The 132,922-nt window shown below is 51.4% G+C and overlaps 1 protein-coding gene across 1 annotated transcript; it reads right to left on the minus strand.

Moving 5' to 3' along the window:
* Positions 1-27,835: 27,835 nt before the first annotated feature.
* Positions 27,836-84,687, minus strand: GABRA3 (gamma-aminobutyric acid type A receptor subunit alpha3). The gene is made up of 9 exons (XM_066202540.1): positions 84,605-84,687; positions 80,651-80,772; positions 55,590-55,657; positions 52,119-52,339; positions 43,792-43,874; positions 40,085-40,228; positions 38,462-38,614; positions 35,560-35,771; positions 27,836-28,789 (listed from the first exon to the last, which is right to left on the minus strand). The coding sequence occupies exons 1-9, from the start codon at positions 84,685-84,687 to the stop codon at positions 28,460-28,462; spliced, it is 1,416 nt and encodes a 471-aa protein (XP_066058637.1). The 3' UTR covers positions 27,836-28,459.
* Between the last annotated feature and the right edge of the window lie 48,235 nt (positions 84,688-132,922).

Genomic DNA, 132,922 nt, shown 5'->3' on the forward strand with positions numbered 1-132,922 from the left:
GTCCTGCTCTTATGTTTTGGGAGGGAGCAGGCCCTATTTTCCACTTTGAAGAGACATTTGTTTTGAGGTCTACTGTCATGAGATTCGAAACTTAAACAGGAGATGCAATGTTTTATTCAAGATGTTTTTTATCCCTTCTGGTATTGCAGTTTAACCGGCAAACTAATAAAACCTATTATTTACAGAGTCCTCATGAGCCCGGAGCCTGGGGGGCCAAGCTGCCACAGCAAATGAGGGTTTGGTTGTGCAGTCCTCACTGCAAGATTTAGCTCTGGGAGACAAGGAGATAATTCCAGTCCCGGCCCAAGGATCCCAAACCTTGCAAGGATGGCAGTGCTCTGGGAGGGATGAGCCTGGGCACATCTGCAGCCCTTTCCAAACCCCTCTGGGCTGTCTCAGAGCTCCTTTTCGGGGTGTGTGCTGCCTGCTCCTGCTCTGGGGGTGGGCTTGGGGCTCAGGCTGGAGCAGCAGGGGAAGGCAGGAGGAAAAGCTCTGCCTCCTCTTGCCCGTGCAAAGGGCTGGTCACTGCTCACCTCAGGAGACTGCTCTGCTTCTGGGCTACATCAGAGTGGGGAAAAATAATATCCCAAGGTGTTCAGGAGCTCATTTCTGAGAGAGCTCAGGCTCCTGGCACTTGCACGAGCTCCCTCACACAGGTATGTCTCTCTCCAGGCTGGAGGAGCACCTGCAGCAGGGCTGGAGGACCCCAGGCACTGACAGACCCCACGGAGCTCTGCAGGGACAGGTCAGGTCTGAGAGCACTGCTGGCAGAGCTGGGCACTCCAGGACAAGGAACTGCCAGCACATTCACAGGCAGCAGTGCCAGGGCCATGCAGCAGACTGCTCTGAAGGGCTGCATGGAGGTGAACTCGCCTTCCCCTCCTCCCTCACTCCGCACGTCATATGGCTGAGGACAGAGCACGGGTAGAGCCGCTGTCCTTGGTGCTCTCTGTCCTCCTGGCACTGAACTGGTCCTTGAGCTGTCAGCGAGCCACAGCCTCCCCTGGGAGCAGCGCAGGGTCAGGCCGAGCCCTCTCCCCACGGCCAGGGCCCTGTGCTCTGGCAGAGGGCAGGGGCTGGTCCCTCTCCTGACACACCTGGAGGAAAGAGGGGAAGGACAGCTGAGGAGAAGCTGGTTACGGGGTCCCTCTGCAAAACCTGGAGGATGAAAAGCCCTGCATAAGGCTTGATCCTGTTGTCTGACTTGGGCCATGTCCTGTGCAGTAGAAACAGTTGTTTACTCTACCAGGGCTTTTGTTCAACATAACCTGTGTTTTGTCTTTTTCAAGCTCGCCAGGCACAGCAGCAGATGCTGTATCTGGGCTCACATGACATCAGTAACAGCTTCAGCTGGGCTCTGCCTCCCCACCTTTACGGACAGCAATGATAGATGAAGCAGACAGGGCACAGTTTGGTTTTTAGGTGCTGGAGTGAACTTGCATTGCTGACAGATTTAAAAAAAAAGAAAGTGTTTGGAGGCTGAACAAATGTGACGTGAATATTTTCCAAGGAGAGTGAAGGGTGTGGGAGGACAGCCCAGGCCGTAGCAGGAGCTGGTGCAAGCTGTCCCGGGGGTGACGAGAGCGTTGACGGGAGCGAGAACTTTACCTTCATCCTCTGCTGCTGTGCCAGGCCTGAAGGAGTCTCTGCTTCCCTCCCATTGCAGGCAGCCCCTTTCAAAGTTAGTTTCTCAGCATAAAGAGATCACCAAATGCTAGGTGATCTGATCCTGTGTGTCAGAAGAGCTCTTGCTGTCACCCTGGGGATGGGAAAGGTGCCATTTCCTGTGCTTTTATGGCTCTGCTTTTCTGAAACCCTCCCCAACCCAGGGCTTAACATGTTACAGTTCTCCTAGGGATTGAGATGCAAAAAGAGAAAATGTACACGGGAAAGGTTGGGAAGGGGAAGAGAACTGGCAGCGTTTGACAGAAAAAAGGGGAAAATCTCAGCAAACTGAGCACCAGGTGTTTCAGTACATTTTTCAAGTGCAATTTGCAGCTATGCCATCCCTTACATCTGATGTGACACGTCCAGCACAGGACCATGAGCTGGTAGTTCAGACCCCAGAATAACTCCCATCCTTATTTTAAATACTGTGCAACTGCTGACACAAACTTTGGGGACGTGCAGCTGCAGGAACAGGAACAGGAACAGCTGCTCCTCTTCTCTGTAGAAACGTGGCTGCTTCTGGATGGAGGTGCACTACTTGTCACCCCATGCCACAGTGGTTCAGGGAAGGGGAAAAGCAGCCAGAAAGGTCATGGATCCAACAAAAAACTGTCATTGGGATGCAAACTGTGTTGGGCACAGCGATTCCTGCCATGGCTGCTCAACAGCTGGGGAAAACTTGGGGTTCTCCGGAGGACAGGCTGGGATTCAGGGCAGAGTCAACACGTGGAAGGTGGTGCTGACCATCAAAACCCCCTGGCCAGCAGTGACTCTGCCTGGCCCTTTCCCTGCTGCAGCCCTGAGGGCACAGCTGAGGCCACATCAGCACCTGCAGACCCCGCAGAATTTAAGGAAAGGAGAGAGGGAGGCACAGCTGCCTTTTAATTGTTAATACCTGGAGGCATTTCTGCCCAGGGGCGTGGGGATTTCAATGCCTCCTCTCTACACTGGCTCAGGAATGTTTATACACCAGTAAATAATGGGAACTGCTCATCTGTGTCCGAGTGTGGATGTTCAATTACAGCCCTCCCCTCTCCTGCTGATCCCAGCCCTGCTCTCCGCTCTCCTCTCGCCCCGGCTCTGTGCTCTGCTGGCAGTTTGACATTTTGTCAGCCTGAGGATAATGCAGGACTCTTGACAAGCGGAGAAAACCGGGAAAGGAGCTTTCCTCCCCGAGCTGAGGCAGAGCACAGCCCCTCCTGCAGCAGGTGCTGCCTGATCCGGGGTCCCGGGGGCTGTTCTGTGCTGCTGTGATGGGGCTGACTCTGAAGCTCTGTGACGGTTGCCTGCAGCAAGCCCGTTTCTTCACGCCTCTTTCCTTCTTGGGAGTTCTTAGACATTTTCCAGGCCTCTTTAATTTCCTCCAGCATCTCCTGTGCAAAAGAGGGAAACACCTTTCTCTTTCAAAATGCCTGAATTCGAGGGACACATTTTAGAGGGGCTGGTTTTTATTGTTTTTAGGGGAGGCAGTTCTTAGGACCGTGGCCCTGAGTGCCACCCCAACAGCAGGAGCTCAGCAGGGAGGTGACCAGCTGAGAACAGGCTTGGCAGACCCGGAGGCACTTTGCCCAGCCAGCACACCTGGCTGAGGGCAGGGGCTGCTCCTGCTCCTTCCCTGCAGCAGTTTGGCAGGTCCTCCTGCCCCCCTGCCCCAAAGCATCATCCATGCAGGGAGAAAGGAGCTGCACTGCTGTTACCCACTCCCAGATGGGGGAATTAACAGGACTTCCTCTCCTCAATGCCCTCTTGGCCCAGGTGGGACACAGCAGCACAGCTGAACCCCCCAGCAGCCCTGAGAGCCCCCCAAGATTCTGGATTTTGGATCAAAATGAAAGGATTTTCTTTCCATTTTCCCTGTGTGTACCGATGTAAAATTGCACTTAAGGATATTCCTACCGACAGATGAATATTTTGTATTTCTCAAAAGACGGGTATTTGGTCAGATCTGTTTGCTAAAACTGCAGGCTCTGCAATCCTGCCATCAGGGTGTCGTCCCTGGGCAGAGCTGCTCCCCAGCCCAGAGCCCACCCAGCTGCTGTCTGTCCATTGCTGGCGCTGCCATTTGCACCCTTTCCCCCATCCTGGTGCTCCTCAGTCCATGCTCGCGGGAGTTCATGGAGAGATGCCAGCACTGCTGTGCTCCTCAGCTCTAAGATCCCCCGTGGAACACTGACCTAGATCAACCCTGTGCTGCACAGGGCTGTGCTGCTGTGGCTGCTGGGCACGGCCAGCCTCACCCAGGTACCCCCGCCCCGGGATTGTCCTTCCCAACCCAAAGTGTGCAAACCCGGAGCAAACCACCAACAGTCAGTGCTGCTGTGTCCAGCACCCACCTGCCCTCTCCCCTCTGGTCTCCCCCTCCATCCCAGCCCCTGTGCCAGCAGCGATCAGGGGCAGCTGAAGTGCAGAGGAGCAGACACTGCCCTGCAGCTCCTGTGCTCCCAGAGCCATCGGAGCAGAAATGCCTGCACACACAGAGCCTCTCCAAGAGAAGGATGCTGGCACCGGGATCTGGCAATTGCCAGCACGTCAGGGAAGGGGAGATCGCCTCCTAATACTCTCTAAGCTCCAATCTTAATCTTGTTCATTGCTGTTAAGTCTCGGAGAAATCGGGCCGATGCGTTGAAAGGAGGCAAAATAAAAAGATTCAAGAGGAGGCTGAAGCCTCTTCAGAAAACTGAAGAGAAATAATCTTCAAAGGTTCCCACGAGCCTGTGCTCCCCAGCCTGGAAAAGCAAAACAGATAAACACTGAGCTTTGCTGGAGCTGCTTTTCAGTCTGGTGTTTTCTAGGAGGAGATAGAAATGTTAAGGCTGGGATATCAGAGAGCAGTTATGGGATCTCAGCACACAGGGTTTGGCCCCTTCCCTGGGGTCTCTTCTGCCTGGCAGGCTCAGGTCCCCAAGGCTGGTTCCCATTTCCCCACGGGGGTGAGGGCCAGACAGAGCAGAAGCACAGGAGGGGCTGGATGCTTTTCCCTGGGTGACTCCCCCCAGGTGGGGCTGCAGCCTCTTCCCACTGCCCCAGCTGTGAGGGTGACCCAGTCAGGTGGGAACAGCTGCAAAGAAACTGCCTGTACTGGGGGGATGAGAGGAGTTACCTCGGGCTGATGCCTCTGCCTGGGTCCCATCACCAGGGCAAGGAGCCAGGGCAGGACAGCACCTCGTTCCTGCCACCCCTGTGCACCCACTGCCCTGCAGCACCCTCTCATCCCCAGACAAGGGACATCCCTGGAGGGCTCTCCCCTCCCCTAATATCCTCCCCTAAGGCCTGGGAGGTTCCTGCCGTGGGAGCTGCATTCAGACTCTGCTCTTGTCACTGCCGGCTGAGCTGCTGCTGCTGCTGAATCCCTTCCTCCAAACTCACTTTGAGCCTCCCTGACAGCCCAAGGCAACACGTGCTGCCATTTAAAATGGCCCTGCTGTGAAAGGTGCTGCCTTTTCACCTTGCAAAGGATGCTTGTGTTTGGAGGAGACCAAGGAGCACCCATGGCATGATCCAAACGCACCTCAGTGCAGAAAATGGGGCACACACCCAGGGAAATGCAGGGGAAATGCCCAGCCCTGGGGGTTTGCCCTGCAGAGATGAGCGAGCTGAGCCCAGATCCTGTTGGTGCAGGCAGGGTGGGCTCTACAGAAGGTGCTGCAGGCTGGGGGACAGTCTGTCAGTCTGTCTGCAGGCTGCTGGCCAGAGCCTGTGTCAGGGAAGGCAGAGTGCTGACTCCCCAGGCAGCTCTGCCAGCTCCAGCCTTTGCAGCAAATTTTGCCTTTGTCATTGCCCATGTGCCTGGTGGACAGGGGACTCCTGTCTTCCACGAGGGTGTTAGAAAATGCCTTTCAACTGCAGTAAAAACTCACCCTCCTCTCTCCCCTCCACCCCCCAACAAAAAAGAGTGAGCCATAATTACACCCACGCAGCTCTCCACGCTGCCTCACCCCCCTCTCAGAAAGGCACCCGCATCTACAGAGTGGATATGTTGATTAAAAGTCCCCCAAAATGAATAGATCAAGAGAAGTCTTCCATACCCCTGCAGCAAGGGTGAAGTGCTTTTTAATTAAGGACAAAGACATGCAAATGTCCTGAATCATCACAAGCAAATAGCAAAATAGCACCTGTCAGAATATTAAAAAACAAGCACTCAGCGTTCCCTTGTGATCAGCTTGAAGGAGGCCTTGAGTTTAAAAAAAAAAAAAAAAAAAGAAAAAAAAATTCCACCGAGAGTTGAAAAACGTAATAGACTGGGAGTGAGCAAAGAATGTGGCTCAAAAAAATCCTGGTGGGGATGACTTGATGGTGCTTCTGGCTGGTGAATGTGTTGGGGTGACCCACAGGAGGGTCTGGTCCATCCCCAGCCCCAGCAGAGCCTGGGAGGCTGGGATGGGTGACACAGGGCACTGCTGACCTGCCCCTCTCCTCCCAGGTGCCAGCTCCTTGCCACCACCCGGCAAAATCTGTAATTATGAGCACTCAGATAACCCCAGTCAGCTGGGCAAACACAACGTGATGCACTCTGAAGTGTTTGCTGGAGGAGCAGCCTCAGGCCCTGCTGCACCCGCCCCTGCCAGACCTGCCCGTGCTGAAGGAGGGCGATTTCAGCCTTGGTGGGTAATGAAGGTGACAGGCTGCTGCATCCCAGAGCCCTGTGACAGCGCCCCGTGTTCTCCTCGTGTGCATTTGTTTGCGTGGCAGCCCAGGAGCGTGCAGGAGGAGCTCTGGATGTGCCCAGAACCTTCATTATTAGGATTGATTACAGGGGAAAGTGGCTGGGACGGGTGCCTGAGTGCCAGGACTGCTGGGGAGAGCAGGCAGGTACTCTTGGGCTGAGCAGGAAATTGTTTTCCTGGAATAGGGTTAAGCAGGGAGGTCTGAGCAATTCTTTGGCAGTTTGGGGTGTTTTTATTGCTGTCATGGCTGGCTTTTACCTAACCCCGTGTGTGCTCAGGTTAAAAACCCCGGCTGAGGGAGGACTTCACACCAGCAGCCTCCCTCTGCCTGGCTGCACCCCAGAGCAGTGGCCTTGGGCGCCCCTTGGCTTGGGGACACAGCTGAGGCCACCGCTGTCCCCGGGGCTGTCCCAGAGCCAGCAGGGAGGAGGAGGAGGAGGAGGAGGAGTGGGGAAGGCAATGAAAGGAAGGAGTGTTGGGAAGGACAGCGAGAGCCAGCACAGCCCAGCAGCAGCGACAAAGGGCTGTGAAGGGAAGGCAGGGAGAAAGGGAAATGCCTGGAATAATAAGTGACGGACGGATGCCTTTGAAGGGGACTCGGATATCTCGGGTCTCCCGCCTGACCTACTTAAAACCGCCGTAATCTGATGAAGGAGCAACCCCCAGCTCTAAATATAAACTTGATTTAAATTCCTTTCCTCTGCCACCCGGGGCTGGGGCTGGGGCTGTGGTTGGCAGCTGGAGGCACGGTGGGAATTCCGTGGGTCCTGGGCACCTTTCCTGGTGAGGAAAAACCAGAGGGGTGGTGCCGGCTGTGCGGGTTTTCCCGAGTTGTGAACGGCAGCAGACACAACCAAAAAAACCCCTGCACGTCGGGAGACAGAAGTCAGGGGACCTTCATTAGCTCCTTGTGCACACATGATTTGTGAGCACAGATTCTTCATTTCAAATGAACCGCAAGTCTGGTGCACAACGGAGTCCCGGGGCATCAAATTAATTGGCAAATATAGGCGGAATTTGGCAATTAGTTTAAACGAGAAGAAAGACAAACAAAACCACAGTCCAAGCAAAACCAGCTGCAGTCAAAGCACTTCCCCCCCCTACCTGTTTTGAAATAAAATGTTCTGCTTAAGAATGCCAAAATGTTTCATCGATCCATGTTCTAAATTAAATGTTTCAAGTTTTTCCACTCCAGCACACCATTGTTCATATAAAACCTGACTTTCTTTAAATAAAAGAATAGAAAAAGAACCACTGTTTTGGTTTGAACAACATACTGAAATGACAAGATGAATTTTTTTCATTTTTCCCCTTTCACTGGAAAGCCATATTAAAATATATATATATATTCAATATGAACCAAATTTAATCCATTCCTCACTTTGCTCCAAAGCGATTTTCCTATCTGCAATGTGTATTGCAGGACATCGGAGGCTTCTGGAGCTCCAGGTCTCCCTATTGCCATGTGGGGAGCAAGGTGAGCTTGGCGGGAACTCCCAGCAGATCACAAGAAGATTCGATCTCGTTTTATCAAGGGCTTTTGTCAAGCCCTCAAGGCTCCCTGAGGACATAAAATTTCCAGCTCACAGACTCTGGGGCTGAATTAGCTGTTTAGGAACCATCATATGCTTTATTCAACTTCTTTGCTAAATGGCAAAAAATGTATGTGGGATTAGGAAGGAAAAAAACCACAATTAAATTAAAAACAAAGTCATTACCGAAAGCCAGCGAGTCTCTCAGTACCCCCATCCGAAGGAAATGAGTTTTCTCCCTTTGTGGAGATAGGCCCCGTTAATTTTCTTGGCAGGATCTCCCATGTTAAAGCAACAAGGCAAATGTTTACTTAGACTTCTCAACGGCGTCTGTGAACCCTGGGGGTCTAAAAAAATGAAAATAAAAAGAGAGAGAGGGGGAAAGAGAAAGAGAGAGAAAGAGATACTCTCTTAATCTGAAATGCTCTACACGTTAATTTTTGCAAAGCTCAGATTTAGGGTCAAATTCAAACTGACAGAGTCTCCTTGAAGTAGGAGGAGGGGCAGGAGATAATATTGGGCGAAGAGAAGAGAAAGATGAAACAGGCAAAGTGGATTTTTTTTTTTTATTTTTTAATTTAGCTTGCAGGGAGATACTAAGCCCAAATAATCAGACAAGAAAGGCAACGAGCAGCTATCAAAGCAGCAGCCGTTTTAAGAGCTGTGCTCATCTGAAAGCGACTCTCAGCTCCTGCGAAAACTGCCGCCTTAACAGCTGTCCCAATTAGAGCCGGCCGGAAATTTCCCGAGAAACCCGCGGCTTTGTCAGGGGATAATTCGCTGAGTCTGGAATGCTCCGAGCTGGCTGAACTTTTGTTGAATGGGGGGAAAAGCGGGGCTCCAACCGGGCCCGGTGCTCAGCTGCCAGGTTTGTGCTCCCAGCGGCAGCGCTGACGGAAAAGTCAATTTCGCTGAGCAGCTGCAGGCACCAGGAAGCGCCCGGTTGCCGTAATTTATGGTTGGGGTTTGGTTGGAGTTGGAAGAGGGGGGAGGTAAAAAAGAAAAAAAAAGATAAAATGGCAACTGAGTTCCTTGTAAATTTGAGCTGGAGCCAGCCGAGTTTGCTCATGCCATGATCCCATATGCCTGACCTGCTTTAGGATCTTGGCTGCTGGATCTGCGAGGGAAAAAATAAACCAGCCCCAGAGTGCTGTGGAGAGGCCAGCGCTGGAAGTGGCAGCACTCGTGACATCCCTCTGCCAGGGGACACGGCTCATGGCTGTGCCCATGGCTGAGGGACAACCAGGGCACTGGGGCTCCTGGGGTCTCTCCTTCCCTAGCAGACACATCCTGATGCCACCACCTTCCTTCCCTTGGCTTCATCTTGGGTTTATTTTTCAATTATGGTGAAAGCACTAGCTACAGTTACTTGGGGTTTTTTTTCAGCTACGTCTTTGAAAAGTGATGTGTTGCCACTGGATGCATCATCAGATTTTTTTTTTCTTCCTTCAGCTATTTCACTGCATCAGAAACTTATTAAAAGAAGGAAAAAGTCAACAAGATTTAGTCTAGGAGAGTCTGTGCAACACTTCTCATGGAGAGAATTTAGCTACCCATACTTAAATTGTGTTAAAAAATAAAAAGCTACCAGGCAGGACAACAACCCAGGCTCCCCCTGACCACTTTCCAAGGGGCTGTGAGGCTCCAAGGCAGCTGCCAAGGCCAAAGGAGTCCCTGAAACTGGAGCTGGGTTTGCAGGGGAGAAAAAAAAGCTGTTAATGCTCTGTGTGACTCCTGACCAGCAGGGAAAAGCCTTTCTGTGAGTGGTGATGAATAATTACTAATGATAATTAACCTACAACAACAGTGGCACTCAGAGACTGGAGCAAAGGCACACATCTCATCATGTGCAGCTCTGAATGAAAACAGAGCCTCTGCCCCGGAGGGATTTCTTTTTAAAAATGCCTAGAAATGATGAGTGACATAACTGGAGCTTTTCCTCTCTGGAGTTGTCCCCAGGGCGGGCGCTGAGCCCTGTGCAGGTACCACTCTCCCTTCCCATGCTGCTTCCTGTGGCTCCTGGAGGGGCTCTGCTGCTTCACCAGGCACCTCCCAGGGCATTCCTGGGGTTTCCTGTGCTCCAAGCCTGCCCAAATCCAGGTGCTCCATCCCCAGGCCCATCTGGAGTCCATCCCATCACCCAGCAGAATCCACACCATCACTGCCCAGAGTGCTGGCACTTAGCTGGGCAGAGGAGCAGGGGCGTGGAGCTGGAAATCAGCCCCCTCTGGGCCCCTAAAGTGATGGCAAAGGCTGTCTGAAGCTAAGGGAGGAAAAAAAAAAAAAGCATCTGCCACATTCTTCATCTCATCCTGAAGCTGTGAGATCCCACCCCTCTCACTGCCTATCCCTGCTGACAGCCCTGCTTCCTACAGAGCAAATGGGCTTGAAACTCCGTGATCAAAGTCATTTGCATTGACTCCCATGGCCTGGTTTCCCTGCCTGCATTCCTGTCCCTGTAGCTGCTCTGCCCCCCTGGAGCAGGAGCACTGGTTTGCTGCCTCTTTTTGGGGTTTTGCTGCATCCCTGTTCCCTCGCCAGGGAAAGGAGACCCAGCTGTTGGTGCTGGGTGTCAGTGCTCACCTGCAGCTTCAGCAGCACCTGCACCCTGAGCTTTGATCTGTCCCACCCTCCTGGCAGAGGTGGATGTTTCCCCACGCAGTTTCCCAGCCAGTTTCTGCTCTCTGCTCCCTCCCAGGTGACACTGGCAGCTCAGCTGTCCCTGGGCCGTGTCCCACCAGACAGGACTCACTCACTGCAGCCCTTGGAACATCTCTCTGGGCTGTGCCACGGGACCCTGGGACCTGCAGCTGGTGTCCCCAGCACGGTGACTCCCCACAGGGCTGCTTCTGCTCTCTGTCCTGCTCACTGAAGGACTGGAGCAGCCTCTTGCACTCTGGGAGGAAAGGAGGTCTCCATGGCAGCTAGCACGACAGGAAGACTGTGCAAGAAACTTGATTTTTTTTTCCCCTTTACAGAAAGTGCTTCTATTTTTGACAAAAGGCCTTTTTGAGGTATGAAACCTCTTATGAAACTTCTCCCACATCAGTGCTTTACATAAACTATTTTGCTGTAGTTGTGTTATTCATTGCACACGTTTTACACCAGCATGAACCAGTTTTTCTCCAGAGAGCAGAAAGGAGAGCCTGGCTGTGGGGCAGGGCACCCTGGAAGCCACATCCTCTGCAGGTCACCTCATCCAAGCCAAGCCCATCACAAACTGCATTTCTGCCTGCTATGGCTCCTCCAAACCAGGCAGACAGAGGAGGAGAGGGACTCACACCATGGGCAACAACTTCAGCCATGTGTCAATGAGTGGAACAGAGTGGAACGGAGCATTAGTGGGCCAGGAGATCCCACAGGTGCACCCCAAGCCACAGCCTCTGCCAAGGTGAGTGGCACTGATGTGGTCCCAAAGAGCCCGTGACCTCATAAGGATTTACAGGGGGAAGAGTCCATTCACTGCTCTGGGCTCACAGACAGTTATTTTATTTTATTTTATTTTCCTCTGAGCCTGAGATGTCAGGGCTGATAGCAGACAGTTTGTTTCTCAACGGGTGTACAGTGATAGGTCAGGGGGACAAGCGAAAATGCCACCTTTGAGGGGAATTAGATCATTAAAATGTCACAGTAGTGTCTTGGGAAGCCAACTGGAGATTCCAGCTACAGCTTCTTCTTCCCTCTGCTAGGAAAAATAAATAACACCTGCCAAGCGAGAGCAGGCCTTGGTTTTAGAGAGATTACTGTTTTTTGAGTCACCATTGTTTCACACCACTCTGCCAGCAAGAAAGTAATGATCTCATTTTACATTGACACCAAGGCTGATTTGGGGGAAATAAAAGCTTTTCTCCAAACCTGGGCTAAAGAATAAACAGAGTGCTCTGGGAACAGTAGCACAGAAGGGAAACCTATGGACCACTCAGCCTCCCAGCACATCTAACAAACATTAAATTAATGACAGCGACTTGACTCTGTGGGTTTTTCTGTTCTCCCCCTCCACGCTGCTGTTTCTTGCCATCCAGGTGCCCTAGAGATTTTTCAGCCTCTCGTGCCATCCTGAGCAGCAGCATTTCCCATTGAGAAATGTCGTGGTCTGGGGCTGTTTGCAGCTCTGAACTGTCTTGATTGGAGCCTGCGGGGGATTTCTCAGTGCTCGGCTCCCCAGCCGTGTAATGGAAGGAATAATCCTTATCTCCAGCATGTGCCCTTAGCACCAAGGAACTCTGCACTGCTCTCAGCAGCCATTGTCCTCCTCAGAAAATTTCCTTCCCAAGAAAACAAGGCGGGAGCTCTGCGCGGTAACAGCCCGTTTTAGAAGAGGCCGCGGCAGGTAAAGCCGGGTTCCTGCTGTGCCTCTTTTCCCATCTTCCCAGAGGAGATGCTGAGGGAAGGGGCAGGTGCACGGACACTTCCTCCCTTTCCAGAACTCTCCAGGTTTCAGTCAGCTCTCAGGAGTTGCTCTTGTCCTCTCTGTTTGCTTTCCAGGCTCTCACTGCCCCCCTCCTTTGCCAGGGCTGGGATTTGCTTCCCACGGCAGCTCAGGGTGGAGAAGTGGAGCCAACAAAGCCTTTGCTGTCCCTTATCTGGACAGCCAGCCTCAGGACAGCTGATGGCAGCAGCCACCACCACTCCTGGCTGTCTGCAGAACTCTCCTTCCTCTCCTGAGGGGCTGCTGCCTCACCAGCCAAACCTCCCCAAAACCTCAGAGCCCTCCAGCCCTTGAGTGACCCCTCAGCTCTCCCCCTGCACTGTTCTAATTCTTCTAATAGTTTTTCAACGCCTTAATTTCTCTTCTGCCACAATTCAGGTCTTTGTTCCAGGGGAATGAAGCAGAGCAAGGACGGTGAGAGCAGCAGGCACCGAGGGGCAGGGGACAGCTTCCCCCTGCCCGTGCACACGTGGAAAAATCAAAGCTTACGTGGGGTTTTTGTTTGTCAACACCAGTCTGGTCCGGGCGAGATAATAACCACAAATGCACAGGGCTGGGGTGCTCAGGATGAGGAGGGAGCAGCTATTGTGGCTGCCTGAATGGCTGCTGGCAGAGCAAGGCCTTTTGTCCACTGATTTTTTTCTTCCTCGCGCATTTACTTCACTGGTCACCTTTTGTGTTTTCCCTCTCTTTCTCTCTCTCCAACATCAGATTACTGTGGTTGGAGGATATTTCCAGAACTTCAGGCAAGGCCAGGAGAGTGAAATTCCAAGCAAGGGCTTTGCTGCTCTGAGCTCCCACATCTAAAGGGGACATGAACCCTGCACTGGGGTCTGCCTGTGTTTGTTGAATTCTCCCAGGCAGATTTTTAGCGCTTTGCCTGATACCTTTGATGAGCCATTTTCAGCCTGTCGGGCACGAATTAACCACAGGGTTCATCTGCCTCCAAAGCGATCCCTGTGCCACAGAGTGAGCCGGCCAAGCCCCAGCCAGACCTTTGCTGTCTTGGATCAGATGATGGGATGATTTTTTAATCAGCAGAATCGCAGATGGCGAATAAATGAAAAGCTTCAAAAAAAAATCCACCCCAAATTAATATTTATTTATGCTAAAATTCACTGTCCCTTTTGTTTACAGCACATTCATGCATCGGGAGGGTTGTGGTTGTTTTGATTTTCCCTGACCAGCTCTAGTCTTGAGCACAGGAAATCAGCTAGGAAGATTTGGAGTCAGGCCACACGAGCAGGTTCAAGGCACGGAGACACCTGAGAACCAGAATAAATTCAGAACTGGGGCTTTGATTCTCTAATCCTCCCAGTGTTCACATGCAGGGGAGAGAGGGATTGTTTAACTTTGAAACTCCAAAATGGCCTTGGTGCCCATAAAGGTTTTAGAGAGAGCTTGCAACACAGCAGGAGCCAGGGATTAAGCTCTAAATCCATGTTTTGTCCCTGAAAAGCTGTGCTGATCGCTAATAAAGTGATCTCTGCTCTCAAGAAATATTTATCTACATCTTTAGAACCCCCTGCACGGGAGTTGGGCATGACTGGCAGGCAGCAGTCAGGAGCAGGACAATGGAAATCCTTCAGCTCGAGCTTGGAGAGCCCCAGCTGAGCAGAGCAAGGGCAAAGAGAGGTGGGAAAAGCCTCATCAGAGCTGTGAGAGCCCCAGCAGCAGCCCCAGCAGAGCAGGGGAGCTGGGGCCGCAGAGGACAGCTCCTCCAGGCACTGCTACTGCCCCAGGTAGCTCTCATCTCCAGACTGACTTTCACTTGGAAAGGAAATCAGCTCTGTACAGCTTTTGCTGATTTTACACAGCCTCTCCAAACTGGAAACCTTTCTTCAGGAGCCCAGGGCTTCCTAGCTGGAAATATCCCCCTACAGCCCCAGTTCAGAGTAACGTGTATCCAGAGGGGATCATCATCCCTGTTTGATTTCCAGAGAAGCCACAAGCACTCAGAATCACAGCTCCAAACGAGCATGTTGATACCCAGCTCTGAATGAATATCTCGGCTTCCAGAGTGTTTTGACTAATATAGTACACATTGACCCAAATTTTGGGAGCAGAGAGGCTCATTGATTCAGACGAGGTGGAACACAGCACACTTGTGGGGGATGCATTTGAAACTAATTAGAAATTGCTCCCATCAGAGCTGCTTCTGTCCCTCTTCATTACCTCCCTCAGAACAAAAGTTGCCTTACTGGACCAGCCCTGAGAGCCACTGGACTTTGTGTCCTCACAGGGAAAGGATCACTTCTCTCCAGGGCTGCGTTTTGGGGAACAAAGCAGCATTAGCATGTTCTGCTCCTGTTTAACTCCCATTATTTTGTAGAGCGCTTCATGAAACCTTAATTTTATTTTATTTTTTTCTGAAAGTATTTTCTGCAACTGAATCCCCCTCCATTTTCTTCAGGCAATAAATGAATTTTGTTTACAAAGTACTTCAACAAGGCTTGAAATTTCATTTATGGAAAATGGGCCTCAGACGTCCGAGGCATTTGAAACCATGCTGAAATGTGGCAATTTCAGGCACTTACCTGTCTCCTTCCTGCAAAGCCTCCAAATCAAAAGTTACCATGACGACAAAGCCCACTCTCAGTCCAGCAGGATGAATTGATTTTACACGACGTCATTATTAGCCAGGACCCGAAAAAAATTACGCAAATGAGGCCCCCAGACAGCAGGGCTGCAAAAAAAAAAAAAAAAAAAAAAACCCAGCCCAAACAAGCAGCACAACAATTACTCTCTAAACTTAGCAAGAGAAGGAAAATGTCACCTGACTCCCCAGTGATAATTCTGTGAAAAACACTGAACGTGCTGACATCCTGTCCGTGTCCCCTGGAGGAGACCTGCCCTGGGACAACCAGGCTTGATTCCCACCCTGAATTCCCCACCCAGCTGCCTGCCCATCCCAGCAGCCAGGCACTGGTGTTCCCAGTCGGATGCTGGCCCCTAGCAGGCTCCCAGGAAGTTGGTTTGCACTGCACTGTCTGCATGGCAACCCAAAAAGGGAGAGGAGTGGCTGCTGGGGGTGAAATGCAACTTCTGGCCACCCTGAGCTCCCCATGGACAGCACACGATGTGCCCTGGAGCATCCTAACCTGAACTCTGCACATCTCTGCTCCTCACCTGGGACACCTGTGATGGCAGACTCCCACCTCGGGGCTTTTTCATCTCTAAATCAACCTCCACATCTCTGGGACAGGGAAAGTTGCTTAGAGCTGCTTCCCTTCGTATCAACGCCACCCCTGGAAGTGTCCAAGGCTGGGTTGGATGGAGCTCTGAGCAACCTGCTCCAGGTGTTCCTGCCCATGGTGGGGGTTGGAATGAGGTGATCCCTAAGGTCCCTTCCAACCCAACCCTTCCAATCCATTCTGTGATCCTGTGATAACCACAGTCAGGTGAACCTGGTGCCTTGGAAGGCTGGCCTGAAACAGGGACTGGGCAGAGCTAGAGAATAAAGTAGGTATTTGTTAAAATGCCTTTAAGGATCCATCTTGGGCAGGACAAGAGCCTGACCAGGGCTTCACCCAGGGTCCACTACAGGTAGTCACAAAAATGGCTGGTTGGTCATGAGATCTTACATTTTTATAAGTTTTGGTTCATTTGCATATTGGGGCTTAATTGTCCCATTCAGGTTTCAGCTCTCATCCTTCTTGTTCCTCCCTTCAGTCACCCTTGTTTGTGCTTTTGCGCCTGAAAGCTGTCCTTGTTCTTCAGCAGGAAAAGGATTTGTTTTGTCTCCCTGTTCTGTGAAGAGCTTACTAAGACTTAATATGAGGCTCAGAACTGTATCCCTGGGCAGCACAGAATCTGCAAATATGAAAGCTAAAGCTCAAGGCATCAAACCCAACCCTCTCCCCACAACGAGGATGTGAGTGAGGTTCCCCATTCCCAGCTGATTGACTGTTCACACTTGAACACCACTGTGCCCTGGCAGCAGCTGCTCTCCAGGGCAGGGAGGGGGAGTCACTCAGCAATGAGTGGTTATAGATGGTTATTCAAGCATAATAAATCCTCCTTATCAATCCTGTCTCACCGCCCCTCCTGATTTATGCCGGGTGTAATAAGGCAGTAAGGAGGCAAAGGCTAGTTTTACAGGCAAACTGGGGATTGCAGTCAGCCATAGATATTGAAAAATCCACTATAGCAAAGAGAAGTCATAAGAGGGGCCTAAGCAGCTTCCTATGGACGCTGGGAGATGGGCTGGTGAGTTATGGTCGTTTCCAGCCCAGGTCTGGCTGAGCTGGGGTCACCCACAGACTTACTGCTCTCAGGCTTCTGGGGCAAGTGTGCAGCCTGCATATGCTGAGAAACTGTGTGTCGGCTTCAGAGGAGTTTTCTGTACTATACTGATTTCTGTGTCTTCTTTAAAATCCAGATCACTGCCTGTTTTGTTGTTTTCTGGGTTTTTTGGGTTTGTTTGTGTTTGTTTGGGGTTTTTTTTGTGTGTTTTTTTCTTTGTATTTTTTGAGGGGGGGGGGTTTGGTGGGGTTTGGTTTGGTTTGGTTTGTTTGTTTGTTTGTTTTGTTTTTGTTTTAGCTCAGGAATACTATTTTGTCTCCTATTCTTCACAAAATCCCAAGAAGCACCTTTCTCTTTTCAAGCAAGTTGCCACTTTGCTGGGAGCTGGCAGCCTTTGCCTTCTGATTGCCTCATGAACAGACTTACCCTAGAACAGCTCTCAGCTCTGAGCCTGAAGTTTACAGCACCACATCCCAAGGAGAGTTTATAGACTGGAAAGCCTGGCTTCTTTTCCCCAGCCGTGCTATCTGTGTAATAAACAAAATGCTGCTTTTTCCTACCAGCCTGTCCTCCCTGGTGTCCTTGGACTGTCCCTGCTGCAGTCCTGCTTCTCTCAAACCACTGCTGCCACTACCTCCACTGCTATTTTGGGGCATCCCAAAGTACTTTCATCAAGCACCTGATGCTCAGCCAGCTCCTGCACCTCTCCCCTTTGGAAGAAAATCCCCCAGGGGCTGTTTTTCACAGAGATTTTCTCTCTGCCTGCCAGATGTGGTGGTGATGGGGGTGGCACAGCCCTGTTGGCTCAGGGTCCCTGCTGTTCCCAGGCTGGCTGAGTCCCTTGTGCCACCTGAGTGTCCTGCCAGCCAAATCCCCACTGCAGGACACCCTCTGTGGCCCTGGGGGCAGGTGTAGGGGAGGCCTGAATCCCACCTGGGCTCTCCCCCTGCAGCAGGGACCTCAGCAGCACATGGGGTAGGCACCAGCTTTGCTGGTAATGCTGCAGAGCTGCCCGAGGAGGAGATCTGAGGAACTTCCCACTCCTTTTCCCCGGGGTCAGAGCTTGCTGGAGCAGCTCCTGCTTCCCCTGAAGAGCTGCCCAAGGGGACATTCCCCGTGGCTGTGGGGTGAAGGGCTTTTGCTGTGGTTGACACCCACCCCCAGCACTGCAGGCTCACCACCTGATCCCCTGCACAGCCCAGAGCTTGCTGGGGCTCAGGGGAAGAGGATGAGGGGACATCTCCATCCCTGTGAGGGACATGGAGGAACCACGGAGGGAACAGAGCACATCTGTGCACATCTGTGCCCCCTTGCTGCTCGGGCTGCTGCTCACAGAATCCCCGAATCCCAGAATCACAGAGTCACCAGGTTGGAAGAGACCTTCAAGATCATCGAGTCCAGCCCAGCCCCAACACCTCAACTAAACCGTGGCACTGAGTGCCACATCCAGTCTTTCCTTAAACACACCCAGGGATGGTGACTCCATCACCTCCCTGGGCAAACCATTCCAGTACTTTATCACCCTTTCTGTAAAAAACTTTTTCCTAATGTCCAACCTATATTTCTCTCGGCAGAGCCTGAGACTGTGTCCTCTCGTTCTGTCAGCTGCTGCCTGGAGAAAGCATCCATAGTTCTGGGAAGAGCCCTGCAGATGGGAGTTGTGCTGTGTTGGACCCACCTGTCTTAGAGGGGAAGGAAGCAGAGAAGAGAGCTCCTTCTGCAGGAGGAACCCTGCCTTGGTGCTGGGATTCTTGATCATACCACCCTGAATGATGCTTTTATGGGTCTACCTAAAAACAGAGGCCAGGCAGAATTAAGGGAATAAAAAGCAGGTATATTATTGAAGGGCCTTCAGGTACATTCAGGGCAGACAAAATCCCCCAGGGTCTGCACCCAAAAATGGACGACAGGTCACAGGTTTTCACACTTTTATAAGTTTGGTCCATTTGCATACTGGGGGTTAATCTTCCAATTACAGCTTCAGGTAATGAAGACATTTACCCCAAGTTTGCTGCCCCCAGCTCACTTTTGTTTCCATCTCTCAGGGCCTGAGGCAGTGAGGGGCCCTTGATTCCCTGGAGAGGAATTGTTGTGTCTGCCCAAAAGAGGAAGCAGCAGCTCACACTGTGTGTGGAGTTTAGAGTTCTGCACTAAGGAACTGCAGGGTTACAAATAGATGAGAAATATAAAAGCTGAAATCCTACGGCATCACGAATGTGTGAGTGCTGGCTTTGGGGAACTCGCCCCACCTCACGAGGAGTTGGTTTGCAGAAGAGGTTTCTGAAACAACAACGATTTGAAGGCAGAAGAAAATCACTGTGACTCAGAGGGGATCCTTTCCTTCACGGGGCTGTGGGGCTGAGCCATCCCCACTGGCCACAGTAGAGCCTGGAACAGGGGAGGAATTACCTGCTCCCCGTGTCCTGGCACCTCAGGAGCCACACGTCAGCAGCTCTGCCCTGCCCTCACCCCGAGCACTTCTGTCTTACGAGCACCTAATAATAAAACCCAGCTATTGCATTCCTGAGACACCTGTCAGGCTGAGCACTAAGTGCTGGGGTAATAAATCCTTGTTCAGCTCTGCCTCTTCTCTGCCAATTCTCCCGGCTCTGTCTGTTTTCATTACTATTGCTTTTCTGTGGACACTGCAATTACACTCTGTTCCTCTTCAGGGTCCTTGTTCTAGGTTCAAATAGAGAAGTGATAATGCAAGGAAGCATTTCACATCGTTGTTTATTTTTGTCCTGTGAGTCAGGAAGATCTTTTCAGGCTGAGACCAACCCACCACAATCTTGATTAGGGAAGGGCTCAGGCAGGGGGGGCTGGCGGAGTGGTGGGGAAAGGGGTGAAAACTTCGGGTTGGAGTTTTTATGGTTTCAGACAGTGGTGGGCTGCTCTTGCCGAGGCCACAAGGCCTGCTCCTCCCTCAGGAAGACATAAGTATGCAGCCTGCACTGCTCAGACCCACGATAACTCTCCATCTGCCACAGCAGCTGCGAGCCCCAGCACTCCCAAGCCTCCTCTGTCATCCGAATCTCGGAGGAAGAGGGAGGATTCAGCTGAATGCAGCAAATTCAAATGCCTAACTTTTTTTTTTCTTTTTTTTTTTTCTTTAGTCCAAGGTTGCAGTATGTTTGGAGATATTGTCCCTCCAGCAAGTCCCTGGTGCTGCATACAGATGGTGCTCAGGGAACCCGGGGAAGGCGGAGGGCGTTTCGTTCCCTCTCCAGGCGTGGAAAGCAACTGATGCTGTCACTGGAGTTATTTTCTTCTCCTGCTACTTCCCAGTGGTAGCTGGGGGGAGGGGGAAGTCCTCATTGGATATGTTGGATTTGGGTAAATCATCGACATTTTGGCTAAAGGTGCAGGAAAGGGTCCAGGGAAACACTGGAAGTTTCAAGCTTGATGCAATAGGATGAACCTCAGCATTTCCTGCAGGTGATTTGTCCTCTGCTTTTGCATTCAGAGAGATTTGCTCCATTTCAGATCTTTCTACACGGGGAGGAAAATCCTTCTTTCCATTGGTTGCTAAATATAACATCTCATGGCAGGAGATGCAGTGGAGTGTCCAATGAAGCCCCCACACCCTGAGCTTCCCTCTCAGCAGACCACACTCTGAGCATTGTCACACTGCCTGGGGGACAGGGCATGGCCAGCCATGTGCTGTCAGATACAGCATGTGGAAATCTAATATCCACAGGGGAGCCACGATCAAAACTGCCTGCAGGAAATGTGTCTGAACCATGGTCACTTTGGGTTGGAAGGGACCTTAGAGCCCATCCAGTGCCACCCCCTGCCATGGCAGGGACACCTTCCACTGTCCCAGAGTGCTCCAAGCCCTGTCCAACCTGGCCTTGGACATTTCCAGGGTTCCGGGGGCAGCCACAGCTTCTCTGGGAAACTTCTGCCAGGGCCTCCCCACCCTCACAGGGAAGAATTCCTTCCCAACATCCCATCTGAGCCTGCCCTCTGGCAGTTAGGTCCTGGCCAAGTCTCTTCCTCTTGTCCCTGGAGAAGCAGGAAGTTTGATTCGTGTTGCACACCGAGAAATGCCCCAAAGCTCCCTGGAACAGCAGGGTCTGAGCTTGGGGCACCCACTGTGAGGGCAGAGCACACCTCAGACTCCTCTCCCACCGCCCACATCACCAGCACCCCGTCCTTGAGCTGCTCTCCAAAATCCCTGAACAAACCTTGCTCCCTCCCCTGTCACTGGAAGGGAAAGTGCTCTAAACGAGACACAATGGCCACCAGAAAATATTCTCAAGCTCTTCTACTTTCCCCCAGAACATTCTTTTTGAACAGGTAGCTTGTTTGCTTCTCAGTGGGACAAACTCCCCAAACTGGCAGGTGGCCCAAAGCCCAGAGGATTTGGTTTAGGGAAAATAACCTATGACAAAAAAAAAAAAAAAAAACCAACAGATTTCTTTTTTTTTTAAAATATGAAGTTTTATTTGTTTTGATTGGAGTTCGAGAGAGTGGGTAGAGTGGAAAAGCAGAGTGATTTCATTCAGTGAAGAGGTCTAGTCCCACCTTGTGTGCTACATCAGGAGGTTGGTAGGTGTCACAAGAGTCCTCCTCCTCCTCCACTCGGCTTGCTGATCTTACTCATGTACTTCTTGTTTCTGATGTTTTCTAATCTCTCCTCAGAACTTCACTGTAATTTTTTGAGGCATTTTTCTGTTGCTTTAACTTACTGAAAAAGCTAAAAGCTGAAAAAAATGGCAGGACTAAAAATCCTGCCAATTAGAATGGGCCTTTTTTCTTTTTTTTTTTTTCTTTTTTCCAGCAAAGGTTGAAAAATACAATTCGAAAATACAAACAGGCATTGAACATCGCACCAAAAAGCATTTGAAACACAGAAAAAAATCTCAGAAAGAAAGAGAGAGAGAGAAATACAGAGAATAAAGGTCACAGTTTCCATGAGAAATCCCTTAAGAAAGTGGCTACCAGCTAGTCAATAGTGAAAATAAAATCAACAAAAAATTTTAAAAATGCATTTTTTTCCCTAGTTGTTACTTATTTACAGCTGTAATAACAGGATTGTCATGCATTAAACTGCTGCCAGCTAGATCCTTTCTCATAGTGGTGTAAAGAGAGTCTCACAAGATGGAAAACAAAGCCAGGGATGTACTGGGGCACAGACGGGACCTGGGGCAGTGACAGTGTGATGTTCTCTGATTTGCTGGGCGTGCTCTTGTTCAGGATGGGCTGCCCTGGCATGGTGCTGGTGCCACTCTCTGTACCTAAAGGAGCAGCTGGTGCCCTCACCTTCGGGTAGGACATTTGCCTGCAGCTGTCCCCAAGTCAGTTGACAGTGACAATCCCGTTGGTGAAGGGATGCTCGAGGCCACCTGGCTGGAGTGGGGAGCCTGAGAAACTCCCTGGTGACTGCAGAGAGGAACCCTTCCCTCTAAGTGCAGCCTGGCAAAGGCAGTGTGGCAGTGACTCAGGATTCCCAGCTCTGCCCCTGCTTTCTGTGGCTGCAAAAATCCAATCATTTGACGTCTGGCTGCTGTTACATTTGCCGGGTGCCTTGCCGAAAGGCAGGAGGCACCGACAGACTTTTCAGGGGAGACAGAGTGCAGCTCACAGTGCAGCACGAGCCAATGGTCTCACCAAGCTGACAGGGCCTTCAAGCTGCACCGAGGAGAAGAGCCAAGAGCCTTCAAAGGCTGTGGGAGCAAACATGAAACCTGCCTCGAGCAGCAAACGTGAAACCAGGCTTCCCTCTCTCGGCAGATGGGACTGTGAGAGTTTTGTACAGGAGAGATCTGCACCGGTGGGGAATGGGACAGGGAGGAGCAGGGCAGGGAGGAAACAGACTGGGAGGAATGGGACAGGGAGGAACAGGACTGAGGAACAGGATAGGGAGGAACAGGACTGGATAGCCAGAACATGTTTTGTCCTAGAGCATCACCCCACTCGTGGTGAGGGACGACAGGCCCAGTGCTGGGGCCAACCCAAAGCCAAGACTGTGTGAAGCAGCAGAGATTCCTGTGCTGGGAAGCAGGCACAGACCCAGGACAAGGTCTGGTGACATGATTCATTCTCCTGGCTGGGACACCACCAGACCCTCACTGCTGACTGCCACAGCCCGTCTCCAGCAGCAGAGGAGGGAGCAGAGGAGCTACAAGAGCAATTGCAGGTTTACTGCCTGGATGCTTCTTCTGAGTCAGGGGAGAGGCAGGGGTGGTGCTGAGGGAGCTGGGTGCCTCTGCCAGGGGCTGCTCACCACGGCCCCACTGCTCACAGGCCACCCAACATCTGTGTGTGCTGAGATTGGGACAGCAGCACAGCTCCTGCTGACACCTCCCACAGGGATCACACTGTTGTCACACTGTCAGGAATCCCTGCATCCCACCTGGACCAGCAGCCAGCAGAGGCCAAGTGCCAGCACTCCCCTGAGCCAGGCAGGAGAGGCTGAGGTGTTCTCCAGCCAGGGACAGCTGGGGTGGATCCCGGCAGGTTTTGTGCCCCCTCCTGCAGCAGAGTGAGGGTGGAGACCCCACACTGCACATTCCCTGGGTGTGCAATGGGGTGAGGACTCATTCAGGAGTCTCAGGAACATCCCTGTGTCCAGGGCAGGACAAGGGCTGTGTTGGAGCAGCTGTGACACTGGGGACTAAGTTTTCCTCCAAGATACTGGGCAGCAGTGCCAGCAGTGACTTGCTCCACGCAACAAGGCTGCACTGAGCCCCCAGAGTGGGGAGAAGCTCTTCTCCCTCGCTCTTTTTATTCCCTGAGCCTCCCAAAGCCCAGTGGAGAGGGTTCACCTCACTCTAGAAGATTCAAAGAGTATGAGAGGGAAGTGAAATAATTAAGTGGCCATTCTGTCTTTCAAAGACAAAGAGGTTTGATGTTCAGACGTACAGAGTTTGTGACCATAAATATACACACACACACACATGTACCTGTATAAAAACCATGTAAAAACCCTTGGCTGATGGAAGAATAACAAGGTCAAGCAGTAAATATTTATACCTGGAAGCCATCAATCTCCCCTGCGCTGTGGCCTCTTGCCAAAACTCCCTTCAGAAGTAGTTTAGCTTGATATGGAGAGGATTGGTGAGTTGCTTGGATGTTTTTTCCTCCTACTTCAATGTTAATAGAGCGTTTATGTTTCCATCAATGTGTCCTTTGCCCTGATTGATCCCTCCCCAACCTCAACAGGAGCCATGGAAATGTTTCTCTGCAATCTGCAAAATCCACACAGGTGTCCGATCGGGTGGGTTGAAGTGTGGCTCCAGGGAGGGATAAAATTTGGGGAGGAGGGCCTGGAGTGGGGGCTGGCCTGACACTGTGTGCTGTGACAGCCCCAGCCCAGCTCTCCACCACTCCCAGGATCAAGAACGTGGGAGGGAGGCACTTCCCTGACAAACCCTTCCCAAGGAAAGGCTGCTGGGACAGCACCCTTGTGCTGCAGAACTCTCCTGGATCCCCTGGGAGGCACAGCAGCCCTGGAGGTCTCAGAAGGTCTCAGAGAGGTTCTCAGCAGCACAGAGGAGAGGTGACCTGCAACAGGAGAAATCCTTTCCTGGGATGGGATGGAATCCTCCCCAAGGGACGGCTGAAAGGAATCCAAGACACAGATAGAAGGAATCAAGGATGAGGAATGGATGCACCTGGTGTCCCTGGGATGGGCTAGCAGGGACAGGCTGGGACAATCTTGTTCCTGGGAGCAGCAAGCCTGGGCTCTGCTGGCACAGGGATGTCCTGCAGCAAACAAACTAGAGCCCTGCCAGTGCCACTGAGCTGGCAGAGGTCAGGACTGTGCTGGCTGTGGTGCAGCCAGCTTTGCTTAGGCCGAGCTGGGTGCACAAAGCAGAGCAGGGAAGCTCTGTCTTGAGTGTCACAGCCCTGCTGGGTGATGTTTGAGAAGCTTTCAAGATGTTCTGTGGGGGTGACCTCATCAGCCCTTAGAGAACAGGTGGCACTGGGGGTCCACCTCTGCCCCCGCCCTCTCCTGTCACCCCACAGGGACGGTCTCTGTGCTGACACTCAAGTGGAGCTCTCAGTGACCACCTGCTGCTGTCCCTGCCTGCTGAGGGACCCCCAGGAGCTGTCCCTGCCTCCCCAGGCTGCGCTCTCTGCTGCCCATGAGCAGTTTCAGAAAAGGGAAGGGGTGAGCTACCAGTGCCAAGATGACACTCCCAGCAGGAATGCAGCTGCAGGCTGGGGCTGCACTGTGTGTTCCCCAGGTGTGGTGCGAGCTGCAAGACAAGACTGCAGACCAACAGATCATTCTGGTCACCCTCAAAGGCTTCCGGTTCCTGCCTGGGAGATTCTCACCAAGTCAGGGAAGTTTGGGCCTTGCCAGAAGGAAAGAAATGCTGGAGTCTTGAGGTTCCCACTCTCTGCACACCAGTGGATTAGATTATCAGTGGTCATATATAGATCCATTTCTGTACACATCAGCTATAAAAATGGAACCCTTACATGCTACCACAGCAAGCCTAAAACTCCAGTAATTGGTGCTAGATTAGCTCTGGCCTGGCAAGCACTTAGAAGAAGCCCCCATCAACAGCCTCGTGTTAACTGGGAAGGAAAAGTCCTAATTTGAGTCACTGACAGTTTTATAAAAAAAGAACATTATCTTCTCTGTGATGTCTGCTGGCAGGAGATGTTAAACCACTTATTTATAACTATCTTCCCGAAATGCTTTCCTGCTTGGAAGCCAAACTAGAAATCCTGTTTGGTTTGTTGTCTTTAACCAAAGGATGCCCGTATTTCTGCTTCCAGCTGGCAAAAAGACTCAGAGCCCCTGCCAGGCTTTGGTTTGGAATAGACTTGGCTTTCGAGGCGTGCTCACGCAGGCACAGGAAGGCAGCCTTTGTCAGGCAACGTTTTTGGAAGAGCCAGCAGATGGGTGTCAGGGGCAAGCCAGAGCAGTGGGCAGAGTCCTGGGGAGGGGCAAGAGGGGAGGGATGGGCAGGAATTCACCCTGGTCAGCCAGAGTGATCAGATCGCTGCAGGAAGGGAGGGAGGAGGCTCAGGAGCTGCCTCAATGCTGTGTCCAGCATTTCAGGGAGGCCCAGCCCCTCTCCTGAGCATCACCCCGCAGCTCTGAGCCCACCTGGCCTGGGCAGGCAGCCCCAGGGTCCTCGGGCTGCTGAGAAGCTGATGGTAAGGCCTGACGATTTATGGAGAGCTCTACAAAGCAGGCACTGACAGACAGCGATGTGGCTCCTGGGGTAAAAGGGATTTTGGGGAATTCCCAGGCTAGCAGAGGAATCCAGCAGGGCCAGCTAAGTCACTGGGTGCAGCATTTAAACTTGCTGTAATTCCATCAGTAAACACAACATACTCTTTGTGACCATTTTATTGTGTTGGTTTTGCTTGTTGTGGGGTTTCTATTCCATTCACTCAGGCCTGAGTATTATAGTGACATGAATGTTTTATGAGACACTCTTCATCTAGCTCATGTAAGAAAACGTTCCCAAAACAGACAGAGCTGCAGCCCTTCCCACTGGAGAGCCCAGGGAGCAGAAGGGTGGCAGGAAGGGAGCTCACTGCTGGGGGGAATGTGGGGGTGCCTCAGGGGGTGAGGGGCTTGGGGACACGTCAAGGCAGTGATGGGGCAGCTGGGATGTCATAGTGGGGTGGCTGCAGCAGCAGCAGGAGGCCCAACAGGCAGAACCAGGTGCCAAAGAAGCCAGGATGTCCTCCCTGCCCAGCAGAAGGGTTGGGGATGGTTCCCAGATGGAGATGGGCTCCCCTCTGCTCCTCCACCCCGATGCTGCAGCAGAGAGGGAGAGCTCCTGGGTCTCCCCACCCACCAGGGAGCCCTTGGGGATGAAAGGCACTGTAGGAATGACATGGTTTGGGGTGCAGACGCTGTGAGAGAGGGTGAGGACAGAGCTGGTTTCCTCAGCGGCAGCTTGGGGGGAGTCTGGTTCCTCCTTCCTGACGCTGCCAGCCATGTGGATGTGCTTGTGGACTCAACACCCTGGGACTGGGCTGAACATCTCCAAACTCCTCTCCAAAAATTCCAGCTCTGGGCAGGGGTGGTGACTGCACCTCTGCTGAGCCAGTGGTCGGTGAGGGACAGGCAGGACATGCAGCAGTGCCACCCACACTGCAGGACAAAGTGCCCTGGGCTTCCTCACTCCATCCTGACTCCCCCGTGGATATTCCAGGTGGGGCAAACCCTGTGCTTTGTGCTCAGCCCCGCTCCTGCACTGGGGAAGCTGAGCCTGGCACAGCTCAAAGCAATGCTGAAGGCATCACCCTGGGGGTGCTGGGCCTTGGCTTGGCTGCATGAGCCCAAAATGTGCTGGGGGCAGCTCTGGGGGGCAGCCAGGGGGTCAGAGGGAAGCCTAAGAAAGAGGGGGTGCACCCCTCTGTGGCAGCAGGACTGTGCTACCCCAAGGAATCATCAGGCACAGGATAGCCCTCCTTGTAGAGGACAGTGTGCCCATGGATCCAGGCATGGAAGGCTTGGATGTCACCACTTTGTGCTGCTGCTGGGAAAGGGACAAACACTGGTTTGGGTCCCCTGTGGTGGTCAGGGAGGAAAAGCCCATCTCCAAGGCACTGGAGGGCTTTCCTTGGAAGAGGGTGCAGTGTTAGACTGGGTCTTGCCTCAGCTGCTTTGGGGGATGGCACCTGGCTCACATGGCTCTATGGGCCAGCAGTGTCACCCTGCTCTTCTCAAGGGCCCCTTCTGCTGTTTTCCCGTGGTGCTGAAGATGCACCAGCTCACCAGGGGCAGGGAGAGGCTTGGGGACCTCCTCATCTCTGTGGCAGGTCCCACAGGGAACATCCTGCATGGAGCAGGGATGAACCACAAGCTGGACTTTCCCAGCTGTGCTCCTACCCATCAGCATGGCTTTCCCCAGAGGAGGGAGCGTCCCTAAACCCATGTATGAGCACTGAGATACCATTGAGGGCTGCTGAGCAGCCTGAGGAGGATGAAGGGGAAGCTGGAAGAAGGGACTAGGACAGAGGGGATCTGCTAAGAAGGATAAGTGGATGGGGCCATAAGAGAAAGTTCTAGACCATCCATCTGAACAGGAACGCTGTGGTGTCCAGTCCAGGCTGAGTGTGTGCAGCCTCACAGCTGCCATCTCCTCCAAGGCTCTGTAAAACTTCTGTCTGGACTTCCTGACTGAGAAAAACGATTCCTCTGGTAGGAACCGCACTTCCTGCTAACATGAACTGCCCCAAGAGTGCAGGATGCCAGCCAGACAGGACCTTTCCTGTCCAGAGAGACAAAACCAGCTGGGTTTGGTGAAGACAGAGAGGAAGAAGACCTGCAATACCTGCAAGATGCTGCCACCCCTGCAATGGCTCTGGGGACCACAGCAGTGCTGGGTTTGCCCCAGCAGGCACTGGGCCACAAGCTGGCCCACGCCAGGCTGCTCCCTTGTCCCCTCAGGTGACCAGCTCAGGTGCAGGACCCAGCACAAAGTGCCAGGCACTGAAGAGGAGCCTGGCTGAGTGACTGCCACAGCCTGCAGCCCAGGTGTCCAGGAGCATCCCCTATGCTGGGGCAGCCCATCACAGAGGAGAGCAGCAGCCCCTGGGGACAGCATGAAATGACAGAGGCATGAAGACCATGGGGACCACAGGAGGTGGCAGAGGAGAGATGGCAGCACAGAGTGACAGATGGGTGACAGCAGACTTAAGATGTTAGAGGCACAACTTGTTATGATCCCTTAATTATTTTTTTTTTTTAGCTTTCATCATCAAAGTAAAAGGAAACCAAAATATGTATGGGATGAAATTAAAATCACAGTTTTGTTTACATTATAAAAGAGTAACATAATAATAATAATAATAATAATAATAATAATAATAATAATAATAATAATAATATCAAAGGAACAATAATAATAATTAAACCAAAGAAGAAAAGAAGAAAGCCCTGGAGAACTCCTGCTGGGATGATGCTCACTGATGGAAGGTTTGTGTGACCGGTTCTATTGTTTGGGGATCATTCCCTTGATAGCTGACTCCCGGTTCACATAGGTGGCCCAGTAGACCAGGTTGAAAATGGCAAAGAGCACTGGGAAGACGATGCGGGACATCTTGTCTACCTTGCTGACGCTGTTGTAGGTCTTCTTGCTCTCGGGGAGCTTCTCCTCCAGGCGGGGCATCTTGGGGGGCACGCTGGTGGCAGTGGCAGTGACAGCAGCACTCTTGGAGATGGTGGGCAGCCCGGGCTCCTTGGCCATGTTCAGGGCGTAGGTGGTGCCGACGATGTTGTAGGTGTTGTTGGTTTTCTTGGCCAGCGCCACCGGCTCCTTTTTCTGAGGGGAGGTGGAAGGGAAACAAACAGACAGACAAACAGACAGAGGTGAAGCGGCAGAGAGTGGCACGGGGGAAGGTTCTGCCCTCTGAGTTTACCTGCTGGTCCGGGTGAGGAGGTGGAGAAAGGTGTGAGGAGCGGGAGGCCAAGGAGGGAGGGATGTACCTTGTGAAAGAAGAATGGCAAAAAAGGAATGATAGCCCGTGCAGTCATCCTTGGGGGAGAACTGGATTTTCTGCTTGGCTGGCTGCTTCCTGGGTCAGGTGAGAGGAGGACACAGCACACAGGATTACAGCTTGGTTTTACATTTTGGTGGCAAAAAGCCATATTAAGAATATACGGGCAACGGCACTGCAGTGTTTTCACACCATATTTCAGTGCCCTGAGTTCCTCACAGGAACACCTTACAATTTAACACAATGATGTTCAAATTGCTTCTGGAACCCTTTAGAGCACCTCACAACCCACCCAGGCAAGATACAGAACAGATGGAAGCCATTTGCACCAACCAGGATTTCTGGAATGCTCAACACAGCTCTACAGGGCAGAGGGAAGCCTTTCCTCCTGCCTTCATATGCCAGGGATGCTGAAAATCATGGGAGGTGAGGGAATCCTTCCCACAGGGCTCTGGGGGACAGCATGTGTGCTGCAGTGAGGACAAAATGCAGAGAGAATGGCAAGAGAGGCCCTTGTGATGCACTGAAGGATGAGGGTGAATGGTAGAGACAGACATTTCAGGTGGTACGAGGATGGGTGGGCAGGAAGATGCACTCAGGGGGTCATTACAGGTGTTGCCACCACTCTGAGGACCTTCCTGCTGCTGCCAGGGACCTGAGACCAGCTGCACTGTGTTGTATAAAGCAACCCAAGCCTACAAGGAGAAGTCCACTGAATGAAATCTGCACTCAGGTACTCCAGGGCTGCCCCCTGCTACACCAAGAGCCAGCACCAGGCACAGTGGTGCCTCGTGGTGGGAGTCTGGTCTCTAAACTCAGAACAAGGTGCGCCTTTGGATGAATTTTTTCTGTTCAATAGCAACTGAAGCACAAGGTGAGGCTCATCCAGGCATCTCCCAGGGCTGCTGGGCATGGTCATGAAGGAAGCACTTCAGGAGGAGAGAGTGCAGCCTGCAGGACCCGTCCCTGTCCTCACACTGCCCTGGGAACTGGGCAGCACTGGGAGCTGGAAGGGCCAGATCTGCCCAGCCTCTGCTCTGCAGAGACAGTCCCAGAGCTTTGGCTTTCAGTGCTGTACTTCCATTTTAAATGTGCCTCCAGTCACCATGGATATTCCTGGTTACCTCAGGAAATGAATTTTCCACCGTGATTTTCAGAGGGACACTAAAACCAGACTTCTGTGCAATCTTTAAACCCCTCTCCAATAACACCATAGCCAGGCAGCCTTGTAATAATGCCAGTAACTACAGAAATTAACTTATTAGGAGGAGGTCTAGATGTCTTCAGACTCCAGACCAGACTAAACCACTGTTTGGACCATATTCACAGTATTTTATGGCCTCTTACAATTAACTGAGTCTGATTCTGCAGTCATTAGAGCCACGTTAACGTGTTCCCTCTGCACAGCAGATGAACTTTTCCTCCTAAAGAACTGACAAAAAGCAAGTAAAGGGTTAAAGACGTTCCACCTATTAAAACACTTAAATATGCTTAAGTATGATTACTTATTAAAACAGCTACAGGAGGCAATAAAATAATTAATAATCAGTAACAAAATGAAAAACAGATTGTTGTTCGCAGAACGCAATTGGCAGTGCACTGTGATCAAATTAGCATTAATTAGCCATGTCATTCATTAGAGGAGTAAGATGAATACAAGTGACATGACATTTTCAACCTGGACAGCTTCCCTGCCCCAGAGTTTGGGGAGTGGATCCGTATGGAAACAGCTGAAACGGAGTAAAACCAGGCAAATCTGGGTGCTGTGGGTGGTGACAGCGAGCTGCTGCTTCCAATAGTGTGATCCAGAGACCCCAAGCGTTAATTTGGGCTTCCCTGGAGCTCAGGTCAGGGTGTTCACGTAGAGCAGAGGCTTGGGAACCTTCAGGCAGGGCCTTTTCCCAGCTGCCCATGGAGCCCTGGCCCTGGTCAGAGCTGGGGGCACCCAGAACATCCACACTGCCTACACCGAGCCACGTGTGTTCCCTCCATATGTTCTGCCCCTGAGATGTCAGAAGAAATGGTCCAGCCTGTTCAATTTGCTGGGCTCTGCTTTATAAAAAAGTGTTTCAGGCAAGATTTCAAACAGAGCAAAATGTGCTTGTTGCTGTCAGCTGCTAAGTAGCCCCCAGCCCTCACCCTGCACCTTCGTCTGTGAGGAATTCCACATCCTCCTGAAACAGAAGGGAAGTGTGGATAAACAGGAGGAACCCCCACATTTGCTTGGGAAACTTGTCCTATTTAAAACATCTATTCTGCAAAGCAATTCCTGCACTTACGGCCCCGTTGAGGCACAGGGAGGCTGAATTGCTGCACAAAGATGTCCCTGTGCTGCTCTCCTGAGGGAAAAGCTGTAAAATCTGGTGTAGAGATAAACCTGTTCCCCAGACAGTGCAGTCTGACAAGTTGTTCAACAACACATACACTGCAAAATAATAGTATTTTTGCTAAATATTCTTGTCTTCAAGCCTCTCTGCTGAGGAACTAACAACTGAACATCTAAATTATGGGAACTACTGCTTCTGTCTATGATTTGCTCGAGGTTTAGTTCTCTGTACCTACTCCTTGGCAGGAGGAGATTCGGATTGGAAGCATTGTGCCTCTGACAGGCAACTCTGAAAGACACCGGTGTCTGCAGAACTTGGGAAATCCAAGCATTTGCCACTTGTCATTCTGGAGGAAAGTCAATTTAATGACCCCCAAGCAGCTCCAGTCTCTGACATAGCTGTATCCCATAACTCAAAGCCCAGCAACTGCAGTTGCTGTTGTAGCAAAGGGATCACTCCTTCCCCACACCAAGCCAAAGCTCCTCCTGCAGAGTGCCAGAGACTTGATCATTCAGATTACATGGGGCTGATCCCAATGATCTCATGCTCCCTGGTTCGCCAAAGAGGTTGGATGGTTGGATGGATTAAATGATCAGCCCAACACAGCACACAGCGATGAGAGAAAGAGGGTGAAACGCAGCTGGAGAATGATTCATGGACTGTACTGAAGGTGCTGAGGACATAAATCACTTGCAGTGTTATCACAGAATCCATTAGGTTGGAAAAGACCTCTGAGATCCTCATGGAAATCATGGGGATAGCAAGTGCAAGGAACAAAGGACACATGGGCTGCAGAGCATGACCAGCAAGGGAAAGTCCCAGCAAAAACACATTGAGCATAGTGAGGCAGATAAAAAAGAGAAGGGTCTGAACCATCCTGAGCCCTAAAGACTTCAGACTGGTTGAAAATGGTGGCCTGTCAAGGTTGGTTCTAGTTCCTCTAGGATTGGAACAAAGATGCCACAAATAGAAAGAAACAAAGGAAAAAGAAAAATGATTCCCAAGGGAGCTGGATCAAGGGGCAAACTTGAGAAGTGCTGAAGAGTGGGTTGCACAAAAAGCCAGGCTTTACCCAGCCAGTACAAGAGGCACCTCATGCATGTTTTTCTTAGTAAAAAGTACATTAAAAGCCCGGACCTAACCTCACCGTGCACTGAAGAGCTATTGTCTTAGAAAAAACCCCTAAAGATCCAGGATTATTGCTCCATCCAAAGCATGTTCTGGTTTTATGTGCCCGACTGCAGATACCTGTACTGGTTTTGTTGTTTCTTGGCACCCAGAATTTCAGGGCAATGTCATTCAGGCCCAGATATAGAGCTAGATCAGGTTTTATGCACAGACAAGGCATTGCAGGCAGAAGTGGGTTTGTGTCTTCCACAAATCCAAAGCATCTTCCATCCTGAGAGACAGACAACACTTTTTGTGGTCAACTCACTGATCAATGTCATCCTTTGCAGATTCCCAGCAGCAAAGTCACCGTTGCTTGTTTTCTCTTTGGGTCCTCACCGTCACAGCCACTCAACATTTGGTGGCTCCAGAGGTGGCCATTCTTGTGGCTGGGATGGTGGATGGATCTCTCTGTCCAGACACAGTCCTTCTGTCCTGCAGTGGATCCTTTTAACAAGGTATTTTGAGGATGCTGGAGATTGGGAGCTCTGCTGGCTACTGAACCCACCCATCTTTCAATCTCTTTGGCCTCTCACTCACCTCACACCTCTCTGCCATCTCCTGATGATGTTTTATTTTTTAAAATCACCTTTCCTTTCCTAACAAGTTTTCCTCATGGGACCCAAATACCTCTCTCCAATTTGATCTGCCACCTCTAGGCTGGTTGCAGCCGCTTTACCATACAAAAAGGAAATAAACTTTTCATCTGCAGTTAGCAATTACTGATGGCAGGCTGGAAAGGCCTGGAAAATCTTTGGGTCCAAGAAACATTAGACAAACCTTACCAGAGTGCAGGCTAAAGGGAGTTTTTAGTGACCTCTGTGGTGATATCTGCCTGCTTTTCGTAGGAGAACTGCAGAGAATGTGCAGAGCAGCTCCCAGCTAGAACCAAGTGTGGCTACAGCCAGAACAGCAACATGATTAAATGATGCAGAGACCAACAATTCACCAAGATCAGCCCAGCATTTTAAATGCTACCTGAAAGAAACCCCCAGGTGTTCCCATCTAAACCAATGGTTTGGCTGAGGAGGAGAAAAAAAAAGAATAAACACACTGGGGGTGTCTGTCAGCAACCAGCAGCTTTTCCATGGTAGTGATTTTGGCCAAGTGGGATGGAAAGCATTGCTGCTGCCTACAGCAAATTTTTTTCACGTTCATGCAATCAAACCTGGAGTGAGGATCCTTGCCATCATGCCAATAAAGAACATTACTTTTGGCTGGGGAGAAGGATCTCCAGAGACCAGGGCTCAGCCTTGTCACTGGCAGTTTTACTCTTGATACAAACTCTTTAAAATGCCAAAGTTATTCTTCTGCCTCTCCTTCCTTTGGTGGTTTCAACCACCTGGCTTGTCAATTGTTTCAAGAGGAGCTAATTAAGGGCAGAAACTGAGCCAATGAGGCACCTCCATTGCGTAGCAAATTCACTACTTGGAAATACTCATTGGAATAAAGATGAAAAGCAAATATGTTGACACATCGTATTCCTAAGCTCCCTGAAAGCCCATCACTCTTCAGGGAGCTCTCTGAGCTGCAGAGACTGGGAGTGAGTTTGCTTCTTCAGTAAAGATCAGAGATAGCTTGAAAAAGCATCCACAAATTTGGAACCCTTCCTGATTCTCCAATTGCAGCAAAGTCACGGAGAACTCCTCCTCCGAAACATTCCCGGTCCTGCTTTGTTTTCTTGTTTGATTATCATGTGCAGGAACATTCTGTGTGCTCTTACCCTATTGTTTCAGCACTGTTAGTCTTGCAGTGCTGGGTCAGTGAATAAATTGAGGAACACGCTGCTTCTGAGATAAACTGCAGCTTTTGAGCCTTTCCTGCTTTTTCCACCCAGTTCACATAATTGCCCAGGGCTGTGTGAATCCTGACTTTGTGCTAATTGGCCCATTCCTGGAAGGGACACCACGGCTTTGAGGACCTGTGCTGACTCTTCACTCATGCCAATGACTCAGAAAAGGCTTCTCTCATCTCTAGAAGCCAGGTTGGCATCACTGTTCGTGGTGGAAGGGGAAGGCCATCACCTGACCCCCTCTGGACGCTTTCTGCCATGAGTCTGCTGCTCAGACCACAGCTGCAAAAGCAAACAGATAGACAGAGTCCAAGAAAGACAAGAGAGAGGCATCCAACACCCAGTGATGGCTCCGTTCACCTTCTTTGACCTCCACACCAGAGAGATGACTGGCTGCTGTCTTCCCAAAAGTTGCTGCAGTTCTGTCAGGTGTTTAACATACAGCCCCACAACAACTCCCAACAGCACATTAAAATGCAAAGGAGAGAAATATAAAGGCTCCAGAACCAAGAACAAGGACAAAGCTGATTTTCAAATTGATTCAATAAATATAAACAAGGAGCAGCATGCTACAGTAAGCGATTTCTCTGCGCAGCCAAGATTAAATCAGTTCAGAGGGAGGGGGGCACGAGCAGGGGTAGCAGAGCCTGTCAAGATGAAGCTGCCAGAGAGGCTGATCCCGAGTGGGGAGGGAAAACGTGGGTGATGCCAGGCATTAATCTGCTGCCAGTTGGCATTTGGGATTGCTGGCTGCCCACCCACCCTCAGTGCCCAGGCTCACAGAGCAGCAGCTGCTGGCAGCTGTGGGCAATGGCACCAGAGACAGAGCTGGCCCGGGGACACGGCTCAGTGCATGTCCTGGGGCATGTTTGGTTTTTTTGGCATGCTAGCAACAAGGAATGGGTTTGGAGGGCCGGGTTGGGTTGGTTCATGGGTTTGGGAGGGTTGGGGTTTGGGTTGGGGTTGGAGATAAAAGGAAGAAGACACAAGACCACCAGCAGAGCAAACCCAAAGCACAGATGCCCCCAAGTCCCCTCTGGCAAACAGCCCTACAGAGAACAGAGGGAAGAGCCAGCAGCCATGCCTGGGTGTTTCCCTCCAGCTAAGCACACCGACCAGGCCATTCCTCCCCGGGCCATTCCTCCCCAGCCCTCAAGAACCACTGCAGTCAGGAGCTGGGCTGGGAAGGCAGTGAGTAGCATCCAGCCTCCTGAATGCTGCGGGGCTGCACGTTACCCACTGCTGTGCCGGGCACAGCTCCATCGTGCAGCGTTTCTTCCCCACCCCTTGGCCCCCAGCATTGGCTGACCTTCATCTCCTGGGCCTCCAGCTGCTTCTTGCCATCCCAGGCCCAGCTGCGCTTGGTGAAGTAGTTGACGGTGGCGAACTCGATCAGCGCAGAAAACACAAAGGCATAACAGACGGCTATGAACCAGTCCATGGCCGTCGCGTACGCCACTTTGGGTAACGAGTTTCTGGCGCTGATGCTTAGTGTGGTCATGGTGAGCACCGTGGTGACACCTGTGGGGGCACAGCAGGAAGGGGTGAGAGTGTGCACTCGTGCACGTTTCTCCCAAAACAGCTGCCACTCTGGCTGGGCTGCAATGCAAGATGTAACTAAAAGTTTGTATTTATTCCAATCTGCTGAAACTGGTTGGGGAAGTGTTTTTTTTCTCTTCTATAACACGTTCCTCAAAACTCCAGGGGGATTTTCTGTTAATGGGCAGCTGTTAAAACCAGGTGGGCAGTGTCCTTTATCCCTTCCAGGACCCATCCTCCCTCCAGGGGATCTCTGCTGTTCATGGACCATCGACGCTCACTGCATGGCTGATACAATCCCATCATCCCATGGGGAGATGCTCCACCCAGGGGGAGGAGCCCAGCATTCCCACCTGGATCAAACCTGGGATCCAGAACAGCAGCACAGCCTGTGTGCACTGGATTCCCGGAGGAAGAGCAGACCCATTTCACCACCACCACTGGACCCTTCTACAGGATCATCTCTGCTCCAAAAGAAGCACATCTGTCACTCCAGGAGGACTGGATTGGGCTGACACCAACACCCTGACCAACAGGGTGTCAGGCTGTGCTCTGACTCTGTCAGTGGTTTCTTTTTTGTTTGTTTGCTTTTTTTGTACTACTACATTTTTATGTTTAATATTCCTAGTAAAGAACTGTTATTCCTATTCCCACATCTTTGCCTGAAAACCCCTTAATTTCAAAATTATAATCATTTGGAGGGAGGGGGTTTACATTCTCCCTTCCAAGGGAAGCTCTGGCTTTCCTGGGCAAACTCCTGTTTTCCTAAACCAGGACACACTCCCTTCATGTAAAAGTTGGAGCCACCTCCTGAGCCACATTCCCGCTGGAATTAAGGGAGTCTTAGCCAGAACTAGTCCTCAGTGTAATTCATGGAATAACAGAACAGGCCAGGCTGGTGGGAGGTCAGGTTCATAGAATCATAAAATCACAGGATGGCCTGGGCTGGAAAGGACCTTGGACACCATCTGGTTCCACTTTTTACTTTTCACTTTTCAGCCAGGTTGCTCAAAGTTCCCTCCAGTCTGGCTTTTAACACTTCCAGGGATGGGGCAGCCACAGCTGCTCTGAGCTGCTCTGGTTTGTCCAAACCAGGGCCAACTTCAGGTTGCTCAGGGAATTATTCTGGTTCAGTTTTGAGTACAATCAATGGCAAACATCTTCATTAGGGTGAGATTAACCTTCCCCAGACTCCAGTGACTAGACCTCTGCTCTCCGTAAGAGTCCCAGCTCACAGGGAGGCACCTGCACTGCATTCCTCATCTCTTGGCAGGGTAAGGTGCATGGTGCTACACCCAGCTCACGTGGAATATATCACAGAGAAGCCTCTAGTTGCATTTGCAACAAAATAAAAATAATAAAATAATAAAATAACAGTGAAAAGAACAGCTGGATGGTGGTGAACCTCAGGCAGGGTCAGAAACTGGCCACTCATCCAACACAGCTCTCTCAGGGTTTTAGAAATAGTGTCTTGTGACCTGCATGGATGGACACCTGGGATCCTGGGTCCTGCTGTCAGCGGCCCAAGCTGCCAGAATAAATGTCACAATGATTTATCTTAAACAAATGATCTGTTTCAAAATGTCTTTTGAAGCTTTTTTCATTAAAGCAAGCAACCATTACCATCCATTTCTCCCAATAATGTGCTTTTCAATTAAAAACGCATTAAAAACATTATAAAAATATTGACTAATTTTCAGTTTCCTCAAGCCATACTCCTGGTAATTTAAGAGTTTCAATTCAATATTGTTGACAATACTTTCTGAGGGGCAGAAAAAAAAAAAGGATAAACAATTGGAGTTCTCATTATTTTCTTAATAGGAAATCAAGGCAATTTGGAAGCAGAGACATTTGTCACACAGGTAGGTTTTAATTTTTCAGTCAGCTCTTGCCTGCTCAATCTGAGCTGCTGCTTGAGGAAACTTATTTCACTGCAATCCTTAGGATAACACGGGAGGGAATCACATTTGGCATCACATATCTCCTCTCTGCTTGGGGACTTCTGTCCAATATCCTCTCTGTTAAGTGGAATCTGCTGGGCAGTGTTACTTCCAGGATATACAATCCTGCAGCATCACACCTGCTCTGGGAGCGTGCCTGTGTAGATCCTGAACTAAAGGTCTTGACAGGAAAGCACAAAGCAATTCTGTTATTAAATGCCTGTAAAAGCTATTAATATATGTGCAGTGCCAGCCTGGCACTTTGCTTCGGTGAGAGGATCTGAAAGCAGCTGAAGGAAATAATAACACTATATTCACCATGCAGTTATGCTGCCTCAGCCCAGGAACGTGTTATGTGGAGCTGTGACCAGGGGCACATTAGCAATTTCAAAGGTAGGGCTTTAAATGCCTCCCCGTGTACCTATGCTCTGCTCGGCTCTAAAGCCAACACAGATAAGCAGACACAGCCAAATGCACATAATTAGATGATCAATACCTTGATTACTGTTAATATTTATGGCGTGCAGCAGAGACATGGCCAGGAGTATTTTTGCAGTGATTTGGGGGCAGCAGGCTCACTGGGAAGGCACTGAAAGCTATCCTGGGGAATGGCCAGCAGCTTAGGAATGCTGCTCAGGGCCTGGCAAAGACCAGCTCTGCTGCTCAGTGTATTTCCCACCCTATCTCCCTTCCTCCCCATCCTGAGAGGACGCCCTGCGCCCCCAGACTCACCAAAAACCGTGCGGGCAGGGACAGACTCCCTGTTGAGCCAGAAGGAGACCTGGGACAGGATGACGGTCATGATGCAGGGCAGGTAGGTCTGGATCACAAAGTACCCGATCTTCCTCTTGAGGTGGAAGTGCGTGGTCATGACGACGTATTCCCCTGCAGAGACAGCCAGGCAGGGCTGCTGAGCCACGGAGCTTCCCAGCCCAGCTGACCACTCTAGAGATCTGCCCTGAACAAACTTCCCTGTTTTTCAGTGGGATTTCGGGCTGCAGGAGGCACTCACAGCTGCTGTGCCGTGCCAGGTGTGTGCCCCAGCACAGCCCAGGGGGCTTTCACATCACATCTGTCTTTTCAAAACACTTCTCTGAGTCTTTAATTCACTACAAAATGGGTGTGGGACAAAGGCAAACCAGTGACAACAACTGGGCAGCAAAATCTTCTCCTGTTTTGCCAGAGGCACAAGGGGCCCCTGGGGGGGGTCTCTCCTGACCCTGCTCCCATCCCAGGGAACCAAGCTGTGGGGAAGATCCCTTAAGCCTGGATACACCCTAACAGTGCTTTAATAGGATTTCAGGACACAGGTTTTTATTTTCTCTGACAATCCTGAAAATATCCCACCTTCCCTCACTGTAACCATCTCAAAAATCAAGGCAAGTTCTGTGTTGTTAAAGGTCTCACCTGTGAACTGAAGAGGCAGCTGTCCCTATTTTCCCTCAACATCCTATTCCTCCCCCCAAAGCTTTGGGTATTTTGTTGGATTACTGTGCCTTTATGTTATGAGCGTGGCTCTGCTAAATCATTACACACAGGAGCCTTTAGCAGCTTTCTTACCACTCCAGGTTGTTCATCTGTACATTTTACTACAGCTTAAGTAGAGAGATGGGCCAGATATTATGACATTTAGTTCCCTGGGCTCCCCACATTTCCCCAAGGGAGGTGAAATGAGTTGTTACAGACAGACACTATTAAAATCAAGTGCACCAGAGAGGAAATATCCTCAAATGAGAGAGCTACTGGTGCATGCAGAGGGAAAAAATAAAAGGGAAAATAAAAGAAATATGAGAGACACACATGAGATAACAGAAGCTATCAGTACCTGGATTCAGAGGGGAAGGGAGGAGCAGCAGATGGGAGAGAAAGATGATTAATATTGGTCATTAATCAGAGGAAACATTTGTTTGGGATAATCTTCTGTTAGTTATGATAATATTTGTGCAAGCAGATGCAGTGAAAATCACACTGAACATTATGTTGCCTTCGCCTCCCCTGCCTGCAGTGCTTTCCTGAGGGGTTGGAAAGGAATCCAAGACAAATGAACCCACAGCACCACAAACCAGCTGGACAACGCGGGGCACATTTTCCACACAGCAGATCATTTTGAGATGCTTGAGATCAGTTCTCCTAAAGAGTGTGGGCAGTAAGGCTCTTTCAGTGGAAAGCACTGAAAAACAAACTCTTTGCTGCCTCTTGGTGACTGCTGAAGATGTCACCAGCCATACTCTCCTGGCTTAGGAAGTGCTGTGGTCCTGGACTGCCTCTATCATTATTCCAAATGGTGGCATTCCAAGCCCATGAGTCCATCTGATCCCAGGAGGAGCTCAGCCCACACCGTGGTCCCACAAATACCTGTGCTGGATCGAACCATCTCTGTCCCAACCACATGGCCCAGCAGGTCATACTGGTTCAGGCGAGATCCACCCTTGGCCACTTCCACAGATTTATCCTTCCCCAGGGTCCAGGTGTACATCACCTCTGTCTTCGTGTAGGCATCTGCAGAGGAGGGAGAAGAACGAGGGTCTGTGCTCCTGCCTGACCTAAAATATACCAAAATTAGCCCGTAGCCAAATTAATCTTTGCTGTGCATCTCTCAGAGCCACATGGCTGAGCACAGCCAAGCATGGCCAGAGACCAAGGCAGATCAACAACTGTTAAATCAAATGAGCAGGAGCGAGCTGGGGTTTTTGGAAGGGAGCTGGAGAGGGGCAGAGCTCTGTCATTGAGAGACAGGCTGTCCCTGTGACGTGCTGACTCTGCAAGGGCTGGCTCCAAGCAGGGACAACAAGGGAAGGCATCCAGGCCAGCAGGACAGTCACAGCCCTGCCATGCCAGGGACAGGGAAAGTCCTGCTGGCAGCAGCTGGCAACTAAAGCTGAATGCAAATGGAGCTAAATTTACGGTTTAAAAGTTAAAAGTCTTGCCCTCACTCAAAAGCAAACCTCTCCAAGTATCTCAGATTTGGAGGTGGTGTCCTCTCAAACCTAAATGCTTTTTTCCTGTGTTTGTGACCGAGCCCCTGCTCTGTCCCCACAGCCAGTCCCCCTCTCAAGAGTGCTCTTGGTTTTTCCAGTCCTCTCATTACCCAAAACCAGTCTCTCCAGACGCTGCTAGGAGCTGTTTCTCCCCAAAATGTCCAAAATTCCTGTCCATACCAACTTCGCACCAGCTTTTTAAGCAAGAACCATGTTCCCTAAACCAAGCCTTCATTTTTACCCACCACCTTCTCCTGGTGAAGACCTGAAGGAATTCTTTGGCTGTGGTGGGGTCAAGCAATGTGTCAGGTCTACGAGATAAACATCTCAGTTCCTGCTTTGTGGAAGATTGTGACCTGAGAAAACCACATTTCTGTGACCTTGCTAAAACAACCACTGTTATCCCTGCGCTGTGGGTTTTGGCAAACCTGTTCAGTGTTAAGCAGGGGCTGTGCAAAGCTTTGGGAGTGGTTTTGATGATCAGCCAATGTTTCTCAGCAGGCCAGAGTGCTGCCTAAGCACTTCTGATGCAGGCTGGCACCTCTCACACTCTGCCTTTCCAACCCCTCCTTCCAGCCCTCCACACACTTCTGGAGCCCTCCATCCTCCATCAGAGCTTTGTACAGCTCTGCCACCACTCTTCCACCTGATGGGCAGCACCTCTTGCTGCACAGTCACAGCCCAGCCGCTGCCACTCTCAGCCTACAAAAGGCTCCATTGCCATCATTCCTGATAATTCAGCTCCCTGTATATCTGGGAACCGGGGACAGAAGGGTATCTGATGTCACACAGGCATGGCATGGATGCTTGGAGCACGTTTAATGCCAGGCATCTGCTTCGGTTCTGCTCAATGCCTCGTTTGCAATGCAAAACCCAATCCAAACAGGGACAGCTCATGGACATTTAGAGGAGCTGGTAAATTCAGCAACATCTCCTGCTCCCCTAGTGTCGGAGAGCTGCTGTACAAACGTCCTGTGATGGCTTAGGAACAGCTCTCTGCAGTGCACATTCATCTTCCAGGGAGCAGGGGGAGAGGCAAAGCCATCCCTTCAGTGCACTTGGCCCGAGGGATGATGCAGGAGGGCAGCTGGAGCTCTCTGGAATGCCTTATGCCCTTAATTCTCCTGCAAATTCTCTGCCTTGCCCCCTCGGGGGCTGCCGTGGTGGCCCAGGGACAGGAGGCTGCTGCTGAGCCACTTGTGGGGGTCAACAGAAAATGGTCTGCAAGGCAAACTCAGCATCCTCTGAGCAGCATGGGCCTGGCACTGGCATTGTCCCTCTAATTGCAAATCTGACCCACTTTAGGCTTCTTGAAAATGAGCAGCTCCCAGCTGTCGATGGCTTTTTAGTGAAAACATTGGTTTAATCGCACTCCAACGCAGGAGAGGTGAGCTTGGATGCTGTGTGTGCTTTAGAAAAAGTCACATTAATGTTAACCAGGGGCAGCTTTCTGAGCTCCTTGTCTCAAAACTCTTATCATTCAGAGGTCAAATCAGTAAAAAAGTAACCCCAAAGGGTGTTCCAGCAGAAACACACACATTAATCTCTTTTCCTCACCAAGGAACATTATAAGCAATTAGATGTGGAGTAATCTGCCTTCCTGCAAGTCTTGTCATAATCCCAGAGTTTAGGCCTGAGGTATGAGATTTGATATTCCTCCTCACAAGGTCAATTAACATTAATAATTCATCCTTCTCTGAGGCTTGCTATTTTACTGGCCTTAGTGATGTCTTGTGGCAATGAGTTCTACATTTAATTAGGTGCTGCCTAAGAAACAGCTTTATTTTAGTATTTCTGAATAATCCTCTTTCATGGCTACAGTTTGTCATGAGGCAGAAGTGCAGATGCACATGATAAATATGATTTCCTCTCCTGCCAATCAAACTTTTCAACTTTGTCCTCAGTTAGCTCCCAAATGGCTACAGGAGGGAAGTGTCAGTTTGGGAAGGTTGAGGTTTCTCTGGGGGTTACTGGTGTGGGCTCATTCTTTAGCTGGAGGTGGGAAACTCTCTCATTTAACACAAACACAGACTAAAAGTGGTGCTCAGTTCATTGGGCCTGGGAAAGACTCCAGGCAGAGCCAGACTAGGATGTTCATTTTCACGTCATGGCGAACCAGGGTATTGGGGTTTGGTTCCCACTCACTTTAGGAGCAAAACCAAATGAAATTTAACTTGCATATGGGAGAGATAAGGGAACTTCTATGGGGAGCCCAAGCAGCTGCAAGTCTGAGAGGGCTGGGAGCAGCTTTCAACTCAGCAGCAGCCTGCAAATCTTCCCTAAACCAGGACCTTTGGCTGCTGGGACTGAGATTCCCAGAGTTTCCAAGCCTTGCCCTTGAGAGCAGCCTGCCTGACAGACTGAAGCGGGCCAAGGGGTTTGTGAGCTCCACTGGAGCACGGAGCCAGAGGAACCAGGTATTTCAGGCTCTCCACAGACTGCCAGGATGGGCCACCGCTGCTATCCCAAATCTGTCCTCACAGCATCCCCTTGTGATGGAGGAAAAGCACAACTCAGATTTATAATCATAGAATCATTGATATTAGAGAAGATCTCTAAGACTATGAAGCCCAACCATTAACTCGGCACTGCCAAGCCCATGTCCACAAGTGCCCAGACTACACATTTTTTGAACACTTTGAGGGATGGTGACTCCACCACTTCCCTGAACTGCCTGTTCCAGTGCTTGACCACCCTTACAGTGAAGAAGTTTTTCCTAATGTCCAATCTTAACATCCCTTGCCCCAGCTTGAAATCATTTCCTTTCATCCTGTCCCTGTTACCTGGGAGAAGGGACCGATTCCCACCAGGCTACCTTCTAAATAAATTTAATTTCTAAATAATTTCTAAATAAATTTAAAGCATGGATGTCTAACCCATCCTGTAAGCCTGAACTGAGCTCAGACTCACTCAGTGACAGTAGGAATTGCATGTATGAGACACCAGAAAAAAAAAATTTCGGTCACATTATCATTAGCAAAAATGAGTATCACTGTAACGAAAATGCTGTGTGACACCAGCCACACGAAGGATTGCTCCTCAGCTCTGTACCACCTCCTTGCAGAGGCTCCTGGGGGTACTTACAGCTCCCAAATTTCAGGGGGCAGGCGTGCACGTCCATTGGGAAGTCCTCCAGGTGCATGGGGCACTCGGCGTGGATGGTCAGCCTGCGGGACAAAGCACAGGGGTGTTGCGTTGTATCCCCACCAACCAAGTGGATGTTTTCCACATCAGGGAGGAGAGTGTCAGTTCACCTCTGAACTTTTAAGGGAGAAACCCCAGAACTTTTCTGTGTTTCTCTCCCCGTGGTTGGCTCAGTGCCAGCACCAGTTGGATCTTTGAGAGGTTTCTCAAAGCCTCTAGATGTTTCTGTTGGGCAGTTTGCCCCCAAAAAAGCCCTCCTTGATAGTTGTGTATTTAAGAATGAGCAGAAACCCCTTCGATGCTTTTTGGGGTGCCTTAGCCAGGTGTAAAGGGGCTTTCCTGCATCCGTGCACTGTTTCGTATCATTTGCTATTTTCTCTTTAATTAAAACCTTCTGCTTTCCGAAGCATACCTGATCAGCCGTCTGGCAATTATTATTAAGCCATTTCTGAGAAGTGCAGGACACCCTCAGAGATTGATACACCTCGGTGAGCTCGTTACAGGCTGGCCTCACACAGGATTGTATCACGGGGGCTGCTGAGGGACAGGCCTGGCCCTCCTGCCAGCAGTGTCAAAGCCTCAAAGTGCTCACCAGCCTCAGGGGCTCCGGGCAGAAGGCCCTGAGCTGTGGGGAAGACAAGAGGACACACATCTGGCAGGCTTTTGACCGAGTTCATCTTCACCCACTCAGTGCAATGGAAAACCTGCCAGAGCCCAGGGCTCCTGTTTGTGCTGTGAGCAGAGCTCCTGGGGACACCTCGGGCCAGGGGACACTCATGGAGCACGCTGAAAGCAGAGGGGAAAGGGCTCCCAGGGCCTGCAAGGAGCTGAGGGCTGGCAGGTTGTTCAAAGCCCAGCCCCACGAAGCCACCAGGACACAACATGATCCCTCCTGCCCTAGCTCCTCCCTGCGGGGGATGCTGGAGAACATCCTGGCAGGTGAAAAAACTGGAACATCCTGGGGCTGCCTGGGGGCGTGCAGGACAACCTGTGCTTTCCAAATCCCCCAAATCCCGCTAGGATCCCTTGTCAGGAAGCAGCTTTGTGAGGGAGGCACTGCCACAAAAGCAGCGTGCTGCAGAATATGAGGCCAGGCACAAAAGGATCCATTACAAAGGGCTCTAAAAAAAGGGAGCTCGTGTTCCTTCCTGGAGTACTGCAAAAGTGTGCAGCCAGGGAGAGGGAGCCAGGACAGACAACCTCCTAAAAGATGTCTAAAACAATCTTCTCTGAAGGAACCATTTGTAGGGAAAAAAAAAAAAGGACTCACTTCTGATGGCTCAGCAAAACAGCAAACAAAGCATGGCAGGAGCAACATGTGGATGCAAAGGGCAACTGCACAGACTGAAGGTAGATTGTGCAAAACTCAGGTTGAGAAGCTTCTATTGAGATATTTTCCTTTGGCTGGAAAAACGTTCAGCTAAGTTATTCTTCATAGAAAATACTGAGGCTTAGTCAAATGCAAAATAAGCCCTGAAAAAATAAAGGCTTTGGGTTTTGTTTGCTAAAAGCAAAGAATAAAGATTAAAAAAAAAAAGCAAATGAAATAAAAATAAAGGTTATTTTCTTTTATGTGGACAAACCTTAAATGCTTCTTAAAAAAAAAAAAAAAAAAAAAAAAAAAAGGACTTTTTTTAAAATTTGGCATAATAAAATTCAGTGGACAAAACCAAACCCTTCACAAACTGTTGTAAATACCCCTGTGGAGGAAACAAGGCAGAATGGCTGTGAAGTGGCAGGGGTGGCACAGCTGCAGTGACAGTGGCAGCTGGTGCTGTGAGAGGGGACACCCACACACGGGGCCCAAGGCAGCAAACCCTGCACAGCTGCTGCACGGGAACCTCCCCATCACCTGTGAGTTCTGCTCTGCCAGCTGAGGAGAGGAACCCTGGGGTTCCACACCCACATTCAGCCCCACCTGCAGCTCCCAGGGGGTCCCACCAGAGAGAGCAGAGCAGTTAAATGAAGAAGCAAAGGAGGGGAGTTGCCATAACTTTGGTGGGGCAGAGCTGGGTGGCCCAAGCTCTCTGGAGCCCCTGCAGCACTCAGAGCAGGGCATAACCTCCCAGTTCTCCAAGTCTTTGGGGACATCTGGCAATTCAGTGCACCGGAGGCCAAGGAGCTGGTCTGCAGTGAGTGCGCCAGTCCTTTCTGAATCCCTGCCCATGGAAACACCGTGTCCTGTGCTAACATGGCAAACAGGGGATGCTGACTGTCCTGCTTGCTTCACCTCTGGCTCCAGGCTGGCTTTCTCAGCCAAGCCAAGAACCACTGTGTGCCCAAAGCAACTTCTTGGAGACAAATCTCTCTCTCTGACTTGATGATCTCTTCTTCATCACTGCACTGAATGGACCTGTTTTCCATGAAAGAAAAGAAGACCTGACCTTTAGACTTCAGTCAAGACTCACTGAAGACTGACAGGGATTTTGACAAGCCTACAAGCACAGTGTTGTAATTATTTTCTCCTGGACACTCAAAGGCCACCATGAGCAAATTGCTCATTTGCTCTGCTGCCTCTCTTTTCCAATATGCGTTTCAAGAAGGAGGTATAAAAACCTGGCAGCTCGGTGTGGACTTGACTGCCTCGCTCTTCCTGTTCTCTTTCTTTTGTGATGTTCTCTTCAGCCACCTCAAAATCCACTTGGGGAGGTCATGGCTGGCAAACTTGTCAAGCATATTCTCATAGATCTTAGTCTTCAATTCTTTCTGTGTCTTTTCCAACTGCAATGGACTTTTTGCTTCTCATTTAGTCACTGTCACTTGTGTCAGGGAAACGTTGAGGCATTTCCCCTGTCTCCCTCAGCAGCCCACACCAGAATTTTCCTTTCTACCTTCCTGTTTTTCTATCTGCTTCACTCATTGCTTTATTATTTCAAAAGGCTTTTAGCTGGGAGTTCCCAAAGCTGGCTTTTCCAAAGGACCTCATCTCTGAGCAGTGCCCTCCTTCTGATGCATTCTGAACTCACCCCAAAAAACCCAGAGGAGACTTTTCCATCCACTGTATTGTCTGCAAGTGTTGGTTGTGATCATCAGCTACTCTGAATATTGCTGAATGACCCAAGGACTGCAGATAGTGGGTCTGGTGGGTTTGTGCCATTTAGAGCAATCAAGAAGATCCTCAGGGTGGAGCCAGGACAGCAGCAGAGACTGGCCGTGGCCAAACCCTCCTGCCCTCTCCAGGCCATGGCCAACAAGAACAAGTGTTGTTAAGGGAAGGAGAAAACTCTTCATGGGTGCTGGATGACTCCCTTGATGTTTGGGGATGCAGAAGTTGCATTTTAAATCTATAAAGCCTGTTTCATTAGCTGAGCCAGCAAGCAATGAAACAATAAATCCATCAACAAACCACTGAAAACGCAACCCAATCTGCCACTTCTCCACCTACAATTGAAGGAGTTTTCAAGTCTCCCAAAATGAAATTTAAAAAAAAGGAAAAAGTCGCATCATTCCAGCGAGATGAGTCTGGTTCAGCAGCCTCAGCCAGCCACAGGTCAGCAGGTTCACAGGCAGCACATGAAACGTCAAAATGTCAAACCACAAGGAATGTCTCTCCCTTCCCAGACAATTACCACAGCCTCTGCAGCATTTGGATTAAAGTGCTTTTTTGCAGAAATTCTCATCTGTGCCCCTCATCCTGTGCAAGGGAGCTGATGGCCAGAGAGCTATGGCGTTTTGCTTCTTTGTCCTGATAGGCTATTCACATCCAGGAGCCCTGAAATGTCTTTAGAAAGTCTAAAGAGCAGGTGAAAAATAGCCAAGCTGCCAGAAATCACATCAGCCAGCAGCTGTAGCCTTTGGCTCATCTGTCCCAGACGCCTGCAGCAACTTATGCAGAACTGTCTTGAAGCCAACCCCCAGACTCCTCGTGCTTTCTCTTCGCTTTGCTGCCACAATGGCACCGAAAGTGGAACATCCAGGACAGAAACCGTGTCTTTTCCCTCTTTTTAAAGTCACGGGGAGCCCTTTGAACTGCGCCAACACAACGGCAAGGAGCGTGAATCAGGCTAAACATCCCTCTGCCAGGGCTGACGGGATAACAAACCTCTTCAGCTGCGTTCTCATGGTTACCGGGAGCTTAGCAAAGCCTTTGATGTGTCATTAGAGCCCCTGTCGTTACCTGCGTGCAGCTGCAGGATGAGCCAGGATCTCAGCCCAATTTCTGGGACGCAAATGTAATAATCCCTCGGTGTGCGAGCGCTACAAAAACATGACAGCACCCAGCACGGCAGGGCTGGCTTTGTTTATGCCAGGGATACTGCTGGAGTTTTGTCCTGATTTCTTCTCCAGCAGGTTCATTAATAACCACAGTCGGGCCGAGCAGTGTTTACGGTTTAGGCTGTGGGAGAATCTAGGTTAGGTTTAATTGCCAGGGTTTGAGCTTTAAAGCCAAATTGCTTCTAGGATCCTCGTGCTGGATCTGGAAGCACTGATTTCACTTTCCATCCTCCCCCAGCCCCTGGAGATTTCAGCCTATGATGGCAGAAATGCAGCGAGATAAGGTGTTCTCTGAAGATTTCTCCCTCCTGGGACAGTTTCCTTAAAAAAGTCTTCCTGCACAAAGCCAAGCCTGGAAAACAGATCATTTTTGTCTTTGGATCTGCTCCGGCGGGGAAAAGTTGGAGCAAATCTCATCTTGTTGCTTGCTTGTGTTTTTATCAGCCAGCCAAGCTCTGCTCTGCTCGGATCCATCTGTGTTGTTTTCTGGGAGCAGCCCTGGTGTGGGACACAGCTGCCAGCCCATACAGCCCAGGAGAGCTGGTGCTGAGCTGTCCCTGCAGAGAGGCTGCCCCTCCATCGTGGAGGAGGCTGCTGCAGAGCCTGGAGCCATCACAGCTTGCCTGGGGGGCTAAAAAACCCAGCCAACAAAGACACCCAAAGCCTTTGCTGAGGGAGAAACACTACAAAGCACTGTGATTTCAAAAGGCAGCGTGGGAAGCCCAAAGCCCTGAGTGTGGCACACCAGGTAGAGGAGCTGCCCTGGGATCCCACAGTCCCTGTAGGTCTGCACATGTCCTGGGCTCAGCTTTCCCTCCTTCACTGCCTCTGCCTCAGCTGAGGGTTTGCAGACCCTCCTTGCAAGGACTGCACGTTGTCTTCAGCAGCACAGGCTCTTGAGGCAGTCTTAGGGCTTGCAGTGAATGTGTCAGCCTGACAGGTAAAGAAAACATCTTCCAAGTGCATAACTTGAGCACATATTGTCTGGGAACCAGTCTGACAATAACCACAAAGCCTCAACACGCCGTTCCGACAGGCCCTGTTAAGAGCAGAAGAGCTTTTTAAAGCCTTGATTCACAAAGCTGAATGCCATCAGCATAGCATTAAACTTTCACTATTTTTATATGCTTCAAGGCTGGGAAGAACCAGAACATTATCTATGTGCCCCACACAGTCCAAGCCAGAGTACATCCAGAGATGGCTGCAGCAACTGAGCTTTTGTCTCCTCCTTATGTAAATCCATGCACAATTCCCAGGTTGTTGCACTCAGGTCTGACACCGGAGTTTAGAGACCATAGCCTGGCTTTTGTGAACTGCTTGGATCATGTAGGAGCTCCACAAAAAGAGACTGCAGAGGCAGGGCTACCTAATAAAACTGCACTCCCCGTGTCCTCTGAGGCAGGGAAGATGCAGAGGGATCAGTAATCCTGGGGGGTAGAGAAATGCAGCTCAGTGCAGGGGTCACAAAGGTTGTTTTGTAGCCCAGGTGCCAAGGCCAGTCAGTGGTCAGGGCATGCACTGTGACATTGCACTGATCCACGAGGAGAACGTGCCATGACTGAAGAAAATCTCTGGATGCTCAGCTACAGCTGCTGTGCAGCTCCTGGGAGCCGAGGTCAGTGATAAAGAGGCTCTCTCCAGGAGCCATAAATATTGTCACACAGGTGTAATTTTGCTGGATGCATGTGTCAGACTTGCTGTTCCACCAGAGCAAGTTCATCTATAACTGTAAGCCTTGACTAAGAGAAGTTTGTTTTCCCAGCAGGATAAATAGCAAGAGACGTGCCTCTAATTGCACATCAGCAGAGCTGATCCCTCAAGGATGTTGGCTTGCACAAGGGAAAGGAGCAGGATATTCTCAGGGGTCAAACTGCATGGCCAGGTACCAATCCAGACTGAGCCTGCAAGGGATCACCTGGGCAGTGCTGCCAGGCCACTGGAAATCTGCTGGAAGCCCAAACTCTCTCCCCAGGACACCCCTTTGGTATTTGTACATTGCTGGGTGTCAGCTGTGTGAGTTTGGCTTCAAGATCCTGCTCCTTCCTTTAAGGAGGACACACATGAAGGTCCCTGGGCATGGGGGAGGACAGCAAATGCATCCCTTGGACAGAAAACAAGAGACTCCCTTCCTGGGAGGAGGTTTCAATGCAGTTAACAAGGCAGGGTGGTACCACCATCATCATTTGATAGGGGAATTGAGGTGGGAGTGCCTTGGAGTGGCAAAGCCAGGGAGGATTTGGTGGCTGAGCCTGAGGCTCGGTCCTGACCCTGCAGTCTGTGCCCTTGCATCTTCCTTTCTGACACCCCACTCAAAAGAGACCCTGGTGGTCCTGAGCAGCACCAAAGGGAAGAAGGGGAATCATCAGATGCTCCAGGACAGACATCCCACCCTGGCTGTGTTTAACTGCAATCCCAGAGGAGTCCTGTGTCCACAGCACGCTGTGGTTATCTGGTCAGCTCTAACGACATTATCAGCTCCAGAACGTGCTGTCTGGAGCCCCACCTGTGCTGGGTAAAGAAAAGTTCTCTGTGCACAAGAGCTCCTGGTTCTGTGCAATTCAAAACTTGACAAAAGGTCTTATATCCACCCTCAGGCTCTGAGTGGGCTGTTCACCTCTGACAAAGCCTTAGGGATGTATTTAAGGGGGACAGGAGCACATGTAAGAGGAGGTCCTTCATCCCCCAATTCTTCAGCAGACAGCTAAACTGAAGGATGGTTTGAGTTTGTTTTAAAAAATCCCAAGACTCTCTTTTTTTCCAGAAGCTCATTCCCAAGAGTCTCATGATGCTGCTGCCATCCTGGCACCTGCCCAGCCCTGAATGGAAAAATAAATCCAATACTTTCTTAGTCACACAAAACTTGCTGAAGCTAATGGCTGTTTGCTGAATAAAGAAGTAGTGAAATGATTTAAAAGCTCTGAAATTGAGTCTTTTTTTTTTTCTGTCTTATGCCAGCAGCTCCTGTAATACTTTATAGTCAGACAATGATACAAAGTGTGGGGAGTGTGAGTTGTCTACTTGCAGGTCAGAGAGCTGGGAGCAGAACAGAGCCCTTAAGTCAAGTTGGGCTTTTCCCTTCATTTACCCCATCTGCCTTAATGTGAGATCACTGATGTGTGGAGACCTAAACCCCCAGGGCACTGGCAGGATTAGCTCATATTTGAGAACTGCTGCACAAAAGCAAGGCATTGTTTATCAATGTAGGCTGTAAAACTTGCTGACACCATGTAGATTCACAGCCAGTTTAACTATGAAGAGATGAAATCCTGCCTGGTCCTCAAAAACAGAGGTGAAAGTGCAGCATCATCTCAGCACACAGAATCCACAATGAAGCCTGTCATTAGTTACAACTGGATTGGAGATAGAGAAAATAATTTTTTAGAACAAAGATTTACACCTTGCCAAACCCAACTCAATACCTTTCTTGTGCATTTATCAGCAGCTTGTTTATTTCATTTACAACCTATGGCTCCTGCAACCCTGGCTTCTCCAAATCACAGTTTTTAATTAGCTGTTTGTTGGGGTTTTTTTTCCCTAATGATGTGCATCGATCGCATGGATTTGGATTTTTTTTTAATTCCACAAAGTGGGAAAAAACAACCCCATTGTTGTCACAGGCAAGCTTGGTTTCATTAGATGCGTGAAATGGTTCTGCTCTAACATGCTGAACAAATTTAGATCTGTTCTCAAGCTGCTGGAGAATAACAAATTCTCCCAGCCTAATGTTCCCATACCAACACTGCATACCTGATTCATACCCCATCACAGGTCAGGAAGAAAATTAAGCCAGGTGGCACATCAGCCTCACAAACTACAGATCCCAACACTTCTACCTCAGCCCATAAAAGCAAAAAAATCAATGTGAATGATGAGAAAAAATCTACTGTAAAAATGTGCCGAGCTGAGGATCAGTGACGGTCCATAGGTAGGAAACAAGGAGAGCATGGAAAGCTGCAGAGTAGGACCCAAGTCCATTAACAAGAGTTAGTTGAAGCCTGCATGTGATGCACCCTGAGGTGCCTGGGATTCCCTGGAAGGAGAGCCAGCCTCACCTCATGGTGTACAGCAGGGTGCCGTTGTCCACCAGGCGCAGCAGCTTGTTGGGGGTCGTCATGTTGTGGGCAACAGATTTCTTCCCATTGTGGAAGAAAGTGTCAGGAGTCCAGATCTTACTGGCCAGCAGGTTGTTCAGGGGAAGGATCTTCATGGGACCATCAAACTTCAGCCTTTCATCTCTCCAGGACTGCCGGAAAAAGACATCGATGGTGTATTCCTTCGGGGGGGAGAGAGGAGAGAAAAATGAGTTGTGTTTTACTCAGCTCAAGAGGGGGCACCTTCAGTCACAGACGAAACTGGGTTTTGGCACGCCTTGGGTGACACGGAGTGTGGTGCAACAAGAAGCAGGGATTAACAACAGTGCAGGAGAGATGGGGTTCAGCACATTTTGGAGAACGACTTACCTGTGGTGTCAAAATGTGCGTGTCAGTGTTTCTGAGCACTGCAGAGAAGCTGCAGCACAGCCTACAGTGCCCAGAGCTGGGCCAGCCCTGCTGCACCACCACCTCTATCCAGATGTTTCAGGAGAGGAAGGCCATTATGTGCAGCTGCACGGGTATTTTAGAAGGCAAAAATAAAGATCCTGGAGATGGAATCTGGCCAGGATGCTGGTAATTTTATCCCTGCTCATAAAAACAAAGGAAAAAAAAAAAAAAAAGAAATAAACTCACATGACATTGTCTTAATGTTTTTTTGTTCCCCAGGCCACCTTTAGAAAATCATTGAATTGAAGATTTCACAGACTTGCATTACAAGATCATGTGACTTTCTTCTGTCTTCTTTTTCTTGTTTTATTTCCCTTTTCTTCTTCTTCTTTTTTTTTTTTTTTTTCTTCTTTCTGCCAGCATAAAGACCTATTTCCTAGGCCAAATTTCAGTTGGGGCAGGTAGAAGTCACCCTGCAGCCAAGCCAGCTTTTCACTCTGAATGTAGATTCAAAAATCACTTTTAGAGACAGAGGGGTCTTTGGAAAACCTGTCTGTCCCAACTATTCTGCCTTCCCCCTGTGGCTGCAGACTCGTAGTCTTTATTTATGCATTCCTGGAGGCTGCAGGACCAACTAAACTTATCATTGTGAGTGATTTCTTTCCTGCAGCACTTCTCAGCAGCGCTTAAAAACTGCTGTGCATCACTTTCCTACAGGACAGAGAAATTCCTACAGGTTTTGCAGCAGATGGCAGCTGAGTGGAGGCATCTCAGTAAATAAATCCATCCCTGCTCCCTGGCCATGGAGACAGCGCTGCTCAAATATGAACCTTCTGGATCTTGGCTGGGGAAGGAAAGAGAAATTCTACATTCTCATGGCCTCTGCCCTGTACAAGGTATTTTGCCCCTTCATGGAAGTGATCTCAAATTCATTCTTTCTTGGGATGAACCCAAAGACATGAGACTGTGTGCAGTCCCGGGAGGTTTGGGAAGAGTCTTTGTCAGGAGAAGAGCTCTCTCATTCCCTGTTCCTATTTAAAAAGTGCCAAGCAAAGAAGCAAAACAATTTTAACAACTTCCAAGGCCCTGCTTATCTTCTTTAATGCTTAGGAATCATTCCTGAAGAAAAGAGAAATCATGTTCTGACTCTTTCCCTCTTTTTTATGCTGCTTTCCATAAAAGCATTATTCCCAACTCACCCTTCCCAAGGAGCACACTTAATTCTGTGTTATGCTTTTCTCTGCCTACAGAAGTGACAGAAAACATCGAGACTGACTCTGTCCTCAGAGAGAGAGGACACGAAACAAAAAAAAAATCCGCTTTAATTTTTGTTTTCCTTCACATAATTTCCCTGGGACCGAGGAGAAGTTGCAAGAGCTCAGTCCCGAAGACCGGAGCACGCGTCAGGTCCGATCAGGCTCTGCTCTCTCCAAACCCAAACAGAGAGTAGGGAGTCCCTTGGAGCACCACAATGAAAAGGTCTCCACGTCCTCCTCCTCCTCCACGCTCGGTGAGCAGCTGCTCTCCCCCGCTCCTCACGGCAGCTTTACCTGCCTCCCTCTCCTCCACCGCCGCAATTCCAGGCTCTGCGTGCGCCGGGATGCGCCGGAGCCGCCTGGCAGGGCAGGGCTGGGAGTGCAGCACCGGGCAGGTGCCAGCGGGGAAGGAGGGATTTCCCTGCTCCCGAGATGAAAGGAAGCCCCCGAGCGGGCTCTCCCCACGCTTCCCGAGGAGATGGGGTTTCTCTCCCTTGCTTTCAGCAGCAGAGCTAAAACATATTCGCTATGCGTTTGTAAAATACATGGAACGAAAGCACGCGGAGGGGAAATAATTTATTATTCCTTAACTGTCTTCCTAATTTTAAATTCATTTTGTCAAATCACATTGCAGAGAATACCTTCCTCTTTTCAATACCTCGTATTTTTTTCTTCACAGTTCATTATACACACTCCCTTAATCAAATATGCTCCACCTTGGAAGTAATTATCAGATACTCCCCAAGGGCTACGATTGCTGAATACATTATGGGTCTCTGCTGTGGTAGGAAAGCAGGAGAGAGCGAGGGAGAACTCAGATGAGGTTCATAATCTTGATTACACTGACATCAACTTAACTTCTTCCCCTGGAGGGAGTGGTCTTCCCAAAGCAACACGGGTTTGAGTGATGGAGCGAGCAACTCCAAGAAACACAGAGATTTTATTCTCCCCCAGCTCCTCTGCCTGCCAGCACAGGATTGCTGTGGGACAGCTGAAGAGATGTTCAGCCCAGAAAATTCAACCCTTGCAGCTCTGAAGGGGCTGTGAAAGCCACAGGACACTGCTCCAGCTTGTCCTGGCCAGTGACAGCCTGCTCCCTCCCCAAAACGGGCTTCCTCCACAGCATGGACTGCCCACCACTGACCTGGGCTAGGCCAGCACCAGGTCACCTCAGGGGCTGCACATGCACGAGGGGCTCAGTCCCTCCTGGAATACACAACTGTCCCCACGTGGCACCCTGGAACTCCTGAGCAACCACCCACAGCCAACCCTTCCCTCTCTGGGTGCGTGTGGAGTACGAGCTGCAAGAAATGCTGTTGAGAAACCTCACTATTAATTATGCTCCACAGTCCTCTTTTAATTAGAAGACAAACCGTTGTGGGAATATAAGCCTAAATTCAGACCTCAGGCCTTTTCATTAATAATTTTCCCTGAACATGTCAAAATAGTGCAATCAGTCCATGGTTTTTCTGTTTCCTCTTTGCCTCCCTTCTGATTCAGGCACTAAGGGTGGTTTGATGGTGAATCATTCTCTCTGACACTGCCACCAAACCAGAGCAGATTCTGGCATTCTCCCCTTTTTCCAAGGAGCGCCTTCATTCCTCCAGTTTCTGCTGGTTTCCAAAAGCCCAAGCACACCTGGGAAACAGCTCCTGTCTGGAACTGAGAAACCACCAGCTCTTGTCACTTAGGGAAATCCCACTTTTGCCCATATTGTCCTGGGATGAGGGTGGGACACACCCACAGCAGCTGAGGAGAAGCCACCCCTCCCTGTGAGACGACCTACCATGTCTGTGTCCGAGACAGGGCCGAAACTCGTCACGTAAATGTCTGTCTTGACTTCAGTTACACTGTCTGGGACAAAAAGAAAAAAAAAAGAAAAAGGAAAAAAAAAGAAAAAAGCAATTAGAGAGCTGAATTTCCTTGTGCAGGCAAGGGTTTGAGGTTTGTTATATGGTGTTTATTCCTGATCTGCTGAACCCTCAGCACCGTGCTCTGTGCCCCAAACAACAGCTGATTTTATCACTCGTAATTGGGCACATTCATCTCCAGTGCAGCTCTGCTGCCTCCCACGCTTACACCGAGGACAAATCTGTCCCGCACGGCCAGACAATGCATATTTACAGAATCTGTGTGGCTGCATGATCCATACCCTGGTACAGATCCACATGTTTTCAATACAGAGGTAAGCCCCGATGCTTTGAAACTCCTTTTTAATCTGAAATCCCTTTGTGTCTCCCAGCCAGATAAACAGCCTAGCAATGTTCCAGCAGTTTTAGGGAAACCTGGGTTTGTTACAGCTCCAGGCTTATCTGTATGTAAAAAGAATCAATATTCTGATTGCCTTTTACTGCCATCGTGCTTGCTGTTCTCCTAAGTGCCTCACTCTTGCAGAGCTGCTGCTCGCCCACGTCACGTGCTGCCCCTGCATGCCGGGCTGAGATTCCCTCACGGAGGCTGAGCAGCAGCTTCACTGCCCCTGCAAAGCCACAGAGCCCCACTGCCTGCCCAGGTGCTATAAAATCAGGGGCAATTTTAACCACATGCCTTTCAGATAACCTGGAGTGCTGCACACAGCCAGCAGCACGTGCGCACAGAGCTCTCCTTGCTGACTTCCTTGGATTTTGGCGTCAATTTTCCTAATTTTTTTTTTGTCAATTTTCCTAATTGACACCTCTGCTGCCACCCCACTTTGCAGGGAAATCAGGGCACACAGTGATTTCCCAGATTTACAGTCCTGTGCTCTGCCCACTGGGTTGTGCTCAAGACATGATGGATGAGCTGCCTTGAGTTCAGCACTCAGTTCCCATAAATCCTCCCCACTTTAGGGATAGATCATGCTGTTGTGTGGCACTAGCTGGCTCAGAGCTGCTCTCCTAATGAAAGAACCAATTTAAAGCTGCAAAGCAGAGCTCATGTTTTATGCACACTACCCAATTTTGGCCATGGCAGCAGCCTTGCAAGTAGCCTGGCCGGCCCATTGTTTAATTTAGTTGTGGAAACCCTCCTGTCCCCTGAGAGTTATTTCGCAGTACTATGAACCTTAGGTTTGTGCTTCAAAGTTTTACATCCCAAAATAAGATAATGCATTCTGGCAGGGTTTTCTCCTTAATGGCTAAAATACACGTATACATGTCTTTAGTTATTATGGCTGAGAAGCTTTTGATGCAGCCCGTGGCTGATATCATTGTGCTATAGAAGTAACCCTTGATCTCGCCTTGATGCGATAAAAAGAAGGTTAAAGAGGAAATATGTCTGCGGTACACTTGGTGAAACACCCAGAAGTCTAAACAAAAGGAGCCCCTTCTGCAAGGCTGAGACACTCTGGGTGTTCTCAGTCTCTTTTCAAACAAGTCCCCAGATGAGGCACGCAGCAGAGAACATTTAGTGAAGCAAGGCTCTTTCTGGTACCCCATGCGGCGAGAGAAAGCTCATTATGTCTTGGAGAAAACACAGAACTCTCCCTCCCCTCCTGTCTCCTCCCCTCATCGGCATTCATGCTGCAGCCATGGACAGCAGGTCAGGAGCTGTGGCCACCCATGGCCAGCAGACAGACCCTGGGAGGTGCAGGATGAGCTGTCCCCTGCACCAGAGGGACAGGGGTCACGGAAGGGTCTGTGCTTTCCAACGTGCTCTGCTGGGTCCAAGCACAGGGGAAGGGATTCAGGAAGTCAGGAGAAGACAGAAAGGCAGAATTCATTTTGGACACCTTTTGACATGATCCTGCAATCCTTAAATGAGCCTTTATGTCCTCATCATGCCGTAACCTGACTGTCACAGAGCTCCGGAGACCCCTTCCTGACCCTTCAATCTACTGGTAAATCCAATCAAAGATAATGCCATTAGGAAACTTCAATAATCTATTAATAACTTATTAATATTAATAACTAATTACAACCCATGTCTGAAGAGAATCCCCCTTTCCAGACTGCAGATGTACCCCCTGGCAAAGTCACACAGCTCCAAGTGAAGGGACAAGCTGGGGCTTCACCACTGGCTCAGTGAGGTCCCTCAGCACTGAGAAAAATGAGCCTCCTGCACCTCTCATGGCAAAAGGCAGCCTGAACCCTCCCTGTTAATATGTGCTCCTAAGGGCAGGATTTGGCTGGGATCCGGAGGGATTTCTGAAATTAAATCATTGCTACGCAGGCAGGGATTTCAGCAGAGCTGGGAAATCCAGAGATAAGTAAAACACCAGCAGAACAGAGCAAGCTCCAGCCTCACAGATTCGCCTCCTTTGTGATTCCACAGCCCAAGAGCATCTGCATTTCTCCCAGCTCTGTGACTGTGAGACCTCCACCTGCAGAGAAATCAGGAGCAGCCCCAGCAGCCTGCCCTCTCCTTACCCTCACACTGATCCACCCGGAGCCTGAATGAGATGAAACTGCATCTGCTTTTTCAGCAAGAGAAAGCTGAGAGAAAAGCATCTCCTGCCTCTGCTTAGAGACATGGCAGGGAAATTCCTCTTTTCTGCTCAAGCCATAGATGTGCTCACACTGCAGCTTGGCTGTCTTGCTCAGTTCTGCCCAAAGATTTAACAATTAAGGACCGTATAGGGAGTAGGCACTTTCCCTAGAACTGCTGCAGAACACAAAATGACGTTTTTCATTTCCTAGCAGCATCCTTCCCTGTAATTCAATTTTTTTACAGGCACGAGTTGAGCTTTCAAGGCTGCTGGGGTGGCAGGTGGATACTGCCAGTCCTGTTTACAACCAAGGAAACAAAAATGCAAGGACTGGGTTCAGGTAGGAAGCTGGAGCAGAGCGAGGAGCAGAGCCCAGGTCTGGCTGCCCTAAGGATTGGCACAACACTGCCCAGCAGAGCCCTTGGTGGGCTGCTCAAGTCATTCCAGCCACTCTGCTGAGCTGCCACACAGGAAAGCAATAAAAGACCCCGGAGCCAACACGAAACTGGAAGAGCAAGAGATTTCCAGGTTCAGTATGTGAACTAAATTTAGAGATCCAAGTGGCATGCCACGTTCCCAGGTCATTTGTTCGAGGATGATTCCTTTATCTGGGGGCTCTGCCCTTTTACAAGCTCGGCTTATTCCCAAGTTTCAGCACAACCACGTTTCTAGGAACAGTTTGGAGCACGTGTGAGAGCAGAGGAAGGTGCTGCAAGTCAGCCAGGGCTGCCCCTTCCCCCTGGGGTACAGAGCCTGCTCTCTCTGCCTGCCAGGCCATGCTGCCATGCTCCCCCCACCTGTAGAAACCCCCCACAGCTGGGCAGATCTGCAATGCAAATGGCAAACAAAACAACCCTTCCCACAGAGTTACCATGGCACTTCCTACACCTGCCTGCTTTTTCAGAGCTACCCTTCTCCTGCAGGAGTCTGCTACCCCGGATCTGACTAGAGTTGTGTACACCACCATTCCTCCTCCCAGCCCTGTGGGGAGGGACAGGTCCAGCCCCCGCAGCCCCACACCGGCAGGGTCTGTCACTTCCCTGGGTGTGCACAAGGTGTGAACCTGCAGCTGCTGGCCCTCAGGTGCTTCAGGCTTTCCATTTCCCCATCTGAGCCCTCCTCATCTCCCTGGCCCTGGCCCAAGGCGGACACCCCCCTTTTCTCCTGCAATTCCCCCTTTAAGTGCTCGTGACTCCCCGGGCCCGGGAGGAGACAGCTATTATTTACAAAATGACGGAGTGCTATTTTTACTTGCTTCTTGGAAGCACCGGGAGCAGCGGCGGAGCTGGAACACAAATTACACCGCCTCGCTGCCTCTCCCCTCCGCGGCTACAGAACTACGAGTGATCCTGGCTGGGGGCACAGGGGGCTGAGCAGGCTGCTGTTCAACCTCCCCCTGCACTCATGGAGCGCTGGTTATTCAGGATTCACACTGGGATACCCCGGCTCGGCTGGCTCTGTGTCGGCTGCCGAGGTTTGGGGCCGCGCTGGGCGCGGTTTGGCGGGCGGGGGGTCCCGGGAGCTGCGCCGGCAGCCGGCTGGGATGGTGTGCCTGCAGCCGGGATGGTGTGCCTGGAGCCGGCATGGTGTGCCTGCAGCCAGGATGGTGTGCCTGCAGCCGGGATGGGGTGTCTGGAGCCGGGATGGTGTGCCTGGAGCCGGCATGGTGTGCCTGCATCCGGGATGGGGTGTCTGGAGCCAGGATGGTGTGCCTGCAGCCGGGATGGGGTGTCTGGAGCCGGCATGGTGTGCCTGCATCCGGGATGGGGTGTCTGGAGCCAGGATGGTGTGCCTGCAGCCGGGATGGTGTGCCTGCATCCGGGATGGGGTGTCTGGAGCCGGGATGGGGTGCCTGGAGCCGGGATGGGGTGTCTGGAGCCAGGATGGTGTGCCTGCAGCCGGGATGGGGTGCCTGGAGCCGGGATGGTGTGCCTGCAGCCGGGATGGTGTGCCTGCAGCCGGGATGGTGTGCCTGCAGCCGGGATGGGGTGTCTGGAGCCGGGATGGTGTGCCTGCAGCCGGGATGGGGTGCCTGCAGCCGGGATGCTGTGCGTGCAGCCGGGATGCTGTGCGTGCAGCCGGCTGGGATAATGTGCCGGCAGCCAGCATGGTGTGCCTGCAGCCAGGCGCTGGGGGCTCCCGAGTGAAGCGTGCTGCGAGAAACAGGGGCGAAGCCGCTGCGGCTCCGTGCAGGGGATTCCTGGATGCTGCGCTGACGTCAGCGAGGATGCACAGCCCCGGCGCGGAGGAGAGGGATGAGCCCGGGGATGGGGAGCTCCTCCAGGCAGCTCCAGGGCTGTGCGGGGACCTAAGGGAGCTCGGAGGTGACAAACCCGTCTGTGCTGGTGTTTCTGTGCAGGGTGGTGTGGTTGAGAATAGAAGGGTTCAGGATTTTCTGCACCCGGGGGTACAAACCCTCAATCCACTCCAAGTCAGCTCCTGTTTCTGCCCTGGGCTCCAATATCCCATCTCCAGCTGTGCTCACAACCTAAGAAGGGCAGTAACAAGCTGAGAGTGCCCCTTAATTCTCTCCTAGACAACCCCATCTATCCTCAGCTCAGGAATTTCTATGATGCCCTTATTCAGTGTCCCCTCAAACACACAAAACCCCTCGGGAGGGATTCCCAGCAGCCTGTGCTGAGAGCAGTGGCACCATGAAGAAAGCGGATGCAGCGTTGCTCTCTTCCACATGACAAAGCCCAGTGACACCAGGGTGACACCCAAAGCCACCAGGGTGGTGTTTTCCAGCTAACTCAGCATCTCTGGGAAGGGAAACACAAGAAGTCAGCTGGTACTACCGACTTCCACCTCACACCTTCCCCCAACTCATTGCCGTAGTAATTAAAAAGCAGCAGAAGGTAATTTTTGCAGCTGCACACAGAAGCTCTTTGTGTGTTTCATTCTTCGCCTTCTCAGCCTCTCACTGAGGGGATTTAATTTTCCTTCCACTTTTAGCCTCTGGAACAAAAGCGGTTTCCATGACCTTTGGTACAAGCTCCAGGAGCCCACTGGAGCTAAGCTGAACCACAGCCCCGGGCAGCCCTTACCTTCAGAGGTGTCACCTACAGCCCCAGCCAGAAACTCCACCCTCGGGTCCCTCCTCTCCCTCTGACAACTTCAGCCCCATCACACCAGGGCTGCCTTTCCCAGTCCCTCCCTGTGGTGTTTCAGGTGGAAGAAAACCTTTTAACCTGTGGTGCCGCCTTGTTTTGGAAAGTGGGACCTGAGTGGTGTCTCCTCGCAGGGGGAGAGGCACCAAAGAAGGGAGGGACATCTCTGGGTGCTGCGGCACGTGGCAGCTTCTCTGTGGCCTGGCACTTGGGAATGGGAGAGGACAGGGGGGTACAAGCCCAGGGGTAGGTGCCCAAGAGGAGGGGATGACCTCTCTCCACAACCTAAAGCTGCAGAAATGGAGACATCTACATCACCAGGCACACACAGAAAGCCCTGACGTGGCCTCCACTGCTGCTCTCCTGCTGTGGGGGCAGTAAAACTCCCCCACACACATCAGAGTTGCTTTTTTTGCACTTTTTTTTTTTTTTTTTTCCGAGGGAGCTCAGAAATAGCAGCAGAGAAGGAAACATTTCAGTGAACATCACTGCAGTGCTGTTGATGCCTCCTGGGCTTGTCCAGCCCAGCCAGGGGATAAAGCTGACTCCAAGGACATTGACAGAGCTCCTGCCACACAAAAGGCCACAAAGCAGCGTGAGCTATTGCTAATGTCATGACCACAAAGTTCCTTACTGCACCTGGAGTGCTTCCACACCAGGTATCCTGGGAGCAGAGGCTCTGCGGGGGTCAGGAGGGAAAGGCTGGGGAACAGAGCCACGGGAATCTCCTGGCATTCCCTCCACCCTCTGGGAAAGGGAGAGCAAAGCTGGAGAGCAGAGATGCAGGCAGGTCTCACACACTCAGTTGGGTGTGATTTGGGGATCTCAGACATCACAGACAGAAGTCATGAGCAACCTCTTCAAACTCCCAGTCCCAAAGTAAAAATGCCTCTTTTCAGACATTGCTCGGCTGTTGCAGCACCCCAGCAACCTTGACTATGAAATTACTTGCTCAGAAGCGAAAGCCAAGTCTCCTATCACAGACATTCACTCCTGAGTCTGGCAGCTCAGCCCGGGCACCTTTCCCGAAAGTGGACAGCAGTGTGTGCATGTTCTTCTCCTGAGAAGAAGCAGCAAGAACACACACAGGATGTCTTGGTCCTGTCAGTGCCAAATGGCAGCCAGCAGGGCCAGGAGTGTCACCAGGGGGCTGGCAGGTGGCCCAGCCCTTCAGGGGCCAGACACAGCTAACAGCAACATCAGCTCCAAGTCCCTGAACTATATGAAACACCTACACATCTCCAGGAAAACTCACTTGGGCAGAAACATCACAACACAGCCGAGACCCCGCTGACCCCACAGATAATCCCACAGGTGGTTCTGCCCACCCAGACCTCACCACCTCTGATGGCACCTGCCTCTCTCTAAAGAGCACAGATGAGGATGAGCAGGGTCCATGGATGAAGGCTGGTGACCTGGGACAGTGTGGTTAAAGATGACAGGATGCTCATCTACTGCAAAGTGGGGTCAGCCAAGGACAGAGCACTGGGAAATCTGTGCTCTGCAGAATAAACCACAGAGTAAGGAAAGAAACAATATAAATGTCTGAAACAAATGTCTTATCTCAGCAAAAGCAGGGGTGAGTAAGAGCCTGCAGGGGATTGCCAACAAGACCTTTGGGTTGGATCCTTATCTTGCTCTGCCATGTCATGAGCGATTTGTCTCACGCAGCTTTGCCTGGCTATTTGCTGGATTCCAGAGTAACTGGGTCTGTGTAACAGCTCTCATACCCTCAGTTATGCTTCCAGTGACTTCTGCAGGGTTATGATCAAAAGGACACCACATTTAGATGGGGAACAAGGCTATCTGCTGCTCGCCAGGAAAGCATCAAGGCTGCTTCCCCAATCCTGGGGTGCCGAGGCTTTTTTCCACCCACTGCTGCTGCTCCAATCCCCCGGCACTGCCAGCATTTGCTGTACAGCCAGTTCCCAAGTTGCTGCTCTGTGAGCCATGGTGATTAATTACTACCTTCTCTCTGGTGTGATGGCACATCAGTGTCTACAATTGCGTGTCCTCCAGCCAGACTAGAGAGAAATCATCCAATCTGTAAACACAGCTACGCATGTGGTGTCACTTCCAGCTGTGCTGCTTTCCTTTCTCCCCTCAACCTGGATATTTCAGGGAGAACAAGGAGTTCAAAAGAATTCCAGGGGCTGTCTCCAGAGACAGCCAACAACGAAGCGGCTCACACGTGATGAGAGAGATCAGCGTGGTCTGCAATTACATGTGCTCAATTCTTCAGCACAGATGAAGGGAGGTGATGCCTGTCAAAGGCTCAGAAAGACAGCCTGCCCTGGCTCCCTTTCTTAGCAGGGCCACGGAGAGCTGAGGCAGGGAACAGATTTATTCCCTGTCTCACACCACATGCTGCAGATGCAGAGTTCTCACATGGCTGCAGCCAATGTCCTCTGCAGGAAGGAGCTGCAGGACCATGAAGTGACCCAGTTACCACTTGAGTATGGCTTGTGTGGGATTTATGGCACACTCTCAGGCATAGATGGATGTCTAACTCCTGGGCACAAACTCCTTGGGTTGCGTAGGGAAGATCAGCTCGGTTTTTGGAAGAGAAATCCCTCAAGAGTCTGCAAATGTTTTGTAAGTGTGCTCATGGCTCTGACCCAGGGCTGAGCTCTCTCTCCACCTACACAACTCCATAACCAACAGAGCTGGGTTCAGGGCACAACCATTGCTTAAAGCAGAGCACTCAGACACGCTTTGTTCCTCAGCACAGTGCTGAGAGGGCATCTGCTGGTCCCTTTTGGGTGAGTAACTGCACTCCCTCCCCAGCACTTCCGTGGGGGTAACAGCACAGGCAGCCCGGTTTTCTGCTCTGACCTGGCTGCACTGCCCCTTTGTCTCACCAGCCTCTGGATAAGGGGACTCCAAGCATACCTGCCACGCTGGGTAAGTCCAGGTGTTGCTGCAGAAGGTGCTACAGGGATTTCACGCCCTCCCATGCTGGTGAAAGGTGTTTTCTCACACTAGTCAAGAGTGTGGGGTGCAGGTTACAGCTCTATCCAGCAAAGCAGCCTAGCAGAGATGCTGCTGTACCAGCGAAGGAGCCAGCAAACCCTGCTTCCCACAGATCAGCTCTTCCTCCCTGTTTTTCTGATGCCTAACACCAGTTGATCCCACCTAGTTACCTCTCTCAGCTTTGGGTCTTTTTCCACTCAGCTTCATAATTCCACAAATCTTGGCGGGACTCCAAATCTCGGAGTTATCTACCTTTTCTGTCAGGCTTTGCTCAGATCAGCCAGCAGGCTCTAAAGCTTATGGAAGACAAAAGGCAGCAAGGTGGGTGTGATAAGCCTTACCACCATTGGAAGCCTGGGCTAAAAACTTTACCACAAGGCTGCCCGGAATGTGATTTAATTTAGCTTGCCCCCCGTTCATCCACGTGCACGTGTTCTTGTCACCACATGAAGATACACATGGTTAGAGCCAGGATGTCGTGCAAGTGATTGACAAACATCCAGTCCAGCAGGGACAGAAGAAGAAAGAGTCAGGAGCAGAGACTGCTGGAGGGTGTGCAGCCATGGAGGCTTTATACACACCCCTCATTCTCACACATACAGACTACAAACAGAGCCTACAAATTAGCTGTGCTATTTTTGCCACAGACAGAACTAAGACAGAATGAACAAAGCTACTGTCGTTGCTATTTTAAGGACTCAGGACACCCTCAGATGCCAGGAAGACAGAGGAGGAATATGTATGTATGAGCATGCTTTTAGAGGTTCTGCAGTGCTCCCAGACCCTGTGGTAATGGAAGGGAGATGCTACATAAACATGTTTGTTATATATTATAAATACAATGGGAAAATGTGTGAATATAAATTAGCATGCATAATTTAACACGCTCAGGATTAAAGCCTGGCCTTGATGGCTAAGCCAGAGGCACTTGGGAAAGGGAATCCCTGCTGGTCCCTGTGGACAGGGGAAGAGCAGGCAGGCAACGCCGTGGTGCCAGCTGGAACATCCAGCTGTGCCCTAAGGAAACCAAAGCCAGGAGAATTCTGCTGCAGGAGCAGTAACGTGAGGGCAAAAATGCCAGTGTGCTACCCCAGCACTGGGCAAACCCAGCCCATGTTACCTGCAAACCACCTGTGCTCTGGTTTGGGCCTGCCTTGATGACCTTGTTCAGTTAATTCTCCCCTTCAGGGGTCAGTGACAGTGCTCTTGCTGATCGTGTCAAATGCTCTTGGTGAACAGAACCCTCAGGGAAAGACTGCAGCAGGTTCAGCACTTCAGTGGCTGAGGTTGCAAACACAGCAGAGATGAGGCACCAAAACAAAGCATGGCTGTATTCCCCCACACATGAGCAAGCCAGCAGGGAAAACCACTTATTAGACCAGGCTTATCCATAACCTACACGAATCCTACGTGCCTCTGAAGCTTCTTCCTCAGGCAGACTGGCCCTGGCAGGTTTTTGCCTATTCCCTTCCCTAAAAACACTGAGCCTTTTATTAACTCATTCTCAGCAAGTCTTTCTTTAACAGAAATCACCACTTCCCAACAAGCCACAGTTGCTTTGAGAGAAGTTGCGAAATCTTCTGATCAGTGCCAGTAACATCCTTGGCGTTTGTAAAGCAATTACTGAGCTCTGCAATTCATCAGGCAGATCCCCAGGAAAAAACGATAAGCTCGAAGGTGCAATACAAAACTGCTGTTGCCAACCTGATAATCACTGACAGACAACAGAGAAAACAGCTGCAAAGATTGGAAAGCCAGGAAGCAAACAGGGGAACGCAACAAAAATCAGAGAATCATTAAGGTGGGAAAAGACCACTAAGATCAAGTCCAACCATCAACCCAGCACCACGGCCATGTCCACCACTAAGCCACGTTCTCAAGTGCCATATCCACGTGTTTTTGAACGCTTCCAGGAACGGGGATTCCACCACTTCCCTGGGCAGCCTGTTCCAGGCTTTGCCAACCCTTTAGGTAAAGATCTTTTCCCTAATACCCAACCTGAACCTCCTTTGGCTCAACATGAGACCATTTCTTCTCATCCTGTCACTGGTTGCCTGGATGAAAACTGATCCCCCACCTGGCTGCCCCCTCCTGTCAGGGAGCTGCAGAGAGCAATAAGGTCCCCCCGATCCTCTTTTTCTCCAGGCTGAGCCCCCTCAGCCACTCCTGGTGCTCCAGACCCTTCCCTGGACATGCTCCAGCCCCTCCATCTCCCTCTTGCCATGAGGGGCCCCAAACCAAACAGCCTCATTCAAACCAAAGGAGACACCAATGAGTTAAATTCATGTCATTGCAGAGGGGGAAGGAAAAAAAGAGATGTCTCAGTGAAGTGCATGAGGTCTGCAGGCTGAGCTCTGAGCTCCAGCCCCACCACTGCTGCCCTGCCCCGTGGCTCTGAGCAGGCACTGAAGGCAGCTCTGCTGTGCCTCAGTTTCCCCATCTGCCTTCCAGCCCTGCTGCTGCCTGCCCGTGCCTCCGGCTGTGCCTCATTACAGGTTGCTCTGCAGGCTGAGGGTTGCCAGGACACGTGATGAGCTGTAGTGGGCAAAAAAAAATGGAAATAAAAAAACAGAAGGAGAAAGTGACTCCTGGGGGTTGCTGCACAGCTCAGAGGAAGAGCCCATTTAATTTTCAAGCCTGTCCCCTGAGGCCAATGCCAGGTACTGAGACAAGATACAAGAGTACCATAGCAGGAAGCAAAGCTGTAATTTGCACTCTGGTTCCCTTATCCATTAGCTCCTGGCTGGCGTTTCCTTCAGCAGAGAACTCAATCAGCTCCTCAGACAGTGTGCCTCTGGTGATGCTGCTGGCACCCTTCACCTCCCCTCCCAGGGCACTGCAGACAAACATTTTCCCTTCTTTCTGAGCCCCAACGTGGTGTCTGTGGCAGAGCCCAGCTCTGCACTGAGCTGTCTCTCCCCTGTCATGCACGGGTCACTGGGCTGCGTGGCCGGTGCTTATTTATTTCAGCAACGTCAATACAGTGTGCAAATAAACTTATTTAATTCACACTGCCCTGCACCGGGCAATTTAGCATTTCCCCTGGGCTCACCCTGTGCCACCTTTGCCACATGCCAAGAAAGGCACTGGGAAGGAAAGAAAAAGGAAATGCGCTGGAAAACAAAGGAAAGGAAGAATTACACTGACTGCCAGGTGCAAATAACTCCTCCTGGCTTTGCTGCCCCTGACTTGCATGGAAAGATAGAGTCTCCAAAGCACAAGATAGACCCCCAAACAGTCACTGTGTTGCTCCAGGACATCCCCTCTCACCTGCCTTCCCCTGCTTCCCAGGAAAAGTCCCTGGCTGCCAAATGGGGCCAGCAAACTCTGGCAGCAGTGGATTCATGCCCACGTGGCAAGATGGGCTCAGTTGTGCATTCAGGCTGTTGTTATATCCCCAGGTGAGCAAAACAATTTCAGAGGAAATTCCATTTTGGTTCTAAATCTCCCCCTCCCCAGCACTGTTCAGCATTTCCTATCCCAAGGACAGGAAGGTTTTTTCTTGTCACAGTTACTCACAAAAATTCAGCAACTGATACGGAATTGTCAGTCCTGCCCACTACATGAATTATGATATGCTGCATGGTACTCTGATACTCCCATCAGAGGCAGGCAGAGGGCAGATGCCTCCAGATGTATGTAATTTTTAATTTCCTTTGCTGGGGAAAATGTTTTCTTGTTTTAGTGATGTATGTTCAAAGCGTTCCAGTTCCCATGGCAACCCTCTGCTTCCACTGGAGATGTCATTTTTCATGCCATCCCTTCAGAATTCGACATCTCCTCGCAGAAGTTTTGAAGAAATGTCTCTCTTAAATATATATTTATTAGAGACAGTGCCCGAGAGTGTGTTTTATTGACACGTTTCTTAGGTGACTCAGCCTACAGAGGAGAAAGCTGTCTCCAGAAATATGCTGCCTGCCAATCTGCCTTTCCTCAGCTTCTGTTTTCAACCACAACTCTCTCTCTCTTTTTCTGCCATGCAGTTATTTGCCAGCACCTGCTCCCTTTTATTTTTGTTTTTAATTCCTTTCTGTTCCCATCACCCTTGTCCATGTCCAGCATCTGCTCCCTCCCTTTTTTTTTTCTTTAATTCCTTTCTGTTCCCATTGCTCTTGTCCATGCCCAGCTCACCAGCAAAGCAAGCAGAGCAGGGGAGTGCCCAAAGTGTCTGTGCCCATTCCCTGCTGCACGTTTCCTTGTAGAGAAAACCCCAAAGTACTGCAAAACGGAGGCTGCACGGGCCTCTCCATGCTGGAGGTGCAGCAGCAGGAGCACCTGCAGCTCCCTGCCCCTGGATTCTCTCCCTGTGCCATCAGGCTGGAGCTCCTTGGGTGCCCTGTGCCCCTTGGAAAGGGCTGAGGGCATCCAAGTGCTCATCCTGCTCCCCGGTGCAGGACCCTGGGCATGGGGCTGCCATCCTGGCTGGGGGAAGGATTGGTGCCCCAGGTGTTGTGTATCTGGTGCCACTTGGGCAGCAGTTTCAGTGGCTCGTGGTGCCTCTCTGTGCCCCACAGGCATGGGGCTGAGGGATGCTGAGATGGAGCCTCCTCCCTGCCTAAGCCCAGCCTTCCCTGCCCCACCAGGGCACACTGCCTGCCCCTGACCATCAACCCCCAAACCCCTGCACCCCTGGCTCTGCAAAGCCCTGCAGAGGACGGGAGATGTCACATCCCTCCCACAGCAGATTTTTCACAAGACCCCAGCGGAGAGTTTCTATTCCGCGCTGCCAGGAGCCCCCAGCTCTGCTGCCCTCTGGGACGGGGGAGCCCCCAGGCTCTGCAGGGCTGCTCAGGTCCCCTCACTGAGCAGGATCCCATCCTCACTTGTCCCACGACCAGCATCTCCTGGCAGCTCCTCGGAAAGAGGCGGCAGCAGCGCCGCGATGATCCCGGCGGGAACCCGCGCTGGAGATCCTTAATAGAGCTGTAACGTTACAGCTCCAAATTGCCTTCCTCCAGGAGACAAATCCGAGCGAGGAAATTGGTAGGAGCTGAGCAGATCTGGGGGCTGATGGAGCTAATCCCAGGCATGTTTAAATGCAAAGGCCCAGGGAGCCTCACTCAAACCCGACGCGAGCGCCGGAGCTCGCTGCTGGGTTTAATTCTCAGGTGCAGCCAGCTCCGAGGGGTGGGAAAAGAGGGAAAATCAGAGCACTGGGAGCAAACAGCACAGGCCAGCTTCAAGGTCAGGACCTCAGCCAAACCACACACCAGCCAAAGAGCAGCTCGTGTTCACCCCATTTTAGAAACCTCATGGATTAATATTGCTGTGGTCCCTTGGAGGAGTTCAGAAACATTTTCTTAGCCCGGCCTCGAGCAGGGACACACAGGCTCAGGGGACACTTCTTGCTGACTCCAGACTTCACATTAATTGTCCCGTCCCACCAGCCATTAATCAAACGTCTTCCACTTGCATTTTTATTGAAAATCAATTTAATAAAGTAGGTGGGAGTCCGCACGCTTCCATAACATCAGATAAATATTCATGGGCGCTTACACTGCTTTAGCTAAATGAGTTTTTTAAATTTAACTGGTGCAATTTCCTTGTTCCTTAATATATGTCTTGGCTTGTCCTTGTTCAGGAACAGAGATGAGGTGGGATTGGCTCACTCACAGGCACACCAAGGGAAACTCCTCTGCTCTGGAGGCAGCACCTTTGGGCAAGGATTATGTCACCAGTAATTGGAAATACCAGTGCTGGGGTCAGCGTCACCCGGAGCAAATCCCCAGAGCTGAGGTGAAATTCCAAAGGGCCACTTGGAGTTGAAAACTCATTTTCCACCACTGAGAGCATGGCCCCCATTTTTACCTCAGCAGGTGTGCCCTTTGATTTCCACTTTCCCCTGCCTGTTTAAGCAGCCATTGTGCTCCAGCAGCCAAAGCTAATGAAAATCCTTGGGAAATGCACCCCCCTGATGGTTACTGAAGGAGGTTAAAAGGCTTCCAGCTACCAAAACACACCACGCACCAGGGAGAGAACAGAAACACGCCCGCTCAGGATGTGAGAGTCCTTGGAGAAGGGATGAGCACCACGATCAGCACCACGGAGACAATCTCCACCCGCAGCCCTGGGGAGGGCAGGTTAACCCCAGCAAGGCTCCCTGCTGCTGCCCCCCCTTCCCAAAGGCAGTTGTCAGAGCCAGATGGAAGCAAGGCAAAGCCTGACACATCGATCAAATTTAGGAGACAGGCAGGACTCAGGCAGTCGCTATCAGCGAGAGATTTTTACAGCGTCTAACAGCTCTTTGTTAACTGGAGCAGCGAAGAGCTGCAGCTCCCAAAAAGCAGCAATGCAGGGCAATTCAGCCACTGCCAGGATTCCTGTCATGTTATCCCGGTGATACCCTTTCCTTGAAAGGCAGCGCTTTAGAAATCCAGCACACCATCACTTTGCCTTTGTTATAAACGCAAACTGACTTGTTTTCATCCTCACAGCCCCGACCTAATTCCCCGTGCACACGCTCCCTTACAGCAGCTCAGGGCCCCGGACGGGATTTGCTTTCTCTGTGCTTTGATGACATGAAGGTTGTGACTGGCCCCGCAGACGGGCACAGAGAGCCTGAGCCCGGGGACGGGGCATGGGGAGCCCTCCCTGCCCCGTGCACTTCCACCCCCGAGGGTCACATTTCCCGGGTGTGGGTGGTGTGAAGGCAAACGCGATCCACGAGGTGCCACCACCGTCGTTTTCCCTTCATCCCCAGCAGCTACAGGAGCAGCAGAGGTGGGCAACCCTCGCTTTGTGATGTCACCAGAGTGTCTCGTTGCTCCGTTCCTCCCAAAACACAGCAGGGCCAGTTCTCCTGCGAGCCTTCCAGAGCACTGATTTCCCTGATTTCCCTGCTATTAAGGGAGAGATCAGGCTCGCTGGAGACAAACTGCCTGTCAGCAAACAGCACTAAATACAGGGTATCATGCTCCACAGATGGTGGCATGCTTTTAGTGTTTTCTCTCTTGGATGCAGGTCACACCGCTAATGTCATCTCCAAACACCGAAATCCTACATGTGAAAAGGTAAAGCTTAATTGCCTTGAACAGCAACTCTTGTATTGACTCCAACATAAGGCCCATAAATATTAATACAGCTATATTTAGCCCCTTTCAATTATACATACAAAATTGAACATCTTTCTGGGAACAAATCAGTCCGGATAGGGCTTGGATTTCTTTCCTTCTCCCTTTTTAATGCATTCTGCATCAAAATAATAATAATTCCAATAGAGCCAAAGGCTTAAAAAAACCCCAAACAACAAAACCAGCGGATGGAGGCAAAGTCTTAAAGATATTTTTCTGGCTCAGCCAACTCACAGAGCAGGTGTTCAGAGGCACTTGCACACTCCTAACCCCAGCCCTGCCCCACCTGGTTCCCATTTATTTGTTGACTCAGTCCCTTTGCTGGAGGGCAGCAAATGGGCCCCACTGAAGGTGCGTCCCCCAAAGGGACACACAGGGGAACTGCTGGGACAGGGATGCTCCAGGGAGGTCCCATCCCAGCATGGCCATGCCCACACAAAGCCTCCTGCAGTTAAAGACCTTCTCCTTTGTATAAAAATCACATCCACTTTACTGATTTGCAAATTAATTATACATCGCTTCCCTTGCCAAAGTGGACTTAATGGTATTGACATTACATGACAAAGAGGAGCTATCAGAAAGCTTCTCTCATAAATGGTGGCTAGATTGATCAGGGAAGAAGAAAGGAGATTTCATGCTTTTGTTCTTTAACCCCTCCTCATGAAAGAAGACAAGGGCCTTTTCTAGGAAAAGGTGTTTTCAAATTCTCAAGCGAGCCCAGGTGCATCTCTCCAAAGGGAAGAGCTCTCATCTTTCATGCACAAAAGCCTGCAGTTCGATTTCCACACAGACCCTTCACAGAAAACACAACTTGAGAGGGAAAAAAAAAGCCCAACAGAGTTTGCACCTTCATTTTTTGCAGGACAGTGGCCACAGCCGGCTAAAGCAACATCCACATGATGAGGTGAGAACTCAGATGACTAAATATGAATGCAGGACAGCAAAAAAACCCTGATCTGGTCTGTATGGACACAAAACTTCCTCAATAAGAGCTCCAAAGGATGCAGCAAGCCCTGTGCTGAGCCTCTGGCACTGTCCACAGCCATGGCTATGCTTTGGGGGGTTTGTTATGGTCCTCAGACCCTTTCCTCAGCAATGTTTCTGGTATCACAACTGAGCCTTCCAAACCAGAGCTGTCTGAAATGGCTTTTGCCACGTCGAAAAAGCATCTTGGCTTTTCAGGCACAATTTATTTCTCTCCAGTCATGAGTCGTTCCATCCACTGATGAACTTTGTCATCAATAGGATTTTCCAGTAGGTTTGGAGAGGGGTGGGAAAAAAAATCATATGCTCCTTCCATGCCTGTTGTTCTCAAGACTTTGGTTGGAATTATATCCTTCCAGAAGGTAAAGAGAACGGGGTGTCCTTTCCTCACAATGCAAATTGCAGATTAAAATCCCTCTCTAGGCTATACTCTGTGCCTATAATTGTCAGTACTCCACAAGCACTCTTTTTTTTTTTTTTTAAATAATAAACATTAGCTGCACATCCTTCAGAGGCACATTTTTGAAGTCGAGTTACAAGTTAGTAGACAAAGAAATATTACAGGAAATCCCTGCCCCACCAGGTGAGAGTTTTGGCACTTCCTGCAACAAGGCATTTCCCTCTGACTTTTAACAGTCTTTGCTTAAGGGACCCTGCACAGTTTAACCTCACAGTCTTGCAGCACTCCCCAAAGCCCCATGCATCTTTCACCCTCACAAACACTCCAGTATTTTTATTTAATCAAACAATAACCTTTAAACGAATGGAAGGGCATTAGGAAGCTAACAGGTCTGAATCAGCAGCATTAATCCCCCCTCCACAGGGGGCTCAGATAGATGTGATTTGATTGCCCCTTCCAGATGGATCAGGGCTGAAATTCACCACCAACACGATCAATGACTTTGCCTCATCAGACATAAACAATACCTCTGTATTACCACATGAACTGCTGCAAACATTTTATCCTCTAGCTCAACAAATAAAATAGCTGCTGTTTCCTCAGGATTTGACCAGTTGTTTCACCAGCAGCTTCCCAGAACAAACCAATTAGAGTTGTTTTTAAACTCTGTAACATCCAATAAAAAAAATCTTATTTCTCAATCCATATCAAAGCCACATTATAAATCCTTTACATGGGAAGTGAACAAATGGAAATTCTAATAAAGGAGAAGCTGCCATAGTCCAACAGATCAATAAAGACATCCTCACAAGCAGTTTATAGCCATCTATAACATCATCTAATGTTCTTAAACCCATCCAACACATGTTCAACATGCTGAAACATCAGCTCTCGCCTTCCAGAGTCATTACAAACAAACACCATCATCCTGTCTCTGACACATCTGCAGCTCCCCCTCGGGCAGGGATCAGCTGCCCAGCCTTCACACTGCCTCACTGCAGGTGTCTTTGCCAGCCCTGGAGCCCTGAGATGTTACTCCAGTACATATTTACCGGGGCAAAAATCCCTTCCAGATGGCTTTCCTTTCCTAGAAAAAAATTCTTGGCCCCTGGGGAAAATCTTCTCGCCCCTACACGTGGGTGCACGGCAGGGTCAGCGGCTCCTCACTGGGAACACACAGCCAGGGAAGGCACCAGCTAAGAAAAGGCATCCACTGGAGCAGGAAAAACACCTTGTCCTTCTCACAAACCACAACCCCACAGCCTGGGGGCTTGGTGGGGCTGCTCTGGAGAGCCCAGAAGTGTGCACAGCAAGGACAGCCGGTGATGGACTTTGGCCACACTGACTGGCCTTTCAGAGGGGGAATGGGCACAGACCCGGCTGTAGTCACGCATCCCCCACCCCTGAGTGGGCATCTCTGTACAAGGAAAGAGTTTCAGTTTACCTTTAGACATTTTAGGAAGTTTAACTAGAAAGTTCTCTGCCCTTTCCATTGTAATTGGCTCAGTGACAAGAGAGAAGACCCTGCTGGATCTTGTCACTGTTCTTCAAATCCTGCACCTCTCCCTATTGGCAGCAGGACAAATTGTCCCTCCAAAAACATTCAGAATTTAGAAAGGAGCACAAAGGAACTAAGGGGCCTTTTGGAGTGTTTCTAGCAGGGTGTCAGAGGTTTTCTCGGACACCCGTGCGCAACTTTTCTTTTGTTTTCTGTAATGTTTGGTTTTTTCATTTATTAAACCTTTTACTTTACAAAACACCTCTGAAGAGCAGTCTCGCCGAGATTATTTTAAACCAATCTGCAAGGGCTGGACCCTCAGAGATTGATACATTTACACCTGGCTCATAACACTCTCACCACATGTTAAACTATCACCCACCGTGGTGACCCACTCCCAGCTCTGCCGTGACACTGCCAGGTCCCCCCAAAATCACCAGTGCTGCCCCAAAGCCAGGTGTTTCACACCAAAAGCAATGCCCCTCCTGTCACAGCGGGTTCCCGACCCCTCCCTTGTGCTTGTGACATCCCTGAAGCTTTGATACAGCCTTGTTGCCCTCAGCACACTCATAACTTATTTAAGAGACGACTTTCCACCCTTAGGCACAGCTGTCAGGGCCACGCTCCTCGCCTGCCTGCTGATGTGTGCAGGGCTTTTCACACAGAGCTGTGCACCAGGGGCTTTAAACAGCAGCACCACCGGGAATTCTGCGCCTGGGAGGAGAGCACCAGGGCTCTGCAAACCCACAAATCTCCCAAGCTGCCTTTGGAGAGCTGCTCCCGACAGGGAGACAACCTTTCTTTAATTTGTTCACAGATCTTTGACTTTAGAAGTTCGACGAGACAGAGCAGGGTCCCCGTTGCCCAGAAAGGTAAACAGAAGGAAACTCTGTTCCAGGCAATGCCTCAGCTTCAGATTAAAACTCATCAAGGAAGCTCAGACAAAGACAAAAATCTGAGATAAGACATGGATTTTGTCTTTTTTTTTTTTTTTTTCTAAGAAAGGATCAAATTCCTCCCTGGTGTAATCAATGCAGAGCATGAAGTCAGATCAGAGAGAAGAGATGTGAAGTTGGGGGAAGTGGAACATTAAGACAGAAAAACAGATTAAACACAGACCTGAAACCCTGGAAATCGTAATAAATCACAGAGGACAGCTCTGTTTGTCATCTCGTGTTTCTGTCACACAAACAGTAGGTCTACATAATATTTATGAGGCAGCTTCATCCCACACAGGTGAAAAACCTATCCACAAGTGAAAAGGACATTTTCATCATTTCATCCAGATCTTAGGAAATAAAAATTCCACAAACTTCAATCTGGAAAATTTAACCATTTTTACCCCTCTGCCTGGATGGGAGCACCCCAGGGACAAGGAATGGGTGTCACACCCTGTCCCCAAGGAATGGAACCCAAGGGGTGAAGGGCCTTGCTCTGCCTGGGGGGTTGTGTTGCTTTAATCCAGATTCCTGTGTTTGCTGCACCCCATGGACACTTCAGGAAGCTCCCAAAGCTGAGCTGTGCAGAAGCCCCTGGTGCAGAGCTGGCCTGGCAGGATGCTCAGCAGCCACCACCCCCTCAGCAGGGCTGAGCTGTTCAGGGACTCGGGAGATGCTGCAGAAGCTTCAAGGAAACACCAGGAGTTCCCTTGCCAGCCATGAGGGACAACACTGAAAACTCTGATCGATCCCGGCCTGGCTGCTTAACGTGGTACAAATTGCTTTTTAATTGCATTTGGAGAAACTGGCTTATCTGGGATGTTTACAACTCCTCTTTTAGAAAACTGAGCAGCCTACTCTCTTCTCCTCTTCCTCGGGGCAAAATCTTTTCCTTCTGGCACGCCCTGGAAAATCCCAGCAGTTTTCTGGAATGCTTCCCAACCACGCAATACAGAGACTTTGTCCAGCACTGCTCCAGATGCCCTCTGAGTTCGTCCCTTTTACCCCAAATGTACCTCAGGCACACCCCTGGCCCTGTGAACAGCCAGTCTCTGGCTGAGCTGGAAGAAACCCTTGCCCTGCTTTGCAAACAGCTGTGGAAAGGTCCCACGTGCCTCCTCCTGGAGCAGTGAGCTGCTCCCTCATAGCTCTACATTGCCAGAGCGTATTTAAAGCATTCTCGAGGCTGTAAGGAAGGAAAAGCCTGGAAATGTCCCCTCCTTCCCCTTCCCCGGTGCTCCCAGGATGGCTCTGGTTCAGCTGCAGCAAAATGGGCCCAAATGTCAGCAATCAGGAAATAAGAGAGAGGAGGTACAGCTGTCCAGGGAGCACTACTGCCCCTCAAACCCCCAACCACTCATGGTCACTGTGCTGGACATCACCGTGCTGGATCACACGGGCCCTGTAAGGACTGCAAGGACACTCAGGGCAGTTTTGTACATCTGTCCTTCACAAAGAATCACCTCTGGTCCCTTCATCTGCATCCCACTGCTTGAGCATCTCTTCCCTTTGGGCACAGGACATCTCTACCCTTGGTCAGCCAGTTCCACCTCCTTCTCCTGGCCACATCTCCTCTGTCCTGCTCTTGCCAGCTCCAGGTAAGCTCCAGGTGCTGCAGCTTCTCTGCAGGGAGCCCCAGCAAGGAGAACCTGAGAGCTACAGGCAGACACTTCCCACTGCAGCCCCTGCAGGCTGGGCAGAGGATCTGTGTGACTCCACAGCCCCAGAGCAGCAGCAGAGGCCTGTCCACAGAAGATCTCTTGGGATATTTTCTGATCCTACAAGGTTGGCCACGACAACTGATGTCTGCATTCCCTCGGGGTCCATCGCTGTTCCTCCTCTGACTAAATAACCAATCTGCCCCGTGCTCTCCCAGGGGAAACACAGGATTTCTGCTGACAGCTCCTTCCTCTCCTCCCCCACTCTGAGCTCTAGAAGATGTTCTGTTTATCCAGCTACCCCTTCCCCAAGCCCAGACTGTCTTTCAGTGGTCATGAGGGCAAAGAAAAGACTCAGCTCTGTTCCTAGGAGGAATCCAGCCCTGGCTGAGCTGGCAGAGACAGGGAGAAACCTCCTGCCAGACCCTGTGCCACAAATGACCGTGTCCCCAGTGCCACGGGGTGTTCCTGCAGAAGAAGGGGTCTGACAGCCACCTTCCCCTGCCTTTCTTCTTCTGAGCCAGCCTGGACTGAGCTCACAAATCTCCCCCTGGCCTCAGCACAGGACGGACTCCTGGCTGGACTGGATGTCCCCAGTTTGGGGCAGGAGAAGCAGGCATGCCCCTCACCTGGAGCTGGCTCTGCAGCACCAGGCACTCCTGAGCAGCCTCAGCTCGTGCCTGCAGCATCCTGGTGGGAAGAGGAGCTCTGGCATGGCAGCTATTAGAGTGGGTGGCAGCAGATGGTGAAAGCAGAGGGGATAAGAAAATAAATACAAAGAGGCTATCTTGAGGGGAGAAGTCACCACATTAACACTCTGTTGCTTACACAGTGTCTTCTCCCAAAGTCTAAACAAACACTGCTCCGTTCCTGGCGCGCAGGAAGCCGAGGGAGGGGACAGGGCTGAGCACACACAGCACTGCAGAGCCCTGAGAGGTGCTGCAGCCCCAAACCCAGCTCAGCCCTCCGTGTCCCAAACGTCTGCAGGGGCATCTCATCCAGAATGGGAAAAGCAGCCAGGCAGAGAGCCTGCGTGTGCCGCTTCACACAGCTCACACACGGTGTAGGGAACTCCATCCTTCCACCAGCCCGGGTGTGGACACAAATCACCACATCTGCCCTTTCCATGGACTGCAGGCTGTGGATGCTCTGGCCTGACACCTTCAGAAAAGCACTGGAAGCCGTTCCCAAGGGAAATGGGGAGGGTGCAGGGACTGCCCAGAGCTGTCTTACAGGAAAACCAATGTTCCTTGTCCATGGCCCAGTCCCAGTGCAGCACAGCTGCTCGCCCGGAGCAAGGCAATGGTTTCCCCAGCCCTCACACAGCGTTGGACAGCAGGAGCCCATCTCCTGCTGACTGCCACCCCAGGCCCTTCCATTAACCCCAAACTCTGGGGTCTGCAGCAGGACCATTTCTGCTTCTCCGGACACCAGCAGCAGTGGGAGAGGTCTTTCCCTCTAATTCTCCTCCTGAGAGACCTCCAAGGCTTCAACCTTGGGAACAACAACTGAAAGTGGGGAGAGCCTGGCTCACCAGGCTGCTCCATACGCAGAGGACAACTCACTGCCAGCCAAGAGCCCCCAAAACCTGCAGCCCTCAGCAACGCCTCCCATCTGGGTGTGCCAGAGTGCCTCAGCAGGGGAGCACCGAGGTGAAAGCAGCCTTTAAACACGCAAGGGCTGGCTCAGGCAAAGGCAATTTATTATGTTAAACACGTTATTAAAGGATCTAAAGCAACAGAGCAAAGATGTTCCAAGAAAGGTTTGAACTTCCCCGGCAAGGGGCTCCTGGGACTCCTCTTGTTAATCCTTAGCATGGGCTTGTCTGCAGCTGAGCCCACAGTGAGCAGAAATGCCCCCTCAGCCCCCGTGCAGAGCTCGTTTCAGTTAAATCAATACAGCCATCGGGGAGACTTGAGGAAGCAAAGCTATTAGTGGGACCACAGTTAATTCTGGGGGAGAGAAACAAGCAACAAAAGCAATAAAACTGACTGATTGCTTATGCAGGGACTGTAACCCTTCCCTGCCTGGGCGCTGCAGCGCGGCAGAGGTGAGGATGCTCAGTGGAAAAGCCCTTCCTCCCCACGGCACGGCCTCAAAGGGCAGGGCAGGGCAGAGGGCTGTGCCACAGAGGTGGGCACGGGGCTGGGAGGAGGCAAGGCTGCTCTGGGGAAGGAAAGGGCCATTCCAGGAGATCCCATCAGCATGTCAGAGCTCAGGAGAGCAGCACTTGGCAGCAGGACCTTCAGAATATGGGACAGCACGTGGTGACTCCGGCTCTGGGTGGAAATCACGGTCCAGCAATGTGGGAAATGGATTTGTAGAGAATTCTCAAAGCCTGACAGAAGGCTCATGTAGTGTGGATCTGTATGCAAACTCTGAGATAAGAAATGCTGACTTAGAAATGCCATGGGATAGGATGGACATTGTTGAGAAATGGAACTGGAAACAAGTTTCCAAGGGTGGCCTTGCAAACAAGACTGGATGCTTTGGAGAAATAGAACCATGAAAGGTGCACTGTAGTAGAACCCACGAGGGGTGATTTCAGATGATTGGCTTTGAGGCACTAACAGCATTGTGTGGCAAAAGCTGACAGGCCAAGAAAGGCTTATGATGGATTGTAATTAGGAAATAGTTTGGCTTCTGATTGTGATGGCGTGAACTGTAACATCTATAGTGTCAGGGCTCAGAGCAGGGCAGGGACAGCCCCTCAGCAGCCCCAGGGACACACAGCTGTCAGCACCTGACGGGCCACCTCTGCAACAACACCCCCGGAACCACCCCCAGGCCCACATCTCCCTAATCTCACATCTCCTCCCCACACACCTCCTTCTGCCCCCTTAGATGATACTGCCTGGAGCTGTAGGCATGAGGTGGGAAGGTTTTTCTCTCTGCAGCACCTCAGACAAGTGTAGGAGCTCGCAGAGAAGCCCTGCAGCAGCAGCAGCAGTGGTGGCAGCAGTGTGGGATGCAGCTCAGGAGGCAGCAGGGCCTGGGTGAGTGCCCGGTGCCCAGAGCAGCACGGGGGGAGAGCTTGCCAGGTGACAGCTGCATAGGAAATGACTGAGAAGATGTGGAGATAGAGGCTCTGTGGCAAGGCAGACTGACTAAAAAGCAACACCAGCATGAGCTGGAGGTTCTGCAAACTGGTGCTATGGAGCCAGAGAATCATTCAGGTTGGAAAAGGCCATCAAGTCCAGCTGTGCACCATGTTCAGCACTCATCCCTGTCCCCAAGTGCCACACCAACACTTTCAGGGATGGTGGCTTTACCATTTCCCAGAGAGCCTTTTCCAGTGCTTTACAACCCTTTCTGTGAATTTTTTTTTCCTTATATCTAATCTAAACCTCCCCTGGTGCAACTTGAGGCCATTTCCTCTTGTTGTGTCATTTGTTCCCTTGGACTGACCCACACCTGGCCACAACCTTCTTGCAAGGAGCTGCAGAAAGTGAGAGCGTGCCCCCTTTTCTCCAGGCTGAGCTCCCCCAGCTGCTCCTCATCAGATTTGGGCTCCAGACATGCTCCAGCCCCTCAATGTCTTCTTTTCTGAATGTATCAGCATTTCTGAGAGGGTCATGCCTCTAAAATAGCAGGAATAGAATCTACAAGCCTGTCCTTGCACTGTCACAGCCACCACAGCACCCTGGAACTTGCACCTCTCAGCCCACCCAACAGCCAAACAGACCCAAAACGGCCACAAACTGAGGCTGGCATTGAGCAGCCTCCCCTCCTGACAGCAGCAGAGTTATTAAAGAGTCATTTGGGCTGCCTGTCCTGGAGCCACCCAGCCGTGGGAAGCATCCCCACTGACCTCCGAGCCCCGGCCGCAGGCGGTTGTCATATCCGTCCAGGAGCCTGTCCAGGATCCGTGTGAAAATGGTGATGTTGTCCTTGCTGTCATCCACGACGTCTGAGACGTGCTTCTGAGAGAGCCTGGCACGAGGAGACGGGGGAAAAACCAGGGAAAAAACATGTTAGAAGGGAAACCTGCACCGTGCGCGCTCCGAGCAGTTCCAGGCAGGGAAGGGAGGCTGGGTCTCGCTCCAGTCTGGAGTGCAGGATGGGGGCTCAGCCTTTAATAAATTCATGTGTTTGCAGGACTCAGCTTTTGATAAATTCATGTGTTTGCAGGACTCAGCACAGGGCATTTCTGACCAGCTGCCCTCTGTCCTCACGGACCTCCCCACTGTCCCCTCCCCACCTTTCCCTGCTCAGAGCCAGCAGCACCACAGGGAATGGTTTGGGAGCCCTATTTTTACAGGGAGCTGCCCTAGCACCCCTTGCCTGCCCCTAAAAATGGGCATTTTCTGAGCAGAGGCTGTGGGAAGCTCAGTTATTCAAGTGCCACTATCTCCTTACAGGCAGCATGGAAGAAGTGACACCAGTTAATTGCCAGATTGAGCCATTTCAAAGATCTCTGCCCCAGGGAAGAGGGGAGACAGAAAAGTAGAATTCAGTAAACAGGCTCAAAGCCTCATCATTAAAACACTTAGTGAACCATCCCTGCAGTTTGCTGAACTTTCCCTGTTTATAAAAACAAATGAGTTTCCACATTCCCATCTCTGCTCAACACAAGAAGCCTGGAAGCCCCCAAACAAGATGATTTCCTCAGAACACATTCTGCCCCAGGTGGAATAAAACAAGGAGTAAATTCCTCTAAAAAAGCACATCTCGCTGTACAAAATCTTCAATGCAGTTTTGCAAACACAAGGGGCTCAAGTAATACATTTGCATTTTGTGTCTCCCTTTCAATCAACAGAAAAGGAGATTGTGAGTCCTTCTGGAACCACCTGCCTCTAAAAAGAGATTTCAGATGACACAGAGCAGCAGTGCTGTGGCTTCAAGCACAGCTTTCCCCAGCAGAAATAGCTATTAGGACCAAAACAAATGGAAAGGCAGGAGATTAAGTAACAGAAAACAAAAAGAAAAATCTATAGAGATGAGGGGTTTTCGAGGAAGATGGAAGAGGAAATAAGAGAGAGACAAATGAGGGAAAAAAAAAAAAAAAAAAAAAAAAAAAGAGATTAAGAGGCACAAACAGGCAGTGAGATGGCTGAGGAAGCCCAGGCAGGCACGGGACAAAATTTTGGCTGCTGAAGCACAGAGATGCTCAGCAGCAGCTACAGGACTTCTGTATTGTACTTCTGTCCCTTTCCTTCCCACCCCAGCCTAATGTCCTTTGATATGTGGCAGCCAGCATGCATCATGAAGTAACTGGGGGAAAAGAAAAAAAAAAACACAAAAAACCCGCAAAAACTACAGAAAAAGGAATATTATTCAAGGAGTTCAAAGCTTAATCCTACTGCATCCCATGTGGTCAGACTGGTTACCCCTGACACTGCACCTGTAAATACATTGTGAAGGGTCAGTAAGGTGACAAGGACCAGAGCTGGCTTGGAGCTCTCTATCAAAGTGTTCACCCAACAGAAAACCCAGATTCTGTAAGACAGAAGAAGAGCAAGGGAATATTTCCCAGCAAAAGAGGAAAAACTGAGAGCAGGGTATGGGCACTCTCAGTCAGGCTGAATCAATACTGTTTAGAATGCTGCAGTTAATTGAAATATTCCATTTGGGGCAATTCTGACATTAATTTTCATTGGCTTCATTGACCAAACACTCTGGGAAATTACATTTCAAGTGCCTGAGGTGCACTTCCCCAGGGGCACATCCCACCTCTCACAGGACCACTTGGCCTCTGTTTTTTAGCAAAGCAGCACCTAGAGGAGTGGTCAAGCCAGGAAGCTGAGCCTCCAGGAACATGAGGAGGGGAACACAGAGCTGAAATTCCAGTTTCCATAGGGTGAGGCACGCTTGGGATAGCACCTGACCCAGCTCTAATGCCACCTGCCAGATCCAAACACCCCTGACATCACAAACTGCACCACAGCCTCCAAGATTCCCAGCTGAATCCAAAGGCTGCTTGTGGCTTTTCACCTGGACTTGAACTCCCTGCAGGTAAGAAGGGTTTTGAGAAATTTAACAAATGCCTGCAGTAATTAGCGGGGTTTCAATTGTACCAGCTTTCAATAGATGTCATGGTTAAAAGCAATCTGTCCCAGTGTCTGCTGATGAGTATATCACCATCTATAACTTATGAATAGCTAGCATGCTCATGAAAAGCTCATTCATTAATGTTTTATAAGCCATCTTTAAAAATTACCCATAATATAAAGAGCGGGAGGACGGATTTTTTTGTGGAGGAACTCCTGGCGGAGGCTCAGCGGTGATGGGAAAAATGAGTTTACAAATTTCAAAGCTGTTTTACTTAGCCTGACATTTGAGGGCTTGACTTCAATGTGAGCAGTGTGGGATTCACTGGGGACGGGCTGGGGGAAGGAAGAGCAGCGTAGGCAGGACAAGGGAAGGTGCAGGCAGGGGAGAGGCGGCAGCACCTGAATTTGGGCTAATAATTCCTTCCCCAGGAAAGCTCTGGGCTGCCTCACCTCACCTTAACACAAAGCTAAAGCTGCCCTTTAGCAAGGAGTAAAGGAACTGCAAAGAGGTGTGCGGGATCAAGGTTTTAAAATAATTAAAATCCTTTAGGCAGGAAGGACGGAGGTTTGCAGCAAATTTAATTAGGATAGGCTTGAGGAAAAAGTCATTACCTTGCCACCTGTGCACAGGCTCTCTGGGGAGCTGTACCACAGCAGCACAGGGGTCCCCTTGCTCACAATTTAGGCAGCAGATCCTCCTGGGGACCAATATTCTGAATATCCCTGTGTGGCAGTGGGGAGGAAAAGGCAGCAGGGAGGAAGGCAGAGCTGCAGGCACAGGGCATGGGGACAGCCCCTGTGGAGAGGGCTGAGAGGCAGTGCCCAGGGCTGAGTGTGCCTGTGCAGGAGGGCAGGGCCAGCACCTGCAGGGCAAAGCTGCAAAGTCAAACCCCAGCAGGCAGAGCAGAACGGGCGGGACAGGGCGGGAGGGGCAGCACCGACATCTCCTCATGCACGGAGATCCTTGATCCCTCCTGGACTTCTCCCTCAGCAGACACCATTTCAGTGTCCATACCTGGCACTCTAAAGGCTTTCCTGAATGTTTCATGGAAGTCATGTATTATTTGCACTTCTCTCCCTCTGTGCAGAGCTCCTCCCTCCCCACAGCTGGCGGCATCTCCCTCGTCCTTCCTCGAAGGGCTCCCCCAGCTCACCCAGCACAGGCTCTGGCGGGATGCAGTCATGGACTAACAGGCTTTCGTCTCCTGCAGACAGCTTCCAGAGGCTGGGGAGGTGAAGCTGGCAGCAGCACTCTCCTTGCCAGGGCAGCCAGAGCCTGTACAGCCAGGCACAGGAGAGCAGCAAGCCCAGCCAGGGCTGGCAGAGAACCCCGGTGCTGCAGCAGGTCAGCTGTGCTGCCTGTGGGTCATTAACAGCCAAACAGATGAAGCAGATTGATTTTTCTGTTCTTTTAAAATTGTATTATAATATCAAACGGGGGGGGGGGGGGGGGGGAATCTCTCTTCCAGGTTAAAACTCAGGCAAAGCAGAGTCCTTGCCCAGAACGAATTGTGCAGAGGCCAAATCTGAAAATAGGTTTTGTTGCAAAAAACGCTGACGACTGATGTCAGTGAGAGCACCTCAAATAATGCCAGTGTCAGCCACGTTAGGGACTGAGCAGTCCCTGGGTGAAAGGCATGGGAGGGTCAAACACAGCAGAGACACTTCAGTGCTTTGCCCTGGACTGCTTTGGACTCATGCTGACCCCAGGATATTTAAGCTCAGTAAGAGGACTGCAGCCTTGGCCAACAGCTCAGCACTCACCACCTTACCCAGCATCAGCAGGGAGAGCCAGGAGCAGGACTCCAAGGCTGAGCAGGGAGAAGGGCCCCATCCCCGGGAGCCTCGGTGCCATGGTGTCAGCGTGCAGCCACTGCAAAACCAGCCTCCAAAACCTGCCAGGGGGGGACAGAGGGCAATGAGAGGAGAGAAAAGAGCTTTTAGTTACTAGGGAAAAGCAAACAGTTAAATCTTTCATGCTGGGCAGCAGTCAGTGTTTCTGTGGTCCTGTATTTGAAGCCTCAGGAAACCCTCAGGAGCCAAAGGCAGCATCAAGCCCTGGAGCACTGCTGGCCCTGGGGAAGCTGCATCAGGGGCACACACATTAAACCCTCACCCCACCCTCACAGCAGATCCTGCAGCTCCCCAGCTGCTTCAGCAGCGAGTGCAAAGCTCACTTTCCAAAGTAACCATGCTGGCTCTCCTTCCACCCCTCCCTTCCTCCACCTCCCCCTGCACAACCCGCAGTCACAACCTCAGTCACAACCTGCCCCCGGCTCACCTGGTTCTCTGCTGCCTCGGTGACATCCACACAGCAGAAGCACTTGGGAAGTCTCAAGACCCATTTTTTTTTTCCCCAACATCTTTTTCTAGACAGTTAAACCCTCATTTAATTCCGGTAATGACACTGCCAGAAATTATTATTAAGTTTGACCACCAAGGCCCGAGGTGGTGGGAGCGCTCGACGATACTGCACTTAGTGTGCTCAGAGTTTTCATTAATGCTCAGTTTTACTTTTATTGTGATGTTATTGCACATTTAACTGCCTTCTCCTTTTATGGATCTCATTATGTTGATGCACCTTGGAGCAGCACTGCCAAGCAACAGCCTGGTTAAATCCAGCTTGTCGTGACATCTCCCCCTCACGACGCTCCCTGTCCCCACACTGGGGATTTCAGCACGGGCACAGCCAGCCCCACTCTGAGCCAGCAGTGAAGGCTCCAGTCAATCACAGCAGGCAGGAACCAGGGCAAGATGCTGGTGCCAGCCAGACGTGACCTCTGCATTTCTCCACTCCACGCCGCAGAGCCCCAGGCAGCTCCCTCCAGCAAGGTGTTGGCTGCAAACCCCAACCCAGTACCTGGACGGCAATTCTCAGCCAGCTGAGGCTGCCCCGGGAGGAAGGGGGCAGGGGAACTGCCTGAGAGCTGCCAAGGAGCAGGGGATTCTGCACAGGGACGTGGGAGAGGAGAACTCCCAGCAGCAATCCTGTGCACAGGGTCAAGCAAGCAGGATGGAAACCCCTGGAGATCACACCTGTCCTCAGTGTGTACCTGCCTGCCCCTCTGCACGAGGAGAGGCACAAGGCCAGGCTGTGTGTTTTATCACATTTCTGCATTTAGCTGGTCTCCCCACAGCAGTGTGGCCCTGGAGCCTCCCTGGAGGCTGTGCCTCATCCTTGTTTTTCAGCTCCAGGAGCACAGGAGCTGCCAGGCAGGCAGAAGGTAAGAGCCAGACACCACCAGTCCTTACCACCCACCTCAGCTTTTGCGCTGGCAAGATACTCACCAACAGCAGCCACAGGGTGGGGGAAAAAAAAATTACAAAAACCAACCCAGCACTTGGCCCTAGTTACCTTTACCTTCCTCCTCGTCAGTCGCTTAAAATCCTTGCAGAAATTAATGCAGGGATTAATTTAGGCACAGTGTGCTCAGGGTTTATTAATCAGGATCCTACCTGAACGCCCCCTAGGGAGGCTCATCCTCACACCAGAGGAGGTGCAGGAGCCTCTGGCATGGTCACAGCCACGGCTCTGGAGAGAAAAGCTCTGATCTGGGATGGCTCCTCTGGCTCTCGCCACCTTCCAGCCGAGAAGGGACACACAGCCTTGGAAATCCAAGTATTTGCTGACGAGGCACAAATTAACTGGCTGAACATCTGTTCTGTGGGAAATTCCAACATTTCGGGGAGACTCGTTCCCGAATCACAGCAAGGGCAGATAAAATGTTGATTTTTCTTATAAGGCAAATTCGGAACTTCTTCAATAAGCAGCTTCTCAACAGACTTCCTTTCAACTTTTCCCTTTCATTTCAACTTGCATATTATACAATAGTATTTAATTGATTTTTTTTTTCTCCTAAGGCAATTTCAAACACTAGCCAAAAGCAAAAAAAAAAAAAAAAAAAAAAAAAAAAAAAAAAAAAAGAAAGATAAAAGAATTGTTGCTGTCTATCCTCTCCCCTCCCCAAAACACCACTGAAAAATTTCACTGAAATCAACATTTTCCCATTCAACTGCTGATTTCAAAAACTGCTTTATTTGGGCAGAATTTGCACAGCCAGCAGACTTGGACCAGGGATCCCCACGCAAATGAGGACACTTTGGATTTGCAGCAGGTGTCTCCTGGCTCTGCAGGGACTGTTGTGGCTGCTGTGGAACATTTGGGACCATCTTGATCAGATTTGGTGAAACCGTGGGTGAGGGAGATTATGCACCAAGAGTGGAAAAATGAAACTAAAATAAAAGTACCAGAAAATGGAGGAACAAGGTGATTCAGAGGGTCAGGAACAATGACAAAATCCAGAACACCTTTCCTCTGGGTGTGCACTGTCTGTGCCAAGAAGCCCTTCACTGCATTTTTACCAAACCTTGTTCATCGAGTTTTCCTTCAATATTATACAGAGATGAAGATTAATTTTCTACTTTGGATAGTCCTGATGAGGAAGATGCTAGCCAAGGACAGCAGGCGTGCTTGAATTAAATCAAATTTGTGCTTAACTCCCATTTTAACCATCAGAACCAGCTCTACATACCTGCACTGGGAGCAAAATCTGTCTTCACTACTTGCAAAAGAAGACATTTTGCCAGTTGGTTCACACTGAGAATGTCCCCAAAATGGGGGTTTTCTGTGGACTTGGGAAGGACAGCACAGCATGGAGAGCAGCTTAGCTCTTTCCTACCACTTTCCTTTGGTTCCTGCATTGTGCTTTCCTTGGGAAGCTGGACAGAAGAGGCTGCAGGGTGTTTTCCTCCTTCTTTGGCTACTTCACCCTTGGAGATGGATTGAGAAGCAGAGCCAGTCCTGCCCATCACCCTGCTGCCAAGCAGGAAACGTGTTGGAAAATACAGGGAGGCTTTAGCAGAGCAGATTTCACCATTCAGGGAGTTTAGGGCACCACCCAAAGCTCCCCATAGCCAGGTCCTGGTGTGCTTCCCATGGCACAGCAGCTCCCAGCACCACTTCCCCCCTTTCCTGGGGCTCTTGCAAGCCCAGCCACAGGCACGCACTGTGCAAGAACCCAACTGCTGCAAGGGCTTTAGGGGCCCTACAGCTGCTGGCCACACAGCCTCCCTAAAAAAATCAGCTTGTACAATAACTCTCGAGGTTTTCAACAGCCCAGTAACTGAGCGCCTCAGGTTTTAGCACACAAGGGCAGCTCCTGGAGAGGACGCTGATGGCAGAGCAGGCAAAGGGGTCCCTCGGTGCTCAGGGAAGGGATGGGAACACCCACGAGAGGAAAAGCAGCACTGGAACTCCTCCAGCCCGTGCTGGGGCTGTCCTCGTGCAAGGATATTCAGCTGTCACTTCCCACTCGGGAAAGCTCTGAATCAGCCAACGCCTTGATCTGAATACCTGCAGGGATCCCTGATCCTCGGAAAGGGGAGGGAGGATGCAGGCAACGTGCATTTAAACTGCATGTAACCAAGCGAGGGTTTAGGAATGTTAATTGGCTGTTAACAGCCTCAAAGAAGAAGAAAAAAAAAAAACCCAAATCTCTTATTAGGACTTGCTGAAGGGAAAACTGCACAGTGCACATGAAGAAAAAAGTGCAGAATGCCAAAATTTCCCAGCTCAGAAAAGAGTGGCACCACTCTTTAGACTGACGCCCCTCTTCCATATAAGTTAAAGAACATCTCCCCAGGGCTCCTGGTTCTCCTCTATGCCTGTGCAAGATGGAGTCTGGAGGGATGGTGTGTGCTCAGAGCAGCCCTGCACTTCTTCCTTCCTCCATCTGTCCATTGCTCGCTCCTTAATGGCACAGTTAGCAAATGCACTCAGCACTAATTGTGCAGTTGCTGGTAACCTCCACAGCTGAATCCAATGCAGATTTTCTAAGGAGCCCTGCTGACACTCTGCAGCTGGAATCCGGCGATACTTGAAGTTCACAACACATGGAATTTGGCAGGTGTGTTTATAACCACACACCTAAGGGCTTCACAAACATTCCCACTCCTCTCCAAGACAATCTGTCCAATCTCCAGAGCACCACAGCACAATGACACTCCAGGGAAACGCAGCCTTCCTGTTGGATGCGCTGTGAACAAGGAATTGGAAAAGCTTCCTTCCTTTCCTTCTCCTCATGAGAGCGACATGCTCCAGCCTCTGCTCCCACTGAAGTGGGTTTCGGAACCAAAAAAAGTGCTGGAAACTTCCAAATCAGCCAGGTTCCCTAGTAGCTAAGCCAACATTGGCTATCTCCTGACTTGGCACACTGAGCCTGATCTTCCCAGAAATCTTTATTCTAGAAACCATTAAATATTCCGAAGTGCCTTCCTAAGAAAGAGTGATTAGCACAGACTTACTGCTGACAAGGGAGAGACACAGAACCCTGGAGGTGGAGGCTGAAAGGTAAAGCTTGCAAAGAAACCTGAGAGAATGGTCAAGGACCAGAAAAGAAATAAAGGCAGAAGAGGCCCACAAACCCACGTGGGCACCTTTGTGAGAGTCATAGGAGTATCTCACCCGAATTCCAGCCTCCTGGGAAGATGCACAGCCAGGGGAGCCATTGGATTCACTCAGCAATAGTCTCACCATGCAGGCAGCATTCAGAAACCAGCCCAAAGACAGATTTGTCCCAGCACTGCACCCAGAGATGCTGTCCAGCTGTGGTGTCACTGGATCAGCATCCCCACGTGCCATGCATGGACACCAGTGGCATCAGTTGGGGGGTGCAGAGCCCTGAGAGCTGCCACTCAGCCCCCAGGGCCCGAACGTCTCTTGTCCAGTCAGGTTTCTCAGGGAGGGCTGTGCAGTGAGGAGCTGATGCTGGGGGGCAGCTGGAGATCAGACTGGGAAGAAGAGAGGGAAGAAGAGGAAAAAGCCCAGCTCAAAGCACTTCTGTGCAGGAAGAAGAGGGTGATGCAGACCCTGGTGGTGTCGAGCACCATCTACCCACCTGCACAGCCAAGCACAGCGCTGTAGGTGACCTCAGAACACCTGCATGTTTACCCCCAAATTCAGGAGCACTTGCACAGCACAAGAAGCTCATTAAAACCCTTCCTCATTGCACTGGAGCCTCTCCAAAGCAGGTCCCAGGCAGCAGGAGAGGTCCTTCAACACCCCTCAACGATTGCAGAATCATCTAGCCTGCACAGGCTGGGCTCTGTCCAGCTGTCCCTGACCCTCTGTGAGCACACCAGGCTCCCGGTGACCACTGCTGTACCTCTTTAATGCTTCTTTGAGCAAAGCTCCAAGCTCTCTCCGCAGAGACAGCAGCCAGCAAGTGCTCAGTGCAGCAGCAATAAACACAGGCGAGGCACACGCTGCCCTGTGTCCCCGCTGGGGAGGGTTTTCTTCAGTTCTCAATCACTCCAGCTTAAAACGAGGGTCCCTGGGAACAAAAACGTCTTTTCATTTGAGGGCAGGGGCAGCAATGAGCAGCCACAGTTCATCTGGAAGCCCGGAAAGGGCTGAGTGAGCCGCTGTGGCGTTTCGCAAGACCCCCATCTCGCATCCCTTCGCTTCCCAGGTTGTTTGCATCCCTTTGTTCTGAAATGAGCTCGCTGGGACGCCCGCGTGCGCAGGCACAGACACCCAGCCCAGCCCTGCCAGCTCCGCCTGCCCCAGGCAGCACAGGGCCAGGCTGCCCTGGGGAGCCCGGCTCCAGCCCAGTGCTCTGCTTCCATCACCTGAGCTCGCCCGGATTTCTCCAGCTTTGCCTTAGCGCTGTCTGGTGCTGTGCAGATGCTGCTGAAGGCCAGAGGCTGCTACAGCGTTTTAGAGAAATCAGAGGCCAAGAAAGGGGCAGCAGCACCTCCATCCAGCCGAATTCAACTTGCTGTTTGCCACCTACTTAGGGAAACAGCCCTGGCTCGCTGCAAGGGGCGCGTGGCAGAGGACCCACCTCACAGTCCTCGACTCCTGAGCATGGAAATGTTTGTGCTCACCTACCCAAGAGGCACACACCGCTTCATCCCTGCAAACACACTGTGCAAGCCATAAACAACCTTCCCGTGAATCTGCCACGCACAGAAGGTACGAGGCACATGTGATGGTTATCAAATGTGTTGTCTGCAGCTCTGCAAGGGAGCCAGCAGAAGAAGACACTCGGAAGCAGAGGCACCAAGCAAAGAAATTAAAGGTTTAGATCAACATGTAAATCTTGGGAGAAAGCCTTGAAGTGGATTTCTTCTGCAAGTTGTTCTGCTGGTAACGAAGAAATAAGGTCTGTGTCCAACTCCCAACCCAGCTTTAATTTTCCAAAATGAGAAACCGCTTGACAGTTTTTCCTCATCAAAACAAAATTAATCCAAGTATTGCATCTCTCTACTCAAAAACACATCCAGAGGGACTGTAGAGTGATTCACACCCACAACTGCTATGGGAAACCGTTTGCACTCATAGTGTAACAAGCCAACACTGATTCACCCACATAATTACAGGCAGACACTGATTCACAGCTACTGCAACTGCAGACAGACTGACTCACAATCAAAGCAACTGCAGACAGACTCGGGCTCACAATCACAACTGGAAATACAACCGTGCTGACAATATCCCCAGTTCTGTGTGCCTGCAGTTCTACAGCCACACCAACCTCAGGAAAACCGGCCAGCAGAGCAAACACTGCGCACCGAGCCCCGCGGGGCTTTTCGCTGGCGCCTCTGACCTTCACCCCAGAGCCATCTTTCCCTCGCTGATGGAACAATCCCCACACCTCAGCAGCCCCTGCAGGACTGTCAGAGCCTGGCCCCGGGAGCAGATTGATGCACACAGGCACGGGGAGTGGGTATGGTGCAAGGCATCCCTGTTACATCCACTCTGATGCCACACACGGCTGCGCTGACTCCGTGCTTCCAGAATAGGAGTAAATGCAAGCCAAGTATAATACATTTAGCCCATGGGCAGAGGAGATGGCAAAAGACTCACCACTGGGCAAAAGCCTGAAAAGCTGGATTATTTACTACACTCTCTGGCTGGGTATGTAATTATGTCAGTGTTCAGCCTGGGTATTGTGCTACTTTTTGTAAACAGTTGGCAGGAATACTCTGACTGAGATGAGGGGCTGGGCTCTGTCTCCAGCGTTGAGAGCAGCAGGCTGAAGAGGACATGGTCTACTTAGACAAAAAGAAACGGAGGTGAAAGAGCACACTAAGCAGGAAAAGGCGAAGAAGAGGCTGAGAGTGAAGTGGGACAGGTGGCAGTCTTCAGACAAAGGGAGAGGAAAGGAGAAAGAACAGAAGGAGAAGAGCTCCATGATGCAGACTTGCGATAAGAAGCTCCAAAGCGAGGAAAAGCAGCAGTCCCCCAGCGCCGAGGGTGTCTCGCAGCAGTGCAGACAATGCATCTGTGCCTCCCCATGCGCCGGGCTCGGCTGCATGCTGAGAGCCAGGAGGAGATTCCAGGGTGGGAAAGGACACAGCGGCCTCCAGGCGAGGTTGTGCCGAGGGCCCAGGTGCAGCCGCAATCCCTCCGGCTGCTCGGAGCTCTCGGAAAGGAACAGCAGGGTCGGGCTCCAGCATTCCTGCCTCGGGGCACTGCGGGGCACCCGGGCACGGGCTGCGGGGCAGGATGGGCAAACTCCATGCAAACAGCATCGCCTCAAACCCCCTCAAAACCCCACATCCTCCAGGGCAAGGGAAAAGTTAAGAGACAGGCTAGAGAAAGGAGAAGACTTGCCTGAACCACAAGTAGCATCTAGTTGTGGGCTGGTCCTGCCTCAGCACCTGCTGTTTTCCTTTGCGCTCCCCAGAAAGGCGCTAAGGGGATGGAGAGGCGAGGGAGCAAACCTGCGCTGCTGTTGCCATCGGAACAAGTCGGGTGAGCAGCCACTGGGAGCTGCTCTTGCCAGCCCACGGCAGCGGGAATCTCACCAGAGGGTCCTGGCTCTCTGTTTCTGTCTGGGGACGCCGCTGCATTTGCAGCCAGTTAGCAGCAGATTCGAGGGAGACACTACAGATGCAATTGGCCAGGGAAATGAACTATTTGTTCAATTGTACTTCTCCTGTCCAGGCGAGAACCATTCTGGCAGAAGGCAGAGCGAGGAACAATGGATAAGTGTTGCAGTGGGGACCGTCTGCCACTTAATTGCATTAGGCTATTCCTATTCATTGATCCATATCTCAGTCCTAGTAACTCTGGGAGAAGGAGAAAAGACCCAGAACTCTTTTCCCCTCTCCCCTCATACCAACCTCAGAAACTGCAGCCCCCAAAAAACTCCTTTCCCTCCCCAGCCCAACACACCATCTGTGTCCATTAGGCCTGGCTGCAGGATTCAGGGGGAAATTTGACTTTGCTTTACTACACCCTCCTCCCCGCTCAGCCCTTCCCCTGCATTCCCCGTCCAGCTCCAGCCAGGGGGGCTCAGCATTGTCCTCCTCCGGGCGTTTCTCCCCGCAGCCGCTCTCCCCGTTCTCCCGCCGGCGGTGCGGGATGCCCGGCGGGAGCCCCGGGGCACGGCTCCGCTCCGGACCGACACGCGCGGGAGTTGCTGCGGGAGCGGGGATGCTCCCAACCCTCCCGGCCGAGCCCCCCCTTCCCTCCGAGCTCCGCCTGTTGTCCGCCGACCCCCAGACAATACCCGGGGGTGGGTACAGCCCCCCGGCAGCCCCATCCCATCCCCGGCCCAGCTCCGCGCTGCCCTCCGCGTCCGCCCCCGCCGAGGGAGCCCCGGGGGAGCGGGGACCCGCCCGCACGCACTCACCGGAGCGCCGGCTGCCCCGGCGGGGGGCTCGGGGGGCGGCCGGAGCCCGCTGGGCTCCGCAGCGCTGCGCAGGGCTCCGCGCCCCAGCCCGCCGTGCCGCCCGGCCGGGGCTGCCAGTGCCGCCTGCGCGCTGCTCCGGCCGCGGCCAGCCAGGCAGACAGCGAGGGAGGGAGGGGAGCAGCATCCCCCCGCCTTCCTCCTCCTCCTCCTCCTTCTCCCCGCGCCCCGGAGGAGGGTTTACCCACCCGCTTTGTGCCGAGCCGCCCGCCCCGCAGCGTAGGCGGCGGGGATGGGTCGCTGTCGCTGTCGCTGCCCCGGTTCGGGGCCACCTCCCCGAGCGATGGATGCTCCGGGGTCCTCCGCCCAGCCCCGGCCTCAGAGCACCGCCATCCTTTCGGCGCAGGAGGATGAGCAGAGCAGGGCTGGCTGCTCCCTACCTGTTGAAGGGGGGAGCTCCTGGAGGCGCTGATGTTCCTGTGAGGAGGTGGGCAGCACCCCCAGCTGCCAGGCCCGCCCGAATCCCGGGTCTCCCGCCGGGGCAGGGAAGTTTGGCCCGCAACTTGGGATCGCCGAGGTTTATATCGCAATAAAGCGATGGGCAGAAGGGAAGAAACGCGGGGAAGGGGAGAGGAGGTTAAAATGCAGCGAGGAGTAGGTAGCGAAGGCGAGGGCAGAAGCGGTGTGGAAATGCGGGGATCCCCGAGGAAGGGCTGGCCAGAGCCGGCTGGGCTCGGGGCGGCTGTGCAGAGCCACACGGCAGCGGAGCTGGGAAGGCGAAAGCTGACAGTAAGGCACACTCAAAATATATTGTCCCTGCAGAGCTCTCCCTGTTCAACACGCACCGCAAGGCTCAGCCGCAGTTGACTCCAAGGTACAGACTCAGCCCTCCATCACTGAGGGTGTGGGGTGAGCCAGGGAACACCACTGCAGGCATTGCTCACCACCCCGGAGCCCCTCCATAAAACACTCTCGGTTCTGAATACTTAAAATAACACAGAAACATACTTCAGGACAAGGGCCCTCAAGGCATGGGTGATTAAACCCAATTTAACTGTCAGTTCTCTGCATTGAGGTATTAGAAAATGACCCAGTTCTTGCTCGCAGGAGAAAGTTGGGGGCAATCACGGTTCTACCTCATCCCTGCAGACCATCCACCTGACTTTGGTGAGATGGCAGTATTTATCATGACATTCCTGGACAGCAGGAAGAGAACCTCATCTCTCTTTCAAAGCCAAATTCCATCTCCCTGCGATATGAGGATGGTCTTTCCTAATCCATGTGTCGAGATGTATCTGTAAGCAGCAGGTGAAATGCCAGTAGAGTTCTGTTTTCCTCTGCTGGGCAGGGACCACTGGCAAATCCTGAGGAGCTCACAAGATCTGAAGACCAACATCTCGAACAAAAACTGACTCCACAATTAAATCAGCCATGTTTTAGACCAGAGCAGGAAGCATCTTTAGTGTTACTGCAACACTTGGCTCACTTACAGGAGCTCTGAACCACCACAAACCCTAATCAAGATAAGTTTCTCCAGCCCTCAACATCACATCCAACCCCAGGCAATGGAGATTAAATACTCACAGGATGATTTTGCAGTAGCAGCAAGACCTTCCAGGATGTTATTTCCTGTCCTCTGGAAAATATTTTGCCTGAGCAGCAGAGACTTAACTTTAGAGACTTTGTGTGGACAGCCAACAGTTTAATTGTCCTTACACTGTTCACACATGAATGACAGCACCCAGAATGTGGTGTAGGGCTGTTGCCATTTAAAAAAAGTCATTTTCTGTATTGAATTCCTCCTGCCATAATATAAAGCATCACTCAAGAAGACAGCTGTGTGTGCACGCCAGCAGAGGAGCTTTTTGCTGGTCTCCAAAACTAGGACAAATCATAGGATCATAGAAAAACTCATATTGGAAGAGATTTCAGGACATCAGCAGCTAATCCAGTGTCCTACTCAGGGCATGATCAGCTAAGGGAGAGCCCTGAGAGCAACAAAACTTGGCCATAGTTCTTGACACAGAATTCCTGCTTACATCCACGTCTTCTGTTCCTCATTTATATGCTTGTGAACAAAAGAGTGTTGGCAAGGGAACAGGGAAGAGCCCAGAGGGAGTCCCAAGGCACTGCCATTCCCTTAGCTAAAAGCCCCAAGGACCTGGCCCACTATCTCCCACTGGGAGGTGATGCTCCACTGGAGAATACTCCAGGATGACCACGCCCAGACAGGGGACCTGGCCACCCAAGGACATTGATGGCCTTGTGGCTGAGAGCAGGAATCATCCTGGTACTTGTTCTTCCTCTTCTCCAAACTGATTCAGCTGCTGGCATGGGCTGCCTTGGATAGGAGAAGAGGCATGAAACAGAATCAGCGAGACAGGCATATCCGGAGACAGAAGTGACTCAGGATTTTAAATGGCTCGTGTTGAAGAACATTCCAAGATTTACACATTTGAGTGCTGCTAACAACAGTCAGAGGCAGTGAAAACCATGCTTCTCTTGAGGCCTGTTCTTCCAGGAGCAACAGGCATACACACTTGCCCAGGAGCAATATCTCTCACTCTGCCCTGAGACGCCTTCACCAAACGCCGCCTCGCCTGCTCAGAGGTCTCTGACACTGCCTGAGCAAGTCTTGGGCTTAATGGCCTTTACTGGAAGAGCTTTTCCAAGAATCTAAAAATCGAGTTGAATCACTCCCCTTGTAGCCACAGCACAGGCCAGGTTCTTACAGAGGTGGGGAAGAGACTAATTGGAGTCAGAACAGAAAGCACCACATGAACAGTGAGCTGCTAAGAGCAGAGCAAGAGGTGCAGCTCCTAAAAATGTACACCTCCCAAATTAGGAGGCCCATGGATGTGCACTTTGTAACCCTTTCTGCCCCTCCAGATGTGCTGATCCACGCCATACTCAGCTCATGCAAATCCTTGGCAGAGCAGGCGCCTGTGCACCACAGCAAGGTGTGCTTCCAGCTGCCAAACCATTAATCAAAATATCCACCAGTCAAAGCCCTCCTGGAGCAGAGTGGTTGTGCCAGAGATCCCAAAGATCTCCGTGCCCCTCATGATTTGCTCACCCCACCTGTTAGCCCTGCAGAGACATCGGTGGAGGCTGTGGAAATCTTCCTTTATCCCAGCCAGTGCCAAAAACCAACTGACCCATGAAGGGAGTGAGTGCTCCCACCAGCTGCACAGTGCACGAGGAGGGAATTAAGGACATCAGGGCTATCCAGCAGTGGCACAGGAGGGGTTTGGACAACAGGGGATGCTGTCAGGGTGGAAGGAAGAGGCATTGGCAAGGGAAGCAGGCATTAGGTAGCTTAAGAAGTCCAGTTTTAGACAACCATTTCTCTGGGGGGTATGGGTAGTGTTATCAATATCAAGTTGTAATTGCCTTGATCTCTGCTCTATTTAGAAGTAAAAGTAACCCTCCATTAAGAGTATCAGTCTCTGTGGATACATTCATCAATTTAAGAGACATAAAAACATCTTGTGAAACCTGTAAGCAATTATCTTTTAATGCATCTCTCCATCATAAGGCTTTTAATTTCTTTTTTAAACTATCTAACCTCCCAGTCTCTGCCTTTACCTGCTGGAACACCTCCCTGAACTCTGGCACAGTCCAGGAGCTCATGGTTTGAAGCAAAACCTTTCCTATGGTGATCAAGGTTAAAATGTGGCTGTCACCATATTATTGAAGAGTAATTTCTCAAAATGGAAGTACAGCAGCCTGGGAATACCTTGTTAATAATTAGCAAAGCCTTTCCCTCCCATCAACCTGCTCAACAAGCCAGAATAAAAGTCTGCTCGCTTTTAGGTCCATGCTGCAATGCCCTTGAACAGAATGGAATTGCAGATTTGAGCCCTTCAACAGCAAAGCAGGGGGGTCCATTCTGCAGGAGCAAGAGCTTGGGTGATGCCTTAAGTGTCAGCTTTCATGTTTTTCAGGTTCTGTGCTGCCCAGGGGTGCAGTTCTGAGCCTCACATTCAGTGCCACTCAGCTCTGCACAGAGCAGGGACACAAAACAAATCCTTTTCCTGCTGCACACCAAGGACAACTGTCAGGCCCAAAAGCACAAACAAGGGTGGCTGAAGGGAGGAACAAGAAGGATGGGACCTCACAGCCTGGAATTGGACAATTAAACCCCAATATGGAAATGGACCAAAACTTATCAAAGTGTGAGACCTCGTGACCATTTGTCCATTTTGTGACCATTTTGGGTCCACCTTGGGTGTAGCCCTGGCCAGGATCTTGTCCTGCCCAAGGTGTATCCTAAAGGCCTTTCAATAAATCTCTACTTTATTCTCTACGTCTGTCCAGTCTCTGTTCCAGCTCAGCCTTCCCAAGGCATCATAGGGATGTGCAGCAAACCTCCAGGACACACAGCTCTTGGGGGCAAGCCAAGGCCATCCCCATTCTTCCCATCCTGCATCCAAGGCAGCATCCAAGGCAGCTGGCTGCAGTCCTGCTGCAGGGCAGGGCTGAGCCAGGGCACAGCTGACCTTCCCCAGCCCTGAGAGGCAGGAGGGCAGCGTGCTGGGAGGGACATGAACCAGCAGCACCTCCCACAGGGGCACTGGGAGGCACAGAGCCGCTCCAAGGACCAAAGATCATCAGCACAGGGAGGGCACTGCAGTGACAAACGTCCTGCCGGGGTTCAGGCGCTCGCCTTGGCACGGAGCAGCCGGCGTGTGGAGAAAACAGGACCCAGTGCTGGGCACAGCCGAGTGCTTTGTGCCAGCCCTGTGAGAGGGGGTCCCTGCAAGCTGACAGAGCCCTCTGCTGCTGCCAGGGCGAGCAGCCAGCCTGCAGACAGGCGGCCAGAACAAAGACACTCTGCCTTTCCCTGAGAGCTGCCGGTCACTCACTGCCAAGGAGCACCACGATGGTGTCCTGCTTCCCAAAGAGGAGGGCTCTTCCCCCCATTCCCTTCGACTCTTAAAGCACCCAGGGACAGCTCGACAGCCCTACACGCCAAACTCGTGTCCCACTCTCCTGGTGTCACCTTCCCTCTCTCCATCCCCACGTGGCAGCTGCCCCTTCTCCCCACCCGCCCGCTCTTTGCAACCGGAGCAGCGTCAGAGCCGGCTGCTGCCGGTGCTTTATTAGCCCATCTCCATGGCAACTCGCCTCCAGCTCCGCTCGGAGAGACCCCCGGCTCCTCTCTGCCATAAATCAGCCACCCGCCTCCATCCCTGGCCGGGCGCGGGGTCACGGCTGGCCCTGGGTGCCGCCGTCCCTGCCGGGACTGCAGTTCTCCGTCTTTGCCACTTCCACCCCTCATGCAAAGCCGAATATCCATCCAAAGAGGCAGCAGCCAAAAGCTGGTGGTTTGGAACCGGCCATGCAAAGCAGCCCGGAGCTGGAGCTCTGCTGCCCTCGGGCCGGGAGCAGAGTGCAGGGACAACCCCACCAGAGCACTGGGCTGGGGGAGAAAGGAACTGTCTCCTTCCCCTTGGGAAGACAGCTCTGCCCCTCCATGCCCATGGTGAAGCCCTCAAAGCCTGCCCTGAGGGGACAAAAGCCACCTAAAATGTTGTGCTCTCCCTGGCATCCCCAAAAAACTCAAGAGCTGTTTTAGCCCAGCAATCCAATCCAATCTGCTACAATCTGCTGGTCCCCACAAGGACAGACTTTCTCCACATGCTTTTTCCCCATGGGAAGAGGCTACAGGACGTGCTCCTTTCACCCTCTCAAACACACAGCAGAACCTGTTCTTGCTGCTGAAACTCCCCCTCCAAACCCCAGAGAATGGAGAGAGCTTTTGCTTTGCATCCCACGTGTTATGCAGATTGTCACTTCATCCATAAATTCCAAGCACCTGGTAATGCTGGGACTAAATCCTGGCAAGACAAAGGCGAAGGTGGCTCCTGCCACCAGAACTTAAGGCAACTGAAGAAGCAGCCTGGCAAAGTATGTGAGAGAAACGACCATTTTCAGAAGCTGTTGGGGCACTGCAGGGCTGTGCTGGTGGGAAGGTGATGGTTTAAGGCACAGACATCCAGTGGCTCACCTGAGGTCACTCACAATCCACAACCCAACAGGCAATAAAGATATTTTTTCCTCACCTTTCCACATTCCCTGAGAGGAACTGACTGATGTGGATACTGATATATAACCCTGAGGGATGCTTGCAGTGTTTCTACACAAGACCACAACCTTTGTTGCCTCAGTGAGGGTTCCAGTGTATCTGAGGGTTTACCAATAGCTCAGACATGCCCAAGGAAACCCAGCAATGGCCATTAGGGTGGCTGCAAATCTTCATTTCACACAGATGGTCAACATGCATAACCAGACAACACCTCACAGAGCTAAAAATCCCTTCCTGCGAGGCACTGCAGAGCTCAAGGGCTGTGTCTAGGCAGATCCTGGTACAGCAGAGAGCTGGAGTCTTGTTTCTATGACAAAACATGTCATCCAAATCTCCAGAAGCCAGGTCCAACTACATGGAGAACTACCAGAGCTCTTTTAGCAGGGGGAGCTGTCTCAAAATTCAAAAGCTGCGTGCTGGCAGTGGAACAAATTCATAAAAGCTAATGGGCCTGAAAGAGACTGTATTTGTCCTGCAGTCCCTTGGCAAGAGCAAAAATAAACCTGGAGAGAAAGACCTGTTCACATACTCCCTGTTTTCTGTTCTGCAGCTACAACAGCAGCATCAGTCCAAAAATCCCCCTGTGGAGTCATAAGGTTTTCCATGGCTCAGCATTTCTATTTCTAACGTTGCACATGCTTGTCAACTCCAAATATTCCTAAACAATTTAGATACCTAACCCCTAAATCGAGTGCTCACGAAGGCTGGCTTTGAGAGTCCCTGTTTGTGCTTGGTTTTTTTCTGATCCAGGGTCATTCTGAGTTTTTCTCTGCACCCACAAAGCTGTGAACTCAATTTTTATTCAGAAGGAATCGAGTGGCATGGAGCCAAAACCTAGAACTTGAAGCAGGGCCAGATATGAGGAGGTTCACACTAAAAATTGCTGGGGTTGACAACGCCAGCTGAAGCGTTCGGAAAATGCCCTCTGTTCATGTTTCATGCAAAATGTGATACCGGGTCTTCGTTCCAAATCCTCTCCTCAGCTTTCTTTGGCAGCTCAGAGGAGACCCTGGCCTCATCACAGCTTGGTAAACTGAGCTCAGTTTACACCAGCAGCCTCCTGGCACAGAGATGCTGCTGAGCTTTGGGTTCAAAGGCCATCAGGAGAATAAATCCCCAGGGAAAAGTGAACTCTGGTGCACTCAGGACCTACCACGTGTGGGCTCTGAGTGTATTTCTCTCAAAACAGCCATCTCAGGATGCTCTCCATCAAGCAGGAGAGTCAGTGTGGTTGTGGACAGAGCCTGTCAGCAGCAGGGCAGAAGATTCCCAGAGACCTCAGTTGAACCTGCACTTGTAACAAGAGCTCTAAATGTCACCATGCTGCCTGTGCCATGATCTCTGGAAGGATTCAGATGCTGTCATGTTTGAAGTTTACAGGGAGCACAGGAAGGCTGAGGCAATGCCCAACAGCAAGGGGGTTTTATCAGCTCTAATTAGCTGAAAAAATCCAGCAGAGACCCAGGTAATAAGAGCTTTTCTTGTTATTAAGGTGGTTGCAAGGGCCAGGCAACCCCAAGCCCTGGCTGCTGGAGCCACCCTCAGGGAAGCTGAGGCTGACCCAGCAGCTCTGTGGTTAATGAAAGGAGGAACTTCTTGGTGCCTGGAATGGCTCCCTAGAACAGAGGGTAGACAGAGTTAAAAGAATAAAGTGGGTGTTTATTAAAGGCCTTTAACAGGTTCACCCTGAGCAGTCAAAAGCCTGGCAGAGGCTACACCCAAGGTGGAGGATGGTCATGAGTTTTTTGGGCAGATATAAGTTTGGTCTATTTGCACATCAGAGGTTAATTGCCCAATTACAGTTTCAGGTACTGAAATCACATTCCCCCAGTTTGCTTCCCCCCAATTTATTTTTGTTTATACTTTCTGGGGGCTGAGGCTGTGATGTTGACCTTGGTCCTCAGGATTGTTTTGTGTGACTGAACTGAAGGGAGCTCACTGACACTCTGGAGTTCAGAGCTTTACACAAATGCAGTTCAGGATCTGAAAAATATAAAATCTGAAAACTTAAGGCATTGTCCCCAGAAATGGTTTGTGTGCTAACCATGTCCTGGGAGAAAGGCACAAAAAAGGAGCAGTTCAGAGCCCCAGGACTGTCCTGCTATGGCACAGCTCCTCCTGCTGCACCACCTGCACAGCTGGAGCCAGGGCTGGGACAGGCTAAGCCCCAGTCCAGCTCCTGGCGTTTCCTGACTTCCCCAAGACTGGTGGGGACCCCCACTCTCTGGAACACCCCCCGTGACAGGCATTAGACCCCCCAGCACTGTGTTGGAGGTTTGTGCACAAACGGGACAGGGCCAGTGTGAGATGTTCCTCGAGCCTTTATTGCAGCACCAGCCTTATGACAGGGTTTGAGACAATTGGAAGATGGCAACAGCTCACACCTGCCAGCAGCAGCCAAAGATCTCTTTGTTACAGGGCATTTTATAAACTTTCCAGCCAACAGCACATTGCTAAAGCTTACAGACAATGGTTCTGGCCAGTCACTAAAGGCACACGTACACCTGCTTCAAACAGGGCTTGCTTGGATGCTTTCTAATAACAACACACAATACTCCATTGTTAAGCTTAAAACTTTCTACTGTCTTGCTCAGCGTATTTTTCTGCAGTCTTAAGCTCTATCCTGGCCAAACCTAAAAACTCAAACTGTTGTTTCATGCCCTTGCTTGCTGTATCATTGTATCTCCTCCTACCTTCAAGCTCTGCAGTTGCAGCTAATCCCAATTCCTTCTGCTCTCTGTGTTCCTGGGGCCTGCCTCCACAGCTTTCTGAAAGGCTTTTTTACCTTTAATATTTCCCCCACAGCCCCAGTTTGCAGCCAGGACTGGGCCAGCAGTGAGGCAGGCACGAGGCTGCGCGTCCCAGGGCGGGCAGCTGGAACTCCTCCCTGGCACAGAGCTTTGGAGGATCCAGCTGGAGCTGTGACTGTGAAATGGTCAGAGCTCTGCCTGCTTCAGGAGGGGGAGTTTGGTGCAAGCAGGGCGCAGGCAGACAGCCAGGGAGCTGTGCATTGGTGACAGGATGGCTCAGGGCAGAGCACAGCAGCTCTGCACGGGGGGAACGGGGACAGGCAGATGTGCTGCTGCTCTCAGTGCCTGCCATGGCACGTGCAGCCTCTGGAAACGCAGCCTGCCTCAGCCAAGCAGGAAAACACAGACCCAGGGACACTCAAAATGGGAAATGAGGTGCTGTAACTCCCCCCAAACTAGCAATGCTCACAACAGGCCGAGCTGTGTGATCCAGAGCAGCCCCAGGCAGCAGGGAGCCCTGGAGCTGGTTGGGCTGTGTGGTTTTCACTCCACATCCCAAAGCCCATCAGCATTCAATGCTGGGAAATTTAAACCAGCAACTTTCCCTATGTCTTCTCTCTTCCACACCAGCTGAAAGCAGTTTGAATAAGACAGCATTGGTGAAAAGCTACCAAAGGTTCAGGTGAGTTGTTTCCTTCAGGTGAGGTGCTGGGCTCAGTGGTGACCGAGTGACTCTGGTGACTCCACAGCAGCAGGCAGAGTGAGTCGGGGTCCTGGCAGAGTGAGCCCCAGTGCTGACAGAATTCACCTGCAGGGCTGCACTCGGGCCCAGCGATGCGGAGAGCACCAGGCTGCAGCACCTGAGCACCCAACTTCGCAGGATTTACCAGAGTGAGCTTTACTTTGCTCCAGCTGATAGCGGGGGAGAGGACAGCAATGGTCAGGATCCCTCCTGCTTCCCCCAGCCCAGCCGGCCCCACCATTAGGGAGGAGGGCTCCTCCTGTCTGGGAGCCAATGCACACATCACCCTCTTGATTTGTAATTAGTGGAATAAGAATGCTCAGTCAGCTGGGAAATCTGCCTGAGTAAATGACATCCTCAAGTGCTTTCTAATCCGAGGAAGGCAGCCTCTCACTTCACTGAGCTAATGGGCTGCAGTGGGGGGCACCAAAATTTCTCCCGTGGACCCACATGCACCCAGGAACACTTCTTTAGCTAATTCTCCATGCCAGCAGCCCCAGTTGCTCACCTGGGAGTAGCTGCTAGGTCCTGCCAAGAGTTTGTGTCAGTAATTAATCTGCCTCAGCCTCACAGCACTTTGCTCCCTCCTCAAGGCATAAACTGTTTAAGGAATGGTCCAGGCAGAAAGGACTTTTGGGTCAGAGATTTTGGGAGCTACAGAAAGCCCAGAGGCAGGTCCAAGGGCAGCTGCAGTGCTGTTTCTGTGGGGCAGGACTTGGGAAGTGAAAGAACAGAGGTTATGAGGCGAGGCAGAAGCTGCACAGCACCTGGCAAGTCACTCGCTGGAATATTAACTAAAATAACCTTCTGCCTCATCTCTTTTAAATTCAGATGCACAGGGGAATCCATCAAGGTAATTTATGGTGTGTAGCTCCTGAAATGCCAATCAAAGAAAGCCCAGAGTAACAAGTGCGTTAAAAGGGACCTCATTGATCACTATAGCCACAAACACAGGCTTAATTCCTTCAATCCTGGTTAATCAGGCTACTTTGTTACTTTTCTAGCACAAAAGAGCAGTGGGAAGCGTCAGGCATTAGCTGTGCAGCCCCCAGAAAGCTCGCCTGGTCTGGAGGAGGCGATGGAGGTGGTTTTTGGGGATGTGGAGCATCTCAAAGGTCCTCAAAGGGCCCCAGACAGAGCTTGTCAGTAGGACAGGGGGGTTTTCTTTCCCTCTTTCATAAGTGGAAATTTCTCTGCGTGCAAGCCACCAAGATTTTGATGAAAACCTGACAATTAGCAGATGCAGAGATGATAATTAGGAAGGCAGAGAGAAAAGAGAAAGCTCTGCTAAATTCCAGGAGCCCACAGCCCCGTTCCACAGAGGGAACAGGCTCACGTGTTCTGCCAGGAGCAGCAAAGGGACCTTGCTCTGAGGATTTGCAAATCTGGATCCATCCAACGTGTCAGGAGCTGTGGCAGGGAAAGAACCACTCCAGCAGCTTCTCTTTCCACCTTCTGTTTAACAACACGAGCTGGGTTTCCCCAGGTCTGATATATTTTTGCTCTTTTGTTTGCCAGGGAAGCCCCTCTGACCTTTTTTTGCATGGACTGATGTGCTGCTGCATTGCTGTGAGCTGTAACATCCTGGCAAGCTGGAAAGGGTTGGGATAGCAGGAGGTAATGCACAGATCAGGACTAGATCTGGTCTTATTAAATATAATAATTACTGATCTGGAAGAGGGAATAAGCAGCGCATTAATTAAGTATGAAGAGGATCTGAAACAGAGGAGCTGCCAACAACAAAATTGAAAAAAATTATATAAAGAGGAGGGGAAAGGAAAAAAAAACCACAAGTGGGAAGAAAGCAGAACCTATGAGAAGAAAAGACACTGAAGAGAAGCTGTGGGGGAAGGAGGAGGTTTGGCTCTACTTCACCCCAACAGCCCCAGAAATCTTTTGCTTATTTCTCCCTTTTCCCACAAAGCCAAAGCAGACCCCAGGCCGAAAAGGCCTTGGCAGACCACTGGAGGACGAGAAGCCCTCCCGTGTTTTTCACTTCAACACTCTCAGGAAGGAATGGTGGAAGCTTTGTCCCCAGATGAGAAAGCTTTTACCAAAGGGCCATTTTGTCAATCTGCAAAGATTCATCCGAATTCAAGTTTTTCCTGCAGGGCATGGCAATAAAGTTCAGTGAGGCAGCCCTGCATTCAGCCTTACACAACAGAACTGCAAAATTTTACCCCTTCCTGTGTTTTTGAGGGTGTAGGGGTTTAGTAAAGCAGTCTCCAGATGCCAACAGAGCCAGGGAGGGGCATGCCTCAGGAAAGCTTTTGCTGAGCAGCAGGGTAACCTGATGGAGCTATGACTTCTCCAGGACTCAGAAAGTCCAAGCCATCACCCTCAGACATCACAGACTCACGCTCCTCGGTCAAACTGCAAAACAAAAGGGCAAACTCCATCTCCCTGCCCTGGCAGTGGCAGCATTTTCAGCTTCCCTGTGGCTGTCTTAAAGCAGCTCCACATTATGCACTCCAATGCAGAACACTCTGTTGAGGATTAGATCTACATCCAAAGGTGATGTTTCAGCTGCCCTGCCCTGGGACTGCCAGTAGAATGACATCACCACTAATTAATCAGCCTCTGTACAGACGTTTTCTCAAATCCCCTGGATTCAAAGCACAGCAATTAGTCACATATTCCAGCAGGAAGTGCCACCTTCCTTTTCACTTGCGCTGCTCTCCCATCCCTCTGACACCCCTGCTCTGTGTTGCCGAGCCAACCCCAGCATCGATCCTCGATCCTCGAGGAGAAGGATCACACGGCCCTGCCTGGAGTCCATGTCATTATCCCCGATAGAGTGTTGGCCAACACCACCATTATCGGGAGCAGAAATGCCAGGGACAAAGGAATGTGTATTTCCCACCCTGCTGCAGGGAGCTGGACTCCCCTCAGCCCCGAACCAACCTTTCCAAAAGCCCACACTGAACAGCCACGGTGGGAATAAATCTGGGTTTGGGTGGAATGCACTCAGTGTCCAGCCGTGGTGGGTCCTGAGTGCAGAGCTCCCTCTTCCCTTAGGATTTGTCCCCCAGCACCTTTGTGGTGCTGTTTGGTGGCAGCTGTAAACTGAGCTCAGCTTCCCCAGCTGTGAGGAGAGCTGGGTCTCCTTGGAGCCGACAAAGAAAGCTGGGGAAGGTATCTGGAGGGGTGGGAAGACCTGGAATAATTGAAAAGGACAAGAAGGAGTTCAGTGATTGGCAGCTCTGTGTGTGAGTGCAGGAATTTGGGGATTGGTGAGGGAGGTAGGAACTGCTCAGACAAGGCCACGCTGGCCAAATGCTGGGCTGAAAACACGGGATTTGGGGTCATAAAGAGCAGCCAGAGCACGTGGGGAGGGGACCAGAGCCCATAAACACTGCAGTGACCACAAGTGTCCGCTGCCAAGAGCCTGTGAAGCCTCTCCAGCAGCAATATCCAGGAGGTCAGAGGGTCAAGCACTGCAATCAGGAGTGCCAGGATTCAGAGCAGCCCCGGTGCCCTCACACACAGAGAGAGAGAAGAGCAGAAAATTACCAGAGTGTTTAATTACAGAATCCCGTTACCTCACCACCACAGCACCTCCAGCTCTTCCAGCCAGCCAGATGTATCTGTCCCAGACGGAATTAGCACAATGCAGGAGCAGCAGTTCCTGTTTACAGGGAGCTGCTATTTGTAGCTGATAATGAGGGACAAACAGCAGCCAGCCATGAAACTGCGGGGAGACAGAGGATGCTCCTCTTGTGAGGGCACATTGTGGGAGCAGGTGCTGCCTCTGGCTCTTACAGAAGGATTTGATCCCAAGTTTCCACAGGGAGCCACTTGCTTTGGTTCCCAGAGGTACGAGAGGCATCCTGGGTCTGACTTACAGGTGTGCCAGGCATCCTTTGCTCAGTCAGGGGCAGCTGCCCTGCAGAGAATCCTCTGAGGTTAAGTATCCCAAAATCGTGACCCCAGAGATCTCCAGCCTGACAGCCAAAAGCATCCAGTGCTCTCCCGCTTGAAGCTCTGCATGTCAATTCTCGCAAATTTAAAAAGGGGCTAAAAATAACCTGCCTTCCAGTAGTGATGGTGTGAAATTAAATTCATTACCATGTGTGAAGCGCTCTAATACAACAGTGATGAGTACTACCGAGCAGAGGAGCAGATTGTACAATAGGCAAGAGAAAAAAAAAACCCTAAAAGCCACGGTGAATGCAAGTGCTCAGATGGGCAGAGGTGCTGGAGAGAAGAGCAGTGGGGGTCACATAATTGGGCTGTATTGATGCATATGCACAGCAAGGGGTGGGGTAAGGTAAGAGGGGCAGATTCAATTTTCATCTCCCTGAACTTCAGGCTTCACTGCTAAAACCTTTCAGTGACATCGGGATGCACAGCAGAGAGGAGCTTGGCAAAGGGCAGAAGGTTAAAAATTAAGGTAGGGAAATAAAAAACCACCACAAACCAAAAAAAGCACAAACGGCAAAAACGCCACAGAAAAACAAAAGCAAAAAACTAAACAAGAACCCAAGCACTCAACAGAAGAAAACTTTTAGGACAAAAAGACTAATAAAATCAAGGTAGAGAATACCAGGTTTGCAAAAAAAGCTCAGCTGCTGACAAGGAAGCACAACTCCTTGAGAAGGCTGATCTAAGAGCCAGCACTTCATTTCCCCTGAAACTCTTGGCTGTAAAAGAAAAGAAACCCAGAGTGAAGAGGCCAGGGGAGAGGAACAGTGGGCAAACAAAAAGGTGGAAAGGCACATGTACGAAAGCGGGGCTGACATCCCAAAAGTTCTGTGAAAGCAGACTCCAGGCACCCTAAAACCCATGAGAAGCACACCCAGGGAGCTCTGCTAACCCCTCCCAGCACGGCCACACCAATGCGGTCTCCCACAGGCTCTGGGGAGGAATTTTCAGCCATCTGATGCCTCTGCCTGGCTGGGGTTTGGCAGCTGCAGCTTGAGGCTGGCAGAGCAGCAGCCAGCTGTCCTTGGCCTCCAGCCCACAGCAAACACATCTGGAACAGCTGGGGATGGCCAACTGCTGCTGGCCAGGAGAGGATCCGTCATGTGGATTTAATATCCTGCGTTCCATGTGACGTTGTTGATGGGGAGTGAGGAGCAGCCACACCTGTGGTCACCTGGGCAGCATTTGGGTGGCCTCTGCTCTGGGCATGGCTTTGTTAGGAAAATTAATCCACAAACGCCAGAGGTTTGTGTCCGAAAAGGAGACAGAGGAGTCCTTTGACTTTACTCCAATAAAGGGAGAGGCCATGGGGCGTTTCCCCCCGGGGTCTCTCCAATTTTGGAGGACGCAGTTTCCTATTTACCCCAATTTCCCTCTCCCTTTCCCCACTGCCTGAGGTACTTGAGATGTACAGACTTCCCAGAGTGCCTGATACCTAAAATTCCCCTTTCATGTACAACCTCCTCTTTTAATTTTTAATTCTTATGGAATTTATGGGTTTTCCCCATTGTTTCTTTCATCTTTCAATATCCAATTTCATTTATCAGCAAACCCACAGTTTGTTTGTAAAGGCAAATATCTCCTTTTCCATCCATCCATCAGTGGAATCCTTCCCATTGTTTTTTTGATGTCTCAGTGCCGGTTTTGTCTACCAGCAGACCCACTTGTAAAGACAAATCTGTCACTCCTCTCAGCTTTGTGGACCACAGCAAAGGCTCCCTGGGCCACTTGCAGCTCTTGGCTTCCTCAGGGAATTTAATCCTTCCCACCCGAGGCTCCTGCAGGCAGATTGCTTTCCATCCCAATCATCCTCAGGTAGTTTGGTTTGATTCTTTATGCCCCATCTCTGGAGCACCTTGCCCCAGACACTTTTGTTTTCCAGTATTTTGTCTCCTGTTCCACTGGATTTTTTTAACCTTTCCTCTAAAAAACCCCAACCATTTTTACTGTAAAAAAAAATTAAATGAAACTTTTGAAAAAACTGCATTTTTTCTTCAGGGTCTTATGTATCCACTTTAAGCTCTCAACAGACCAGCAATAAAAAAGATGAATTTTTCAGAGCAAACAGAACAATCTCTTTCAGCTCTTTCCTCTTTTTTATCCTTCTATTTTCACCTGAGTGACAAAGAAGTCAGAATATTTGAGCGAGTAGTTACTGCCTTTAGTCCCTTTCTTCACTCCCATTTTACCAGCCTGAAAAGCAATGAGGGGTTTTCACCACTCTGAGGGAGGTGGAAAGGCTTGGTAAGTCTTTGCATTAGAAGGTTTAAAAAATAAACCAGAACAAAAAAAAAAAAGCTTTGTCAAGTGCAAATGGATGAGAAACCACCCATTTGAACCAGGTTCAACCCTTGTGCTAAGACATTGCTCTTGAAAATAAAAAGGAAAATAAAAAGGAAAAAGAGGGTTTAGTACTTGCTGCTTTTTTTGAACCTGGGCTGACAATAGCAACCAGTTTGCAGAGTGAAGGAACTGCAAAGGCAAAGCCCAGACCTCGGGAGCCAGGCAGTGCTGAGCAATGAGGCAGAAGAAGGAGCAGCCCCAGCCCTGGCTGTGAGGATGGGTCTGAGGGACACCCTAAACCCATGGGATGTGTGTTACACTGGGAATGCACACCTGGGAAGGCCCTCAGGTGCTGGGAGCAGACAGCCTGCCCCTGTCCTTGCTGCTGTGACATCTTTTGGTGACCCCTCACCTGCAGAGCTGCCCTCAGCTCTGTGATCCCAGCACAGGGAGGAGCTGGAGCTGCTGGAACCAGCCCAGAGGAGCAGAGGGATGGAGCAGCTCTGCTGGGAGGAAAGGCTGGGAGAATTGGGATTGCTCAGCCTGGAGAAGAGAAGCTTCAGGGTGACCTCCTCCAGTACCTGAAGGAGCCAACAAGAAACATGGAGAGAGACAATTGACAAGGGATGGAGTTACAGGACAAGGGAGAACGGATTCAAACTGACAGAGAGCAGGTTTAGATTGGATATTAGGAAAGAATTCTTTATTGTGAGGGTGGTGAGGCACTTGAACAAGTTGCCCAGAGAAGCTGTGGCTGTTCCATCCCTGCAAGTGTTCACAGTTGCTCAAGGCCTGGAGCAACCTGGAAGGCGTCCCTGGCCATGGCAGGGTTGGAATGGGAGGATCTTTAATGTCCCTGCCAAACCAGGCCATTCCATGGCTCTGTGATGAGAACAGCTACAGCTCCTCCTGCACTGCCAAGGGAAGTAAAACCACACCTGGGAAGGTGTTGGGCTGTGCAGGGCAGGATCCTCTGCTCTGGCACTGCTAATCAGCAGAACACCCTGTGTCAGGAGACCTAGAAAGAGGCATCCCTGAGAGGGAGCTTGCAGAGGGATTCCCTCAGCCATTCACACCCTGAGAGCCTTGGCAAGGCTGCTCTGGAAGCTGCAGCAATACAGATGCTGTGCAAGCTCTCCCCGGGCCTTTTAGGCAGTGCCTGACTCAAATGGAAATCAATGCGAGCCTGGAGTCAGCTGCTCCAGGAGAGAAAAATCTCGGTGCAGTGCCCAGCCCAGGCCAGCCCCGAGCCCCAGGTGCGGCCCCTGGCACCAAGGTGCTGCCCCAAAGGGGTCCAGACTGGGCTGGCCCCAACAGGCACTGCCACCACAAGGGGAATGAACGTCTCACAGAACATCCCGAGCTGGAAGGGACACCCAGGGATCAAAGTCTAACTCCTGGCCCCGCACAGGACACCCCAAGAGTCACACCATGTGCCCAAGGGTGTCTTCCAAATAATTCTTGACCTCTGTGGGGCTGCTGCTGTGAGCACTGTGCTGTGAGCACTGCCCTGGGGAGCCTGCTCAGTGCCCCACCACCCTCTGGGGGAAGAACCTGTCCCTAACATGCCACTAAATCTCCCCTGACACAGCTTCAGCCATTCCCTGGGGTCCTGTCATGGGTCACCAGAGAGCAGAGATTGGTGCTGTCCCCTGTGAGGAAGCTGAAGGCTCCTGAGGTCTGTCCTTCTCCAGGCTGAGCAGACCGAGGGACTTGAGCAGCTCCAGACCCTTCCCCGTCCCTGCAGCCTCCTCTGGCTGCTGACAGCTTTAGATCCCTCCGGCCTTGTGGCACCAAAACTGCCCCAGCAGTCGAGGGGACAGCAGAGCAGGACAATCCCTTGTGTGTCCTGGCTGGGACTGCTGTGCCTGGGGCCCCCAGCACAGGGCTGGACAGGACAGTCCATGTCGGGGCTGGCTGTCCCCTCTGTCCCCCAGCACAGCACAGTCCATGTCAGGGCTCACTGTCCCCTGTGTCCCCTGTGTCCCCTAGCACAGCACAGTCCATGTCAGGGCTCACTGTCCCCTGTGTCCCCTCTGTCCCCCAGCACAGCACAGTCCATGTCAGGGCTCACTGTCCCCTGTGTCCCCTAGCACAGCACAGTCCATGTCAGGGCTCACTGTCCCCTGTGTCCCCTGTGTCCCCTAGCACAGCACAGTCCCTGTCAGGGCTCACTGTCCCCTGTGTCCCCTGTGTCCCCCAGCACAGCACAGTCCATGTCAGGGCTCACTGTCCCCTGTGTCCCCTGTGACCCCTAGCACAGCACAGTCCATGTCAGGGTTCACTGTCCCCTGTGTCCCCTGTGACCCCTAGCACAGCACAGTCCATGTCAGGGCTCACTGTCCCCTGTGTCCCCTGTGTCCCCTAGCACAGCACAGTCCATGTCAGGGCTCACTGTCCCCTGTGTCCCCTGTGTCCCCTAGCACAGCACAGTCCATGTCAGGGTTCACTGTCCCCTGTGTCCCCTGTGTCCCCTAGCACAGCACAGTCCATGTCAGGGCTCACTGTCCCCTGTGTCCCCTGTGTCCCCTAGCACAGCACAGTCCATGTCAGGGCTCACTGTCCCCTGTGTCCCCTGTGTCCCCTAGCACAGCACAGTCCATGTCAGGGCTCACTGTCCCCTGTGTCCCCTGTGTCCCCTAGCACAGCACAGTCCATGTCAGGGCTCACTGTCCCCTGTGTCCCCTGTGTCCCCTAGCACAGCACAGTCCATGTCAGGGCTCACTGTCCCCTGTGTCCCCTGTGTCCCCTAGCACAGCACAGTCCATGTCAGGGCTCACTGTCCCCTGTGTCCCCTGTGTCCCCTAGCACAGCACAGTCCATGTCAGGGCTCACTGTCCCCTGTGTCCCCTGTGTCCCCTAGCACAGCACAGTCCCTGTCAGGGCTCACTGTCCCCTGTGTCCCCTGTGACCCCCAGCACAGCACAGTCCATGTCAGGGCTCACTGTCCCCTGTGTCCCCTGTGTCCCCTAGCACAGCACAGTCCCTGTCAGGGCTCACTGTCCCCTGTGTCCCCTGTGACCCCTAGCACAGCACAGTCCATGTCAGGGCTCACTGTCCCCTGTGTCCCCTCTGTCCCCGCTCGTTCCGCGGGGTCTGGCGCCCCCTACCCGCCGCGGGGGGAGCGGCAGCGCCGGGCCCCGCCGCAGATCGCACAGAATTAATTCATCAGTTTTGGCGGAAAAACCCCCTGAGATCACCCAGCGTAGCCTCTGATGCGTCCCCACCTTGTCACCAGACCATGGCACCGAGAGCCACGTCCAGGCTTTGCTTAAACACCCCCAGGGACGGTGACTCCAGCACCTCCCAGCAGCCCATCCCCATGTCTAATCACCCTTTCTGTGAAGAAATTACTCCTGATATGCAAGCTAAACCCCCCCGGGCACAGCTGATGTCCGCTGCTGCTGTCCCTTGTTCCCTGGGAGCAGAGCCTGACACCACCTGGCTGCACCCTCCTGTCAGGGAGTTGTGGGCAGTGACAAGGACAACCCTGAGCCTCCTTTTCTCCAGGCTGAGTGCGCCCAGCCCCATCAGCCTGTCCTCATGGCACCTTCCCCACGTGGGGAAGCCCAGCTTTATTGCCCCAGCAGCTCAATGTCCCTCCCAGGGTGAGGGGTCCCGAGGTGGACACAGGACTCGAGGTGTGGCCTTGGCAGTGCCCAGCGCAGGGGCACAACCACCGCCCTGGTCACACCATTGGTGATGCAAGCCAGGTGCCACTGGTCTTCCTGGCTTACCTGGGCACAGCTGGCTCACGTTCAGCCCCTGCCAACCCCCAGCACTCCCAGGCCTTTTTCTGCTGGGCCACTTCCCAACCAGTCTGCCCCTTTAGCACTGCATGAGGTTTTTGGTTTGGGGACAGCCCCCTCACAGCCCACTGACAACAGGCTGCTGGGCAGCAGCAGTGACCTGGGTGTGCAAACCCACATATTTACAGATATTTACACCTGCAGAGAGGTGATGGAGCAGCAGGCAGGGAGCTCCCTGGGTCCTGAGGGAGGAGACTGATCTCGGAGCCACTCTCCTGACTCCAGCAGGGACAAAGCTCTCCAGTCAGACGGACACAGAGCAGCTTCCCTCATCCCCCTCCTTTTCCACAGGGCTTGTGGCAGCCCAGGGCTCCCAGAGTACCTTTGCAAGGCTCACTTGGCGATGTGAAAAGCTGTAAAACAATAGCAGTGTCACCTGCAGACACGTGCCACAGCTGTTCAGGTCACCCAGTGCACTCCTGGTGAGTGGCCGTGCCCATGGGAAACCTCTGCCTTCCCTTCCCAGATGAACTTCCATTTAAACTGAAGCTTATTCAAGCATTTGCATCCCAGTGATGCATGAAAGTGTCCCTCTGCAGGTAAAGTGACCGTAAGATGGCATTTTCGTGTATCTGGGAATTTTTTTTTTCCCCAAGCTGAGCTATGGATAGTTCCTTCTTCAGGTTGTTGCTTTTCAGCAGACTTAGAGCTACAGGCTCTGCTGCTCCAGCCTGTCAACCTCCCCAGCAGGGTAAGGAGCAAAGGCAGGGGGCTAAACCCCTCCTGCAGATCTGCACAAGTTCTCTGCCCACACAACTGTCCCAGCTGGACACCTGAGAAGTCTCTGGCTTTGTTTTGGAGGGAGGGAGAAGTTCCCTTTCCCTTCCCCTGTGCTGACAGCCCACAGAAAGCTGGCAGCACCTCTAACCCTGGGGCTCCATCACAGAAAAACTTCATCCCTGCAGCTCCCAAGCAGATCTAGGCAGCAGCTCTGCACCAAGCCCGGGCTGCCACAGACACAGCACGGGCTGGCTGCAAGAGGCTCCTTGCTCTCCTCAGACCCACAGGCAGCAGGGCTGGTGCAATGGGGTCAGTCCCCTGCCCTCAGGGCCATCCCCACACCCTCTCTGCTCCCACCCCTTTGTCTGCACCTATTTTAAGCCCCAGAGGCACAGGCCCTGCACCGGCCATACCCTGCTGTAAGCTCTGCAGAGGCCCCATAAAACTGTGGGGTTTGCTTTTCTTCCCCACTAGAGCTCCTTGGCCACTCGAAGCTTTTGGGTTGAAAAGCCTTGGTTTCATCTCCAAAAGGAACATCATTTTTTTTTAAAGAACTGTTTAGACAAAGTGTGACATAACAGGGTATCTATTTCTTGAACAGAGCTGTTTCCCTGCATTTGTTTGAAGTCTGACCTGATTATTCTTGCAATTGTATTTTTAATGCTCATCAGGTATCCTTGGAGAAAATGGAGAGTCACTTTTTTTAGATCATGCATAAGTAATCAGACAAACAAAATATAGCTCACCTGCCCCGTTCTTCCCCTCTACAGCAAGGAGCACATCCTTAACCGTTGCTCCAGAGAAAGTAACAGCCATTCAGATGGGACAGAGCACCAGTTTCTGACCTGCCTTGGGCACTTGTGGTGCCATCTGTTGTCACTGTAGGCACAAATGTTCCCCTCACACTGGAATAAACAAGAGTAAGTTGTTCCTCTACTCCTAACGGGCACACACTGCCTTCCTCCAGTGTTGCTCTCACCTATTTCTACAGGTTTAATCCAGTTTTTCAAGGTGGCCAGTTCAGCTCCGTGGGTACTTTTAGTCCCTTTTTACACACTTTAACAACCATTGCCTGGACCAGGCAGAGGAAGGGACCAGCACTCGTGGTTGGCACTTGGCAGTTGTGACCTTGCCACAAACCTGCTGCTGAGAGGAGAGGGGCTGTCCCTCAGCAGGTGATGGCCAGCAGGTCAGCACTTTGTGCCTGGGTCAGCCCCTCCCTCGGGGAATTGCTGCCGAAAGCTCAGCCAGCCCAGCCCAGTCTGAACCCGGGACATCAGCTCCCAGCTGTGAGCACACCCCAAATCCCTCTGGCCCGAGGCTCAGCGTGTGTCACAGCTCCAGGGCACACAGCAAGGGGCACAGAGAGCCCCTGGCAGCAGGAAATGTCCCCTCCTGCAGCCCAGCTCAGCCCCAGCCCTCCGTGTGCACTGGGTGAGGTTTCATTTCCCAGCTTGGCTCCGGCACAGACCAACATCCTCAGCCCATTCCTGCTTCAGCGATCCCTTCGTGCTGTGAAACCACCCAGCCAGGCAGGGCTGGGGCGGGCTCAGCGATAGGGCAGCTCCACACTCCCACCTCAGCAGCAGGAGCCACAGAAACCCCTCCAGACCCAGGTGAGAGGCAGAAAGTTTGAGCTGCTGCAGAGTGCTGCCATAAGCAGAAACCATGGACGCAGGCAGCTTCTGCACCTCATCAATCATCAGGAGGGGGCAGAGAACTAGTCACCATTTCATCAGTTAATTACAACTGTTAATCATATTTTCATTAACCTGGAATGAAGCTGCCAGCATTGCCCCTTTTCTCACCCCGTGCCCCAAGTCCCATTTCTCACAGGGCAATTCTCCTCCAGGCAGGACACGCTCTGTCCTTCGCAGCACACATCTGGCCAGACCCTGCTACCTCGCCTCTTTTCCACGTCTCCACCCCTTCCTCGGCCTCAGCAGGCACCCACACTGCCTTTGCCATGCAGGAAATGGGTTCAGTCCTCTCATACTCTCCCAAACTTGCTCAGGATGGGTTCCTAAGGTCCTGCAAGCTCTGTGCTCCTGACTGTCAGGCTTGCTGCCACACTGAGCACGTTGTTACAATAACACGCCCCATTTCCCCCCCGGTTTTAAAGATGACCTCATCTATAAGCCTATTTCTGTAGAGCATTTTTAGTTCTCCGTGTACACCTGTAAACAGAGCTGGTGATGCCAGATACTCCATGGGACAGACGGGAGGGGCAGGAAAAGCTTGACCTGCAGGGCAGAGGGTCACACTGCTCAGTGCCCCAGGGGCAGCTCTGCACCCTCCAGCTCTCCTCCTTCTCCCCCCTCAGCTTCCTCTCCTGGTTCCCCACGAGGAAAAAGGGTGTTAATTAGAGTTAATTGAAGACTTTGGATGCTACACCTTCCCCCAGGGTACAGAGAAATAGTGAGCAGTGTGACACTGGAGGTCCCCTTTGCCTCTGCTGTTACAGGGGACGGCTCACCTCTGGGGTGAGGCAGGGAATCAGCATTCCCAGGTGTTTTCTGCTCTCCTTCCCTGCTCCAGGCCTAGAGACCCCCTTTTCCAGGCTGAGGCATCACACCCCTTGTGTCTTTGTGCTCTTGGGAAAGCCGGCCCTGAACAGAGCCCCCCCCCAAGGCTGCCAAGCTCAGGGCACCAGATCCCTGGAGCAGAATTTACCAGAGGTCGGGGAGGGGAAGGACAGGAGAGCAGTCACAGATGTTGGTCCTTCCTGCTGCTGCCTTGGGAAGGCTGAGCTGGAACAGAGACCTGACAGAGCTAGAGAATAAAGTAGATATTTATTAAAAGGCCTTTAGGATACACCTTGGGCAGGACAAGAGCCTGGCCAGGGCTGCACCCAAGGTGGACCCAAAATGGTCACAAAATGGACAAATGGTCATGAGGTCTCACACTTTGATAAGTTTTGGTCCATTTCCATATTGGGGTTTAATTGTCCAGTTCCAGCTGCAGGCTGTGAGGTCCCATCTATCCTGTTCCTCCCTTCAGCCACCCTTGTCTGTGCTTTTGGGCCTGACAGTCGTCCTTGGTGTGCAGCAGGAAAAGGATTTGTTTTGTGTCCCTGCTCTGTGCAGAGCTGAGTGGCACTGAATGTGAGGCTCAGAACTGTACCCCTGGGCAGCACAGAACCTGAAATACATGAGAACTAAAACTTAAGCCATCACTGCTCACCTTGCTCTGGTTCAGCCTTGGCCAGTTCGGGTCACTCCCATTCTGAGCTGGGTGTCCCAAGAGTGGTGACCGCCCTGGTCCAAGCCTTGCAAGGGGCAGGAGAGCCCTTGTTCAGCCTCCAGAGCTGCCCCAGACTCCTCAGGAGGGGATGCTGCACCTCTTCCTCCACTTGCTTCATCTCTTCATCCACTCCTAACACTCCAGAGTGGATTCAGCTCTGCTTGCACTCCCTGCAGGTCTTGGAGGATGTCAGGAAACCAGCCAGGGAAGGGAGGAGAGCCAGCACCAGAGGCTTCAGGCTCTACAGCTGCTTTTGTCTCCCTGTCCTCTCTCCCCCACCCTCCAGGAGCCTCAGATGTGCTAAGCAGCCTGTGAAGGTGTTAATGGGGAATGGATCACCCCTGCCACAACTGTGCTGCACCATGGCACCCAGGACAGAAATGAGATTTAAAGTATGTACTTACTCTCCCAGTGTGAAAACTGCTGGGTTAAATATAACCCGGGCTGCCTGGCTCCAGGAGGCATAGCTGATCTCTTCATTTGATGGCAGAGTGCTTGCTTTGCCAAGCAGCCCTCAATCCCCACGGAGCCAGCAATTCCCCCTGTGCAAAATGTGGATTTACATTACCAGGTACGATAGAGGTGCATAAATTGCCTTCTTTATATATATGTATATATATTACCTTGTAAAGTGTCACAACCCAGCCTCTCACCAGCCGAGCCCTGCTGTTGTTTTTTTGTCCAGTTAGGTTTCCGATTGGGCAAAAGTCACACTGGTTTCTGCAGGTGCAGAATTGAATGAGGGAGGTGCAATGAGGGGTCAAGAAACTTCCTGCACCTCCCCGGCAGCCTCAGGGCAGCACAAAGCAAACGAGACACAAGATTGTTACTGCTTAGGGCCTGTGGCAGCCTTGAGAATTAGCACCTGCCTTCCAGGAAGGCTTTTAGCCAGATTTCCTCTCCCTTTTGTGTCTGGGGCCCAACAGATCACAATCTTGGAGTGATAAGCTGCATTTTTAATACTCCATCCCCCTGACATCATGGATTGCTGGGCATTCACCCCAGGCCTTCCACGGGATCATTTGTAACCCCCTGGACTGGAGGGACAGCTCTGGGCATCCTCAGCAGCTCCCAGGGAGAGCTGAAAAGCCAAATGAACACTCCGAGGAGCTGCTCTCCCACACCTTGTGCCCACGGCAGAACACTGCAGGTGCTCACACCATCGAAAATGAAGGTGCAGATGCAAAGCCCTCTAAATTCAGCATGAGGCTGGGTTAGTCTGACCCAAACAAGGCTTGCCTGGAAGATGGAGAAACACTTCTCTGTCAGAAGGGACCTCCAGAGTTTGAAGTTGGCCAGGGGAAAAGTCACAAACCACACAATTTTAATGGCAGAGGTAATTCAGGGCTGCGTTCCCTGCTATTGCCTTCCATGCCTGTTTGCATAGGATCTTCGGTTTACATGAGATCTATCAATCAAAATACAGCCTTTCTAACAAGCTGGCCTTGCCAAACACCTCCTCTGCCTTCATCCAGCTGAAGTTATTGGGTTCATCAACTGAGAAGTATCAGCCAGCTGAAACTTCAGCATACCCTAGATAGAAAAAAAAAAAAACCCAACAAACTTATTCCAATTATCCCTTCTGGCCTCAAACTCCAAGAGCTCAAACCTTCTTTGAACCCTTATCAAAAGTGAAGCCATTTCTTGTACCAGCCAAGCTTGACTGCCAGCAACATAGGAACACACCACTCACCTTAAAAAAGTCAGCATTAATATTTACTAACTGAATGCAGGCTGCAGAGCAGCTCTTATCTGTGCGGTTTAATTGTGCCAGCTTTAAGAGCAGCCCAATAAAGGCATGTCAGCAAGGCTTCTTTTTTTAAAGAGGGTGCCAAGGGATCTTGTTGTAAGTGAAGATCTTGGAGAAAAGCGAGGCGATTCATTGCATTAAGTGCACGGTGTGAAAGTGGGTTAGACAGAGCTGCTGTCCCTGGGGGGCTGGCCCTGCCACTCACCTGGGGAGAAGGATCTTTCAGAGAAAAGCCAAACAATCCTCAGCACTAGCCAATGAATTTAGGATCGTGGCCCTTTGCCAGCGCAGTTTGCCTCCTCAGGGAACCCTGGGAGGCACCCTCAGCCCCCTCTGTCCATTGTCACAGCTGAGTGAGGACATCGCACAACAAAAGGCCACAGTCAAGGATTTCCCTTCTGACCCTCCAGATGCCACTCCTGGGGTCACATCTGCACCACCATGGTCACTGCAGGGACCAAGGTCCCTTCACAGTTCCCTGTCTGGCTCCCTACACCCCACACTCCCACTGCCAGAAAACAGTTTCTTACTGCCTCCGCTCCAGGTTTCCCAGAGCAGTCTCAGCATCTCTGGTTCCTTTGTTTTGATTGTGGCACAGCAACACAACAGCTCAAGGCAGGGAGGGACCCCAACAGAGCAACCCCTGCCCTGCCTGCCCTCCGTCTGTGCACCCATTCCTCACACACCCTTCACGTTCCTCTTGCTCCAGTGGGGATGTTTGCTCTGGGGTCTTCCCTGGGTGACTGCCACTCTCCCCACGCCCTGCCACATCCCACAGCTCCAGCATCACCCGGATCAGCTCCAGCTAATCCAGCTCATGGCCTGGAGAAACCCCCAAGGGCAGCTTCCAGCACATCCCAGCCCATTTGGAAGGCAAGGCCACACAGGGCATTTCCCAGCTTTCTTATGTCCATGGTGTTTTTATATCCCTTCATTTTACGGCCCAGCCCTGGGGCACCGAGCAGGGCAGGCTGCAGCAGCATCCCAGAGCCTGCAGACTCGCTGCTGGGAGAACTGGGAAGCAACAGAGGCTGATTAGCCTTGTTTCTCCGGGCTGCAAGAAGAGCTTTGAAGATGCAGGCAACAAAGGGGAAAGTTTCGACTCACCTGAAGCGTTTTGCTAAAAATAACTGCTCTTCCCCCGTCACAAGCTCGCATTAGGCTGCTGTAGTATTTTAAAAGGGAGGTTATAACACACAGCTCCCTCCTCTTACCTCACTGAATCTCCGAGCAGCAGCAGCTGCAGCACATGCACACACACATCACAGCATGCACAGCACCCTGGCAACCAGGCTGCTCTCAAGGCTTGTCAAGTGCTGGGTCCAGTTCAAAAAAGCAAAACCCAACACGTTTGCTGAGGGGCAGGAATTGCTCACATCCCGTCAACGCTTTGCAGAGGAATCACAAAACTCACTGCAGAAGGAAGAAGGCTAAAACAAGAGGCAGGAGCAAGAAACAATCCTTAATTACAGCAAAGAATGAAAAAATCCTGGCTCTGCAGTGCCTCAGACCCATCTCTGAGAGCATCTGGTGGCACTGCTGACACTCAGTCCCTCATCGCAATCCAGAGACCTCTGCCCCACAATTCCGCTGCCAGGACCAACCCAGCCCAACCTTGAGACCCCCCACAGCAGCACAGCACCTATCAATCAGTGAACATGCCGATGGTGATCTGCAGGTGATTAATGGCAGATGATTTTGCTGCAGTCTGTGGGGTGGGTACCGAGGCTCCCTCCAGTATCACAGGTGGCTGCTGGGGGCTGGCACCTTCCTGTGGCTGGGGAGGAGATGGATGCTGGCAGCAGTACCAAGGTTGCTGCTCCCAGGCTCAGGTTTTGTCCCTTCTCAGGCTGGCAGTGCCCTAGGTGAACACAGCACGTCGCCAAGATATTCAGTGCTTAGAATAATTCCTCAGCAAACACCTCACCTGGAGAGCAGAGCCCTCCTCTCTTACGCTCTGTTTTTGAACCAAGATGTTTTTGCAGGAGGGTTTTAAAGTCATCCAGTCTGCTACAGATCACCACTGAGAGATGATGCTTGGGCTAATGCTCAACTACATCTCTTAGGGCAAAGGGCAGCGAGAAATACCGCAGGGGAGCAGAGAGGGAGGGAGAGGAATTCCCTGAGCAGAAATTATTTTGAGCACAGAAAGCTGCAGAGCAGCGTGGAGTGAGGCAGAAGAAATTCAGGAGAGAGAGAGAGAGAGAGGTGGTTGTGCTGGGGGGACACAAAAGAACAGGGCAGAGAGGAAACCCGAAGCCCTGAGGGATTCTCTGGCGGGGAAGGAGGTGGGATGCTGCTCGGGGGGCTGTGTGTGTGTGGAGGATCGCTGTCAGGAGCTGGCCGGGCTCAGCAGAGCCGCTCCCTGCAAAGGGATTCCCTGCGCCGCCCGCGATTGGTGCTGGCGCGGTGACGAGAGCCGCTGGAGAGGATTCCTCTTCCCTGCACATCCACCAGGGCTGCAGGAAAACAGCAGCCCCACCATCCCCCTCTGCTCCCCTCCAGAGATGGGGGATTCCTCCCTCTGCCATCGGGCTGAGCCCTCACACAAAACCACACGACCTCTCCCCAGGGAAATCCGGGGCTCTGTGCCTCTCTGCAGGGCTCTGGGGACTGTGCCAGCAGAGCACTGAGGAAGGGAGTCAAAAACTCGGTTCCTAATGAGAGCCAACACATCAGCTGCTGTGACTGAGACCCCCCTGAGCCACGGGAGGGTCCAGCCTGTCCCCACAGGTGGAGACACCAGCCAGGCTTGCAGAGCATTGTGCTCCTGCAAGGGAGGCAGCCCAGGAGATGTGGGACTGGGTTCTGCCCAACCCCTTCTGCCTGTTCAGCCTCATGAGAAAAGGACACAAGGGTCTCCTCACCTGCTCAGATCACGCCCAACCACGTCTGAGTGCAAAATATTAGAGCCTAAGCCCTGTCTGGAATTCAAGGTGTGTTTTAGTGCCAAAACACTGCTCTGACACAGACCTCTGTGCTGACCTTTGGACACACTGCCCTTTCCTTGTCCCTCTTGCCAAGGGAAAGGTCACCTTCACTCTTACCTCGAGGAGGGACTAGGAGCAGGAACTGGCTCGTGCTCTGCCCAGCTGGGAGGTGTCACAATAGAAATTGAGCTGTAGGGCACTCAACTGGGACCTGCTTTCCAGAAGCACCTCTGCTGTGACTCTTCCCAGAGTCACCTCTGGCTGAGGCTGGTGATTTGGGGAGGAGCAGCACACAGAGCCCTGTGGCGAAGGCTCACAGAGCCGTTGCAGAGCTGGATGCTGCTGGAGGGGAACCTCGGTGCAGGAGACCTGGAACCCAGCCTGGAGCAACCTGCAGCCCTGGCCAGGGAGAAGCCAGAACCACATCGAAACATCCCCTTGGCATCACAGCCAGACAAAAAGCAGCAGGATGTTTATCCTGGTTTTAGCCAGGCCTGTGTGGCACTGTGTGCTTGTCACTGTCCCAAATTCTGTGCAGGAGGGTAACACATGCCTGCCCTGCTGGGGGACAAACTCCTTTGGGTTGGGAGGTCACCCCTGGAGTGGGAACAGGGATTTCTGCAGCTGCCATTTGTGCAGGGAGTCCTGGTCTCGTCTCCAACATCCAGAGATCCCCCGTGGAAGCAATGAAGGTTTTGGCTATGCAGAAAAAAAAAAATCTGCTTTGTTAACCCCTCTGCCTCTTCACTCCTCTTCGCTCCCTAAGGGAATTCTCTGAGTGAGTTCTAATGCTGAACAAGAATTACTTAATGCTTGAAAAGCCCTGGATCTTAAACCATTTTAAAAATAAAAAAGGTAAGTCAGAGTTACCCTCTCCATCCTGCAGTGGGGAGGGTAAAGAAGTCCAGAGTGTTGATGAGAAATGTGGGATTTCACTGCACAGAGCCTGAGCCTCCTGCTGGGACCCCAGATCCCTCTCCGCCGCCTGCCTTTGCCTCCAGACGGAGAGATACCGGCAGGAAATGGGGGATTTTCAGGAAAAAAAAATTGGTTCAACCCTCCCTTGTCCCTCTCCCTGACAGCCGGGGTACAGACGATGCCGTTTTTCCCCACCACAATGAAGTCGTTATTCAGCTCGGCAGCACAAGGTGGAGTGAGTGAGTGAGGGAGGAGGGAGGGAAGGCGAGGACGGGAGTGTGCGAGGTTGGCATTTTTAAAATCTATCAAACATCTCTCCGCGTTGCCGACTGCAAACTCCTGCCCCTGCTGCGGCATCCCGCGTTGCCATGCCAACAGAGCTTGCCAGCCCCTGTGTCTGAGGGGCCACGGGGCTCCTGCCAGAGGGATGTGCACATCCCTGGCCGATCCTGACCCCTCACAAGTGCGTTCTTTGGTAATTTCCCCCCAGAGCTGCCGTGCTGGGAGATGATTTACCTCTCTCCAGCGCTGTTAAGATGCCATCCCCAGTGCTTGACTTAATCAGGACATTCTGGCACGAACAGCAGCCTCCTCCTGACCCCCGCACTTCCACTCTGAATTAGACATGATAAAGCAAAGAGCTTTTCCAGCTCCCTTAAAGCCTGGAGAGTTGTGGGTGTAAATGTGAGTGGCACCTCCAGGAGACCAGAGACCCCTCAGGGCTCTGGCTGACCCCAAGGGCAGGGGAGCAGTGGATTTGCTGCCTGGTCCTGAGCTCAGGGCACTGTGACAATGTGGGGATGTGGCGCAGGGCTTGTGCTGGGAGAGAAAGCAGGAACACACCTCACCCAGCACCCACCCGAGCCTGGGAAAACAGGAATCCCCTTGGATCAGGGGCTGTGTAGATGGCTCACAGCGTGAGGGGAGGCTGGGCTGGATCTCCAGGGCTCTCTTGCCACCAAGTTTCTGTGATTGATGTCTGGGCACCACCGATTTGTTGGTTCAGTTTTCTCTGCACAGCTGGGCTGCCCTTGCTGGAAGAATTTTGTTGGTGGTCTGGGAAACAACTTCACATCCAGGAGCTGGAATGGTGGCCTGGGAAGGAGGCTCAGAAGCTCTTCCTTCTGCTGGGTGGGTGCTGGCTAGGGCACCTCAGCTGCAGGGTTCCTGGGGACATCCAGCCCTGCCTTTGCCCCTGGCCTTGCCCCTGCAGCCTGTCCCTCATGCTTTTGTCTACAAAGTGCTTTGTCCTCTCCAACCGCGGAGGAAAAGCCTCCCCTGCTCTGGGGAACGAGGGAACAGCAGAAATACAGGTCAGCCTCAGTGAGGGTGGTGTGCGCTGTGTCCTCCTTTACAGAGACCCAGGATGATGCTGAGGCCTGAGTTGAGCTGTGCTGTGGGGTTTTTAGCCTTGGCAGTTTGCTTCCCTTGGGACCCCGGGGAGGGCAGCAGGGGGATTTGCTTTCATCCCGTTAAAGAAACAAACAAAAATGCAACCCTGATACCTGCCAGCCCACTATGAACAGCTGCTGGCCATGGAAAGTCGTGACCAGCTGAGAGGGATGACGGATTTGTCTTTACAAACAAGCAGTGGGTCTGTTGCTAGATAAAACCAGCACTGAGAGATAAAAGAAACAATGGGAAGGATCCCATTGATGGATGGATGGAAAAGAAGATATTTGCCTTTACAAACAAACTGTGGGTTTGCTGATAAATGAAGCTGGATATTGAAAGATGAAAGAAACAATGGGGAAAACCCATAAATTCCATAAGAATTAAAAATTGAAAGGCGGGGGTTATACATGAGAGGGGAATTTTAGGTATCAGGCACTCCAGGAAGTCTGTAACTCTCAAGTACCTCAGGCAGTGGGGAAAGAGAGAGGGAAATGAGGCTGGGAAATTTGGATAAATAGGAAACTGCGTCCTCCAAAATTGGAGAGACCCCAGAGGAAATGCCCCATGGCCTCTGCCTTTATTTGAATAAAGTCAAAGGACTCCTCTGTCTCCTTTTCGGACACAAACCTCTGGCATTTGTGGATTAATTTTCCTAAGACCAGCCAAACGTGTAACTCAGGTCCTGGTGTGATTTTGCGTGGCCACCCCGTGCCTGTGTTTTAGCCCAGCCCCTGCTCATGTCGTACAGCCTTTTGGGGTGCAGGTGAGGGCCAGAAACACCAAAGCAAGCAGAGGAAAGGGTAATGTTTCCATGAGCTGGGAGTTTGGGGTTTGCTGGGTGCCAGCACAGCCCAGAGGTCCCAGCTCCTGCCTGCACATCCCACAGGAACGCTGGGCTCTGTGGATGTTCCTGCATTCCATCCATGAAGGAAGCTGCCTGTCCCTCCTGGAGGAGGTTTGCACCGAGCAGCTTTGCAGGATGCTTTGCACTTCTCCTTCCCGTGGCTTTATTCTCTCGCCTCCCCGCTGCCTCCTTGGAAAAGTTAATTTCCCCTATGGACTTTCTTTAGATGGAAACATTCCCCCTCAGTGGATTTGGTGAGCACAGAGAACATCGGTTTCCAGCCTGAGTGGAAATAATTAGAAGCACTTTGTGGTGAGGAAGAAATGGGCATGAACTGAGAAATCTTGCACCCCTATATCCATGCCTGGGGTCACCCTGTGTGTGAGATTTCTTACATTGTTTTCTTTCTGTCTTTTGCTCTTCATCTCTCTTTGTTTCCCTCTCTTTCTGTCTCCAAACAGCTTAAGGCGAAAGAAATTAAGATTAGATGTGGCCTGGATTTTATGGCAACGGCTTCCCAAAATCTCCTGTTCCAGCTTCAACTCACTCCCTACTACCTTCTGCAGCAGCTGGCACCAGCAAAAAGCAAATGTAACGTGTTACTAAAGTGTTATGTCTCTTTATGCACTCACTTTAGGGTGGTGCTAGCTGCAGCAGGAGGTGCTGGGGGGTGGAAAATCAGATGTTTCAGCTATTGCTTCAATTATAGATAGCTCTGCCTGGGAAAAGGCAGTGGAGTGAGAGGGACAAGCAGCCTGCTAACAGGGATGGAGGATTTACAGGGAACACACGGTGACCCTCCCCTATCCAGGTTTTGGAGTATTACTTTTGAGAGAAAAAAAAAAAAAGAAGTGATTTTTCTTGTGTGAAAAACGAGTTCCACTCTCTTAGAGAAATTTATAAGTTGAATAAAAAAATTAAAAATAGACAATTGGGAGACAGAAGAGCGAAAGTTCCTGCTGGGGTGCCTCACCAGAAAGCACACCCTTCTCTTTCAAATACTGTGTTTTAGGGATTGCTGTGTTACATATTCGATAGATTTTAATGCACGATTCAAAACATTCTTTTCAAGTTTTTCTCTGTTTCAAGTATCCCAAATCATCTTATCTGGTAGATTTATTTGTGGGTGGCTCCACTCTGTCTGGTAACGTGGGTCTTATAAATCTTTCTCTTGAGGTTTTTGGTTATTTTCATTCTGACAAAAACCCCCCAGAAAGTCAGCAGTTTTTTATGCAGGGTTACAAGGTGACAACCCTCTCCTCATACCTTCTGGCTTGGTCAGTTTAGATGTTACAAAGAACAAACAAACAAACAAACAAACAAACAAACAAAACCAAACCCACAACCCACTCTTTTTACTGTTAACCTTCTGGTAAGATCAAAAAAAAAACCCACATTAATTACCTTTCTAAACTCTATTAATAAAACATAACACCATCCAATCACACATATAGTGTTCATGTTAATATTTGCCAAAAGCCAACTGTATAACATGCATTTATAACACTTGTGGAGCTGAGGCAGGGGCAGCAGTGGCCAGCAGCTGACGCAGAGTCAGTGTCACCAGTGCCTGTGCTGGGCTCCGGCTGCTTCACCCTGCCAGGAGCACCAGCTCCCAGGAGTGCCGCCTCCCCTGCTGCTCTCAGGTGCTCTGCTGGGCCTTATTTTTTAAAGAGAGAGCAAGAGGATTAATTTTCTTGGAAAACACGGTACAAAGTGGAGATGTTCTGTGGAGAGATAATGATTTTTTTTTTTTTCCCCCCCTGCATACCCATGATGGAAAATTGTAATAGGCTTTGTTCTGATGAGTGTTACAGTACTTATCAGGGTAAATTTAGTATTGCCTCCTATTATAAATGACAAGAAAGGTACAGCTGAAAACAAAACTTTATCCTGACATTTCAGAGGCAGCTGTACTTAGATAAAGTATTTGTGCTCGTCTTTTCAAATTGGGATAAATTATCTGCTCGGTTTGAAATTTCCTGCCAGGTCAAAGTGCCGTTACAGCACTGTTTATAGTCAGACTGGGTGAAAAACCACCAAAATGGAAAGTACTGAGGTAAAAGTTTTAATTATTAAGAGTCTAGAGCTGAGAACAGGGAAATCACAGCCCATCACAACCCTACTGCTCCCTCACCATGTGATTGTGAACAAAATACCTTGTTTTATGTGCCCCAGAGGAAACACGGATGATTTCCTCCTCCTGAGGACACTGTGGGATGGTGTGGGTGGGCTAAAAAAGCAAAAGGGGAAGCCAGAGGGTGCCCAAAGGATGGGGCTGTCATTTTTTTGCAATGTGCTCTGTGCAGGGGCAGTGTTGGTGTCAGGGGAGTGGTGTGGAGGGCTGAGCTCAGCCTCCATCCTGACTCGGTGATGAAAATGGGCTGAAATGTGAGCAGAGAGAGCTGGGGAAACCTCACGTGTGGGACAAACAGAACTTCAGTAGATTTCTTGGGAGTGTCTGGCAGGGGGTCTCCTCTGCTCTGGATGCAAATGCAGGGACAGAGGTACAGGGAGATCTGTGGCTTTGAGAGGGATTCTGAAGACCAAAAGTGTTTGGTATGGATGGAAACCACTTGCTTTCCTTGTCATTTGCCCTGTTCTTTTATCTTCCTTCCTTCCTTCCTTCCTTCCTTCCTTCCTTCCTTCCTTCCTTCCTTCCTTCCTTCCTTCCTTCCTTCCTTCCTTCCTTCCTTCCTTCCTTCCTTCCTTCCTTCCTTCCTTCCTTCCTTCCTTCCTTCCTTCCTTCCTTCCTTCCTTCCTTCCTTCCTTCCTTCCTTCCTTCCTTCCTTCCTTCCTTCCTTCCTTCCTTCCTTCCTTCCTTCCTTCCTTCCTTCCTTCCTTCTTTTTTTCTCTGTGTCTCTCTCTCTTTCCCTCTCTCCAAACAGCCAAAGGTGGAGGAAATTAGGATCAGACGCAACCTCTGTGCTGACCACACCTGACCCCTCAGCCCGAGTGCCCCCTCCGAACAGTTTACCTGGGAGTGGAACCTCCCAGGGGTTTCTCTCAGAGCTGCTGCCGTTCCCAGTGTTGCCCAGTGTGGGTGATCACTTCTCAGAGCAGTTCCCTCAGCCCCAGGCAGTGCCATCAAAACTTGTCTGAGGTGGTGAGGACAGCAGGACTCTGGGTATCCCTCAGAGGTGAAGAATCACCACAGGTGCTCAAAGGAAAACTGCATTTTCCTGCAGTTCTTTTGTCAAAGCTGGGACACACCTGAGCAGAGACAGCAGCTGTCCCTGGGAGGTGACAGCCAGGAGTCTTTGCAGCTCCTTGAGTGGCCAGGTGTCTTCTCTGGGCTCTCCTTTCCCTTTCCCCTCCCTGACTTCTCTCTTTCTCCCTGCCCTCAGTTAGACTTTTATCTCCCTTTTGGTTCTTCTCACGTTTTTGTGACCGTGTCCTCACTCCCAGTGCCTCTCCCGCTTCCCTCTGCTCCCTGCACATGCACAGGCACAGGCAGCCACCGTGGCTGGAGCTGCTGCTCCCCAGCCTGGAGAGGACCTGCCCTGTGCTCCATCACTCTGGGCTTGTTGCCAGGCAACACAGCATCACATGGATTTCACTCCCGAGCTCCCAAACAAACTGCACATACAGGGGATTTTTCTCCTGCTCTTCCAGAGAGGGACCTCACCTGCCTGGCTGGCAGGTCTGAGGGGTCTCCAGTGGTCACTGCTGGCTTTGCTGCAGCTCCAAGCTTGGCCTGCCCATCTGCCAGCTTGGCACCTGGGAAGTCATACTGGGTTTTGTTGGAGGGCAGAGGCTCCCTGTGGGCACAGCCCCACTTGGAGCGGTGGGAAACCCTGGTATGATCCTTCCACAGGGAATTGTTTAACAGCTGTCCCACCCTTGGACTGCACAGGGCTGTGGAATCACACTGGAGTTTTGTTTTCACAGCTCCAAACGCTGAAATGGCTCCAGAAGTTGAGGCAGGACCCGAGATTGGTTGTTGTCATTGTGCTGATGGACTGTCAGATCCATCTCAGGAGCAGGACACTCATCTCACTGTCTCCCAACCCGTAATGCACAAATCGCCTTCCACGACAGCCATATAACACTCCTGAGGGCTAATCTTGGCACAATTATCACCCTGTTCAGGTCATAGAAGTCACTCAGGGCTCAGCCACCTGTTTGGAGCTGTCAGCCAAAGCCTCCTGCAAGCACTGCAGTGGTTAAGCACCATGGGAAGGCACACACGGGTTATCCCACATGAAATGCCGAGCCAAGGACGAGCACACATCGTGTTCCCAGCGAGAATGGGTTGCAGATGCCCTGTCCCAGGCAGGAGGAGTGCTAGAGGAAGGAAGCACACCTCTCCCCAAGCACATTTTGCATCTGTCCTCCTGCAGTTCCACACGAAAAGCTGGACTCGGGAGTGTCCCCGTCACAGAAAGAAGCCTGCTAGTTGGCTTAGGTGTCTGGTTCAAAAGTGAGAGAGACCAAATTTGGGAAGTCAGAAATCTTCCAGCTGGGAATGGGGCACCAGTGGGGACCCCCATGGCTAAGGGGATCCTGATCTGCTCCAGGGAAACAACTGAGCAGAGCAGCTCCCTGGCAAGATGTGACACTGGAATGGTGTAGACTGACAGTTTAGGAGATCCTCTTGCACCTTTATCGGAAACTTTCAGGCTCCATTAGCTCTCTGAAATGCCTGTGCACCAATGCACACGGCATGGGGGATAAACTTAAAGATTTAGTGATCTCTGTGTGGTCACAGAGCCATAATCTCATCACAGTTACAGGTCATGGGGAACAGGAGAGGGACTCAAGGCCTGGAGAAAAACCAAGTCACTCCTGGGCTCAAAAAGGGCATGAAGGAGGGCCCAGAGAACTGCAGGCCAGTCAGCCTCAGCTCCATGCCTGGAAAGGTTATGGAACAGCTCATCCTGAATGTCATCTCCACGCATGTGGAGGAAAAGAAGGTCACCAGGAGTAGTCGACATGGGTGCAGCAAGGGGAAATCATGCTCAGCCAATGTGATGGGCCTCAGGGATGGAATGACTGCCTGGGTAGGTGAGGGGAGAGCAGAGGCTCCTGTCTGCCCTGACTCCTGCAGAGCTCTTGCTACCCTCCCAGAACATCCTCTTAGAGAGGGTGGGGAGGCTGAGGAGCTGGGATTGGGCAGTGGGTTGAGGACTGGAGGAGTGGCAGAGCTCAGAGGGTTCTGGGGGTGGCACAGAGTCCAGCTGGAGGCCTGAAACTGGTGCTGGCCCCAGTCCTGTCCCACTGAATCCAACCATGACCTGCAGGAAGGGGATTGCCTGTGGAGGACACACCACGAGCTTTGTCACGGGACAAACACAGAGGAGAACTGTAGGAGAACTGGGCTTGAGCCCCTGAGGCTGAGTGGAGTGCAAGTGTCCCCAGGGACCCTCTCTTGTCACCTCTGCTGTGTGCCCTTGGTGCAGGTGGTGGATGCTGCAGGGCTTTTGGCGGAGGCAGGTGGCACCTGCTCTGGGAACACATTGTCCCTGCGGCCAGCAGGGACCAGCAGCTGGGCTCTCAGCTCCTCCCTCCTCCTGGGTGCTGGGGCTGAGCCCTAGAACAGGAGAGCTGTGGGGCCAGAGGGAGGAAAAGGAGATAAAACCATCCCCACCTCCATGTGGTGCTCAGGAGCGGAATTTTTAACCTAGGTCCTCGTCATCCATTCCCCTGCCGCTTCCAGATGTTTTTGTTGTAGCTCCATGACTCAGAGCAGGAGCTTTGACTCAGAAGGGGCCTCCTGTGCTGGCATGGGTGGGAAGGAGCATCCCTAGGAGTGAGGAGTGTGAAATGGGAAGGGCTGATGGGGCACATGGGCCAAGGGCTCAGTGTCAGAACAGATTCCATCACTAAGAGCAATGAGCAGGGAGGCATTTTTGGCACTTCTTAACTGTCTGCAGGGGCTGAAGGGCCTTTTCCTTGCCTTGTGCCCTCCACACTGCCAGTCACAACACGACCAGGAATGCCAGTCCCAGGGGGCATCACTGCTCCTCCTGAGCACCACCATGGAAATGCACAGAGAAAATCAACCAGGGGACCTACGGACAGACACAGGTTCACGGGGTTGGGGCTCTGCATCCCTCAACACGCGTGCAGGGATGGATCCACACCTGCCCTGGCACCCCAGCTCTGCTGGGGATGTGTCAGCCCTGAGGCCGCCCTGCAGCCCTGACTCACCTGCCTCCCCCATCACCCACCTCAGGTGTGGCTGGAGCAGGTTGTCCTTGTGCCACAGGCTCAGGACAGTGTCACTGTCACCCTTCAGGCTGTCTGTGCATGGCAGGGGCAGCCTGGCACTGATGTTCTTTCATTGTAGACACAAGAGCTAAACCTCAACAACCGCAGCCATCAACAACCACAACACTTCTGCACTCTCATTACCAGCAGACCTGAGCTCACCTGGACCATTTCTCAAGTGAAGAAAAGCCCAAACGAAACATTGTCTGCAGCCTCCTAAGCTTAAAGACAGGCTGGAATGGGAGGTGGAGCATGAACCCATGGACAACCCTTTCTCCCTTCCCACCACATTTCCCGTGCTCTACTTGAAGAGATGTGAGCACAGAGGACACACAGGACTGCAGGCAAATTCTGCTCATCAACTCCTCCACTCACAGTTCCTAAGAATGATCAACATTTCCACTCACTCTGGACCAGCCTCACTGCCTTGCAAAGTGGTGAAGGATCTTTAAACTCAACAAAGATGGGGATCCCTGTGAATGCACTCTGAGGCCTTTCCTCAGGAATATACAACATCCAGCACATGGTGTGTCCAAGCAGAGAGGCTCCTGGGCTAAATGAGGAGGCATTTGTGACTCAGAGGATGCAGAGTCAACAAAACAGGAGTCACAGCTGCCCCAGCAGTTGCTGGTGGCTGTCAGCCCTGTGAACCCAAGGGGGCTGTGACCTGTGGGCTTTCCTTGCCAGCACCTGAGGGTGTTTAGATGACACTGTGGGGGTGATGGAGCCTTTGTCCTGTGGGATAGCTTGAGGGAAACCTTTCCTGCAGGAACCTGGCACTGCAATTGCAAAGGCTCTTTGGGTTGGTGAGCTCAGTCCTGGATGCAGCTGCAGCAGGAGACAGAAGCTGTTCTAGACCGGGTGGGAAAACTCCCCTTTGCCTCTGCTGGTCTCTATTCCCACCTCATGAGCTGCACTTCATTTACTTGGAGGTTGTTTTCTACCTTCTGCACAGAAATGCCAGCTGTAAGACTGTATTTTCCCCTTTTCTGCAGGACTTCCATTAAATTTCTGGTTTTAAAAAAGTTCTCTTGTTTTCTCAGCTCTTGTCCTTTTTCTGTTTAGAAGAACAACCACCTTCTTCTGGGAACTGTTGGCTGGACAGAAGAGCCAGCTCTCCAGCAGGCTGGGAGAGGGGATGAGGGAGATTTTTCACCTTGATGGCAAGCCCTTGGGAAAAGCAGCCAGTGGGGCTTGGGGTCAGCAGTGGAGAAGAATGGAGGCCAGTGTGTGCAGCTTTCAGCAGAGCAGCAAGTAAGAGAAGAGTGAACATGAGTGATTTAATAGTGGAGGGCAGCAAATGGCCACAAACACAATGCTCCGTGGCCTCTGCAGGGTGATTACAGCCACAGCAGGGCACCTCCAGCAGCCTCTTGAAGACATTTGCAGGATCAGGATGTGAACTTGAGAAAAACCCATCACTGGAGAGCACACAACCCCCAGCATGGGAGGGAGACACAGTTTGGGGCTCTGGGAGGGGCTGGAGGATGCCCATCTTCTGCAGGGCAAGGAACAAACCCCTCCGTGAGCTTGGTCACGTTTTACTCTGCATCAGCCTTCACGAGAGCCAGCAGAGATGGGTGACTAAGTCCAGAGCAGTCCTTTATTCCAGAACATGGCTCCAGGTAGGTCTTTCAGGAGCTCCTTTGGATGCATTCCCTGCCGAGCAGTCGGCTCTCCAAAGTTTCCCGTCGTGGCTGAGTGGTCAGATAATTCATGAGACACGCTTTCTGCCCCCCACTGGGTGAACTCGCAAGCACAAATGTCACCATTTGTGAGCATAATTTTTCCTCTTCATGTATGCCTCTGACATTTGCTTTTCACTTACCTTTCCTGCC

The sequence above is a fragment of the Chamaea fasciata genome, unplaced genomic scaffold, assembly GCF_029207755.1.
Source record: "Chamaea fasciata isolate MVZ Bird 193981 ecotype frontalis unplaced genomic scaffold, bChaFas1.0.hap1 SCAF_22, whole genome shotgun sequence".
In the NCBI taxonomy this organism is placed as follows: domain Eukaryota; kingdom Metazoa; phylum Chordata; class Aves; order Passeriformes; family Sylviidae; genus Chamaea; species Chamaea fasciata.

What these genes read in the sequence shown, in the direction of transcription:
- GABRA3 (XM_066202540.1), bottom strand. Translation starts at nt 84,687, where the DNA reads ATGGCACCGAGGCTCCCGGGGATGGGGCCCTTCTCCCTGCTCAGCCTT. An exon ending in CCCCCTGAAATTTGGGAGCT is followed by an intron (nt 40,229 to 43,791) that starts GTAAGTACCCCC and finishes CCTCCTCTGCAG; the next exon opens with ATGCCTACACGAAGACAGAG. An exon ending in TGGAGGCCCAGGAGATGAAG is followed by an intron (nt 28,790 to 35,559) that starts GTCAGCCAATGC and finishes ACCTCCCCTCAG; the next exon opens with AAAAAGGAGCCGGTGGCGCT.